The sequence below is a fragment of the Corella eumyota genome, chromosome 3 (assembly GCF_963082875.1).
Source record: "Corella eumyota chromosome 3, kaCorEumy4.1, whole genome shotgun sequence".
In the NCBI taxonomy this organism is placed as follows: domain Eukaryota; kingdom Metazoa; phylum Chordata; class Ascidiacea; order Phlebobranchia; family Corellidae; genus Corella; species Corella eumyota.
The window spans coordinates 4,948,992-5,056,564 of record NC_137492.1 but is presented as its reverse complement, the minus strand read 5'-3'; the positions used below and the strand labels follow the sequence as shown (position 1 = coordinate 5,056,564).

Sequence of the window (107,573 nt, the reverse complement as noted above, 5' to 3'; positions counted from 1 at the left end):
GACCTTCTCATATTGGCCACCAGTTATTAACATGATGAAAGTCAGGTATACCTATTTATCTAGCCCCCCGGCCATAAAACATTTTACAAGTCACATCGAATTTTCTTAATTTAAGAATATGCAAAGATAATATAATATTTAAAAATACTACATACCCATTATTACCCGAATTTTGCTAATTTAAGTGATATTTAACACATTTTAACCAAATTTAATACAATTTGATCCTTAAATACTTGTCCTTTTTCACTATTTTTACAACTGATAACTCAAAATAAAAACACGTTTAATTTGAAGGCCAACAGTTTACCCATATATGCTAATATCTATATCAGAACATTTTTCGCCTATAGCCAATTTAGCATCTTTCAAATTTGACGTAACAGGCTTAAGGCATTACGAGTTTAATTATAGCTTGCCGGGCGTATATTTCAGATTATGATGCAATTAGTTTTTCCGAAAAATGTACGCCGGAAAACGTATTTAAGCGGTGTAATTGATGTTATATTTTTTACCCTGTTATTAAATTTTAGTTTCAAAAAGTCAAAATAAGGCGGACCCGTTTTTAAATACCAGTAAAATCATTTTGACAGAGCTGTTTATAATGTATACAAACAAAAAAAGTTAAATTTAAATTAGACCAAAATATTTATTTTAAATAATAATGTTAATGGCATTTATTAAATTTTAATACATACCTAATAGATATATTTATAACTTTTTTGTTTAAAGCATGAATTGGAATTTTTAAATCCTGTAAATTGTAACATAATTGTTTTTATTTTTTCAAATGAAAAATTATTCTTTTAGCCTGAACCCAATCCTAAGTTGCCTATATCAAATTATAGATAACCCTATGACTTTAAAATTAACATGTAAATGTTAAATTAGGAAAAAAAAATTCTTAGACACCTAAAATTACACTAAATTTTAAATTTTTCCCCAAAAATAATTTCACATTAAACTACAAGTGTAAACGTGTATTGCAAACTATAAATACACATCGATATATGCGGCGAAGTTTACTACCATAGAGCAATAATATAACCCACCAAACATAAATACAAGTACATTTACGACATTTCTATCTTTTTAAATTTAAAAAAATGACTGTTTTTATGAAAAAAAGTTGACATGACAAAAACAAACAACAAAATAATTTTTGTGAACTTTTTTTAAATTTCTCGTGACGTCATTAATTGAAATTGACGTCACTTTTTATGAAATTTGGCACCAAGCTTGAGTTAATATTTCAGGTATTCCGTTTTCGAGAATAAATTTTCCGCGCATCTATTTATAACCTAAACCTATTATGACGTCACAAAAGAAAAATAAAAATTTTATATCACATGTAAATACAGGCTAAACCGAAACTACTTAAAATATGTACAAGAAAAAAAAACGATATATACTAAACTTTAAATAAGTGTGTTACACTATACGCGAGAAAAACACATATTTAAAAAAACATCTAGCTAGTTAATTGTTACACATAATTTAAATTGCACCAAAAAAAATATTATTTTTAATCTACTTGATATACAATGGCATATGTATTAATATATTTTTTGGCAAATTAATTTAAAAAAATGGAAATTTTTATTACAGCCTTAGATTACTTTTATAGTTTTCAGTAATATGTTGTTTTAAATTAATATGTTTTATTGTAATTAATTAATTTGTTATATACGTTAGTTAAAATAAAAAAATAAACAATTGCCTACTAGCTATTAGAATTGGACAGTTGCAAATATAATAAATAGTTTTACTAAGCACAAAAAACTTAAATTTTTAACCTTAAAATAAATTTAAACTTTCCGATAACAATATTTTTTTTCAAAAAAAAAAAATTTTTTTGATCGCTTTTTAAAAAATTTTTCCCAAAATTTCTTACTGTGTTGAAAGAATGTTAGCTCTAACCTCGTCTAAGACATTTGAGAGAAGAGAAAGGTTGTCACTTTTTCCATCAACATTAACCACACTTGACTGCACAAGAGAAAAACAGAAAAAAGATTAAAAACTTGATAATTACCAATCAATAGCAAATTTATAAAAAAAAAATTTCAAAACAAAACTTGTAACGAAAGTGTGACTCACCGACATATATTTGATAAGTAAACAGATGTTGTGACTTTGCATGGATGTGACAAAGAGTGAAGCGCTCTCGTCAATTCTTTCAACGACTAAAAAAAATTAGAATAGAAAAAATAAAAATTAACATATCAAAAAATATTAAGATTATTTTATTAATTAATTTCAAATAAATTATTTAAAAAAGCACACCTGAAAAGTTAAGAATGAAACAAAGTTTTTGCAAAAGTTCCTCCATTTCAAGATTTGTTGTGACCCTGATGGAAGATTTATCGGAAACACTGCCATTTGAAAGTAGTTCTGTAAACTTGTGACTAAAAAAATAAAAATTTTTTATAAATTTTTTATAAATTTTAATTTTTTTATTTAAATAAAAGTTAAAATAACAGCCTACCAGTAATTTGACACTAAAGCCTAAATATTAAACTTCTGACATGTTTTTTTATGCTAAGCAAAAGCATCAAAAGTGCCCTACTTAAAACAATTCGACATGTTAGCAGTGGGAATCAAACCTAGAACCTTACAATGTAATACCAACACAGTATTGTCCAAATGTATTTTTTATGCCTTACATAAAAAGCCTTACCTTGAGCAAGGGGTTTGAACTAAATATGTTGAACACGGGACATGTAGTCTAAAATCTAACTTCTCCACACTATTGTCACAACTGTAATTCAAACTGCCACGTAATTTTTGTGGCATGGTCACACTCTGTGATGTAGCCTCGACTAAACACTCATTCCGAGACAAGGGTGGTAACGAAAATTGAATTGAGATTGGTTGCGACCCGGTACGAACTAATCTAAAAAATTTAACAAAAAAAATTTGTGAAAAATTTCGAAAAAGTATTTGTTAAACAATTTATAAAAATTAACTTTTTTAAAATCTTAAAATTTAAACATTTTTTAAAATATCGTTATCATTACACAAAAACTTTAACACAAACAAAAAATTTTTTATATTAAGTTACAGCAAAAATATTTAATAAAATCAAATAACAAAAAAATTATTTTAAAAATACTAACTTCATCAAATTTAAATACTTTGTAGATATTGACAAATAAATGCTTTCAATTTTTTTTAAGATATAGGTATCAAAAATTACATATCTTATAACATTAAATACTTAATTTATTAAAATCAAAAACAAACCTTGTGTTTAAAGTATCCAAAATATCAAATTCAATCCCATGAATTTTTTTGTCTTCACACAAATTTGAAATTAGTAAAGAAATAGCAAATTTTTTATTATCTCCACCACAAACTTGAGTGTTAAACTCAATTTTAATATCTTTGTTCTCGCAAAGTGGTTTGTATCTTGGATATTTATTCTTAATCTAAAAAAAATAAAGTAAAATTTAGGTTTTAAATTTTAAAATATTTTTTTTGTTTTTTACTTTAAAAAAATTATAAACAAGTTTATAAATTTGAAATGCAAAAACAGTTTTTAATAACTAAAAAAGAAGAAACTATTTAAAACATAAAAAAGTTAAAGTTAAAATATCAGAAATACTTGAATATCTTCTTCCACAACTTCTGGTTCATTTTCTTGTTTATTTTCCTTTCCTTTCTTGTGTTTTTTGCCTTCTTTCTTTCGTTTATGTTTCTTCTCTTTTTTAGCTTTAACTCCAGTTTCAATCCTAAAAAAACATTTCAAAAAAAGCAAAAATTTTAAACAGCGTAAAATAAAAAAAAATTTTTTTTTTACAAACGCTATTAAATTTGTTACATTTTTATTCTTTTAAAACAAATAAGACCACACTTACGTTTTATCCTCAATATTATTTTCCAATGCTTTTTGTTTAGAGTTTGTATGATTATCAGGTTGAGTATCACCAGTGGACAACCAAAAATTAATATCATCACTCTATAAAAAATTAATAGGAACATATTTTATTAGAAATATTGGATTAAAAATGATCTAAGTTAATTAAATAGGGAAAAAGCAGTAATAGTAGAAAAGTGGTGTTATCAGCAGTAATAGTTGTAAAAATGGAAAAAGTAAAAATAGTAATAATATGAGTTTTAGATACAGTTTAATATGGTAGAAACTTCAACTGTGTTCAATAGTAAAAATTATTATAAAAAACCCTTTTTATATAAAGAAATAATCAATGCTATTACAAAAAAAAGTTATTTTCTAACTGTTGTCCTTTGCTATCAGTTTAGTCCTTTGCAACCAGTTTAAATTTTAATTTAAAATACACAAAATGACATAAAATTTATTCAACTCACTGGATCAACTTCTTTTTCAGCAACATCAACATTTTCTGTATATCCATTTACTGTTGGTTGTTCTTCAATTTCAGGTGTTTCGATTGGTTCCTCTTCGACCAATAAGCTCTCACCTTTGCTTTTGTTCTTGTGAGATTTTTTCTAAAAATAAAAATACCGAAAAATTTAAAAAAATCTTGTAACGCAATTTAAAAAAAGCAAATTTGATATTTTATAAAAATTAAAATTAAAAAAAAAAAAAAACATTCTCAAGGTGGAAGTACAAATGTTATATATTATTATAAAGATGAAGTATTTAAACCTTCTGTTTTTTGTTCTTTTTTGATTTCTTTTTTTCTTTCTTAACTTCTGCTGGTTTTTCCTCCACATTCTGTTTAAGTAAAGTTTTATTTTCCCGATGTCTTGGTTTTGGTAAAGCTTCTGAGGCAGCCAGAGGTCTAAACAGATAAACAAAGAAATTAGCTGTGGGCGGAAGTTTCAAAAGTTGTTGAATTTTTTATTAATAAATCGAATTTTAAGGATACTCACGAGTCTAGGTCAATATCGAGAGCTTTGTAGGGATCAACTTTTCCACCTTCATCTTCTGAATCAGTTTTTACTGCTCCCTATTTAAGCAAATCATTTAAAAAACATATAAATTTTTAATTTATTTTAAAAATAACAAAAAACAAAAAAATTTTTCACTTTTTTGTTCATAAATTCAAAAAAAAAAATTTCCAAAAACTTTCTATACCTCTGGCATCTCTTCACTGACAACATCCACAACATGGTGTTGCACAACCTCCTCCTCATCCTCACTGATGTCCTTGGTCTTTCTCTTCTTCTTCCTTTTCTTCACTTGCTTTTCAGCCTGCTTTCTCCTTCTGCGATCTTGCTCCTACGAGATTAAATTAAAAATTTAGTAAAATAATTTAAAAAAGTATCATTTATGCAATGGTATTGTGTTTATAAAATGTTGCAGAAATTCAATATTTTGGAAAACTAATCTTGCACAATGCCTTTTGCTATCTAGAAATGGTGTCAAGGGTGGCTCAAATCCGTCACCTTTTGGCTTATAACCCGATGCCATAACCCATACACCCAACTTCTGTTCCCACAATGAACTTTTTTTCATAAAACCAATTCACTATTTAACTAAGTTTTGTGGCCCAAATGTTGAATATAAAAAAACTTTTATTTGTGGTGTGCAGGTAAATATTAGTTTTATTATTAAAGCAATTTAAAAACAAAATTAATTAGTTAAAAATAAAGCTTACAATATATTATTATAAGTTTTAACAGGCTTACCTGTCTTAGGTATCGCTCACTACTTGACATACCAGGAACATGAAGTGGAACACTTATGTCTATCTCAGCTACTCCATTCAAATCATTATCCGCATCTGGGTCCTGGTATCCCTTCTAAAAAAATTATTCATACTTAATGGAGCATAGCAGATGATATAATGAAAAATACACGGACGTAATCTCCAATTTAAAGGCTTTTTTAAATAAAAAAATTGGTGTTTGTGGTGCTTTGAAAAATTATTACATACATATTATATAGTTGTGATTTGCAACCATATTGTAAATATCAACTTGTAAAATTAAAAAAAAAACATTTTAGGTTTATTGTGTAAATTGAATGCTATTTTTGATTGAATGCTATACTTTGGTATTATTAATTAAAGTTAATTTAAATACATTTTGTTTAGAAAAAAATAATTATAAATAATAAACAAAAAAATAATTAATTAAAAAAAAAAGAACTTTAGCAATTTCTAAACCTTTCGCTTAAAACTAATTTTAAATAAATATGCATTTACGATGAAAACTGAAAAATTAAACAAAATTATAGAGTGTTATATATAGTTAGGTATATCAAAAATTAAAAGTTTGTAAGTCTGTAAAAATTAAGAGTTAATCAAAGATGGATGCACCATGCTTTTTTACCTTTACTTTTGAAATAGTCTATAAATATATAACAAAAAAATTATTATTAAACACTGTAAATCACTGTGTAGTGATTACAACACTTGGGTTCACATCATGAGGTTGATAGTTTGATTCCCACTGCTTCAGAGCCCAAAGCCAATAAGCAGAAAAATTATCTGGCAATTTGCCTAAAAATATCTAAAACCTACTAAGCCTACTGAAAATTGAGTTGTAGTAAGAAATGTTAGCTTGTGTAAGACGTGAAGTCAACCTTCTTAAATGATTTAATATATTTTATGTTTTTAAAATAAGTTTACCTTGCTCATTAAATAGTTGGGGTTATTAGCTTGTTCCTTGGCTCTTTCTTCTCTTCTCTGTATTTACCAAAAATTTAAATTAGAAAAAAATAACGAAAAGAATTAAAAAAAAAACAATTTTTTTTCAATATAAGATAGTGTTTTACCCAATAATAAAATTTGAAAATAAATTGAAAAAATTTTACCCTGGCAATTTCCTCCGGGGATAAAGTAACTTCAGGTTTACTCGGAGAATAATCTTCATACTCGTAAGTTGTTTGACCGAGATTCTGTGGTTCCTCGTCACTAGAGGACGATGGAGGGTCGTTGATCCATGAATCAAGATCCAAACTTTAAAAAAAAATAGAAAAAAATATTAAAATAATGTAATATGTATTTATATAATCCCATTTATTTGTGGTGCCAATACTATGTAATAAAATATAATAAAAAAAATGTAACAAAAATATTTTATTTTTTGTAAACTTGTTCAATATTTTTAAAAAAAGTACAAAAACACTATTTTTAACAATTTTCATGAGAATTTAAGAGTTGATTATACTAAAAATAAAATTTATAAATTAAAATTCTCTTTTGCCATGTATAGGTGATACAGTGTTAAAAAAAATTATCGAATTCCAAGGAATACAGCATAAGCAATATAATAACCATAAAACATTGCCTTAAACAAACATTGTTGATTAATTTATAGTAAAAATACGCAATTTTTTATAAAAACTTACCCTTCAGGAATAGGAACTTTTCTTTGGGCTTTAGGGGCAACTGGGTTTAATTCTCCTTTAAATAAACAAGTAAATTCTTCAGCTTTAAATGAATCTTTGTTCTGTAGTTTCTCAATGTATTTAAGCATGGACAAAAGACAAGATGCCTAAAAAAGAATGTTAATTTAAGTTTTTTTTTTCTTGAATTTAGTTAACATAAAATATAATTGTAATGATGGAAAAAATACAAATATAGAAAAATTCTATTTGAATGCTGCTTCATACAAAAACTATATTTTAATATTGTTAAAAACATAAAAATTCTTTAAAAGCAAAATATAATCATTTTAGAGACCAAATAAAACTTAACTGCTGAATTTAAAGATAGCAACTATGTTCAGATTAATAGGCTATTCTTTTTTTTACTAAAATCAAATAAAATTATCCAATAATTTAAAATATTTGTTTATTCGATTTTATTTCGTTAAATAAAAAAACAAACCTTGAACAAATGATTAAATTAAATTTTATTAGTTTCTTCTTACCCTTTCTTGAACTTCTAAATTTGAACTCTGCACCAAAAGTGGCAACTTCTCCAGCAAACTCTTCGTCAAGTTGGCGCTTTTCTCTTTATCCTCGTTCTCGTGCGCTTGACCAAGAGCGGATGAATACAACTTCATGACGTTCTGTAAATAACACGCTTGGATGTGGCCAGGAAGACTCAACACTCGAGGTCGCAACATGGCTTGGATTAAAACATCTGGATGATCCAAATATCTAAAAAAAATAAACAAAAAACATTTAAAGAAAAATAATGAAAAAATTCAAATTTTTATTGAAAATAATATAGTTAAATTATAAGGCCACTAAAAAAGATAAATGGCACTTAGATATAAAACTAAAAATATTTTTGTTTTACTTTGAGAATTCTCCACAAATATAAGCTGCAGCGTAGAGCACTTCTTGCATTCCATTTCTTTTAAGCTGGGCTGTTATGGCATGAGCATTTTCCAACATGGCACCCTGCAAAAATTCACTTGTGTAAACGTATAGTTAAGATTATTATTTTATTATTACCACTCTATCTTTTATTTAATCTTTGTATATTTATAAATGAATGACTCACAAATAATAATTTACAATTCAAAAAACTGAGTATGCAATTTTTTTCTTTTTTAAGCATTATTTTTAACATTCAAAATCTATTCAAACACTTAAAAAACTCACCATTTGATTAGCTGCAAATTCTTGAATAGTTTTAACTCTGATAGCAACATCTAATATCTGATTCGATATTAGGGACCCATGTCGACTTTTGCCATCCATTCTTGTCAGTTCAACCAATACACTGATATACCTAAAAAATATGGATTTTTTATTTAATTGTTTTTATTTATACACAACATTTTTAAAATATTTAACAATGGTCCTTTTAATCATTTGGCTGGTTCCATTAAATTGCCTGTAGCAATATAGTTGCAACAGTTATTTGCCTGTCCACACTAGACAGAAGTTTTTTTTTTCTAAAGCTCCCAAGATATTCAAAACATTGTCTATAAAACTTTAAAGCCAGCCTATGGGCCTTATTTAAACTTATTTAACCAATATATAATAACTAAGTTTTTTTATTTATAATAAATAATCAAATTTTATAAAGTGCTTGAAAAGATCTTCTTCTGATTAAATTTTTTAAAAGTAAAAATGGCGTTGCAGAATATTTATTTTGTAAGTTTAACTTACCACTCGAAGTTGGTGATGTATTGAAAGTTATTTTGTGAGCAGATCTCAATAATTTTAAGAATTAATTCGTCTCTATATTGACTTCCATCAGCTTTTTCAACATGAATCATTAATTTTTTAACTATTTCCATCAAATTTTTCCGTGACACCTAAAAATTAAAAAAAAAAATAATAATAAATAAATAAATTACATTTTCAAATTTTTTGTCCAAAATAACTAAAAATTAAAAAAATTTGAAATAAAAAAATGTAAATTTACATTTTTAAGAATGATTAAAAATTCACAGTTTTAATTACTTTTACCAAAAATAGGACAAAAATGTTAACAAAAATATTTAAAATTTTATTTTTATAAAAGACATCAAAAAATTACCATTCCAAATAAGAGATCCAGCGCTCGAAGTCTTATAGATTCATCCTTATCATCTAGGCATTGTAATATTAAATCCTTGTGTGCTTGTACAGCTTTTGGGTGAGTTTTAAGGATACGAGACATGGCAAGAAGGCCAAGATATTTCACTAAAAATATTAAAAAATTGAATTAAAAATTTTTGTAACAAGTTTTGCAAAAAAATTTTTTTTTTAATTTTTGTGATATTGCAACTATTTTGACTGTAGTTGTTTTAAGAATGTCTTCCAAAAAAATTTAGTCCAAAATTTAACATTTATACTGATTGTACAATATTATAAAATCTTACAATTTTGATCGGAATCTTCGATTAAAACTCTTAACTTTTGTACACAAAGCTGAAAACAATTTTTTTTTTATTTAAAACAAAAAAATTCAAATTTTAAACAAAAAAAAAAAAATTACAGTTATAGAATTTTGTTGAGTATGCAGAAATAGAACGCCTTACATCAATTATTTTTAAATAACTTAATTTTTTTTCTTTATCGTTTAAATTGTATATTGTATTTTTGTTATGAAAAAATTACAAAAAAAAAAACATTTAAAAAAATGTATGTATTTAAATTAATAAATATCACCACATGCAAATTGTAAAAATAATTGTTTAGTTAAGCAAATGTCATGCTTTAAAACCTTCATAATAGTTCCATGACCCTAGTGTAACAAATACAAAAAAAACTTAAAATTTTTTAAACTTTAAATTTATATTCAAATAAGTAAAAAAAAATATGCAATCAGTTTAATAAAAATATGTTAAAAATTTAAAAGTTAATATAATATTACAAATTCATTACCACTACCACCAAATTATATAAAAAATACAACCAAATTATAAAAACAATTGTTCTTGTAATACAAAACAAGCATACAAATATATTAAATGGATAAAACGCAAACAAATTTATTCTTGTTAGTATAAAACACAAATACATATACAATAGTTTTTTTAAGAAAAAACAAGCAAAAACATATGAGTGTTAATACAAAAACACACACACATAAAATCGATAAAAAACAAGCATTTTTTTGTTAATACAAAAACACGCACACACATACAAAAGTATAAAAATGATAAAAAACACGAACAAAACTAACCTGAATGGAGCTACTATGATCTTGCATTCCTGAATCAAATGAAATTAAAACTTCATTGAAAGCATTGGAAATATTTTTAAAGTTTAGTTTAAAGAAATAAATTAGTATTGAACGTCTGATAATTTTTAAAAAGCTAGCGATCACATTTTAAAAATATGTATTAATTCTTTTAGTTGGAAAATAGGCATAATCTTTTGTTAGGTGTGCACTTACAAATACACACCATTTATTTGGTTTACAACTGTTAATCTACTTTATATTCTTGAAATTACCTTGGACCACAGTATTAATACACTCGTATAACAATGACATTGCAGAAGTACTAAAAAAAAAAAAAACATTACTTAAATAATATTATAACCATAAATTTTTCTCTTTAATGTCTGTTTAGTAATAAAAAATAATTTCAAATTTCAAAACTACTCAAGTTAGATATTGCAACATATCCCAACCCAAGCATAGAGTTGCATGTTACCCTTACTCAGTTTTAAGTCGTCTTTAGCAGTTTAAAAAAAGTTGTTTTGCATGATAAACATGGTATCTGTTTTTTTTGTTTGGCAGAAGTTTTTACTGTTTAAAGCGCAATACTTTAAAGTGCTATAACATGGAAGCAGTTGAAATTGAACCGGGGACCTCATGTAGTGGGTTAAGCTAACTTACTTGTGTATTAGATTGGTTAGAGGTTCAATTAATTTTTTTCCAAGTCTTGGTTCCAATGGTGTTAAGGCTCCAAACTATAACCAATAAAAGTTGATTATTAAAACAATATATAACCAAGCAATAACTTAAAATTATTTTTTCCCATTTAAAATTTAAAATTTTTTTTGGTGGAAATTTAAAGGTATTTTTTAAAAGAGAGTTAGGGTAAAAAGGCATAATAGAAAATGTTTTAGTTGTTTAAAAAAAGCATAAACTCACCAGTTTAATAATTTTAATGAGGACCCAGTTATTTGTTGAAGTTGTCATGAGTTTAAAAAACACTGGCGCGAGTGACAAATAATTTTTTGGATTTTTTCTCGCAAGTTCGCAGATCACGTTTACTGCTGCTGACTGAACACCTAAAAAATAATTTTAACGTTTCTTTCAAAAAATCGAAAAATATCAAGCTTTAGATTTTTTTTAAAGTTTTTTTTTAGCAAGTTATTTAACATTTTTTAAATTAAAGATCGTTTTTTTTTTAATGTACCACATTTTTAAATGCTTGTTTTTTGTATTCAAGTTTTACATAAGCTAAATTCCCCTATTTTGTGTTAAAATGAATAATTTATAAATCTTTTAAAGCAATAGCAATAAAATCCGAAAAAACAACATTAAGTAACATTTTGCAATCCTGAGTTGAAGTTTTTCAAACAATTTATCCATAAAAAATTTCAACATAGCTCACTTAACAAAGTTTTGCAATATTTTAACCATTGGAAATGTAAAAAAATAAGGATTTTGATAAAAATGTAATATATATATATATATTTTTTTGTACATATATATACAGTTAAGAAGTTAACTCTTAATTGTGTGAAAGTATTTAGCTAATAAAAACAGACTTAAAGAATTTTATTGGTTTGAACTAAAAAGATTAAAAGAAAAAAATCAATAAATCAATTTTTATCATTTAGCAATATTTAAAGAAAAGCTACAAGCTAGTTTACAGATTTTAGCCTTTATTTACATCCAAAAATGCAAGTTTAATTTTTGTTTTTAATTTTTTTTTTTTTTTGATAAACAAAAAATGTAAATTTTTTAATATAAAAAACAAATTTGGATTTTAAATACTTAAAAAAAAATTTAACTCTTTTTAAACGATTTTATTTTACAAAATTTTTAAATATTTTAATAAAAATATTATATTTTAATAAAAATATTTAAACCTGAATCTGGATCTTCCAACTTCTCTTTCAATCTCGGAAACGCTGGCCTCAGGGCTTCCGGATAACAAAGAAATATTTTGTATGAAATTAAAACAGCTCGCTTGCGTGTATAAGGCCTTATTGAAGACATCTAAAAAAAGAAAATTATAAATTTTAAATTTTTGAAAAATATAAACGTTAATTTTATTTTTTTAACTCTTATGACAAAACCTTGACTTTATCTAATCAAATAAAAGTAATACAATGTACCAATGCTAGAATATCATTAGCCAGATCTCTCGCCAAATCAGGAGTTATAAAACAAGACAACCCGTTTAAGGCAATTCCTGCATCATAACCATTCTGTGAAGTCAAATCTTTTCTTATCATGTTAGTCGTTAGCATAAGCACATCAGTCTCTGAGTGAAAACATTGTGATGCTGCTAAGTATCCAATCCTCTGTAAAAAACAATAAAAATTAAATGTTTAACCTTAATGAAAGATAACTATTATAAATATTCCGGGTCACAGTGTATATTTTTTTTCAGCTCAGTATTAAGTTAATATGTATAAAACAAATAGGATAAACTAATAAATTAAATTCTAAAACATTAAAATTAATTTGATTTTTTTGAACAAGTATATATACTTTAAAATACAAAAAGACAAAAACTTGATTTTACAGAGATAATCAGATTATACAGCAAGCTAAAACAATGAAAAGGAAATTAAAAATTAAGTTTAATTTTAATCCTTTAAAACTTTTTACCCATTTTTTACGCACAAAAATACTTACCTTAAATGTAAATTTAGGAGAACTCATGACCTCAATAATATTGAAAGCTGCCCAGCTTATATCATATCCAAGCATTTGAAGCTAAAATTAAAAAAATATGAAATTTAATTTAATACCGAAAAATTTAAAATTTAACGCCATTAGTCTATTACTGATCGAACATTATAAAACCAAAACATATTGTAACATCAATTAAACATAGAGTAACATCAGTTACTTTAACCCAGTCTCGAGTTGCTTGTGGCAGTTTGGGATATGATTTGCCCGGTAAGTATGCTGCTGATTACGTACTGAGTCAGAATTGCCCGGTAAGTATGCTGCTGATTACGTACTGACTCAGCAGAAGTTCATACCGTCTATAGCACCTTACTCAAAGGCGCTACAGCATGAGACCACTGAGGATTGAACTTACAACCTCATGTGTAGTGTAGCAAGTGTTCTTACCACTACACCACGCTGCCGGTTTAATATGTATACCATATGAAAAAATCTTAAAACTTAAAAAATTATATATAAACTATAAATATTAAAACAACAGAATCAAGTAAAATCTTACATAAATTAATTTGTTGACGGCATTAGCTTTAGCTGCAACATTTTCCTGTTTTAGTTCAACTTTTATCTCATCAATACACTGAGACACAAATTGACCCTAAAATAAAAAAATTTGATTAAAAAAAGAAAAAAAAGAAGTAAAAAATTGTAAATATAATTTATATACAATTTAAATACAAAAAAGAATTGATAATAAATTAAGAAGCAATTTTTTACAAAAAAACAATTTTGTTATTAAAAAAAATGTATTTAGAAATCTGTAAAAAACAAAAAAAAACATATTACCAATAACATTCAATACAATTTAATTAATAGTATTATATATATTTATATTACAAATAAGAGTTTAAATTTTTTTAAAAATGTTGTTTTATTTTTTATTGTCTTACTTCGTTTTCTTTATGATTTCTTATTCCACGAACCAAATCTTGTAAATTTTTGTCAAATATTCTATCTATACTTCCTTTCACTTTCTTGAGAGCCATTTTCGAGTTTTCAAAACCAAAAATGACCTAAATTATAGTCAAAACCCAAACTAATTTCTAAAAAATAAATTAAAAATAATTAACAGAGTTCATAAACAAAGTTACTATCGGCTGACAAAACTTAGCCTTTTATATAAAAAAAATTTCTGCAGTAATTATGCCAAATTTAACATCTTAATTGGTTATAAATTTCAAATATTTATTAAAAAGATTATTTTACACCAATTTTAAGTAGTTTACATTATCAAGCAAAACCAAAAAGTTAGCTTAGACAATTAATTATATTGAAACCAAGAATTGTACTTATCATAAACGAGCAGTTTAACAGTTAGTTTTTAGTCAGTTATTACCAAATACATTACCCCATACGAGAAAAACTGCTTACAAAAACTAAAATTAATGTGACGTCATCGACTTTTTAATAACGTTTAAATTTTTAAGTTTAAGATTAAACGAAATTTACTGCGGTATTCTATAACTTAATACATAAACCTGTAGAAGATATGCAAGTAGTAAATTTTGACAACTTTTTAGCTGCTTTGTTAGTTGATATATTAAAAAATGAGTTTTAATTAACTAAAACAACTTTCTACGAATGCAGAAAAATTAACTTATGACAATTGAATAGAGGTTATGACTCGTTTGGGTTGCAACTCGTGGAATCAATAACATAGAAATAAATAAATAATTTAAAAAATAAATTATTACCAAATAAAAAATGGTTTTAAAGTAACCATTAGCATTATTTTATTATTTTTTATTGCAATAAATAATTTATTTTTAGTTTATAATAAACCTTTATTGCTATGTTTTAAACAAACAGTGACGCGACGCATTGGCAGCATTTCGTAGCGTTATTATGTAAAGTGTTAAATTTAATGTTTAAAAACTAATTTTTAAATTAATCCAACTTGTAAAGACTAAACAATAGCAACGGAAGTTACTACATACTAAAAAATATAAAAATATGTAGGCTAATGTTCCTTTTTTGTATTTAACTCTTACTACGTTTATTATCTATGAAATGTGTAACCTTTTTAATCAAATTTTAATTAATTTAATTAATTATTTTTAAAAACTAAAAAGTATTTTGTTGTCGAACTATTTTTTATTGTCGAAAAAATATTTATGCTGGTCATAAAAAAATGTAAAATTTTTTTTAACAGGAAAATTGTTTTGAAAATTAATATAAAATAAAATTTTGTTACTTATTTTTACAAATCAATTTTTAAGAACTACTAACAATTGTAGTTTTTAGGCAACATGTGTTAAGTTTAGAACTCAGGAAATTGCAAATCAGATATCATATTACAAGGTTATGTTGTAAGTGTTTAGAATCGGTGTGTTTTATAAGTTCCCCCAACATTTTCCAAATTGTTTTCATACACAAGACTTTATAAATATTTTTACAACATTTATTAAAAATTTAGTGAGCTAAGTAAAATGTTGTGTTATTAGGTCATATGATTTAAATATGCCTAAAAGCACGCGGCCCCATTTTTTAACATTACGACATTTTGTTACTCACCGCCATGGCGTAAGGTCGTATGATTACCTAATGACAAAAAAAAGAGTTCTTATTCAGAACATCACAGCTCTGATTGTTTTTATTACACATGGGTGTGCTGGTATGCGCTGCACAAGCGGATATTAGGCAGGAAAATACGTAATAGATGGTAATATTGTCAGTTCTCGAGCTCTGTGCCTAATGTTGTTGTTACTACTATAAAGTAACGAGTAAACCTAAAACAGAAGCCTAATCTTCAGTCGAGTTGCTATTTTACATATATGTAGAGTTATTTATTATTGCATAGAATTACTGTTAAGCTGCGAAAAAAAATAGATAAAGATAGACTATAGGTGATTAGCAAAGTCGGCTTTCATTCATAGTAATAAAAAAATAAAATAAAATGTCTTGTTTTTTGACAGCATGCACTTAGCAACATTTATTAGAAACATATAAAAATTAACGCTTAAGCAGATACAAAGTTTAATATTGTACAACGTTAGCAATTTTATAATAGATCGACCTATTAAACGACCAAAACAAAATTGAAAGATATAAGGGCGAGTGTAAGCAAAATTTATAAAAAAAATGCATATTATAAATTTTATAAAAGTATAAGAGGTTAGGATTAATTTATACTTTTTTAAGCCTTACTTTATTCTTACCAACAATAATTTAATTTTTATGGCCTTAATTTACCTATATATTAACTTAACAACGTCGATTACCTTTGGCATTATAAAAAAAAATATTAATCGCACGTTTTATAACAAGCAAGAAGTCCGAAAGTCCAAACGTCACCTTTCTATTTCCGGTAGAAAATTTGATTTCCGGAAAAACAGTTTTACTCATTAAAAATGAGCTAATATCAAAACAAAAAGTTTGTGTATTTCCTGTTTAAGTTATTAAGTAATTAATTTGCGTAAAGTTTTTTGTTTTTAATTTTTCCCTTTTTCTTATTTTCGAAAGATTGCATAAGTATAAAAAATGAAAATAACAACTTTATTAACTTTATTAATATTTTACAACGTGAGTCCTACGTTTGAAAACGAAAATATTAATTTAAGGTAAGCTACCATCTTTTTTTACCCTCCTTCTATTAAACACAATTAAAGAAAACATTTACTAATTTTTTTAAATTTTTTATAATATTTTTAGTGGACAACGTGCCTATAGTCGCGTAGCATTATTATTACGTATAAAACGACAGAACAATGGAACCGCGACATCAAGCAATGCAACATCAACTGATGACGCACTTTTTGTTTGGACACAATGGTCGCCTATTTTAAACATTAGTTGCGCAAATGGGGGTGACGTCAGATATACGTCATGCCCCACAAACGGTTTGTTAGAACAAACGCGAAGATGCTGCAAAAAGAACAAGAAAAATGAGATCGTACCCAATTCTTACTGCTCTGATGAAAGTTCGACTAGATCTGTACCATGCAACATAAACGAGGCAAATTTTTAGCATTTTATAAGTGTTTTGACTCTTGAGCCAATATAGACTACATAAATTAAAATTCGAGACTTTGTAAGATCTTTCATAACAAGCTATCACGTTTTATTTTCAAAGCACGATTACTTAAAAATTATTATAAAAAATGTAAGTAAAGTGTATGTAAAATAAATACACATAAAAAACTTTAAAGAGGTATGCAAGGTAATAACACCTTTAAAATACGATAAATTATCAAGTTATTTATTAAATTTTAAAAATATTTATAAGACAAGGAAGATAAGAATTGTATAATTAGTAATATTAATAGTCATTTTGAGTGGTATCCTTCATTTGAGATCCTCGTTAGTATTTAAAGCCTGTTGTATAAACAACTTTATACTGTACATTTTATATTTCTTAAGTTCTAAAGATAGTACTTGTTTTGTTTTGTGTTTTTTTTTGCAAGCGATACATTGTAGATTAACAATACTCTTTAAGCTACGTCTAAATAAACCGCCCTAATTATTATAAATTCAAGATAAATGTTAACAAATCTATTTTATTGAACAGATATGTGGAGATTGGGGTTCCTGGACAAGTACGTCAAGAATTTCGAGTTTTAGAAGAAGAACAAGAAATTGCAGTACCGAGGTATGTAAAACCTTATTGTGTTTAATTTAATTTACTATTTTTAAAAAAAAACAAAATATTAATTTATATGTAAAAAGGGTAAGTAGCTCTTTAAAATGTTTTTTTTTCTTAGTCATCATTTAACATTCAATAAATAAATGACAGTTGGATTGCTAAGTAAAAAAATAAACTGCTTAAATATAAAAAAACAAATTCTTCTAGTTGGTCACCTTTTTGTTTCATGATTTCAATAAATTATTTATAAATAGTTGGATCTGCCCGCGAGTTGTTATGTTCACAAGAATATCAGCGGTCGATCAGCATTAGGTCCTATTGGAGGCGATGGCGACGAAAACACCGAAACACTTGGAAACAATGCTTTCACTTCGTCGACCAAGGTGGTTGTATTTACAGTGGCTGGTGTGGTGATGGTTGGTCTATTCGGATTTGCTGGCACTAGGTATTTATATTTGGTTGTGAAATGGTGATTAAGTTAAATTTAAGGTTAGGTATTGGCCTTGTTACAAGATCTGCTATATAATTGTATGACTTAATTTTTAAATTTGGCATGTATGTTTATTTGCTTTATTTAGTATATACCAAATAGTATTGTTTTTTGCATAGATTGGTAAAAACAATGAAACAAAAACCGCGGCCCAAACGACAAAACCAGAACTCAAACGAGGTGAGTACATTGTTAACTTAAAATATAATTAACATCATTGTGTATGAGCCTTTAATTTAATTTTACCTAAAACAGATGTGGTAAACACTCTGTTACGTTTAATAATAAAACAATTAGCTAAAAACCGCAGTTTTCTATATTTAACGCGGCATTAATTAAGGTATAGCAATCACAGGAAATAAAGATATAGTAATTTTGATACTAAGATATGTACCTTTTATTACAGCCTATGAACGAAGACTCTGACAGCCAGCACCCACACATAGTCCGCCGGAACGAAGACTCGTATGACGTGTTACAAAGTATGGGTGGTAGGCCTGTTGTCATCAGAAGAATACCATCTGGTAAACAATGGGGGCGATCCAATCAAGCTCCGGGCTCTCATCTTAGCGTTATCAGAGAAGAAGACGACTACGAAAGTAAGAAAACATTTTATTCCTTTCAGAAATGTTTATTTACTATAGTTGATGTTTCTTAATTGTTTTCTGGTTTATAAATGTTGTAGTTAATTAAAAAAAAGTTTAAGTTATAATATTGTTTCTTCTTTTAGTTTTAACAACAATCATACCGGAGGAAAATACATCCAGGATAAATTCAAGTCAAATCGATTCCGAATCAAACGATAACAGTGCGTTCAATTCAGAGCCTTCGCCAGTACCAAAGAAAAAGGGCTGCGGATACGCCGCTATAGACTACATGGATGACGTCATTACGCAAATCGAAGACGAGGACGCAGACGACGTTTTTGAATCGGTCACGCCCGGGTATCGGGACTCGTTTCGAAGCTCGGTGACCGAATCAGCAAAGTTAGCTGAAGAATTTGGGTGGGACCCGGTTAATACCAGGCTAAAAAATACGACTGAAAAGCTCAAGGATGGCAGTGACGAAACCGGTAAGGGTTTCTTATCGGTTTCAGCCTTGAGTTTAATTTCAGCCAACTTACTAGCCAATGGGCTACAGCCAACCTCAATGACGTCAGATGTACAAAGGTCAACATCGATGAAAGACTTAAGTCGAGTGCCTAAGTTTGCAACTCAAAAATGTGACTCAATGCCCGATGTAAGTCGAGTTGCTAAAAAAAGAATCCCTGATATTGACGAAGTTTTGACTGAATCTTTTGAAAGTGTAAACAGACCTTTCGCATAGTTTTTACCTTTTTTGTGCACACTGTTGTTTTTTTTCGTTTCCTATATTTATAAAATAAATCTTTGATAACCATGTCCTGTGCCATTTCTTCAACTGTAGTTAGAAAGAAATGGGTATTTAATTTGCTGGAGTATCGTTTAAAATATTTCCAAGTTACAACTGATTTATGTTTTTTAAGAAAAATATAAAGTTAAGCAGGTATATTTTGTAATATTGATGATTTTAAATCTAATTGCAGTGTAGACTAGCTGTAGAACACGTGAGGTATGACGTAACAGATCAATTCAAAAAAACTTGATTTTAGATTTAAAATACAACGTCACAATATATGAGAACAATTGAGCTTTGATGGTATCTTATAAAATAAAAAAAGTTATTTTATTAAACGTTATCTATAAAAAGTTTTGAACTGTCACTTAAATTACACAATAACTATTTTTAACTTTTCCACAATACCAACTTAAAACAAAATTTACAACCCTCCTCCTTCTCTAAAATATAAGCCCAAACTTGGAATAAATTGTTTATTTGCATCCGCAGTTTAAAATTAATTTAGCGATTGAAAATTTGCAACATAATTTCATAAATGTACTATTCGAAAACAAAAAAATTTTTGTGTTATAAAAAAATAATAATTTCATTAGCAACATTAAAAAACTGCTATTTAAAATAGTTCAAGATACATACCGTATACTTTTTGGTTTTCGGACAACCAAGAAGCAAAAAAAAAATTATATTTTAAAACATAATTATGGCTACAATTATTAATAAAAAAAAAGGAAAAAAAAATTTTTAGTTCAAATTAAAGATTTCTACTGCTTAGACTACTATAGTAAATGCATTGTGTAAACACCAAACCTCAATAATATTTAAATTAAGTGTGAATTTACTACACAGGGGTTTTAGCTTTCAAATCAGATTCATTTTCTTTAGATTTACCTAAATAGTTAAACATGGTTATTGATATTTAATATATGTTTTAAATAAGCTATTTTAAAAATTACCAGTTGTTTTAATTTCTTCGATTGTAGCTATAGCAGCGATGATGTCATCCTTAACAGAGGCAACATCCTTTTTAGCTGACTTAACATGACTCGTCAAAGTTGAAATTTGTGTTTCCACTCTACTTGAAGACTAAAAAAAAATTAATCATTCAAAATTAAAAAGAAATGCTCTTAAGTAGTCAAATTATTTTTAAGTCAATTATTTTTATATAAACCTTATCTACTGCATCTTTCAAATTTAAAATTCCATCACTATTTTGTTTAATATTGTTGTTAACTGTTGTTGTTTTTTGTTCAACAGCATCTAGCACATAAGCCTCTGTCGCAAAACTACCAACATCCAATTTTGCCAAATCATTTTCCAACTTCGCTTGTCTAGACTGTAGGGCATCACTCTCTTTCTAAAATTAAACATTTTATGTTAACAGCTGCAAAGTAATCAAAATTCCACAAAATACCACTAATAAAAAACAAGGTTATGTTTGATACTCTGACCCAGTCTTAAGTTGCCTTAACCAGTTTTGAAATAATATTTATATAGCATAACAAAAAATAATCTACCAAATCGAAGTACCAGTTCTAACATCCTACTCAAGTGTATTACAACATGTAAGTAGTAAGGATTGAACCTTCCTATGACTTCATGTTGTAAAACCAGGTTTTTTAACCACCCCACTTAACCACAGGGCTTGGCACATACATAGCCATATAACAAACACATCAAGGCTAACACATATATATTGCTAGTAAAAATAAGTGTTTAAATAAATTAGACAATTTAACAAAACAGATGAATTTTTAACAAGCAAATCTAAAAAAATAATTAAAACCTACATGTAAAGCTGTTACTGCAACCTCACGTAAAGTATCACATCTACCTAATTTTTCATTAACAGATGCTGCATCAACTTCTTGTTTGTTTCTAAAGGCGTCCAAAGATAGAGTTGCACTCTAAAAAAATTGTTCTTAGTCATAAAAAAAAAACTTTTAACAAAATATGTTAAATTTTATGTACCGTACCTCTAGTTGTTGAGATAATCCAGAGACAGCATCAACCGTTGTTTTTTCTAAGGTAGAAAACTGAAATAAAACAATTGCATACAATTTACCAAACTATAAAACGTTGTTATACAGTACAGTAAAAATTTTTGACTAAAATTTGAAATTTACAAAATATTTAAAAAAAAATGCATTTTACTACATTTGTATTACCTTATTATTTGTGCTTTCTTGAAATTGACCAATCACAGTTTCTTGCAAGAAAATATATTGGTCATCAGTTGTTTTTTTATTTTGTTCAACCTTGTCTTCATTTTTGGAAATTAAATTTGCAACAGATTTTAACTCTTCTTTTAGATTAGAAACCTTATCAATAAATATAAAAAAACATGTTGAAAAAAATTTTCAAACACAATTAAATATATTTTAACATAAAAGTAGTTGTTTTTTTAACACATACAGCAAACATCTGATAATACATGCTTAAAATGCACAGTGCTGATAAATTAACACAAAAGATTTAAATATGCTATGCATAGCAAAATGATGCAATTTATAGCACTGCCAAAGTTCAAATATTTAAAAGTATGTGATGAGGAAATAAAGGATATTAATCACTTGCAATATAAAGCACTGTGAAAGCTTATGTGTAAAAAAGTTAAAGCTTAATAAACTATAGTTGGAAACTCAAAACTGGGAAAACAAAAATAATGTTTTTTTTAAATAAAAGTGAACGTGCAAATTAAAAAATTTAAAGCCATGCTAAATAAAAGCAGTGTGAAAACAACATACTATTAGTTATACCAATAAAAATTAAGCTGCTTGATATTGGCAAAAAAAAGGTTTAAAAAACACATAATTCGCCCTTAAATTAAAATAATAATATTTTTTTTTCTTGTAATTTTCTTTAAAAAAAATTATCCTAATTAAATCTTTAAAATCAATTACCAATACAGCTATAGGCCCCGAAGCAAAATAACCCCTAAATATTAACTTAAAAAGTGAATATTGATAATACAATATAGATTAATAAAAATCGCAATATTAAAATAAAACTAGCAAACAACAAAGAGATTAAAAAGCTAAAAGTAGTAAAGCCAACATGACACAAAAAGTGCGAACTTTAAATGTCACAGCAAAAAGTAAAAAACAAACAAATTTTAAACCTCAGTTTGTTGCGATTTTGTTTGCAAGTTGACACGATTTATGTCACCCGAAAAACCTTCAATATTAGTTTCAACAACTTTTAATGAATCACGTACAAAATTTTCCAATTTTTCAACCGACGCTTTCGTCTTAAAGTTTGTTTCAATATAAAAAAATTTATTAATTGTATAAATATATACTAATAAGACCAACTTAAAATAATTTTTAACCAAGCAAATAATAACACATTACCTTATTACCCTAATTTTAAAACCTTTTAATTAAAACATATATTTTAAGAGACCATTAATTAAATTATATATTTCAATTAAAGTAATTACATTTGCTTCTGCCAATTTTAGTTCCTCTTGATTGCTATTTAGTTGTTGTTTTAATTCATAGATTATTTTAGACATTTTTTCGAGATTTAATTTGTTTTCATTTGATGTAAGTTCGGCAGATTTTAAATTAGATAATTGCTTAAAAAAATCACGACAATTAATGTAAATGAAAAAAAGCAATTTTATAGCAAACCAAGCAAATAAAACCAATGCAAAATTAATAAAAAAAATATACAAATACTAAAAGTTGAAATTAAAATAAAAAATTTTAATCTGCGAATAATGTAATTTAATTAAAACAAATTTTATCCAAAAATTTGCTTCACAACTTCTAGTAGTTAAATGCCCAATTTTATCTATAAAAAGCCAATATTTACTACCAAAATATTTACATTACATTTAAAAAATAAAAATAGGTATTTTTTATTTCACTTACTTCATCTTTTACAGCTTGAAATTCATCTTTAAATGAGTTAAGTGCATTTAATTGAGTTTCAAGGTCCTGAGCTTTATCTTTAAAGCTATTTAAGGTTTCAAGTTCAGCTTTAAGACTGATAATTTGATTAGCCAGACCACTGTTAGTGTGCTTCACCTAAAAAAAGTAATTTAAATTTTCTTTATATACATATATTCAATTTTTATTTCAATATTTAAATTTTTTATTTTATTTTGAACAATATTTTATTTAAAAACGGCTTACCTCTTCTAAAATATAAAAAGCACCCACTCCAATTCCAATAGTTATAACAAATATAAAGAACCAAATCAATGAATTGGATTGTGATCCTCCACTCTAACGAAAAAATATACAAAAAAGTTACACAACAATATTTTATTTAATTTATTCAAAATTTAAAATTTCATCAAAATTATTTTAAATATTTTTGCCACCTATTTTACAGTTTAAGGAGTATTTAAAAATGGTCAATAGTCAGATGGTATCAGTGAGATTCAAACCCAAGACTGCCAAGCCCGAGACCAATCAACGCAGCTTACAAATCAATAAAAAATGTTTAATATTTACATTTGCCCTAGGATTTCCATTAACTTTAACAATTTCATTAGTTTTTGATTCGCTTTCATTATTTTTCGCCTCCGTCTTCTTTTTAGAAGGTTGATTTGTATTTGCACCTTTTTTACCAGCCATTTTTTAACTTTTTATAACTTTATTCTACACACAAAAAAACAATAATTGCAATATGATAACAGACATCTTATTATAATAACAAACATAACTATAAAATTAATTTTACTTGGTTTTAAAAAACGAGAAAAAATAAAACGAAAAACGCGCCACGAAGTCAAGTCTGCAAAACGAGAGAACTGTGGTTTTGACCCCGGTTGAACTTTTTGGAACACGTTAACTTGTACGTGGCGGTAAGGTGTGCCACACAAAACGGCGCCACAATTTAAACAACAAAACCAACAATTTTTTTAATTAATTTCTGAGCAAAATATTTTATAATATTTTAAATAATAACACAAAACGGTTTTTATTTAACTAAGAAGCTAAAGCGATTTACAATAAAAATAAAAGCAAATACTGGCAGCGTGGTTGTATGTAAGAACACTTGCTACACCACATGAGGTCGTGGGTTCAATCCCTACTGCTTCCATGCTCTAGCGCCCAAGAGTAGGGCGCTATAAACGGTATAAACTTCTGCTGAGTCACTACGTAATCAGCAGCATACTAATCAGGCAATTACAATCTATAATATCCCAAACTGCCACAGGCAACTCGAGACTGGGTCGGGGTAATAGTTGTTACTCTATGTTTAGGTCGCGCATTCGACTTTCCACATCAAGGATAAAATATATACATAAAAAAACTAAATACATTTCTCTGTTTAAATTTGTTAACACAATGGCTGTTTATAAAAGTTTTTTGTTTAATAATTAAAAAATACCTTTTGTAGTTATAAATACAGGTTAACTTGTTTTTACATTAACCCCTTACCCCGACTTTGATATTTAAAAAGTATTTAAGGACAGGTTATTATTTATTCTTTCATAATCGTGATATGCATACATATTGTTTTTGTTTCTTTTACGATTTTTTATCTCATTTCTTTTACGGTAGAAATATTTTAAGAGAACTGTGAAGTGATTATTATGTCGCCATAGCAACAAGCAGGCAAGAGTGGCATGTTTATTTTCACGGGGTTAAAGAATAGTTAATTTCATATACCCTTAAGTAGCGCTTGGTTGAATTAAATAGACCCTATTTCTATTTCAAACATAAGTGTTTTGATATTTTGTTAAAATATAACAGTTAAAAATCAAACGGGGGATACACAGGTGAAAGTTAAATATTAAAAACACAATGACGTCCAGCAATTAACCTACATAGAATGCCGAGCACCCGCTAGTAATTCAAAGTAAGGCCACGGTTAAAGTACATTTTATCAGGCAAAGCAAACCTAATTAATTAGTTCACACAAAGTGAAATTAAGATTTGTTTGCATATCAAAACTACCCATATAAAAAAGAAATACAAAACAACTTAAGCGGTAATTGCGTGGCTAAAAAAAGGCGGAACACAACGGCAAACTTGTGTTATTATGCCTAAATTTTGCGTTATCATGCTTACTTTCTTGTAGAAAAAGCAAGTTAATTGAAGGTTATTATGTTTTTGCGTAAATACATTTTATCAAATAGTTTACTTTTTAAATGTAGAGTTTAAATGTAAATGTTTTACAAGTTAAAAAGGCGGACTAAAAACGGAAATAATAAAGCCTTAATAAGGTCAAAAGCCCAATAATAGTTATTGTAATGTGTTCTAAAAGAATAAAAGCAAAGTGTTTTATGTTGTTTATAATAAAAATGTGTAGTTTTTACAGCATTCTCGTTTTAAAACTTAGATTTTAAACAAAGAATAAGGAATAAAACGTTAGGAACATCAGCAAATATGAAATTTATACCGTCAGCATGCTTTATTGTACTTCTTATTAACACTGTAAGCGGACACTCTAGTGGAGCACCAAGCAATACGTGTGTCAACATGACGCCTGGTCACCATGTTTCTGGCGACCCTGATACACTAATTTTAAGTCAAACTGCTCAGTCGCCTTATGCAATTATAACTGACACTAAAAGCTACCATTTGGACAAAAGTGTAAAAGGTTAATTTTCTTATAAATCTAAACACTAACATAATTAACTAATTTAATCTTCTTTATTTTAAATATAATTTTGAATACCTTTTTTTCAGTTTGGATAACAGGCACATATACAGACCAAACATCTACTATTAATGGTTACAATGGTTTACTGCTACAAGCAAGGCAAGGAAATGCAGACACTGACTTACCGGTAGGATCGTGGACAAATGCGCCCTCCTACTCAAAATTTTTAACATGTACCAGTAATGGCGATTCTGTGACACACAGTAGTCCTGATACTAAGAATGCAAGTACGGTATATACATGGACCCCATCCGGTGAACATGGGAACGTGACGTTCTAGTAAGCTATTACTCTAACGTTATTGTTTTCATTTATTTAACTTCATTATCAATATAGAGTTTGGTAAATTCTCTTGGATCACTTATACTTTACGATTCTCAGAAAAACTTAGGACCGTGAAGTATAAAAGAAAATTAGGTAGAACCGCAATATAGGAGAGAGAATTTTCTAGGATCGTAAAGTACGGGTTTTTTTTCTGAAAATCGTAACGTAAAAGTGGTCCCATTTTTTATTGTTTTAACAGCGTTTAAAATAATGTTACTGGTGTATATATAATTTAGTGCAACAGTGGCAGCAAATCACGGTGTATTCTGGGTTAAATTGAATTCGGAAACTATTATTGGTCCGGATTCTGGCGCTGTAAACAACGGTCTACAAGGAAATACTTGGTTTATTATTACTCTGTCGCTTTGTGCTATATTAAAACAAATTTAATAAATTTAAGATATTTTATATTAAAGTCTTTCAAATTTTTTTTAAATATTTTAATTATGTATGTATTAATTTATTATTTAAAAAAAAATTTTTTTAATTACTTTTCTTTCATTTTTTAATTATCAACCTTTTACTGTGTTTTCTATTTCATGTTAATGTGTACATTTAATTTTGTTATAAAGAACATAAAATAAAATAGTTAAAAAATTATGTAAACGCTACAGCGAATTTAATAAACAAGCCAAAAAGAGGTATTAGGGATCGAAAATTTTCAATTAATAAATTATTAACTAATAACTTGGTAGCTCGTAAAATGTTAACAAAGCCATATGGCATTAAATCTGTTCTGCTAGTCATGCCTATAATAGCTTTAACCTGTTTTTAGGCATTGTATCCAACAAAAGGCGTGGCGTTAATGGGTTATTGCAAGGTTTTAAAACTGTGCTCTACAAAAAGCGCATAAACCTGTTTTTTTCAAGAAAACAGCGATTCGTTTGTTGAATATAAAAATTTTTAATATTAGCTTAAAGATAATTAGATTATAAACATTTATTTCGATTCGAAAATAAACAATAACCGGTTCAGATATTACGATTTAATTTATTACGACAATTTTTTTACTTAAAATTAGTTATTAGTAGCAAAAATGAATATCTTACTAATAGCATTCTGCATTACGAGTTTGGTTTTTGGTATAACCGTTAATGGGCATTCGGACGGAGCACCCTCTACGGCTTGCGATAATATGACGCCAGGCCACCTTGTAGGTGGCGATCCTAAAAAACCTATTTTGGGTCAAACTGAGAAGAGTCCCTATGTCATTATGACTGATGTGAAAAACTACACTGTAGATAACCCTGTGCGAGGTAATTAACTATAGAAATTATTATCTTATAAATTTTTTTTAAATACAAAATTTTTAAACGTGTTTAACATTTTTCTAATTTTTTATAGTCTGGGTAACTGGGGAATACTCGAGTCAAACAATAAAAACAAAGGGTTACAACGGTATTCTGCTTCAAGCCAGGCAAGGAAATGCTGACAGCAATTCACCAGTAGGCTTTTGGGAAGGTGCGCCATTATTCACAAAAATTGTAACTTGTTCAAGTAACGACGACTCTATGACGCACAGCAATATTTCAACCAAAACTGCTAGTTCCGTATATACATGGACGCCCAGCGAAAATTACGGAAACATTACGTTTTAGTAGGCTATGAAATTTTCTTTAAACATTTTTTTTGAATATTCTTTGCTAAAAATCTTGTCATATCGTATATTTGGCATTTATAATTGCATATTTATTTTTACTAAAGCAAATTTTAAGTAATCTATAAACGTAAAAGCAACAAATCTTAGTTTAGCCTGCTATTACCGAATTACTAATCAAACAATAATCTTTTTTAGTGCAACAGTAGCTGCCCATCATGATGTATTTTGGGTAAAATTAAGTTCGGTAACTCTTACTACTGGAAATGGGGTTATTGGAAGTGGATTGCAGGGAAAAGCATGGTCTATTATTACTGTGTCCATATTTTGTGCCATATTTTCACAATATAATTAATGTTGAAGAAAATTAGATATCTCCAAATTAAGTGATTTTTGTGTGAAAATTTCTAAAAATATATTAATAAATTTACTCTGCAAAACACACTGTAACATAATGTAAATTATACACCTTTGATTTTATCATACAATTGTTGTATCTTTTAAATGTTTTAAACTTTATTAAGCAATGAAGATTATGCCAAACCGAAAATAAAAGTTTGTACTAACATCGTATAACTAGAACCAACACGAATTTTAACACGTTTGAATTTTGAAAGATAAAACGGATTTTACATTTATTTTTTATAAGCGTTTCAATAATTTTTTCTCGCAACTTTAGTGTTTTATGCTTTATTGGTGCGTCAGTAAAAATAAAATAGCTTATTTCGTTTTCGGCATCCTTTGTAGACATTGGTTTTTATCATTTATGAGTAAATATTAACAAAGCCCTTTGTAAATAAATACATAGTAAATTTACAACCTTTTTTAACAAGTAATTTTATGTGGATATTGTTGTTGCTGTTGCGTATCCATTTAAATTATAATGACTTTTTAAAGGTTTGTTTGAATAAAATACAAAAGTGCTTGGCACGGATTGCTTGTTTTCTTTTCAAAAAAAAAAAACGAATTAGTTACAGTTTCGAAATGAATGTAGCTTTGTCAAACACATTAAAAAGCTTTTAATTTTAATATGTTTTATGTGCAGGATTCAAATAAAATGAATTTTTACGATTCGAATAACATACGCTACATATCATTGCTAACTTAATTATAAAAAAATTAAACAAAATACAAACGAAACTAAAGAATATTTTATAATAAACAAAAAACCATATCGATTGATGTTGTCTGATCAATCCTTAAAATTTGTGACGTAACCCAACCCAATTTCCCTTTTAATTTTTACAAACCCTTACTAATTATTAGTGAACAAAGCTTCAATTGTATGTCAAATATAAACCAGTGATATTTTGTTAAAAACTGTCGTCTTAGCTTGGATTAGTACACCTGCGAAAATAACATATTCAAAGCACTATTACCAGCAAGATTAATGAATATCAGCTGGATATCGATATTTTGAATACATCTGCATAAAACAAATGCAGAATTATGCACCTGCTTCTAGCAGTATAAAACGCGGAACGGTGGCCCTAAAATCACATGTTTTAAGGTACTCGTATTGGCGTCTATTTACCATATTGCTTTCAACCAAGCAAAAAAATAGCTGAATTTTGATAAAGTTATTACTTGTTACCTACTTTTAGCATTTTATGTGCAAAAACATGCACAAAAACGATGGTATCTGCATGTGATTTAAAAAAGACAAACAAAAGATAAACAAAGATAAAAACAAAGGTTGATGTGTTTTCAAAAATTAGGGGCGATTGTTTGTAACAGCGATGCTGGAAAGTGGGTTAGGCTAGTTACGTTTATCTTAAACTGGGTCTGATAAAACAAGCTACAAAAAGGAATCTAGGGGTTTTTATTTAAGATTAAATTTTTTTAATTGTCTCTGTAGAAGTGTATATTACCAGTATTGTGCCCGAAAGTACTTCTATAGCAATTACAATTCAAAATCAACTTTGTTATTGCTCTGGAATACGCACAGGCATAATGCACAACCAACCAACTCAAAAAAAACATATTTAACAAACTATATAAAATGTTTATTTAAGAAAAATCCAAGTCTTTGTGTGCAATTTTTATTGTGGTATGATACATTTAATGCGCATGCTTAACAATTAGAAAGTTAATTTGAGTTTACCCCTCTACTAATAATTTATATATAAGTATCATAAGTGACCAAAGCCGAATTAAACAATAATTAAGTCACTAGCAATAAATTAATATTATATGTTTATTTATAAGTAGCTCGACCACAATAATTACGTAAGGAAAGGCTAATATAATTGGCCAATCTTTAAATGACATTAATTAGTTAGAATTAAAATTCGTATATAATTAACTTGATTTTAATGAATATATAAATAAGATGTATGATTGACTTTAAAAGCCGAGCAATTAAAGTTTGCATTCAGATGTAGAAGGATTATCAAAACCTCGAATATTTTCAACTCTTTTCTTACAAGCTTTTTTCAGTTTCCGCCTAAAAAAAAAAAAAAAAAAAAAATTTCATAAAAATAAATTTAAGAAATAAAAAAAAAATGATATTTGTACTTCATGTGGCAAAGACAGCCCAAGCATATAAGCACCATTAGGACAAAAAAACTGGTCAAGGCAATGAAAACAAACATCAGAATCCCAGCAGTTTCATTGGACATTGTTAAACCTAAACAGTTTATAAACAAAGAATATTAAATTAGATTTAATTTATAACAATACACAATCATCAGAAATTTTTAAATAGGTCTCTTAGTAAATAAACTACTTCACTATAAAATTCTTTATCATGAAATAAAATTTTGCAGAAAATAAAGAAATGTATTTAAAAAATATTACCAAACAACTCAGCTACAGTAGGTTCACATTGTTCAACAGGAACTTCCTCACTAGGTGGCTCTCCATTACCTATTTTATCATTTTCATCAAGGTGGCAACTAAATCCTGAAATTGGAAAATTAATAAAATACTTATTTATTTTTAAATTCATTTATCTTAAAATGAAAACAAACCTAATAAGAAGTTAATAAAGTGATTTAAATCCATAATGTAAAACACAAATTTTAGCATAATTTATACATTTAAAAAAAATATAAACAACTACTAAACTCAATAAAAGAAACTAACCAAGAGTTAAATAGTACTCGTCCCAAAATATCAAATTTCTTGGTAACAATTCATTTCTGGTTGTTCCGATTTCATCGATATCAAAAGTAGTTTTCAGTCTGCATTTCTCATTGTTTACAGCAGAGGAGTTGTACAATTCCCAATATGTTGATACATTAACAGGATAGTTTGGATTTCTTGAAAATCAACATCAAAAAATTTAAAATTTTGGCTGCTATTGGTATTTTAAAGTTTTGCAAAATTAAATTTAAACAAAATAAACTTAATGTTTAAAAATAAAAATATTTTGTTTTTTACACTTTTTAATTAAACAAACTCCATAAAAAATGTTTCAGAATTCAGTATAGGGTAAAATAGCAATTTTTAAAATATATATTAAAATTACAAATAAGTATACAATATTAATTAATTCCATAATTAAAAAAATTTAAAGTAATTTTATTTTAAATACTTAAAAAAGTTTAATTAAAATTAAAAAAATTTAAAAAAATAAATGTTTATCATGAAGAATATAAAGTCACCCAGATTTTGCAAAATTTGACCAATAGACTGGCATTTCTTCTGTTAAATCATTTTCTTCTCCATAACCGAAAATAAACGTCATCTCATTTACTTGTTCCATCTCATATTGATAAACATTTCCGTTCGACAACTTGCTGTTAGCATAGGATATCTGCAAAATTACACATTCATTTTTAAAATTGAAAAAATTATTTAATTGTGTAAAAAAACATAAAAAAAATTTCAAATTAAAATTAGACACCTCTTCAGCCCATGTTGTGTAAACTTGATCCTTGGTTAAAGTCTCAATAAAGTCTGTTATTTCCGGTCTAGTCATTGAAAACTCGTCAGTTTCATAACTTTCATAAAATTTCAAGTAAACCTAAAAATTGTAAAATAATATATTGTACTCATATAAAAATTATATTTTTCAATTTTTTGTGTAAAAAAAAGTGTCCATTGCCAAAAGTGACTTCGTCCATTAACAAACCTAAAAAGTATTTTTTCTCTACTGAAAAAAATATTAAAATTAAAATACCTGCGACATTTTGTCAATTATTTTATCATCGAGGCTATCATACAGTTCAGGAAAAGCAGTCAGAAGAATATCTTTTGTCAAATTTTTTAACCAATTTGATTCATCAAGTAAAAGATTATCATAATAAACTGTGTTTTGTCGATTTGAACCAGACATGATATTGATACCTGAAAAAGGGAAATTATACTATAGTTTTAAATTAGTAATTAATAAAATCAAACATTACAAAAAAAACAGGTACAGGGTAGAAACAGTAAAAAATACAGAAAAAATATTGTATGCCTTGCTTTTAATTCACATTTAAAAAAATTTAAATTCTTAAAAAACAATTGTGCATATGTATATGTTTATTTTGCTTTTCTATTTTGTAATTCTCTAAAAGAAATATTTTTAAATGGCAAGATATTTAACCTTACCTTTGTTTACCATGTCTAACATAGCAGTGCTTGGATCTGTTGTAACAGTGTTATGACTCATAACTGGACTCCAATATTCCTACATAGAAACCAATTAAACAATATATTAATATAAATTTTTAGTATCAAGATATTTTAAAAAATATTTTTTTATTTTTATCTTTAAAAATGAATCGAATAAATATAATATATTTTTCATTCTAATAATGAGTTAACACAAAATATAACTTTAATTTTTATATGGAACAAAAAACTCAGTACCACATCTAGAGATGCTAGCGTCAACTCAGTTGAATTACTTCCCATAACCGAATCTGAGCCTGTTTTATTCAAACTTTCCACAAACACTAGAAAAAAATAACAATTTATAACTTAACATGTATAGTTTTTAAATCAAAAGTAATTTAATGTTAGACCTTTATAAAAATTAAACAATAATCAGATAAAACAAAAAAAATGTTCTTTTTTACAATTATAGTTGGCTATTGACTTGTTTTGTGACCATAAGGCATCATTGTAGCTTGCATTCTGAACAATGGCATTCATAAACAATGGGTCTTGGGTTAAAGTGTGAAGATGAACAGATGAACCCCCTGCACCTTCTCCAAAGATGGTAATATGTTGTGGGTCACCTCCAAAAGCCTAAAAAAAGTAAATAAACCAAGTAAATTTAATAGCCCAAATATACTTTTGGACGACAACAATTTCAAGTTACCTATGTTCGTTTAAAATAACGATTACAAAAAAGTATTACAATAAGTTTTAATACAAGTAATATTTTTAATTTACCTGTATATTTTCCGATACCCACTGAATAGCAAGTTTCTGGTCCAAGATACCAAAATTACCTTCAAAAGTGTCACCATCATATAAAAACCCAAATGCACCTAACCTATAGTTAAAGTTAACAACTATAACTTCATGATCGCCAGATAATTTTGTTCCTTTATAAATAGATCCTGCAAAAATATATTAAGGAGAATACTTAAAAACTTTCACAATTAAATTTGTTTTAGATAGTTACAGATTTTAAAATAGTTGAATTTATAAAGTGACATAATATGACTTTTTTTATAAATTACCAATAACAAAAGAAGCCAATTTAAAAAAAATAGAACAGGTTAACTTGGACAAAATTCAAGACATTTTTTACTAATACCACATATAATTATAAGTTTTCTAACCTGTGCCTGTTACAAAATCACCACCATGAATGTAAACCATTACAGGTAGAAGCACATCTGTGTTATTTGGGCTATAAATGTTAAGAAAAAGACAGTCTTCTGACATTGAATAGGACTCAAGATGTTCTACTAAAATTTTTAAAAAACATTTGAAATATTTAAGAAGTTGTCAACTCAGTGATTATCAACTTTTATTAAAACAATAACAAATATTTAAACCCCCTTTAATTGTATTTATATCATTAAAAAGAGTATAACAACTGACATAACATAAATAAATATAAGCAACAGCTTAAATAGCTAACAACAAAATTATTATTTTAGAATATGTGAAAAACTAACTTACACTTTTCTGCTAGTGAAAACTCCGATGAATCCAATAGGTCATTTATCAAATCCAGACTTTGCATGCAAACATTTCCATAATCAGTTGCATTGAAGGTGTCATTCCATTTGTTTTGAATAGGAACTGGAGGCTTGAATCGATTTGAATTAATTGGAGGTTCGGCAAAAGGTATGCCAAGATATTCACATATATCCACAGAATCATGGTCGCTTAACTAATGCATAAATTAAAAAAAGTAATATGTATGTTTTGTTTTATTCAAGAATCAACAGTTATAATGGTAACCCAAAACAATAAGCAAAGTATAAAATTTTAAAACATTAATTTTTAACTAATAATAATTGGAATCAACTACAACTTCAGGGCAAGATTTAGTAAATTTTTATTTAAAGATGTGTCATAGTAAAAGTAATATTGTTAGTGTTGTGTATAAATAACATTTTATATTAATAGAGACACTTTTTTTGTTAAGCAGATATACATACACTAAAATTTTAATACAATTACCTGACCACTAATTCTTCCCAATTTCGAATCCACCTCACATGAAAAAGTTTGGCAGAAAGTTACACAAATGATAACTAAAAATAAAATTTCTTTCATATTTCTTCTCAGTTAATTTTGTTTTCCAACTTCTCGAAGTAAAGACAACGCCCAAATGAAGCAGCTCCCCACAACAAAATCGTAGTTTATGACATTTTTTCATGTTTTTTTGTGTAAATAAGCAATGTTACAAGTTTTGAGAACGCAGAGTAGACATATAGTATATTGACCCTGATTTGGTATCAATGACATCATTGTGCAGAATGATTTGAAGATTGGTCAATGTAAATTAACCAAAATTGGTAACCTATGTTTAACATACACTAAGTACACATAAACCCTAGTTTTGATCTAATGATGAAAAATATAAAACAAAAAACCTTAAATTAGTTACAGTGTAATAGATTGACGTAATGTAAATTGTAAAAACATTATTTCTATTTGTGCTTTTAAGTTGTGATTAAACATGATAGCTACTGCATACACTATAAAAGTATTTAGAACAATGAAATAATAAACAGTGTAACACACATAAAAAAAAATTATTTACACTATGACTTTAGAAAAAATGTACAATTTCTATTGCGAAATGACAAAAAGTGCAAAAAATTACATGGAGTACTAAGATAATTACTGTTAATGGCACATTTTACTTTTTTCTAAATATTAAGAATAATAAAAAACACAAAAATGTAAGGTTTTTATCCAAAATGTAACATATTTATTAATGATTTAAAATTTGATTAATAAAAGCATTGATATTTTTTCACTTTTTTAAAAATCTCTTTTTTAAAAATAATTCCTAAAATACAGTAAAAATTGAAAGAATAGTTGTTTAAGCAATTATACATTTGTTGGGGGTGTTAAAATTTTCTGGGTTGTCATCCAAAGTGAATGGTATTCCATCAAGATATTTTAAATTAGGAAAATGAGCAAAAACTCTAAAAATATTCAATAAATATTTAAACAAAAAATAAATCGGTAACCCAAACAATCATTTGAGGCAAACATATTTTGATAAAAAAAACATTAGTTTACCTGTTTCTGTAATGTTCCTGAAATTGGATCGGGTTTAAAGTCAAATCCAAACTTTGTAAGTTTTTAAACTCTTCACTGCCATCAAGTGTTGAGATATTATTCTCACTTAAGTTTAAGTGAAGTAATTCCTTAGATTTTGGAAGATTCTAAAATTTTAAAAACAATTTTAAAAAGTAACAAATTAGAATCACAGTCTTACTTTAATGTAAATCAATAGTTATAACTTTTTTTCAAGCCACTATTCATTTATTTTACCTTAAATGTCTCAAAATGATTTTTGGACAAGTTAAGCAAGTGGCAACTTGGCAAATTTACAGATCTCAGATCTTTAAGTGAGTTGTCCACTAAGTTAAGTTGAACGCATGACTTTAATAACTTTAACACTCGAATAAAGTTTTTCATTTGGTAAGCATGACCAAGATCTTGATACGAAAAGTTTACAATCTAAATACATTTGATAATACTCGTTAGAAAAATCAAATTTAAAAGTAGCCTTGCAATGTGGTTTAGTGGTTAGGACACTTGGCTTTATTACGTGAGGTTCTAAATTTAATCCTTGATGTGTTCAAGCGGTACCACCCTTCAAGGTGCTATAAAACTAGTAAGGTGCTATAAACTGCAAGAACTTCTGCTGGGCCAATACTTAATCAGAAGTTTAATTATCAGGCAATTGTAATCCACAATATCTCAAATACCCAATGGCAACTCAGGACTGGGTTGGGATAACTGGTGTTAGTTTATGTTTAAGTCGTGAAGTCAACCTTCCCAAATCAGGGATAAATTAATATTTTAAAAAAACATAAATCAATAAATAAATATTTTATCCAAAAACATTTTTGTTGTTTAGTTAATTTATTAAGTTTTAATTACTGTAGCTTCTTTCCAGTTTTCATGTTTGCTTTTAAAATCGTGTTTGAGTTTTATTTTTCTTCCCGCTTCAATGTCATTATCACTACTGGATGAACTACTAGAAGAACTGCTAGATGATTGCTCTGGGCCTGCACAAAAGTTGTATTTGTAAATCAAAAACTATAATTTTTCAATTGTTTTTGGTATGGTCCAAAAATTAAGTACTACATTAAATTTTTGTAGTTCTTGATATTTTAGGTTCAATACCAACTGCTGGCAGGTGATTAAATAATTACATTTTAGTTATAATACCTTTTCTGATTCTTGGGCACTTTAGTTCATCGCCTTTTAATTTATTTTTAGGCAGTTGATGCCATAGTGCATGTTTCATATCACTACCTGGCAGCTAAAAAACAAAATAAAAATAATCAAAAACATATTTCAAATAATAGAAAAACACAAAAATTAAAAAACCTTATACCTAAGTATAGGTAATAAATTATTGCTACTGCTACCATAAAAAGTTGTAACATGCAATCATAAGTAATATTGTTAAAAAAATAATATTAATTTTAATTTTACTTGATGTGGAAAAATATAATCTTGGGTTTTTTCCTTTGGTGATGTCAGCACTAACATTGGTACTTGCATATTTGCTGCAGTCATATTAAATCGTTTTACCAAAGTTAAATATATTAAAACTTAAAAATGCCTATCTTCTGCAAATAAACCTTTATTTAAATAAATTTTCACTTTTTTAACTCAATTTGTCACAATCTGCCAATGGAAGAAATAATCGCATTTGGTAAACCATAACTTTAATTCTCACCCATTAGAAATACACTCACACATGCAATCCATTTAATTTACATTTGATTCTTTCAAGCCTGTATATTTTTTAAATATGAATCTTTTTACCATGCCATAACAAACCTGAACCATACTGCAGACTGCAGTTATGTTATCTTGTAGACTTTACAACAAGAATAACATCACCAATCTTTATACAATAAACTAAATTTTGGCTAGTAAAACTAACTTAATGTATTTGCAACATATTTTTTAATTAAAAATAACTTTTTGAGGATAAAAAACGGTTTAGCCCAAAACTAACCTAATTTGCCTTGGACTAGAATTATAGTTTTTAACAAAACACAAGAAGTTTAGTTCTCAAATAAAACAACTAAATTTAAACCGCAGCCCTTAACCCATTGTAACGCTATTTGTTTAAGGCAAATTTACGTCAAAAGTTTATTTGTGTTTTGATCACAAAACTAAAACAAGCGTCTTTGTAACTACGTCAAAATTCAGAGTTGCCAGTTTAAAAATATATTATTTAAAAATGAAAACAAATTTGATAAACATGTCCCCACAAAGGATAAAACCAGCCTAAAACAATTAGGATTGTGCCTTGATTTATTAAAGAAATATCAGCAATTTTTTAGTAAAATAAAATAAAGTGCAAATACTTCGCAATGTAAGTAAAGCTAGCCATATAAACTCTAAATATTGCAAATAAATATTTTTCACCCAAAATTTGTATTTTACAGCATCATTTTATTGTGTTAAGATATAAACTTTTTACAAGTTCAATAAATAGAATAATGCAAAAATTTCCTAAGTAGGCATTTGAACAAAAAATACAAACAACAACGAAAAGAAACATAAAAATACTGCCTAAAATTTACAAGTGAATTCAAAAAATATTGCTAGCTAAATTTCAAATTTCCTAAATTTTGTTTTTTAAAAGTGTTTAACTAAAGAATTTTATATTTCCAAAAATGAAGAAATTTTACAAAATCTAGAAAAAAATCAACAATCGCAAATAATTTTTTAACATAATCAAAAATTCACGATTTAAAGTTATATGTAAAGTTTTCAGAATGAAATTTAAAGTTCAGTGTGTTTTGGTTTAAGTTCATTTATTCTGTTAATAAAATCTTGTTTTTCTATACAGCCCTTGCACTCATCATCCCAGTCTGACAAAATTTTCTTGAGATGTTTGACTCTCATTTTGTTTAAGTTGACAGTTTTCCAATCAATTTCCTTGTCTGTCAAAAAAAAATTAAAACTAAATTAACGTCGAATAAGTGGATCCATATATTTGTTAAAGTAATTAAATCAAAAATTTTAGTAAGGCATTTTTTTAGATGGACACACAAAATTGTTACAAGATCTATTTAATATCGAAACATTGTTTATGATATCCCATGAATACAATTTTAAATGTGTTTGTATTATATATTTAAACACAATTGTTAAAAATAAGTCTGACCAACAGATTATCTACTTAAACAAAACATTGTTTAACTAACTACAACTGCCATTGTTTATAGAATTTATAACCCCTGGCCCAGAATTTGTTTAACCCTAGTGCATATTAGGATTTTTTTTATCTTTATACAACAACCGGCAGCGTGGTATAGTGATAAGAACTCTTGCTACACTACCATGAGGTCGTGGGTTCAATCCCCACTGATCTCAAGCTGTAGCGCCCTTGAGTAAGGCGCTATAAACGGTATGAACTCCTGCTGAGCCAGCACTTTATCAGCAGCATAATTACCAGGCAATTATAGTCTCTATAATATTCCAAACTGCCACAGGCAACTCGAGACTGGGTCGGAGTAACTGATGTTACTCTATGTTTAAGTCCGCATTCGACTTTCCCACATCGAGGATAAAGATATATACAAAAAAAAACAAAAAAAAAAACAACACTAAATATAGTGCCTACCATATTTTAATTCGCAAATTTGGGAATCTTTCTTTTTCAATTCACTGCATATTTTTTCAGGTTCTTTCATGTAACCACATTGTCTTACCACTGCATCTGTGTCTCTGGTTGCAGCATCAGCAGTTGCTCCAATGTAGTAACACTAAACATAATTTTATTATATATATATTATTTAACTTATTTTATAAAAAGTTTCTCTTTACAACAATGTCTATTTCTCTAAAAAATCTTAAATCTGAAGGTAAACATTTTAACTCTAATTTACCAGTGTTATTGTCAATTAGAATAAAGATAGTGAACTCTTAGTTAATAAAATGTATTTGATATTTTATTTAAATAATTAAACAATATAACATTTATTATACTAAACAATATACTTACAAATCTGTTATCCTTTCCCTTTGCTTTACCACACACTTCTAATAATTTATCTTTAACGTTTTTTGGTCCTCGAATATCATTGTCAGACAATATCTTTTGGAACTTGGTTATAAATTTCACACAAACTAAAAAAGGTTTTATAGAAATTTAATTTTTTTTATTTTTAAATTAAAATTTAACGTTAATATATATTTAATATAACTAACATTTTATAGTATTAAGATAAAAATATAAGTTTATTACCTTCACATTCTTCTTCTGCGTTAACACATAAACCAAACAATAAAATACTAAAAACACTTAAATATATGTTCATCGTCAATTTATTTTGATTACCTAAATTGCACGTAATTTAAAATCTAAAGCATAAAAAAACAAAATTAATAAAACTTTAAAGCTCTTTTGCCTTTAATGACTTACATAACCCCTTATAAACAATTATAAGTTGCGTTTTTAACTGTAAAAATCTGAGTTTATTTGTAATTATACAGTCTGTAGGCTTTTTAAAGAAGAATGCCGGTCTATTACTTATTGATACGTAGCATTACTTAACATACGTCACCTTTCAATTTTAGTGCGATGTGTAAATGTTACAGCTGGATAGGCATGTTTAATTATATGATTTCTATTTTTATGTAGCTTATAAAAACAAAACATACATAACTAAATGCTATTCTAACGTTTAATTTTAACAAAAAATGTTATAAATGTTTATTTGAAAACAAAAAAATCCCACATATAATTTCAAGAATAAATTATGTTTCTTCAGAAGTGTAATAAAATAGGTTTTAGTAGTTTTTTTATTATGGCACTTATTACACAACAGCCTTAATGTAAAACATATAAATGTAATAAAATTTAAATTTTCTTAAAGTTAGGACTTGATGTAAGATTTTTATAAATTAGTTAATCGTAAAAACTTTTGTATTTTAAACCATACCGCTAGATGGGAGTAGTGTATCATTATTAAACAAACTCCATAGGCCTTCCTTTGGTATTTACTTTGGCATGACCTATCATTAAACGTTAGTAACTAACGAAGTTTTGATTACAACATATTTAACGTTATGTACTTATATTAAATGCTTCTTTTTGTTGTAGGCATGGCATACCACGAAATATACTACATTGCGTTGCGCAATCTATAAGTGTGGTGATTCAGAGGTTACGCGACTTAGCGGAAATGCTTACAAATCAGATTACGATAAGACACGAAAGTGGTTAACAATTAACATTTTATGCGGAGTGGAAGTTGTAGCTTAAAAATGACATGTGTACCTTAACCTTATAAAAGGGTTAAGCATATTTACTGAACGCTGGTAATGATTTACCTGCTATAGCCTTGTAAATTTTACAACAGCTACCTTTACTTAAACGTGCATAATAACAGCAACCTTATTTTAGTAGTTGAAGTATTTTAAAATATTATTGGTATTGCGCAACGCTTAGTTTAAGATAGTTCACGTATTAATTCAATTCCCCATATACATTAAAAGTGTAGTAAACTCTCAAAACAAATCCACTATGGTTGTTTACTGACTGCTAAACCAACTTACTATAACCATACCATCCCATATTGCGTAAGCACATTTACGATGCACCGAACAATGAAATTATGACGTCATATTAGGATACTCAGGCCGCACTAGCCGGGGCCTGGAATTGAATCTTATGTTACTAAGAACGTCAGCCATTGGAAATTTAAAACGCTATGAGATCTTTTCTTTTGTACTTTAAACTAAGTGCGTGTAATCTTATTATAGTGCATATTAAATTGCAAACCCTTCCCTGAAATATTGACGTTTAATTGGATTTCATTTCTATGAACTGTTAAGGATGCATGTAAAAAATGCTGTTGTCAACATAAAAAATATTCTATACAAAGTTGCAACACCTCATAATTATGAATGGAATCCCAAGTCAGTGCATAATAAACAACACAATGGTTCAAAACAATGGAATGTTTAATAACAATATAGATCTCTAAGTTATTGGCCTTTATTGTGATATTGGTAACTTTATTGTGAGCCTAGCGCGTGTGCTATGACAGGTGCTAGGAAAGAAAATTCCTTGGGGAGTCCAATATTATGGTAATTTGGTAAAGTTTTAACTTATCATATAGAGAACAAAGCATGGCGCCCATGTGTGTATTGTAATGAGAGTATATCACGCTTTAAAGCCTAGCTAGAATTCTGACTTGATGACCGCTGGTTTTTCAATGCTTAATTCACAAAGCTTGGGCCAACGCGAAGAGCTATTTCCACAACGCGGGTAAAAATAGCCTGTTCGTGACAGAATCTAATATCAAGAAGTCAGAAGGAAATGACTGGTTTAATTTCTTTACAACCCTTACATGCTATGTTGTCAAGGGTGTCATTAGCATAAGAACTTGTTCTATTAATAAACATTCATGGTTGTATACAAGCGTCGAACTGACGTAAAGCATAAGCAGTTGCAATTGTGTGAACATTTTTGAAGTCCCCTTTGAATGCAATTTTAAATAAATAGGGGATATAAATCCCAAAAATTCCTAACCGATATTTTTGACATGTTTTACCTTCCGTGTCTGTCAGTATTCAAAATTACTGGTTCTTAGCCTTGCGTGAGTACGTATAATTGCTGGCTCTTTACTACAGTTGTCATTTCCAAGTGTTATTCAACAAATTGCCACGTGGAACGACACAGTTAGCACCATAGCGTGACACTAGTTAGGTAACGCGGAAACTGGTCGAATTTACTGATTGTTATTTCCAGAAAATGGCTCGAAAGTTGGAGATAATTACATGTTAATTGTCCTAATACGTTTAATGTGGTCATTCTAGGGTTTTAACACGTACCGGGTGTTTCCTATTTTAGAACGGTTCAAACAATTAGTCGACGACAATATTATCACACCTGGCGTGTTACCAAATGTTTTACCGAATCATGATTAATACCATCTAATCAAACAGATTTGCTCATAATCGTTAAACATTTGGGCTACCATAATACTCGGAATATTGCTTTAAAGTAGTTTGTTTATTTAGATTGAGTTGACGACAAAAGGCCGGGCAATAAGAGGCCCAAATATAGATCATGACTAATCTTAAATATGAGATATTGTCATGAACTACTTAGTTCTGACCCGACTAGTTAACACAGGGCTCTTAAGAACACTTAAGTAAGAGTTTTGCTGGCGACAAGATACGACAAAGAATGTGCGTGGTTTATCAGTAAAAGTACAATTCTAAAAATCTCTCTTTTTTACTTTTTCCAAGTTAATTTATTACTTAAAAATTTCTACACATACGCAATGTCAGTTAATATATATTTTTTTTTTTAGATTGTCACATGTTTTATGATTTTAACTCCTTAAAATTAAGATGACAACACGCCTACTGGAATGTTAAACCAGTTTGTTATCTCAATATTGCGCCATAAGATAATAAAATAAGGTGTAGAAGTAGATAGAGCACATAACTGCAAAACGTCAGTACTTGTTTAATCGGTTTTTGGATTAGTGTGTTACAAATACGTTTTATTATTGAATTCCTATAGGACCTAGAGGTTAAAATAAGTAAACCGGGGCACCTGTCCTTTTAATAGTCGTTTGTATAAACGTTTAGCGAAAGCAGCTGCATTAAAACATCTACGTTTAGATTCTACGATAACATATCGACCTGATTTCAACTGATTAGAATGTAAATCGTGACATTAAATTCAATTTTCTACAATCGTGTACGTCATATTGCTATAGTGACGTCACAAGAACATTACAAGAGCACTTAAACGAGCAGGAAAACATAGTGCTCAGGCGATACAAAAATCACTTGAAAGGCACTCATTTTGCTTGTAAATACAAACCAATTACGTTTGTGGCAAGCTAAATACATTTTGATATATCATTATAAATTGGTCAAGGTACGTAAGATGTTCAAGCGTCTTTCTTTTTTTTTTCTGAGAATATAAAATTTAAAAAATCAACTAATAATAAAGTTAATTAAAAAACAGTGTTCCGAAAACTGGGGTTTTCTTTTTAATTTTTATCGAACTAAAATAGCCAAATTAATTGCGAAATATATTATGACCATCCCAAAATAAGTCATAAGCCAAAAAGAAATGAACCGAAATGGCTTTATAGACTTATGAATCAGTTCCAATCTAGGATTATATCTCTTTTCTTCTATTCTATGCCCCCGCTTAGGCTTATTTATTTATGGTTTTGAGTCTTGGCAACGCATTTTATTTTACTTTCGTCGATGTCTACACCTTGGTTTAGTGATTCATTCTGTTAGTTTTGAATTACCTGTTTTATTTGTGTAAATTTGAAAAACGGTTGGCTTAATTAATGGTGCGTTAACTGTAATCTTCTCATTGTATAGTCTTACACGCAAAACTCATGAAATCACCAAATTCTAAAGCCGCAAACGGTCTGAAAAATGAGTTTTTTCAACTTTAGAAAGGTTCATTTGAAAATAAATTAAATCGATCGAAACTTGTTTTTAAAAACAGTTAGTTCAGTCAAAATATTGTTTTGGAAAATGTCACGAAATATTCATTTAATTGACAATCAAAAAAAACTTCCATATTACATCGTCATGTTTTTTTTTTTAATTAAAAAAGAACCTAATTTACCCACAAGTCGTTTTTGTACGTTATGGGCTGGAAAAGGTTTCAAGAAAAAAAGAAAAAGGCGACAATAGTCTCTATAAAGAATGAGTAACAATAACGGAAAAACAAAAAAATGACCACTGACACGACCGTTACATGTTAAATCAGATGTCATATTAATGTCACCACGAATTTTCGATCGAGAAATTTCCACTCTGAATCACGTGAGCACGCAAGATATGCTAATATTATGTCGCGAACTAGCAGTTACGCATAATTGTTACGTCTAGAAAAAAGTACGGCGCCTGGCTTCGAAATCCAAGGCTAGATTTTACATATTGAGCAAGCAGGCTGCTGACCGTTGTAATTAGCCTTGGATTAATTTTTAAAGTAAGGGTTATGCGTAGCAAACAACATGCTGCTGGATTCTAAGCCTCACGTCAAAACGTTATATGTTTCAATTGAAACCGGACTGCTGGTATTTCATTAAATTATTTGTCATGCGCACGCTGATTTATAATTAGATATTTGCGGGTATGTTAAATAGCACGTCCAGACAAAAAATTGTGCAATTTTGGCAACGAATTCGACACGCCTAAATTTAACCGCATAACTTCGTTGCAAACTAATCAATTAATTGTATGTTAATTTTTGGCCAAAGTAAAAGCAAAACGCCCACGACACAAAAAAATAACGTGACAAAAATGTTTTTTTTTAAGTTTTACGATTTCTCCAAATTTTCTTTATGAAAACAATTTTTAAAAATAATTTATTTATAATCTAGAACAAAAATTCCTTTTCCTTACATATAAGAGCTCAGGTATTTTTCAGCAAAAATTTACGTCTAGTATTTTTCCAATATAAAAAAACAAGATACAACATCACAAAGTAAAAGGTCACGCGGAAAACTTTTCGTATGTCGTGCGAGTACAAAACAACCGAGAAAAAAAGAAAACCACCCTACGGGCCCAATAAAATCTCTATCTAATCTTGCTTTGGCACGGCATAGTGAACGAGAATACAGGATCGCATGACAAATTGCAAATCAAATGTAAACACTGCGTGATAATAAATGGACGATGTTTTGATTCCAACACACGCGATATTTTCCGTTAGAATCGCAGAGACTTTCTCATTTTTGGAACTTTGATAAATTGTTTTTTAAATCAAGATATGATTAAGAGCTTGTTGATTTTTGTTTGATTGTGTATTAATCAAAAGGTTTTGAAAACACTTTTTGCTATAATTTGTTTTTAGGCATTTTTTAAATAACACAAAAAACAACTAAAAAATAAACTATAGGCAATTAAAATTTAAACATTATTTCTCAAATAAAAAAAACCTTAACATTTTAGAAATACAAAGGCCATATTTAATACAATTTCAATAATTTTTTTACCCGATTTTTCTAAAAATATTTTAATCGCCTTAAATATAAATATAAATTCTTGTCCCCAAAAAAATTGTGCAGTGTCATTTTCTGATACTTCTTTCGTGCCAAGGTGGTCTTTTATCCACGTTTAAAAAAATAAACTCTCCTGACAATTAATTTAATCCCAATAAGGTTTTGGGTAGCGTGGCACGCAAGATTTTTCGTTGTTGTTTTTTTGACATCACTACAAAAATTCACCGGTGTAAATAGAGGTGTGTCGAATTTTTGTAGTGTTGTTGTATTGTATTAACTTAATGAGAAATCATTATCACACGATTTGAGACTTATAATGTCGCTAGAAAAATGTTTTTTTTTAATAACAGACAAATGGTAATTTTTTTCTTTTTTGTGGTAAACTCTTATAAATTAAAATTTAAGAAGTAGCTATTTACAAAATCACGAACCTACATAGTAACATTTTTTTTAATTATACATGTTTTTTAGAAAAAATTTTTTTTTAAATTTATACACACATGTTTTGATTTTCAAACACTTCCTTAATGTTTGAAGCCCCTTAATGTTTTTGTGTTCGCCCCTTAAAATTCCCATGCACGCCCCTTGAATCGTAATAGTCACTTTCTAATTTAAGCCAAGTCAAACAGGTTGTTTTGCTTGAAACGGGCCAATAACTGCCGTTGTTAAATCATGCAGTCCCGCGCAGCCCTACATCGCGTGCGCCTAAATTTGCTTATCTTCGGCTTAGATACCACACGTCAGAAGAAAACAGCTACCCTTCGTGATTCACCTGATAATTTAACGCAGCCACGAAATGTTTACCTTAATTTGCCAGCGTTCACTCGGCACTCTCACGCGAGACCTCGCCAAATCTAAACAAGCCTGGAGTTGTACAAGCTAAACGCTTGTAGCGCGGCCGCGTTGTTTACGCCCCAGCAGGTATGAGGTAACTGCGATGTTGCGATAATCTCCAAGTTTAATTGCGAGATCGAGTCCGCAGACAAAACCCAATTTTAAAAGCCAGACATGGTTTGTCAATTTGGTTAGAAATCAGGCTGTACGATATTGTTGTCGATTTATTTTTATATATTTTTTCATTGTTGCCCTTTTTTTGATAAAGATTAAGTGATCCGTCTACAATAGCAGTTGTCATTTAAAAATAAATATTTTTGTAATTGTTTATCTTTAATGTAAAAAGGGCAGGCTATAAATTTGTTTAAAACTCTACGCAGATTTTGGATTTTATTTTTAATTAAATAAAAATAGCTGAACATTTGTTATTCCAATTATTACCAATTTTTCTAAAAAAAGTAATGTCTATACTTTGGTTTGAGTTGTGTAATAAAAATACGTCTATATTTTATTAGCCTAAAGTAAGACAATTTTTCTGATGCAATCTAAGAAAATCAAGATTTAAAAAATTATCTTACATAAGACCTCATTGTTTTGCCCACATAGAAAAAACATTTGTTTTTCTGATTTCATGTTTGATTTACCTTAATCAGTAATTAATACATGATCAATATTTATTTATTAGTAGATTACCTGTTTACCAAACTTTATCAAAACATATTCAATACTAAGTTACGTAACAAACAAAAATACAAGTTTAAATTAAATATTTTTTTTTATATATTTTAATATTAATTTATAAAAAGAGTTATATAACATAAATTTTAAAATAAAAAAAGGAGTTTATATCATTCTGTTATGAATAATGCATTGTAAATAACGACTAGATTAAATTGACGACATAAAAAAATCACGTGGTTTTTAAAGTTTATTATGACGTGGTCACCTAGCATAAAAAATTACAATCAAAAAGAGAGAAAAAAAAGAATTTTCAAACTAACAAAAACATGTTTTTAACAGTTTCAGCTTTAACCGGAAATTACAACTGTTACAAAGCAATTGCGGTAGGTCACGTTTTAATTTAGACCCTTATGACGTCACAAGCATCTTTGTTTTTGCCACTTTTCACCATTGCTATTGTATTGAGTCAGAACCCGGGTTTAGCAGAAGAAAAAAATCGAGAAAAAAAAACGTCAATAGAGATTTCTATCTATCGAAAATGAGTGATTAATTTAACGTTATTGTTTTTAAATCTCGGTATTTTATATCACGCGTTTCTGAAAATAGCAATTTGAAAACGCTTCGCGAAAACCCTAATTAAAATTAAACGGCATTTAATTTTTTATAAAATTTTACCTATATTATTATGCTGTACGTCAAACTATGTAAAACGCGCGCAATTATCATATGAAAATAACCACGTGACATTTTAGGTTTACGTATCATTTTTATTTAAAAGAAATTTACTTGTTTTAATTGTTATACTAGTATTTAAAATACTTTTTAAACTATCTTTTTATTTTTTTGTGTGATGGCCAAAAGATTATGTAATTATATTAGGTAAGCAAAAAACTGTGCCAAAAATTAGAATTGTCTCATGAAATACATGCGAAAAATCTGTTTTCATATCAAGTAACAGAAATTTAACGGAACCAGTAACTTAATATTTGTAACTAACCAAAAATGCAAAACCGAAATTCTTGAAAAACAGAAACTTAATCCTAATCGGTCACGCCCCATTAATTCCAGCCTAACACATTTTGTTTCGCCAGTCAAGCAAGTCTAAATGGATTATTTTACTTCTGATGACGTATTCGATTGTTGTGTGACTGACATTGTACAACAACTTAGCCTAAAATGTAACTCAGTGGCAAAAACGTTAATATTCGACAAAAAGCACAACAACAACTGCCTTGCCTAAAACATCAAGCCTATATTTGGTATTATAGTTTTCTAATAACAGTTTTTAAAATATTTCTAGCTTGTCTAACAGGCTAAAAAAACAGTAATTGTGATAAAATTAAAATTAAACTATTATTTTGTTATGTTATTATGAAGATTGATCAAATTAAGACATAAATTAAGTATTTGAAATTTAGGCATTAACATTTTGTTGACAAAGAGTTAATACATTAATTACGAAAAAAATCAAATAAAATCTGCTAAAAATAAACCAATTAAAAAAAAATTAAAACAAAATACTACAAATTAGAGTTAAATATTTAAAATTTTTCGTTACCAGGACTTTATAAAACACTAATTTTACAAAAACATTAACTATCGGCCATTGTCCTTTATTCCAAAATGAGTCGACAAAAAAATCATTTCTCCTAATATTTGTCCAGCTAACATCTGCGTTTATTATCCGATCATAATAAGGATATCGCATACCAGTACTGACATTAACTTCCTTGAGTTTAATACATACGGAATGCATAACTACGTCATAGTTAAGACCTCTGTGACATAGGATTATGTAAAATGCGAGGTCGTTGCGTAAACAACTATACATGGATATGATATGGTTAAGTAATAACATAAAATAAAACAAAAATAAAAAAAAAGGAAAAGAAAATAAAAAAAAAGAAAATTAAAAACAGATAGGCAAGACCTATTTAAAATTTATTACAATACTATTTAAATTTAAACTTATTTAATATTTTTTTTAATATATTTTCAACAAAAAAAGTTTGTAAGTCGGGTAAAAATACACTTTTCTTATCTGGATATAAAATCATAGTTTAACGACCCTTTATCGTATTTATAACAACATTCTTACATCAAGATATCCCTAAGTAAAATGTAATCCAGCAAGTCGATTTGCTTTGAAGTTTAGGCTCTGTTTATGTAATCTAAATGTCTTGAAAACACAGGATTAAGATATAACTTTAGCGAACCTTAATTATTCATTACGTAATTTGACATTTATGTTTTATTCGAAAATTACACAAAGAATTTTGAAAGTCATATTTAATTTGCTTTAATTTGGTTAATTAACATTTTCAGTCATATCATAAGGCACTTAAACGACGGTAAATTGTGTGTCGTGTGTTTAGGTATAAACAACGGAAAATTTCTAAATCGGTTTAGGCTAAAAACACACGAATCACGATTACTGATAAATCTCGACTTAAAACCCGACCACAACAACACATGACACATACTTAAGACTTTTGCTAAGCGTATTTGTTAAATGTAAATAACAATATTAATCACATAGATCTTTTTTACCACGTTTTTAAATACCCGAGTTTTTTTTTTGCACATTTCGAAACATTTTAAAATTTAAAAATAGTTTTCTTTAATAAACTAATCTACTTACTAAAAAAAATAAAAATTCTAACAAAGATTTAAATTTCAAGAAAAGGTAATTCCTTTTTTTTATAAAACACAATCACTCTAAAATACAGATCAGTTATACAAGTGCATGGATTAGTTTACTAGCGCCTGAAAAGCAAGATTATTCTTGGTATTTAAGTATACGCAATATGTTATCGCCACATGTTAAAAAATCATATAAATTACCAATATTACATACGCAGTTTAACACTTAATTATATGTCATATGTTTAACAACAAAGATAAAAAAATCCATGATCAATTATTGGAATAATAGTGTTTTGGGTAATATAAAAACTATGTAATATTCTTACAGTGTCGAATATGGTCCATATATCAAATGGTTTACTGATATTTTATTAAAGAAGCATTTAATCGAAAAACATAGGCATGAAAACGTCATTTTACCGAAAAAGAATCATTTTCCATTAAGCCCTTTTCCCAAGGCTGCCCATGGAAAATGTCCTTTAATTGCCAAAAAAAGACTGACGCAGATTTTGGTAAAAAATCCTTTTTTAAATTTCGGTAAAACGGTTTTATCTATTGTTATTGAGTACTATAGCACATGGCTTTTTAAATCAAATATTCACTAATTAGGTTTTGTGGTTATAGCAATCAACAACGTTTCACTGTTCTAACAATATTGATTTAATAAAGATTAAACAATCAACACAACAATAATGTGTTAACGTTTTTTAAATCATCAATCAAATTGTTTGACAACCATATACAATCTTGTTGTATTTTCTCATCACCCTAGCAAGGGTAAATATTATTGTCTAATGCTCTATTGTATGTGGTATTGATTTTGATAGATGAGGTAGGTAAATATTTTGATTTTTTGCAAAACATATAATCATGAAAACCGAAATCACGTGACCTCGCCTGCGTAAATGATCACGTGACCTAAATAATCAAAATGTGGTTTCTGAATTCAACTAAATAAAAACCCCAAAAAACGGTTTTATAATTATAATTTTTTCTGTAAATTTTTAAAAATTTTCCACTACCTTTTTTTAAAAAGAAAGCAATCGACTTTTTTATTTTTGATAAGAAATAATTTATTGAACAATTGCAGCAAATAATAATATGTGGAATAAAGCGAAAACAATTCGAAAAAAATAGCAATTATAAGAAGCGAATAATTTCGTCAACGGAGTTTTAATAAATCACAAAAAAGGCACCAATAGAAATGTGGCAAAAAAATGCCACGTCAACTTTAATAATTATTGAATAACTCTATTGCTTTAAACAGCAATGGTAGCTCGTTTTTTTCTCGTTTTGTAACGAAATATATTTGAAAAAATATAAAATCGTCAGGACAAAATCAAGAGGGGATTATATTGGCGTTTTAGAATGATAATATTAATAATTAAGTTGTTATTTCTACGAAATGCTACAGAAATCTACACTTTGCGTTGCGCTAAGCAAATTAATAAATGACGTCATCGCGTAATGACGTCACAGTGCAAGTCGATTTGATCAGCATTGCCTGCATGTTGAAGAAACGACGACACATTTGGCAAAAGTGTTTTTTTTTCTCTATGGCTACGTCATCTAAGCATGTACTACGTCACCTTCCTAGCGAAGCGATCGTGTTTTCGTGACGTCATTAGGGTTTCTATGACGTCATTATCACTTGGTTAGTATTCTAAGCACTTGGGGTGGGAAGAACGAACGCGGTTCTCAAATCCAGTGCAGAAACGGGTTTCGCCAATACAGGGAGGGTAAGCGTTGGCGTTGGGGGAGGGGTAGTGGTAAAAAATAAAGTGGGGGGAGTCGAAGGAGCCGCGTTGGGGTTACTCGAGTCGTCTTCGGGGGAGGAGTACTCGCCGAGACCCAGGGTCTTCTCAAAATCGAGAAGTTGTCCCATAAAGTTAAAGTTGGGGGACACGTTCGTTTTTCGTTGTTTCACAAAGTCGTAGGAATCGTTCAACGACCAACGAAGTTTCTGCATGAGGTAGGCAACGGTAACCGTCACGGATCGACTGATCCCAGCCAAGCAGTGAACCAGAACGCCGCAATTTTTGGATCGTGCTTCGTCTGTTAACAAAAAAAAAGAAAATTAAAAATTTGACACAAAAATTTGAGCTTAAAATTTAATAAAAATTAAGACAAATCCCTATGACCACCAGTTATTTTCATATGGCTTTACTTAAGTCGAAAAAGTAAATAACAAACTCTTCCCCGCGGAATTAAAAACGTTATTTGTATGATATATTGGTGCAAGAATTTAAATTAAATGTCAATTACGAACGTTTACTTGCGTACGGTTGGCACAGCGGTGTTTTAAAATGCATTAGTAATCAATCGCTTAAATATATCCAAGCGAAATGTCAACAGGTTCCTATAAGCCCAGTAAACACGACCAATTGGGAGAAATAATGCCCGTGATACTTTTAATGCAGAGTCGACTAGGCGGCCCAGTCGCGCAGAAAATATACAAAACTCTCCGATTTTCTGTTTTTACTTGGCAAGAACCGGAGATCGTTCGACTCAGAATATTCGTGGGAACTGCGTCACGTGATACAGCGCGTTGGTAAGGTAACCCGAGCTGTCAGATTGTGACAATAGGAAAATGCGGACGCGGCAGCAGACAACTGAAAACGCCGCCAAATTAAACTGTTTTTACCGATAACAGTTTGATGTGCAAACACCCCGCCAAAAATAGACGCGCTAAATTATTCATTACAATTTGACTTTAAATATTTCGATGTTACATGTTATGTAAACGCCGTAAACTAAAGCAGTTTACCCTTGGCTGCATTAGGTATTTCCATAGCATGCGACGATCTATTTTCGGTTTTTCGAGTCTATATAAGGACATTTTACATCGCTAGTGAACCCTAGCATGCCACTTTCGCACTTAAAACTTGGCGTATATAGCGGATATATTAAAATAGAGTTATACCGAATTGTATATCTCTAAAAGGCAGTGCGGGTATATTAAGCGCTTGGATTTCTATAACGGAAAAATCCCAACTGATTTCGCATTGCGCAAATAAATGGTCTTACGGGAATTTAATCTGTTTAAACTCGCACAACACTTTAAAGATTGTCGTGTTAGATATTATGACGTCATGGTCTGTATTGACAGCCTCCAAACTGGCGTTGAATTGAAATGATCGAATTATAACGAAGCCTAACCCGACTTAGAGTAGATTTCAATTTCGGAGGCCTGATAAGACTTGACTAAGTCGTAAATTCTGAAGAGTAACATCGAACAATCGATGCATTGTATTCGCTTCTACCGCGATAAGACGAACGCTATACGATAAACAAGTCGTAAATACTGGCTACACGCGATTCTAGCATAGAATAATAAACCACCTAATCCTATACACAAAACAGGGCATCAAATCTCACGAATTTTACATTGAAAAACCAAAAAAAAATCAGTGAATGGACTTTAATTGTTTACCAGGCTTAAGGTTAATGCCAGCAGTCTTCAAAATTACCCAAAAATCACGAAACCGCGAGACGTTCTTTTCAAAGATTTTAATCCGTGTTTTTGCCTAAGTAAAATGCGCTATTTTTAGCAATAATCATTAGGCCATAATCAGTTAAACGGTCGCAGTCTAAAGGCGACATCGCCAACCAAAACGCCGTGTCCGCCAAGTGGTAATTAAATTACTAAACCCAACAATTACAGCGTTTAAATTTGCCAAAGAAAGAAATTATGGCGTCTGACAATAAAGTGGTAAAATCCGTTAAGGTCAAATACGAATCAAATTTTTTTGTACTTAGTGCAATATTACTCGATTGTTTCAGTTTAAAGGAATCTTGTTATTGTATAGGTGTAAAATCCATGACGTTGTTTAGCGTAAAACGCTTGTTATTCACTGGAAACCGTTTTTGATTTTCTTTTCAAGAAAAAGGGAAACTCTAAACCTGTCCGGCAGGAAAATAAAAGAGAAAATCGAAAATGTTTTGTTTTTACGAGGCTGTAAACGCCGGAAAAGGATTTTATTCGAGCTCTAACACAATAAGCGATTGCTTTTCTTTATTTTTAAACCTTTGTGTGTTTTCTCCTTTTCGTAATATGAAAAAGCGCGATTTTATTGTCTGGCGCACGTTCTTTGTTACGTCATAATCGAATCGTGTTTTTGTTCAATTTTTTTACGATTTGTCGCTTGTTTTTGTTGCCGCCGTCCAATCGCGACTCGTGTAGTGATTTTGAATCGTAATGACGTCACGAGGTGGGTTGAATAACAATTTACCCTGAACTGGTGGTCATGCCCAATTGCCTATCAGCCTAAAAACGTTTCACGAAAATTTGAACTTACCGATAAATGCAATCGCTTCTGGGAAAAACTGGGACAAATTTTGGCTCCAGTGATCGGTGATGGGAATTTGTTTGTAGGTGTATTTTGGGTCCTTCTCGAACACGTTGGGGAGATTGGGGGTGACGTTCAACACATAGGTGATGTTGCACTGTGCGAGGGTTTCGGCGTTTGACGCGTCCTTGGCACATCCCAAAAACAGACCGGGCAAGATTTCGGCGGGCATCGATGCGTTGCCGTACGAAGGATGGCTGTGAACTGCCGGAGACGGACAAGCAGAGTTTTTGTTCGAATGACAAGTACAGTTGTGTTGTATCGTCAGTGGTGCTGGCTTCATTGGGTTACCTCCCTCGTTTGAGGATAAACTGTTAGCGCTGTTTGGGTCGTCGGATTCGCCTTCGCTGTTGAACCGATCGCAGTGACGTAGGCACCGGTTGGGTCGGTTAGCGACTGGTAATCTATAGCTAAGATCGTTGCTCTCGTCGTTTTCGATTGGCTCGCACGAGATTCGTAGGCTTCCTAGCCCCAAAATAGATGGGGCTAAACCCAGTGGGGACACGGGGGAGCAGCGTCCACCTCTGGGTGATGTGGAGGCGGATTCGTCGCTTCCAAAATCCTCATCATCGGCATCGTTGGAGTCAGCTTTGAAACAAAATTCGGGATGGTCGCTCTCAAATTTCGTGTATCCATCTAAGAAAAAAAATATATTTAAAATAAAGTCATAAAAATTAATTTATTGGTAAAAACGTTTCTACAAGCATTTCCTAAAGTGTTATCACTAATTTTAGACACGCTTTGGCTCTAGTGCGAGTTTACACATTAGATTAATTATTAATTTTCATTGAGGGTCAAGCGATTTTTTGCCTTTCGAAAATTCATTTTTAGTCATTACGTAATTAATTGGCCAAAAAAAATCTTGAATATTTTAAAGGGATTTTGATAAATTTAGTGCCAATTTTTGGTGATTTTACTGAAAAGTGATTTTCTTCTTATCCGCAAAAACCTTGACATTCTCGCTTTTTCGTGGCTCGCGTGACAAGCTTAGATTTTGTTTACCGACTGTGTTGGTCTTATCGACCGTGAATCACTCCTGGCTCTAAAGTAAATACGCCTGGAGGGCAAATAACGAGCCGCTTGAGCCGATTATCTTAATATGAAACGCGTTTCCGGTATGATAGAATGTTGTTAAAAAACAATTTAAATTTTTTTAATCTAAAACTAGAAACTTCACGATAAAACTACACAATTTTAAAACTTCGTTTAAAAAAAATTATTTTATTAAAATTCCGCCAAAAAATCATTTTCTATTTTTAAATTTATAAGCCGTTTTGGTTAAGTAAATTAGACGACACCCTATAGCCAGGGAAAACCGCTTCATTGGGAGGCGACGGCGGAAAGCCAGCCGGCCGTAACAGTTCGCGTGAGACGAACTGGATTTTGGTGAATGGTTACGCGTATTGAGCAATGAAAAGCACTCTTTATTGGCGGTGACTCATAGCGTACGGGCTAGGCTTACCCGCCTTATCGGTCTAACCTTACGGGTTAACTCAACCAAGTTAGCGATTACCAGAGTTTAGTGTTTACGGCACGCTATCCAATCTGCTATCGCTGTTTAAACAGAGTGATGAATGGCAATAAAAACAAGTCATTTTTATGGTTTACAATGGCCATGTAATTTTATTATCTCTAATTATTAAGGCGTGGGTGGGTTCTAAGTTAATGTTTTATGCGTTTATTAAATCGTTTATTCTGTCATCACATTTCAGATCCAGTCATCACATTTAAACAGCCTGTATTTAAATACGCATTTACAGTGTGATACACCATCTTAACGGCGCGATATTAAAGCACATCCGGGAAACGCCAATTGTACTACGTCAATGCGTGTTCTCATAAATTTTAAATAGGCCTTACTTACTTTTAAGAACAAACACGTTGCAGCCTTCAGCCTGGAGTCGGTTGTACAACAGGCAAAGCATTGTCGTATCGTTGTCTGTTAGCTCAAATGTATGTTGATCGTACAGTACAATTTCGTGGGTCATGCATTTCTTTAAAAACAATTCTTTTTCTTGTCGAAAATTTGGCGGTACAAGGCTCTTCAAGGATAGCTTGTTCGCCTTAAGTCGTCGCATCATTAACTGTGGAAGGACGATGTTATGAGAATCAGTAATATGCCCATGTCTGTATTCTTCATTTGTTCTGCAGTCGAGTAATAAAATTTCCTCCTCACGGTATAGTTTGTTACGAAGACAGTCGGCCGAGAAATAAGTTTTCGATTCCATTTTGATCTGCATTACTTAGTCAAGAAAACACTCAAATAAACTTTGATTTAATATAACTTTTAAAATATACTTGAATAATTCAATCGCAATCTAAAAACATGAACAAAAATGGTTAATATAATTCTCATTTACATTGGTAAATTTATTCTAGCTCATCTACTCGGCACTAAAAACTTTGAGTGGCCTCAAAATCGCTTCGCAAGTCTTTTTGTTTGCTCTGGTAAGAAAACAAGCAATAAAACTAGCTCAAAGATAAGAAAAAATGCTCCTCCCTTTCTTTCTTTAACTTAACTCTTTTACTCTCTTATCAAAAGAAAGAGAGGAATAAACAACAGGACGTTACAGCTGTAAGAAAAAGGAAATGCCAAGGCGAGAGAACTCTCGAAATTCATCGCTCTGGGGGGCCGGAAATGAATTTTCGAAACACTCTGTGCTGATTGACTTATGAATAGCTCGTTGAAAATGACAAGTTGTTCAAGCACTCCTAATATGACAACGTGCAAACCAATATATTTTGCTTACTTAAGCTTATTCGCAACAAACTCTTTATTACTCATACATTGTTACAATTAATAAGCAATTAATGCAATAAAGCATTACACATAGTAACAATAAGTTGTGTAAATCGTAAAAAAGGTACCTAATGGCCCAAAAAAGGTTAAATTAAGTTAAAACGATACAAGAAAGTGTCATTGTCTTGTTATGTACCATAAAATTTGTTATTGATAAACAGTAATGTAATTTTCGCGGAGTGAATAATGACTGTATCACAATAATTTCATTTTTTTAGGGAGAATCGAAATAACATTTCCTATAAATTGCGGTTTCTCATAACAGTCACATTTCCTGTATAAGCAAAAATCATTTTTATCGCAAATTGTTAAAACAACACAGCCATTTTTTTAAAGAAGCCTTGCTTTAAATTTTTACTGATTTTGAATTTGCCTGTTTTCGGCTCTCTAACGTGCTCTAGTGGTAACAACTTATTGTAACAACGACTATACCACAAGCCGTAAACAACATGCTTTTTTATATTTGCATTACGAATTAATAAATACTCCTATTGATAAAACTTCTAAAAAAGTTGATAAAATAAAAGTAATGATCTTTCTTATTTACATTCCAGCACACATAAACAAACCCATTCACAACACTGTATTTTGAAAACAAAAAAGAAATTTATAATTTTGTTTGTGTAAATAAAAAAATAAAGCGCTACTTGAAAATGTGATGTTTATTAAAATTTATTTAAAGAACTTTAACTTCCATAAAACTGATAAGCCGCGAAACCTATGTAAATATAGCACAAAATATAAAATGTTTATGATTAAAATATTTGATAAGAAATCAACTATATAGAAATAACCATTTTTATAAAACATCTTAATTAAAATAAAGATTTACCGAATCTGTAACTAAAAACTAAAACACACGAACTAAAACTGATTATAAATTTAACACTGTAAAGCTACATGTAATCTACTAAACAATCAACTTTTTCGTGCTCTAATCCATGTCCAACTACATAGGCGTGAATGTTATCACATAGGCTTGCCCACAAACGTAATACACATCACAGCTTTATGTCTTATGATACATTTGTAACGAATTAACGCGGTTAAAGTAGAAGAACACGTTTTGGTAATATCTATTTCAAGCTCATTAATTTTAAGGTAAACCAACATAAAATAAAAAAAACGAGTTTTTTAAGGCCTACACTCCTAATTATTCCAATTTTAATTAAGGCATTTAAATAACTACATTTCAGCGCCAAATTTTAAAACTCCAGCCTATAAATATAATTATAAATTTTAATGCACCTGTATTTATAGCTAATTCATTGAAATACCTTTGAAAACAGAACGATCGACTTACTGTAAAAGGTGAAACCCAAGTCTGATATACATCACGTTTATTATTAATAGCACTCTCTAAAATGCCTTATACACAAACCTTAATTACATGAATATTAATACCCGCATGTTATATTTATACAAAGCGAACACGTGATATAGTTAGGTGATACGCTTGGATCATGATTTAATTTAATGCACGTAAATTCAGAAGCTAATTTCCTTGTTTTAATGATTCACAAGTACAGTTATATTAATCACGACTGTAAAAACGGAATATCAGCTAATTAAAACAGCAAAGTATTTAAAATTTCTGTATATTAAATTTTACCAATTTTTATGTCAAAATTTTATCTTTATTTTATCAATTATAGGTTCACGAAGCAAAAAAAAACGTTCTTATAATCATATTTTCGAGCACTTATAGTTAAAGGTTAGTTAAAAAACAAAGGACCGTAAAAGTAATGAGATGCGAAAACTGTCAAAGTAATAAGAAAAATATGTTTTAATTATCGAATTTATAAAATAATAATAATAATAATTATAGAGTTGGGGTATATTTAAAATATAATTGGGTTATAAAAATATATATTTTAAATAACTGTTAAATTAATAAAAAATAGAAAGGACCTAACGTTAAAAATTTCGTTCGAGGACCGTAAACTAAAAGTGGTTTGTACTATTTTTGGACAATTTTTTCATCCTTTTTTTATTACTTGCCACAAGTTTAAAAACAATTTCGCTAAAAACATAATATTTTTGTTACAGTTTTACAAACTTTTCGTGCGGTACGACCATTGCTATTCTCTTTGCAATACAAAGTCGTATTTGTACAAGATATCACATTTTACATTGAAATTGTAACATCGTGTCTTACATTGCACATGAACCTAGTTCACGTTATTAACTTATCAACACGTCATGTTAAATTAAGCTGGGCGTGGCTCACGTATATTTATGGATTTTCTAAGTGGCTGGGCGCGGTGAAAATGAAGTCGATACTTTTTGTTTTGGTCATAACCGTGAATAGGTATAGAACTTGTTTTAAAAATAGCGGTTACGTACAAAATCGACTCATAACAAGTTGAGTTTGTCAAGTGTAAGTAAAATGTACCCAATATAAACCCCTAATAATGCTCAATGTCATAAGAAACCACTCAATTTTATATAACATTAAAAATTTTAATTCGGTATACTAAGTTAAATATTGTCTAAACGTTAAACAATTTTGATATTTAAAACATAATCAAAGATACATCATATATAAAAATATAGCTACTAACTAAATATAAATAGTAGCTTATAAGGCATGTTCGATATAAACTTGCTTACACAAAAGATCCTTTTATTAAAAATAGTTGGGAGTAAACTAGATATGTCAAATATGATCACGCTTATGTTGTATATTACTAAATTAGCTTGTTTAAGAATTAAGTAAACACACGTTTATAGAGTTGAACTTTATGGAGAAGCGGCCCTGTAATTGGAAACATGTTATAGCTTGACCCTTTAGCCTTGTAATTTCCGGTACATTCTGTACCGTAAATACCCTAAGTCGTGTACTTCTAAATAAGAACGATTAAAAAAATGTTTTGAGAATTGTTTTTAGCTAAGATTTTGAATAAGTTCGTTTACATATAATTGCAAAAATAACATACTTTAAAAAAACTAAACTATTTTTAAAATTGACGCTTGTAACAAAATTAGAAAAATGGAGGAGTTAAAATTAAATTAATTGTTTTGATTACATTCTTTAAACGTTACGATTTTAACAAACATTGCTTTGACCTATTTCATATTCATAGCTGGCCTGTATGGTATAACTTTATTGGACAAACAACTTTTGTTTTCCCAAAACATGACACGATATTTTTGGCAAGTGATTTGATGTCATGTAACTAAAATTAGGTGATGATTGCGACACAAAAGAAAAACATTAATCGCTAAAAAGTAAAAGCACAAATAAGACATCACCCATTTAAATATAATTGGTACTTTAAAAATATGTTTTTTAATTTTTGGCCAGAAAGGAGGGGCGAAAAATGCTGACGTTGTATCCCATTTTTTGCAACAAAAACAACAGAAAAACTTAATATAATTTTTTTATCAATACACTAAAAATGACATGCAAATATTCAAATTAATATTTTCGCTTTTTTTTCCAACTTGTTATTTCTATCCAATACCAAAAAGTACAAAACCAAAACTTCACAAATCCTTTTACGTTAAACTTTTAATCGCGTGCTATAGTAAAAAATTTGCAGTGTGTAGGTAAATAACTTTAACAGTAAAGTATTCTAAAAATTTGGATATGAAATATATATATCAGAATATTTATTTTCTGTTTCCCCTAACCTAAGTTTTATAAAACATAAAATGCAGAAAGCATTAAGTTTGAGTTTATTGGGTTATGTTATAAAACGTGAACTGTGTAAAAACGTTTTAGGTATTACTACCACCTGAGCACTAGTCCAATGTTCTATTTTCGCCGGCAGTGGGCGCCGTGGAGTTGTTTTTATCAGTCGGCAATGGCCAATACCATTATTACATATGTTATGATATGTATTCATTACCTATACGTAGGAACCGATATGTTGTGAGTTGTAGGATCTAAAGGCGTTTTGCTGTTATAGATTTGTTGATAATCCTTTGTGTAAATGTTTTTAGTCGATTGTTTAAGGATTATTGGCAGATCGTACTCGCAAAAAAACCTAATCAATAATTTAAATCTTAAATCAGTAAGTAGAATAATAAACGATTTATTAGACTTTTTAGAAAGTTGTATAAATTTAAAATCCAATATTCACCCTTTAACTATTTGTTTTGATTAGGTCATTAAATGGGTAAATAGAATATATTTAAAATTAATTGACACTATCTGTTGTTTCAATGTAACCAACAAACTAATAAATGGTGGATTAGAAGAAAGCGAGAAACCGAAAAAATGGCCACAACATCAAGAGAAGTTGAAAATGACATTTCATTTTGTTCGTCGACAAAAGAAAGTGATGTTAGCCAAAATAATAATACTTCTAATGACATCACGTTCGAAGGACAATGGGAAGAAGATGATCTTGTAGCTTTATCAGGTAATTAACATTGAACTATTAGTTTCTTATTTTTAAAGAATATTAATTTTACAAGTATATCTATTTTGTAACTGTTAATTTTAGGTCATCCTGGACATAGTTTCCAAAAAATATCTGCAGCAGATCCAAGATTGACCCCTGACACATGTCGGAAAAAACTTGTCCTGGATCTTCCTCGTGATATCGACACCAGTGGAATCACGGAAGCAGAACTTGATGCCATGGCAACTCCTGATGAGCTTCAAACTCCGGAGGAGCTTGATTCCCCGTCTCCTCGACACAATTCAAGTATTGACCTTGAGTGGGATAACGACACTCCCGTTGTGCAGCCTGTAAAAGAAGTCAAAATTGACGAGGTTAAGTTAAATAATACATCAACATTGTGGAGAACAGTTTTAATAAACGATAAGAATTATAAGTTGGACCTTGCTGCCGTTATGCCATACAGGCAAGTCCTATCCCATGGTGGTTATTATGGTGAAGGATTGAACGCGGTGGTTGTATTTTCCGCTTGTTATTTGCCCGATATACGCCAGACTGACTACCGCTACATCATGGACAATTTGTTCTTGTATGTAGTTAGTACTCTGGATTTACTAGTAGCAGAAGACTACATGATTGTCTTTTTAAATGGTGGCTGTCGTCGCAAAAATTTACCCAGCCTTAACTGGTTAAAGAAATGCTATCAAATGATACATCGTCGTTTAAGAAAAAATCTCAAACAAGTAGCCATTGTACATCCATCATGGTATATTCGATTCTTAATCGGATTTTTCAGACCGTTTATTAGCTCGAAATTCACTAAAAAAATCAAGTTAGTATCCAGTCTACACAAATTGGCCGATATCGTGACCCTGGATAGCGTGACAATACCAGATGCCGTACAGGAGCATGACCTTAAACTAATGAATTTAAGTGCAGGGTCAAAGCTACACACTGTTAATGAAAGCTCGAGTTCCTCTGAGCAAAGTTCTACAAATGGTGAAGTCAATGTAACAGAAGCAAAGTAAAAACTAACTTTTTTATATTGATAGAAAAACACAAAATGCACATTATAACTAAGTGGGACAAAAGGTGTCTAGAAAGTATTTAGTTTTTTAAATGATTAAATAACAAAAAACATGACAGGTTTTTGGTATCTAGGCTAAGTTTAAAATCGTAATACACATTTTACTATTTTTATTTATTAAAAATTTGCTATTGAGACTTATATATGAAATATTTGTTAAATTGTAAAACTAGCAGCCTTAATATCAGTGGCATTTTAAAGCCCGCTGCATTTTTAAATTGAATTGTTTGCTTTTTGTGAGTTTGTTTACTTTTAAGGCAACATTATTTGGTTTAAAAGTTATAGCTATTTACATTCAGTTTCAAAAATCCAATATATTTATGACGTCAATTTTATCTCAAGTAAAAAATAACTACCTTTTTATGTTAGAAATTCATTAAAATGAAAAAACAAGATTGCTATATTTATTACTTAAAGCATATTCCATAGTATAACAATGTATCAACCCTATATAATAGCTTGTATTGTAAACCAGAATATATATTGTGATTATGCCCACTGCAATAACACACTTTAAAGTTTCTCATGTTTGTACAACAAATTACACAATGGCTCATATCAAATTACCTCGAAATGTTATAGTGTTAGGTATTTAAAGTATACCGAATTCTAATTTCCAATAAATGTATTTTTAAATGAAATTGGAAAGTTTTCACTGTATCACTTATGTTTCTTTATTACACTGTCCTTAACCTATTGTATAAACATTTCTTCTTTTTCAGTAGTGTTATATCAATTAGCTCAATAAATACTCAAGAAGCGAAATGAGTCTTTCATTTCCTGTTGAACATAGAATTAAACAGGCATTTAATGACTGGTTCAATGACCAAGTTTTAAAATTGAATGCCCATTCTAATAGTGATTAAGGGTAAGTAATATAAACAAAAGACAATTAATACCATTTAAATTAAATCACTGTAACGTTAATCATAGCCAAATTTGCATTGAAGTTATCACACAAATTTATTAATTGTTTTTTAACACAAACATAGCAATAATAGCACACACTTTATTATTATTAACAAAAATTCACACATTTTAAAACATGAACAAAAATAGGCAGTCACCGCAAGCTAAATTACTAAGAGTTTTTGTATCTACAACAAACTAATGAGCCATTAGTGCAATTTTGGCCATTGCAAACAAAGCAATTTACTAACAAACTGATTACTAAATAAAACAAATGATTTTAGTGTACAGAAAATTAAACCAACAACTTTTTTTGCTAATGTTTAAATTAATTCATTGAAATAAGGAAATACAATATAACTAAAAATGGTATTAAAAATAATAGGTTTTGCCAATATTTTGCAATTCACAACTTTTAATTATCTACAGATATGTAACTAGATTACAATACTAGTAGGATACAAATATACTTCAATACTATACACTGTTTAATTTCTATAGTAAAAATAAATTTGGTTGTAATTAAATTCATTAAACGTTATCAAGTCAAATTTTGACAACTCAAATCTTAATCACTACTTTCATTTTCTGTTAGAACAGCTTTATATGGCAACTGTTGGTGGGAGGGCATTTCAAATTGAAGTCCCTCTTTAGAAATTATACCATTGTGTTGAAGATCAACCGTCCACTCTACAATGCTCTTACGGCCAACTTTGTTTTTCTCATAAGAAATCGCATTTATTTTAACCACCCCATCGAGCTATAAATTAATGTCAAGCAATTTAAATTTCCTTATTAGTTTTTTTGCCAAAGCAATAAAAGACATTTAAGGCAAAAAATTAAAAACATAAGCACATACAATTACTAGTACCTAATAAAAATTTTTAATATATTTTTTTACCTGCATTAATTCTCTTTCCAATTCACGCTCATTGATCCACTGTGTTTTATTATTACTTGGCTCTATATCAGATTCATGTAATTGAAAAACATAATTTTTCACAACATTTTCAGGATTTTCGCCATTTTCTAAATCATCCTCTGCTAAAAGATTTTAAAAATTTTATTTTCTAAAAAAAAGGATAAATAAATTTTATTCCAATTCGCATCTAAAACTAAGCATATTAATTATTATAAGTAAAGTTATGGTTTCGATACAACTTTAACCAAAACTAGTCGGAATTAACAACTATTCAAAATAGGACCAACCAAATGTTTTAATCTGAGATTAAAAAAATTTGTTTGTTGAGTTAATATTTAAATAGCATTTTGGTTATTTTTTTGGTTTTTTTCTTATGTTAATGTTTTTTATGCAGTATGAAATTTTAAATGTGAACGTTTGTATTTAAAAATTGTTCTTCTTATTCCATTCCAGTTTTCCATGTGGTAAATTTTCTAATCTAATAATTTGTCCTTTATGTTTTTATTGCTGTAGTTTTTGCCTTTTGTTTAAAAGTTTGTTTATTCTTTAGCTACACTGAGCCTTAACTTTTAAATTTTTTTTAAAGTGGTTTTGCATTGACTAAAGAACTCATGAAAAACTGACAACTAAATCAGAATTTATTCACAAATATATTAAAAATAGTCTTTTTCTTGCTGTTTTTTTTTATTTCAACTATAGCAAATTCGTCTTTTTCATTACACCATTATGACAAGGCAATAACAAACAAGGACTTCTGCAAAATTTATTTGTGTTAACTCTGACTACATCCCAATCCAATATCTGCCAAATACAACACACATAAAAACATAGTCAAAAATTTATGAAATCCTGTTTGCTTCTTTATATTTAAATTGCTGGCAAAATTTTTTAAATTTACTTGAATACTACAAAATGTACACTTTGTATATGGCTGTCAATTTCAATTTTTTAAATTTAAACTTTCTGAAATAGTTGTCTGTCAATATAAGAACTCTAGCGCTAGCAAAACCACTTCAAAAAAAAATCCTGAAATTTAAAAACTTTTTCTGAAGTCTAAATAAATTTTTTCCTTTCCTGAAATTTTAAAAATCTTGCACCCACCAATCTCTAGCTTTTCTTCCTCTTCATTACCTTCCTCTTCTTCTGCTTGGGCTGCCTCTGCAGCAGCCTCCTCCAAGAGAACCTGGGAGACAAATGTTTTTAAGATAAAAAAAATTGGAATTCGTGTTTCAAAAAAAATAAAAATATTGCCCAATCGTAATTTTTTATATCTTACATTTACACACAACGCTTAAAGTTGGCTTTGCACATCAAGATTTTATCTGGTTAACAAATTTGTTTTTAATTGATATTGTATAGTTTAGGACAGATGTGGTTAGGGTTAATATGAAAGAAAATTCCTCATCTAATTTACCACAATTCCTATGAAACCACTTCAATAGGTAATTAAATCGAACAACAAATGTAACAAAAAGTTAATCAAAGCAAATTCAATTAATTAATTATACTGTTACACAATGAAAAGGCAAAGTTAGGCACCTATTAGCAATCAAACGAAGTAACAATAAATTTTGAACACAATTTAAAAATTTTACTGTTAATACATTTTAAACATGTTACTTGAAAACTCTGAAAGCCAGGCAAAAGATGGTAATATATTTTTACAATAATATATGATAACAATTTTTATGTTTTACTTTTTGAAATGACAAAATAGTTTGGCATTTGTTTAAAATGTGCCAATTAAAAATATATATACATTTTTGTAAAACTCTTATAGTAATTTGGTTTAATTTCTATATTTTTACAAACATTGTCTTTACATAAATTTCATTACACGCCTACTATAGTTTGTATAATGTTTTAAATGCATTTTTTGCAACCGCTTTTTAAAAAAATTAAATTTTAGACTCATTACCTTTTCTAAGCGTTTAATAAGCAAGGTTTTTAATCCAGTTGATTTTAATCCTCTCTTATCAAGATTTGCTTTTAATTGGGTGACTTTCATTTTGCGCAAGTTATACAAAGTAGCCTCAACAAAACCTTAAAAAAAATAATAAATTTAGGTATTGATATTGGTCTAAACCACTTTTATTCTTCTATACAATTATTTTAATAAAAATGTAATTTATAAATCCCAGTTTGTTAAATATTTAATTGAAATTTTTTAAAAATAAATTAGAATTTAATTTTACCGCTGTTATCTTTTTTGGTGTCGTTAGTAATTAAAGCATCACTGTCTGAATTACACTCGCTACTCTGACTTATACTTTCATCCTGTTCCATGCTTTGCTTTGTTATCGACTCCTCCTAAATTCAAACAATAATTAAATAAAAAAAAAAAAAAAACAGTCAAAATTTTTAAAAATTTTAACTAATGAAAAAAAAAATTTTTTTTTTGGTCTTTGTTGCAAAGTTTTGACATGGCAGCAGTAGAAATCAAACCTAGAGCTTTAAATCATTTTGTATACACAAATTTTGTGTGTTACCTTGAACTGTTTTTTTTTTTAAGCATTCACAGTTTACCTCTTTCTGTTGTTCTTCAGGTTCTTTTTCTTTAACACTTATCTCACCATTAACATTTGAATCATTAATGATATCAGTTTCCATAGCAACAACCTCTTCCTTGACTTGTTTAGAAATTGGTGGTGGTAATGGGTCTGCTGTAGGCTCTGTTGGGTCATATTTGGCTAAAAATTTAGGATAATTTGTATATACATTAAAACAAGCTTGGATATATAACTGTATAACACACACTATTTAAAAAATTATGAAATATAAAAAAGTTAAAATTGTAACGAAAATTTTTAAAATGCTGTAATTTTTTGTCAAAAAAGCCTAATTGTTAATAAAAAATATAAAAGCATAAATCCTGTTTACCAGCAGAATCGGCAACTGTTTCTTGTACAATGTTATTATTTTCCTCTAACTTTATTTTCTTTGGTGGTTGATCATTATTACTTTCTGTTGACTGTTCTAATGAAGCTGCATCCCGTTTTTGAACCAATGAGGCAGCTTTTTTGTCTTCCAACCATTTCTGTAGATAATTTAAAAACTTAATTTATGTAGACGAATAGTTTATAAATTTCTAGCAAACAAACTATTACAAAGTATATCTAATGGAGCTTAGTGAATAATATGTTTGCACATGTCAAAAAAACAACTTTTATTGTAAGCAGGTACATAAGCACAGAGCCTGGACTTATATTAGACAAATATTTTACCATATTACAACAATTAAAATTCAACCCATAGGGTGGGCAATTGACTAGTACAATAAAAAAAGTCTCCAAAAAATAAGATTTTTTTTATACATACCGAAAATTTGTCATAATGAGTTTTGGATTTGCAATGTGTTATTTTTGCTGATTGTTCAGAATTGTAAAACTTGTGGCAGATTTTACAAAAAAATCCTGACACAGCTATCACATATTTTTGTCCTAAAAAATACATGTGCAATTTAACAAAAATAGTTCAAGTGTGAAAAAAAATTACATTGTTGGAATACCTAATAGTTATAATATGTTAAAACTGAATATTAAATTATCTAATTTTTAACATTTTATAATATTTCATCAAATTCACAATTAAATAACACATTAGCAGTTTTTTTTTGTTCACCAAATTATACACATGGAATAAAAAGTTTTTTAAAAAAAAAACTGTTAAAATTTCTTTCAAATGATTTGCCTAGCGGTATATCTGCATCGTAGTCCGGGAGATCAAAATTTTCAATTTCTTCCTCCTTTTCTTCTCCTGGAGGAACTAGTCCATCATCGCTCTTCAAAATAAAAATTAAAAAATAATTTTAAATTTCACACAAAAAAAATAAACTAAAAATAATGTAACTAGTAACTACAAATTGCATGTAAAAAGATCTTTGAAGATTATAATAGCAATCATAAGTTTTAAAAAACTATTTTGTTTTTAATTTTTTTTACTCACCCTTGGCAAAGAATTAGTTTGTTTATTAGTTTCAGGTGCTGGGCAAGGCAAGGGATCTACATTTGAATAAAATACGTATCACATAAACTATAAATAATAAAGTTCAATTTTTCGGATTCAACCATATTAACTAGATAGATAGAACTTTATTTAAACTAATTTTGCAACCAACATCTCAAATTTTAACCTTTTGTTTGTGGAGGTGCATCAGCCATAGCAGGTCTAGGTGGTCCTGTAAATTATGCAAAGAGAAAAACTGTAAAAAATGCTGAATAAGCGAGGCAAAAAATATCACACATCACCTAAATAAACCATTTTTTTAAATTAGTTGATTGCTTTTTGAATTGTCATGTTGGTAAAGCTTGAAACTAATGTTTGCCCATGTTAATTTACCAACACACTACAAAAAGTTATTTTTTTTATATTTTGAAAGCCCTCACTTAAACAGAAATGTATACATATATAACAAACACTGATCTTCATTATAGAATGGTTTTACTATAATTAAATATGGCCATATCTATGTTACACATTTAAGCAATTTAGTCTTTGTATACCTAAGTTTATATGTTTTCACAAATTGTAGGGTCACAAATATATATTTATAAGACCATTTAATTTTTTAAATAAACTTTATTTTAACTAACCTGGAGGGGGAGCTTCTTGCCTTCGTTCAGGTTTCTCCCAGTGATATCTTCTATCTCCTCCTCCCTGATGTGGGGGAGCCCATCTGTAGTCAGGATGCGGAGGATACCTGTCCCACGAAGATGGTGGAGGCCAGTGTCCTCTTGGAGGACTTCTGCCACGATGTGGAGGTGGACCATAGCGAGTTGGACTTCTGCGAACCTGAATGCAAACCAGAAAAAAAAATCATACTCAACAAAATAGTTAAATTTTATAAGCAAGCTTATCTTACCCATTGTGGAGGTGGGCTTCTACTTCTTCTTCTCCATTCTGGATGGGGAGGATACCCATGTGGAGGTGGACTTCTCCTCCAGTGCCGGGGAGGACTTCGAGGCCTTTCTCTTCTTGGACTTAGTGGTCTTTCTCGTCTTGGGCTTAGGGGGCGCCGTTCAGATCTTGGACTTATAGGCCGCCTTTCTGGAAGTCTCGGACTTATGGGTCTTCTGTCAATTGGACGAGGGCTATGTGGTCGTCTTTCTGATGCTCTTGGGCTTAGAGGACGCCTGTCAGCCTGAGGACTTATTGGCCTTTCTCTTCTTGGACTGGGGGGCCGTCTGTCCGACCAAGGGCTTGGAGGGCGTCGCTCTAATCTTGGACTAGAAGGTCGCCTCTCTGTTAGTGTCCGTGGGCTTTGTGGGCGCCTTTCGTACATTGGACTTAGTGGCCTTCTGTCAGAATGTCTTTCCATTCTTGGACTAAGCTGTCTTCCATGTTCTGCCCTAGGGCTAATAGCGCGCTCGGCGTGTGGGCTGGGAAGACGATTTTTTGATGAGGATCTCTCGTTATGAGGACTTTCCGGGGGTGTACGATCATGAGCTGGTGAGCTTTGTCTTCGATATTGATCGATCCAACGATACCATTCTGGTGGTGGCGGGGCTTGGCCTATAAAGATTTTAAACAAAAAGTTTTGTTGGGTTTTTACTTTTCGTTTGTAAGTCTATGTTTTTATTTTTATTTTTGTTTAGCCTTAATAGTTATATAAAGCCTTAACTACAAAATATACCAGAAGGGGGTGATCTTCTCTCAGAAGAATTATTAGGCATCGGCGGAGGACCAGCTGCAGAACCTTTAAAAAATACATTATTAGAAACTAAGCTTTAAACGACAAAAAAAAACTAAGATTTTTTTTCTTTAACATCCTGCAAGGCACAATTATATTTATTTTTGCACTAAATCTTGCAATTAGTCATATGATATTTTGCAGTATAATTTTCCCTTAAAAGCCAATGAAATCAAATATTCAACATAGAAATAATACACAAGATAACGTATCTACCTTGTTGGGGAGGTTGATACCATGACCTCAAATTCGGGGGAGGGGATCGACTCATATCTTCCACGTAAACACTTTGTTCTTTGTACAATAATATTTTAGTAGCCCCTAAATTTTAAATAGAACATAAAATTACATTTTTAGATAAAAGTTATTAAAGTAAAGAAGAATATTATATGTTTTGTGAACATTAGGTATAAAGATATGTATACACACTATATTAATAGTAGATTTGAATAAATAACTTTTACAGACCTTACTGGATATTCTATTCTACTATCAAATCACATAATAGTATTATAACTAAATTGTATTATAACTAAATCTGTAAATAGCTATTAATAGTATATTCACAAACTAAATAGTTTACATAACCTTTACTTATATACAAGGCAGCTAAACAACCTTCTAACGCTATTTAATACAAAAAATTTAACTACTGTATTTACCTTTTCCCTGCTTATCTTTCACGTAATTTAAATTGTCTATAGTTTGGCAAACTGTTCTTATTGCATGTCTTGATTTATTGTTATGAGATCTCTGTATGTTATTGGCACTACTAGATTTTCTTTTAAGAGACATTTGTCAGTTTCTGCAAAAAGTCAAATAGTCAATAATCAACTTTTTAATTGAACTATAAAATGTGACCACATCTTCTTACTGTTTATATAACTTGCACTTTAAAACACAAAAAAATTGGACAGTTGGATTTATAAAATTACGCTTTATAACTAAAATATAATTAGAAATGAATTCAATATTAACAAAAGTGGATCTTGTGTTAGATTAGTGTGTAGGATGTTTGATAAAAACAAAGAGCATGCCTTTGAATATTTTACTGCAATGCATAAACGCCAAGCAACGCCAGACTGTTTATTTACGCGCGAGACTAAAATGTCCATGCTTTCAGTGTTTCCGTACTACAAAATTAACCAGACTTCTAGAAAAGAAAACACCTCTTAAAAAAAACTTATTAGATCATTAAACTAAATTTTAAAAAAAACGCAAGTGTGAATTTTTAGAGTACAATCGCTTTATGTATAATTTGTTGAAGTTTTAAATAGGAGTTTTACTGGGTCCTACTAAAAACCGCCCGGTGGCGACCGGTAGCGACCGGTGGCGACCGGTAGCGACCGGTATGTTTAAATTCATTTTTATTTAAATTAATTGGCGACCGGTCTGTTTTAACTCATTTTTAGTTAAATTAATTGGCGACCGGTGTGTTTAAATTCATTTTTAGTTAAATTAATTGGCGACCGGTGTGTTTAAATTCATTTTTAGTTAAATTAATTGGCGACCGGTGTGTTTTAACTCATTTTTAGTTAAATTAATTGGCGACCGGTGTGTTTAAATTCATTTTTAGTTAAATTAATTGGCGACCGGTGTGTTTTAACTTATTTTTAGTTATATTAATTGGCGACAGGTGTGATTAAATTCATTTTTAGTTAAATTAATTGGCGACCGGTAAGTTTTAACTTATTTTTAGTTAAATTAATTGGCGACCGATAAGTATTAACTCATTTTTGGTTAAATTAATTGGCGACCGGTAAGTTTTAACTCAATTTTAGTTAAATTAATTGGCGACCGGTAAGTTTCAACTCAATTTTAGTTAAATTATTTGGCGACCGGTAAGTTTTAACTCAATTTTAGTTAAATTAATTGGCGACCGGTAAGTTTTAACTCATTTTTAGTTAAATTAATTGGCGACCGGTAAGTTTTAACTCATTTTTAGTTAATTTAATTGGCGACCGGTGTGTTTTAACTCATTTTTAGTTAATTTAATTGGCGACCGGTAAGTTTTAACTCATTTTTAGTTAATTTAATTGGCGACCGGTAAGTTTTAACTCATTTTTAGTTAAATTAATTGGCGACCGGTAAGTTTTAACTCATTTTTAGTTAATTTAATTGGCGACCGGTGTGTTTTAACTCATTTTTAGTTAAATTAATTGGCAACCGGTGTGTTTTAACTCATTTTTAGTTAAATTAATTGGCGACCGGTAAGTTTAAACTCATTTTTGGTTAAATCAATTGAAATACTTTTGTTAGTGACTACATAATCCCAGATCTATAAAAAGACTTGTTTTTTTATTTTTTTACACGATGTTAATATAGTAATATTTAATTTTAGTTCATTAACGTAGTACAAGGTTTTGTTTAATTTTTCTTTATCGCGAGTAACATAATTACAATGACGAAAACAAAAAAGAAATGCAAATTGTGGCTTTGTCCAAAATGCAAAGTAGAGTCCAAAACTGAAAGCATTTTGTGTGAAATATGCCTTAATTGGTATCATGCTAAATGCGAAAATTTAAAACCAAGTGAATTCGCGAAGTTGTCTACAAAAAAGGGTTCTAAGCCATATATATGTAGAATGTGTTGCATGAATACAGATGGAAACTTTGATTTTAGCATGAGTTTAATGAGGCTTAACCAGGTAATATTAATATCTGTAACTATTAAATAAGAGACTAGATTATGTGATTAATGACACATTTGATAAGTTTTTGGCACCTGATTAATAAATTTATCAGCGGACTGTAAGTCTTGTTACACATATGCGTATATATTTGTATGTAACTTATCATTTTAGGCAAGGATGGTTGGTTGGGAAGAGCTTGCTAATTGCCTTGAACGAGAAAAAATTCTTTTAAATTTTGAATTTGTTCGCCCCGACATAACTTTTTGCACAGAGGACTTACAAACTGATCTCTATGGCCAACACCTACTCGAACTCAATGAATACAATGTCGGTAAAAAAGCGGTGCACACCACGCCCGACGGAAGTTGTTTATTTAATGCTGTATCCATTTGTTTGTGTGGCAATGAATCTTTAAGTGTTGAGCTAAGAGTACGTACATGTTTAAAAATGTATAAAATGGAAAAAGAATTTACAAAACACGAAAAATCTACGAAATTATTTTGGGTTTGTCCAAATTATCGCGAATCCCTAATAAATTGTGCGTCGATTGGGGGTTATTCATCATTTTATACTATAAATGCGATCTCTCAAGTTATAAATCTACCTATTGAATCAATATACCCTGCTTGTAATGGATCTGATGATTTAGCTTATGAAGAATTGTGCAAGACGATCTATCCAAATTTATGTAAAAATGCTAACCGAAATTTAATGGCAATATCAATAATGTGGACAGTATATGCTGGAAAAATACCCATTGCATCAGACAAAATATGGACACCAAACCACTTTGTTCCTATTTTAAATGTAGAAATTAGCGACAAAAAGGGCGATGAATTAAACTCTACGGTACCTGAAATGGACAACACTGTTAAAAAAACTTTGGATAAAACTATGCCAGCTTCCTTAGACCAAGATGGTATTCCCACTTTAGATCAAGCCGATATCCCTTATTTAGACCAAGCTGATATTTCCTCTTCAGACCAGGCCGATATTCCCTCTTTAGACCAGGCCGATATCCCCTCTCTAGACCAGGCTGATATCCCCTCTCTAGACCAGGCTGATATCCCCTCTTTAGACCAGGCTGATATCCCCTCTTTAGACCAGGTCGATATCCCCTCTTTAGACCAGGTCAATATCCCCTCTTTAGATCAGGCCAATATCCATTCTTTAGACCAGGCTGAAATCCCCTCTTTAGACCAGGCCAATATCCCTTTGTACCAATCTGATGTTTTTACTCCTTTAGACCAAACTGAAACCCATTCTATTGATACAGCTCGGAAATGTGCAAATTTGAATAATAAACTTTTATTTGAAAAATTTCTTGAAACCGACCAGTTACTGCGTTATTTAACGGAGAAAAAACCTTTAATTCCAGGTTAAACGTTATTCCAAAGGGAATAAAAGAAAATGTTTTTTATTTTCTTTGCAATCAAGAAAATAAAAATCGAATACGCCTCGGTAAAATTTGTCGATTTTATGATGACTGTGGGGCATATAAAAAATCTTCTAATAAAAAACACTATTTCTTGTCCAAAGGTAACCAATTCCAGTACATGGAAAAAAAGGGAAATTACTATTATACTGTTAAAATACGAGAACGTATACTACTTGATCCCCAGCCTCCAGAAAATCAAATTTTGTGTTTGCGCAGAATTTACTCTTGTTTAAAGAATTGTGCAAATTACAAACGAAGAATATCGTATATTGAGCGATTTCCGAATGGATTAGAGGCAAACGAAGTTTCGATAGTGAAATATATTGGTTTATTCCCTGGCCATACTCCACATGGTAATCAAAAATCGACTAAAAAAAAGTTTATTCGAACTTCCAAAGATGTAATGGATCTTATAAAAAAAAAGACGGAATCAAATGAGATACCTAGAAATATTTACGAAGACATGGTATTGCATAACAAAGAACATGCCCCAAGAAATTTGAAACAAGTTCAGAACATAAAACATAAAATTAACCTACAAGCGAGACCGGATGGCCAAAAATCAAATAATGTTGCGGACGATATGCAACACATTTTATCAATTTTTCATGAAAGCAACTATATGCAGGAAATTATTCAAACTAAAAATCAACCTCCTTCCATAATATTATACAAAAATGAACAATTAGTGGACATTCAAAACCTAATAAAGTTTCCTTCAATATCAGGAAAACCTTTAATTATTGGCGTGGATAGAACGTTCAATCTCGAGCCTGTTTTCGTAACCGTTATGGTTTATCAACATCCAAATCTTATAAGAACAGCAACAAATGCGCCACCCATTCTTATTGGTCCGTTGTTCTTACATTGGGATGGGTCATACGAAACTTATCATAAATTTTTCAGGTAAATCGAATATATATTAATTACTTTAAACCTTTCGCACTAAACACAGGTGTTTTAATAATTTGTTTACAGCCATGTGCAGTGCAAGCTAGGTAACGTTAGAAATTATTTTCAAAACGTTGTTTTTGGAAGCGACGACGAAAAAGGGCTAAGAAAAGCGTTAGCCGCTTGTTTGAGTGAGGTGCAACAAGTTTTATGTACTAAACATTTAAAAGATAATTTAAATAGATATTTACAAAGCAAGATTGGAGTAAATATGAACGTAGTAAAACAAGTGAACAACGACTTTTTTGGTAGTAATGGGTTGCTCTGTGTATTGACTGAAAGAGAATTTTTGTTAAGAAAAGCTAGTTTACAACAGAAGTATTTGGAAATATTTGAACACCATGCAGAAAGGGATTTGTTTTTTTTCTTATTTTACGATAACTGTTAAGAATTTAAAAGATTTTGTATGGCAACCTCACGTTAAATACAAAACACCAATAGATTGGAAAAACAATTCTGCTGAATCGATGAACCACATTTTAAAACTGGTCACCAATTGGGAAATTTTAAAACTTCCTGCTTTAGTTGAAAAGCTTCAAAGAATAGCCGAGCTTCAAATAACCGAAATGGAAAGAGCAATTATTGGGGAAGGCGATTTTTCCATTGCTGAACATGTAAAGGGCGTGGTTTTAAACAAGTATATGTGGCAAGAGTACTCTCCTGAAGAAAAGTCAAAGAGACTTTTCAAACTCCTCAAATATTGCACAAACAAAAAAAAAGTCGTCTCGAGTGACGCAAAATTAAAAATTCCAAGAAAATCCAAAACAGCAAAAAAGCCCTATCAAAGACAAAGACCTAGAGCTAATAGAGCTCACACCAAATGAACACAAAAAACACCATTTTATTTACGATAATTTCTTTATTTCTACATGCAAAATTCTTTTGTTAAAAATATGACCAAAAAAGGATTGTGGTTTTGTCTTTCAGATAAACATAGAGTAAAATATCCGGTTGCTAACGTTTTAAACTTAACAAAATAATGTTTAAATATAACGTTCATCAATAATTTAAACTAAATATAGAACGATTCCGACATTCCGACCCAAATTAATTTATATAAGAATAGGTTAAAACATACCGGTCGCCAATTAATTTACCTAAAAATGAGTTAAAACTTACCAGTCGCCAATTAATTTAACTAAAAATGAGTTAAAACTTTCCCGATGCCAATTATATTAACTAAAAATGAGTTAAAACTTACCGGTCGCCAATTAATTTACCTAAAAATGAGTTAAAACTTACCGGTCGCCAATTAATTTAACTAAAAATGAGTTAAAACACACCGGTCGCCAATTAAATAACCTAAAAATGAGTTGAAACTTACCGGTCGCCAATTAATTTAACTAAAAATGAGTTAAAACTTACCGGTCGCCAATTAATTTAACTAAAAATGAGTTAAAACTTACCGGTCGCCAATTAATTTAACTAAAAATGAGTTAAAACTTACCGGTCGCCAATTAATTTAACTAAAAATGAGTTAAAACTTACCGGTCGCTAATTAATTTAACTAAAAATGAGTTAAAACTTACCGGTCGCCACCGGGCGGTTTTTAGTAGGACCGGTTTTACTAGCTGTCAAATTTCGTTAAGATTTCCTTTTTAAATAAGATATGATAATGTACTCATTTTAGATTGTTTTCTTTTTGTTATATTTTGCTGGTAGAAACGAACTACTTTCGAAATGGATTTTGTTTGTAAGCCTAATATTTCTCAGGTGCCTTACTGCTAACCTTAGTACCAGACATGTAATTGTAAGTTGTAACTAAAAAAATGACATTAAAATTTACATTTAATTTGGAGATTTGGCTTTGGTGTGAAAAGCAACCCTTTTTGTGGTGATGACCTTGGATAAAAAAATCTATTTTTTAAGAAAATTTGATTTATTATGATTATAGCATAAAATTTAGTAGTAACGGTCCACAAAAATTAAAATTAATATAAAGGCACATTTATCTTTGTGGCTAATCAATTTCGATTGCAATTTGTCAGAAACTTTTAAAACCAACATAACCACAGATATATTGCTCTACACACCAAAAACCAAAAAAAAACATTTTTATAAACATTTAATTCCGCTGTAAAAGTACACAACAAAATATTAATTTTTATCACCACATCTCTTAAACAATAAGCAAAAGAGAATAATAAATATACTATAAAAACATAATTTGGTCATATTTTTAAAATAAAAATTAATGTTCGAGATGATTTTTGAGAACATTTTTGCTTTTTTTAGTGTATTACAGTGAGCAAATACTACTAGGCTGATATTTTGTAATAGATTATTGTATCAATTTTACACTCGCGCAAAAAACACACCACTTTTGAACAACGAAAAATGAATAGAAAATGTCTTTTAAATTTTTATTAAGTTTTTTCAACAATCGTAAATCTTCTGAGAAAAAAAGAACATTCAACATAAAAACTACAAAAGCAAAGATTATCATTAGGCAGCATAAGGGCATAACATCTCTTCACAAAATTAGAAAAGTTTTTTTTTGCCCCTGTACCAAAATGACTGCAAAAGTAGCTACAGAATCTTCTTTTTTAGAACAACAGAGTGCTCATACCTCCTACTTCTGCTTGTTCTTTAACAAATATTTCAAAGTATTGGTAAATAATAGTGACAGCCAACAAGATACCGGTACCCGAACCGATGGCACCGATAAAATCGGCCATAACTGACAAGGCTCCAATACATAAACCACCAAATGCAGCAGCAGTTGGAATATACCTAAAAAACAAAAGTGATTAGAAATATGATATAATTTTCATGCACATATGATAAAGTGGGGTCAATTACTGTTCTAAGTCCACTAATACAAACATTTTACTATATACCAAGAAAAAGTTTACCTGTTAAGCTCGTGAATCATAGATTTTTCACGATGTCCCCGCATGACCATCTGTTGGTCTTTCAACTGCTTGGCAACATCCTTCGCTGCTGAGCCAGAAACTTCAATCCAAGTCTAAAACAAATTATTTGATTAAGAATGTTACATTTAGACTACAAAAAAAATAAAAAAAAACATTATTACAAGAACAGTAAAAGTATATCGATTGTGCTTTTAGGAAGAACCGCTTTTAAAAAGTAAACTACTCTCTAAAATTTAACAACTTTTTGCCATTTAATTACAAACCTTAGAGAAAAATGCACAGGATCCAAGCATAAACACAACATACACAACTGCATGAATAGGATCTGACATCATTGACATAAAAGACTCAGGGGGAGACAAATAATAACAAAGTCCTCCAATAGGGTAAGAACGAGCTGGACCACCTCCTTCTACATCCTGAGAATAAAATGCAATGTTAAAAAAATATATTTAATAAATCTGTTAAAAAAATTAAGGTGAAAACATCTTAGCAAATACTTGGGCCCATTAACAACTTTAAAGACTAAAATGTTATAACAGCGATTATAGACCACTATGCTCTTATGATGAGCCTTTAAAAAAATAATTAAATTAGTTTCTTACCCCCCAAACTCCAAGCAAACTGATCAAGAAACTGCCACGAAATCTGACAGCAAGCATCTGAGAAATAACATACAGGTTGGAAACCAGAGCAGATTGTAAGATAATAGGAATATTAGAAGTGTAGAAGAGTTTAATTGGGTAGCTGCTTTGTTGACCTCGGTAACGGGCAGATTTGATTGGAAGATCGACACGGAAACCCTGAAATAAACATTTCCAAATATTAATCAAAAATTACAAAATTTTTAGACCTATATTTTAGTATTTCGTATAGTTAAAAACATGCCAGTTTAATATTTCAATTTACTAATTAAATTTGTAAGAAATTATTACAAAAATTATTTTTATTTACTTGGAAGTATATGACCACAGCGAACACGAAAATAGTGGCCATTAAGTTCATTAAATTAGGGAGGTTTTGTCGGTAGAAAGCCTCACGAAGACCTCTTACTTTATCAGATCGAGTTGCCAGTAAATGGAATAATGCAATGACTGCACCTTCGAATTCGGTACCTACAAAACAACACAATTTTATAGATAAATACCCAAAATATTTATTAAAAAAATAATAACTGCCAAAATCTGCTAACCAAATAATACTTGCTAGAAATTAACTTGTATATATAACAATAATTTGTCTATGTACAATTTTGCAAAAACAATTTTTTTTTGAGTGTTACTTTATTTACCTTTTCCTGTATTGACTGTTGCTGGACTAAATGCTTTCCATACAATAGTTTCACAAATATTCGTGGCAATGAAGAGGGAAATACCAGATCCTAAACCATAACCTTTTTGTAGAAGCTCGTCCAAAAGTAAGACAATTAAACTGGCAACGAACAACTGCAAAATACAAAAAGTTACACAGTCAATTTAGACAGTGAAATTCATGATGTCTTTTTCTAAAAACATTTCACCAGTTTATAAATAAGTCTTATTTAACTTTGGAAAAAGATTTGATGAAAAAACATCTCAATGAATATTATTGTTAACAACATTTTATGCTATTTGTATAGTGGCACAATGTTTTACCTGAATGACAATGAGCAGACAGATTCCAGTCCCCATTTCACTAGGTTCCCCATACATTCCTGTCATTACATAAACAACAGCTTGTCCAACTGTGATTACCATACCAAACAACTTTTGAGCTCCATTGAAGAGTGCTCTGAAAACGACAACAAAAATGGTCAATTTTAACTCTAGTTAGGAATAGAAAAGAAATAAGTTGGTTTGGAAAGTTATGTAGTGATAATTACACAAAACAATAAAACCATAGGCTAACAATAATATTTTGACAGATATGTTCATAAAAAGTCTTTACCTGTCTTTTGGTGTATCTCCGACTTCGATCAATTTGGCACCAGCCAAAAGTTGCATGATAAGTCCTGAGGTGACGGTTGGGGAAATACCCAACTCCATCAAAGTTCCTCTGTTCGAGGCCATAATAACACGGGTCCAATAAAATGGATCAGCAGAATCCGAAGACATAATTCCGAATAATGGAATCTGTAGATTACAAAATAAAATTACAAACAAATCATCAAATTGCGATAGAAAGTTATAGTGTTAAGTCTAAAGAAAACTTACTTGACAACAGACTAAAAATATAAATAAGGTAATCGCCGTCCATAACACTTTCTCTCGAAATTGAATCTAAAAGAAAACAGAAAAATATAATTAAATTTATAAAATTATTTACAATACATAAATGAACTGTTAAAATTAATAAAACAACCAACACATAATTATATATATACAGGTTTTAAAATAAGAATTTAAAAAAAAATAAATAAAAAGAACAATAAAATAAATCTAAATTTATGATTGTTTTTAAATGTTAATTTATAAAGTTTTACCTTTCGTTGAGGTTTTTCTATTTCAGGTAATACCGCACAAAAGGGCTTTATAATTTCCAAAAACTTCACTGTAAAATACAAAATAACTTTAGTGAAAAAGAAACTAGAAAATTTCAAAATAATTATAAATTTATTTATATTACTAAGCACTGCTTTAATGTTAAAGTTGCCCTCAAATAAAGTAACAAAAAGTATAATCAAAAACATAAAAAAACTATAATCACGACAAGATTTATATCTCATTAGAACTTTAGGTTTAGGCCCTAAATAAATTGACTTACCTCCCATTTTTCTTTAATAGTTATATTCCCTCGCTTCTTAAATTCACAGAATTTAATATAAAGTCGTGTTAAATGTACTAAATAGTTGTTACTTTATAACTGACGTCAACCCACTACGACAACGTTGAAAAGAATTGGACCTGAATAGCAAAATCAAGAAGCGAATCCGTCTGTCACGTGACAAAATGATACACGTCGACCGGTACGTCACCGGTGCGCTTGAGTAACTTCGTGACGTCTCAAATTTTTTCTCTTTTTGTTTTACACTATTATTAAAAATCACAAGTATACAATAAAAATTTAATTTAGAAAGTCTTTTACGACGTCTTATAGACAATATAAAAAAATTATTCACAAAATAAATATAATTTTAATATAACCTTTAACTATTTGTAATGAATAAGAAAAATATTTCACATTTTATAAAATTGATTAAACTCAAATTGATTAAACTTTGAAATCATTTATAAAATTTTAAACAAATTCACGAAATGCTTTTAAAACAGAAAATCGTAAATCAAACTTGTAAATTTTACTACTTATTTAAACTTTTTCAAAGTTTTAATTGCGTAGGTTTAAATAACAAAAACCTTTTCGAAAAAAAAAAAAATTGTGTTATTATATACTTATTTACAGTAATATAAAAACTTAATATAATAATTTAAATATAAAAATAAATTTAATTAGTTTGTGAAATACGTACGTTGGTGGTATATATGTAAGAACGTAATGAATTTGGCAAGTCAGGATGGCCGAGTGGTCTAAGGCGCCAGACTCAAGAGTTAATTCTTCGCCGTCATGCGGTGTTGGGTGTTCTGGTCTCCGAATGGAGGCGTGGGTTCGAATCCCACTTCTGACAAATGTTTTATTTTTTTTGTTAAAAAAAAATTAAATAACTTTTAGCAGTAATTTCAGATATGTTAACTAAATTGTATATCGTTTTAACATTAAAACTAATTTGAAATTAGTTTAAACATTTTTTTCCGATTAAATTTGCAGATGACGAAATATTTAAAACAAAAATGCATTGCTATAAAAAATGTTACTTTTTTAAAATTTAAAACAATGCATTACTAAATTTAATTTTATTTTGGTTGTTATAACAAAAGCACTAAAACAAAGATTAAAACAATTATAAAGTGATTTATTTAAACAAAGGAGTGATTTTTCTATTGTTAAGAACAACTTCTAATCGAACAAAAAATAATTAAACACGTTTGTTGAGTAATTAATGTAGTAATTTTGTATCAAAAGTTATTTATTTAAATGTTTTTAGAAATGAAATCAACTTTTTGTATAATTATCAGTTGTGTTGTGGGTCAAGTAACCATGTCATGTTTTGCTATAAATCAAATCATGTAGGAAAATAATATACTGTGACATGCTTTAGGAAATGGTATTAGTTTTCCATTTTTTTGACGATAAAAAAAATTCCAGAAAAAATCATATTTTCTGTAGATTGTTATTTTTTTACTCCTATTCTATAAATGAATATAAATAGACAATTCTTTTATACTATGTAAATTTGAACACGACAATTTCCAGTTTTTTTTTGAATATACTGTAGCTAATATTGCGTGGTTATACATTAAAATTAAACTTTTAGTAAAGTTAAATCTATTGACTTGAATTTAATATAACTGTGAAGCAAATGTGTCAGGATGGCCGAGTGGTCTAAGGCGCTAGACTCAAGAGTAAATCTTTCCTTTTATACGTTATTGGGTGTTCTGGTTTCCAAATGGAGGCGTGGGTTCAAATCCCACTTCTTACAATTTCTATTTTAATAAAATAAAGGTTTATTTTGATAAAAGTAAAATTAAATACGATAGCAACACAATATCTTTTCGTTAGATCCATTCAATTACCTGGTTACAATATAACAACCGTTTGCTAAATTTTTACTTGTCAATGTTGTAATATAAGACGAACATGTGTCAGGATGGCCGAGTGGTCTAAGGCGCCAGACTCAAGAGTTAATTCTTCGCCGTTATACGGTGTTGGGTGTTCTGGTCTCCGAATGGAGGCGTGGGTTCGAATCCCACTTCTGACAAATCTTTTTACCTTTATTTAAATTCTTTTCAAAAGTTTATAAATACTTTTAATTAACTGAATATTACATTATTTAACTTATTTGGCATTTTTTAATAAACAAAATTGTTACACAATTAGCTGTTGGTTGGCGCTAGAGATAACAACTTGTAAAAAAGATAAAAACAAACAGGCTGCTAAAACTTTTTTAAAGTTTTTAGTTTAACTTTTCTGTTTTTAATGTCTGGTGTTTGGACCTGTGATTTGTTTTAAAAACTTAAGTGTAGCGCTTGTTATGACATTCAGCATTTTTATAATTTTAGTTATTACTTAAACTGTTAAACAGAACAACGAGATTTCAACCAAAACAATAACACCCGACTCTAATGTCAGCACATGTACAGCAATCGCTGTGCTGACATTGGGTATTTTATGTTTTGGCTTGGATTCAAATCTCATTGCTTTCATTTTTTCTGATTGACGTCTTTGAGTAAGACATTTTAAAACAAAATTTTATAGCGACCCAATATATATATATATCTTTTTTGTATATAATTTATCCTTGATGTGGGAAAGTCGAATGCGCGACTTAAACATGGAGTAACATCAGTTACTCCAACCCAGCCTCAAGTTGTCTTTAGCAGTTTGGGATATTATAGATTATAATTCCCCAGTAATTATGCTGCTGATTAAGTGCTGGCTCAGCAGGAGTTCATACCGTTTATAGCGCCTTAGTCAAGGACCCTACAGCATAAGATCAGTGGGGATTAAACCCACGACCTCATGGTGGTGTAGCAAGTGTTCTTACCACTACACCATGCCGCCAGTATTTATAGTCTATTGCTGTTGAAAAATAATTATTAATGTGTTTTTTTTAACTTTTTTGACAGACTAAAACTGAACAAATAAATAGTTTAACAAAAAAATTATATTAACCTTTTTGTGTTTAAATAAAAAGGAATTGATAAAAGTTGCTTTCATTTTAAATAAGAAAAGAAATGTTTAATCGACTAAAGAACTTGGTAAGTTCAAAAATTTTTTGTGAGAAATAAAAATGGAATTGGTTTTCACGTTATTATAATTGATGTTTTTTCTTATTTTAGGGAAACAAAAATACTCGCCCGCAAAGAAATTCAGATGAAAACAGTGTAGAGCAATCTGTAAGTCAAATTTCATTTGTTTGTTATGAAAACAATAACGTTTGTTACTTTAACCTAATATAAAGGTGATTACATCAGTTTTGAATACATTGATTAAAGTGATTGATTATTATTGACAATTAGTTTAATGCAATAGGACTTGCATAAAATTTCTAAAACTGAAATTTAGTTAAAAATTTACGTATAATATTTTTATAAATTAAGTATTTACAATTTTAGGGGTTTATTTGTCCAATATGCATGAAAGGATTACCTTCACCTGAATTATTACAACAACATTTTGATACTGATCATTCAGTTGCCGACCCCCCTGACAATGTTGCACAACAACAAAAACATTCTCCAGTTCACCACCAACAAAAGCAACAGCCACCACACTCGCTACAGCAACAGCAACAATTTGTTCAACAACAACATTTACAACAACAACATTCACAACAGCAAAGTCTTCAACAGTTTAATAATACTTCAAACTATGGTGGTGCCCAAGGTTAACACATCTTTTTTTATGTTATTTAAAAGTGACTTACGCCTAAACTTTTTTGCTCAATATATAACTTATGCTTCAAATTTATTTATGATAAACTGCTTATCTTATTTTTGATTGGTTTACATCTGTTATATTATGGTACCTAAAAAAAAACAGGATCGCATGTACTAAGTGTATTCTAAATGGGTAAGAGTTGGGATAGGGTTTAATCCATGTGTTTCTATCTTTTTATTTTCTTTATGCAATTCAATATAATATACATTTAATCCAATATATTTTATAGATACCATGTTATAACAGGTATAAACCAATTGAAAATTAGATAGCCCAAACTTACCTTTTTACTAAATCTCTTTTTACTTGTTGACTCAAAAGTTTCGGAAAATGGCATATAAATTTAAAATGGTCTTAAGTTAATAGAAAATTATAATTTGTTTGTAGATGGTAAGATAAGTAATGACCATCTCACTTCAAATAATCACACTGAGGCACCAGTTCAACAAATTCAAGAAACTGATGGAAAAACTGTAGAAATAAATGGAGTACAAGAACCTACAAAACCTAATTTAATGTAAAGAAATGTTTTAGTGTTTTTACTAAGGATAACTAGAGTTTTATTTTGGTTTTAAGATGATGATAAATTGAAATTTTATATTCAATAAATTTTTTAGGTTAAATTGGTTAAAATCAAAGTATTTGTTTTTAAAAGTCAATACAGTAGTTTATAAAAAAAATTTAATATTAAATATAATGAAATTTAAAAAAATACTGTTTGCAGAAATGATGTTTCATTAGAGGAGGAGGTAAAGGACCTTAAAGCCTCATTAAGTGAAGAGAAATGGTATTCTGCTGAACTTAAAAAAGAATTAGAATCACTACAAGAACAAAATACTAAACTATCAGAAGGTTGTTAACGTTAAAAATATTAATTTTTAAGTTTTTTGACTTGTTTTAATTCTGTAGGGTATGGTTTAATTAATTGTTTTTGTCATTTTAGCTTTAACTTTTTACTTTTAGGGCTATTTTGTTCTAAATTACACATTTAAAAAATTACACATTTGTTTACTTAGCTTACTCATATTTAAAATAATCGGCCAACTAAAGGTAGTAAATTCATAAGATTTTCGTTAAAATTGTTTTTTTGTTTTTATAGAAATTTTTATTCATTTACAGAAGCTGATGTTGTTAAGCAACAAATGAAAATTGCTTCAGACACGAATGAAGAGTTAGCCAAACAAAAACAAACTTTAGAACAAAAAGCTTTGAATATGGCACAAACCATAGCAGGTAAAATCTTATAAGTGTTCTTTTTAATTGGAACTTGAGGTTTTTTATGTAATGAATTTTTATTTTTGTTGCAGCACTAGTGTAATGTGTACTGCTTACTCTTATTATTTGTATACGTAGAATGGAATGTTTACTTTAACCATAATATTAAACCCGGCTTGCATGGTATAAAGTTTTATATTTGCGTAACAGCAATTAATCTATGTTACATTTTGTCGTTGCTTTCAATAAGTTAAATACAAATATATAAAAACAGATTCTTTTGTTGCACATTTAATTTTTCTAATGCAAAAAAAAAACAATATTTTAAAGCAATTGAAAGTAAATTTGATTTAAAAAGTTTTAAATTTGTTTACTTATTTTTATGATTTTATATTTTTAACTAATGGTTTATTTTTTTATATAGATGTTAAGGCAAGCAAAGATGAAATAAATGATTTAAGAATTTCAACATTGGAGAAATGCAACAATCAAGCGATTGAGCTCGAAAAAGCTGCAGAGTGGGTTCGGGACCTAGAATCTCAACTGGTAAATTTTTAATTTAATCTTTAAAATTTTGATTTAGTTTGGATGAAAAAGTTTGCATTTTTTAACTACATCATGATAAATTTTTATGACCTAAGAGTTTTCTTTGAAGTCTATTATGTTAACTTTAAGACTTTAAAGACTTAATATATTTTTGATTTAAAGTTTTTTCCAAACCATAGCTAGGTTGCCTAAGATGAAATTGATATAAATTGTACGAAAAAATATATTTTGCAATTTTTATAGTCTACTTTAGGTATCCAAAATCACTAAAATAATATTTTAAGATTTAAAACACATTTAATAATTTTTATTTTTTAGCCTGTTGGCACTACATTAGAAAGTTTAGTAAAGGTATTTTAACAAAAAACCCTAAATAAAGCATGTTATTATTTTCATATTTTTAATTTTTCTAGAGATTTTATGAGGTATGTGTAATGTGGTATAAAAATGTGTGTGTTTAAAAATCAGAATAATTTTTTTTATTGTAAACAATTCTGTTGATTGAAGTTGGAATTAAAATAGTTTTAAACTTTAATTTTTTCATAAAACAAATTTAAATTTTTCATTTGTATTATAAAAAAACTTTTGATTTTACCATTATACAAAAAAAAATTGTTTAAACTTTCAGACCTTTATACATAACACAACATTGATAACAAATCAATCAATTTTATTTAAAGATACAATTAAAAAAAATTTGTTGCAATTTTAAAAAATTAAACTTTTAAATCTTTTTTTTTTTTTTAAATTATGTTAAAAATAAAATAATTATTTCAGCTTCAAAGACCTGGTGCTGATGACGTTATGGTGCTTAAAAAAGAATTAGTCTCAGTGCAGACTTTGATGGATCAACTTACACTGGATATGGAGAAAAAGAGCAAAGAGCAGGAGGAGAAAAGTGAGAGAGAGAAAGAGGAGGTAGAAAAGGAAAGAAAGAGATTGCATGAACTCTTGGAAGAAGCAAAGAAAAAAGAGAAGGTAGTGCAGGAGGAATTTGATGCTTATAAGGTAACACAATTTTAGAAGTTAATTAAAAGCTAGGGCTTTACTCTTTTTTTGGTGTAATTAACAAAAAAACTGTTTTGTATATATTTTTATTCTCAATCTGGAAGGTCGAATGTGTGGCCTGAACATAGAGTTACAAAAAACTGTTTTGTGTATATATTTTTATTCTCGATGTGGGAAGGTAGAATGTGTGGTCTGAACATAGAGTAACAAAACTGTTTTGTATAGGCTATATATTTTTATCCTTGATGTGGAAACGTCAAATGTGTGGCCAGAACATAGAGTAACACCATTTACTTCTACCCAGTCTTGGGTTGCCTGTTAATATTTCAGTTTGAAAATAAGGATTACTTGAGCTAACATTTGCTATGCCTTTAAAGGATTTTCAGATATATGTAATCAATAAACATTTGTTATTTATAGGGCATAAGACTATTTAACAAAAAACTGGTGTTGTTTTTTGTTTAAACTTTTGTATTTTAACAAAACACTTGTTTCGCATTTTAGTTGGAGAATAGCAGACTTAAGGAGCAGAACAAGGAAAGTGAATTAGCCAACGACCAGTCAACGATTCAACATCAACTTCAACAAAGTCAACTTCTTCAACAACATGACGATCAACAAAACAAAATAAAGGTAATTTTTTTAGTTCAAGAAAAAGTTGAAAAATTTGGATACCTGTAAATCCTTTTATTAAAAAAATACCTAACATTTTTTTAAATTTACAACAGGAAGAGTTATGCAACGTTCAAGAATCTCTTTCAAAAGAACAAGATTTTTCCAAATCTTTACAACTAGAAGCCAACAAGTTGGAAGAAGAAAAAGTAACGCTTCAAGATGAAATTAAAAAGTAGGAGTTTACTTGTTGAGGCTTAAATGGGATTTATTGAAGCACAATTGTTTTGCATTTTTATATTAACAACAATAAATTTTTTATTAGTTTTAGAATAATTTTTTTTTAAAGTTAAACCGTAATTATTTAAAAAAATGTAAAAATACCACGAAAATATGGTAAAAATATATATATGGAGAAAAAATATATATCTTAAAATTTATTTTTATTTGTATATTCTTCTAATTATATATTAATATTATTTCAAGATTAACCCAAAGTGCTTCAGAATTAAACGAAAATCTAAGTCAAGAAAAAAACAAAATACAACAACTCGAAAACAATGCAACTGAATATAATCTTACTATTGATAATGTTAAACAAAGCATGGTGGATTTAAATAAAGAAATGGGGAAGTAAGTAGAAAAAAATGAGTAAGTTAATTTATTCAAATAGTTTTTGATATAAGTTGGCCTAATTTTCTGGTTTAAATTAAAACATTGTACTTATATAAAAATGTTTAATTTGTTATTGGAATACTTTTTTATCTTAAATGCAATTATAATTTTTTTTTTAAATTAATCTATTTTTCAGTGTTTCAACTAATCATAAACAAGAATTATCTGACAAAGAAAAGGAGATTGAAAACATGAAAACTCAATATGAAAAGTTAAAACTAAACAATGAAGAGAATTTAGATATTATTGAACAAGTTAACAAGAAAAACAATGAAATTAGTTTAAAATATGAAGATCTAAGGCAAGTCTTCAACAATTCTGTAATTATAGCTACATAAAAAATATAAAAAACATTTTTCTTTCTTTTTTAGAGTCAGATAATTATATTCGCTTTTTTTAAAGTTAAATAAATAAAGTTGTTTTTTACAATTAAAAATATTCTTACTTATTGTTAAATTTTTTATTATTATTTTATTAGAAAAAGCAACAAAGATTTGGATTTAGAAAGTGGAACTATCAGACAACAACTTGAGATGGAAATTACGCAGATTAATATTCAGATTGAAACACTGAAAAGTGAAAAAGAAAAAGTAAAATGTGTTAATGAAAAAAATAAAATATTGTTTTTAAATATTCAAAAACTTATTTTACCAGAAAATTAAACAATATTGGAATAAAAATTATATAGTTAAAAATTCTTGATTTTAAGATAACTTTTATAATGACATAATAATTTTTTTTCAAAAAAGGAACTAATTTTTTTTCAATGTTGGTTTAGATGGAAGAAGAAAAGTGCACCATGTTAAAAGAGTGGGAGGTAAACAGAAGCAAGAGTGAGGAGCAAATTGCTCTTGGAAAGAGCACTCAACTTGAGCAAGAGCGAGAAATTATGGAACTCAAACTTAAGGTTTATAAAAAGAACTTTAACTTTTTAATTAGAATGATAATTTAAAAACAAAAAATTTTTAAATTACCTTTTAAATGAAATAAATTTGTTTTTTTATAATTTTTGTAGAACACAAATTATGAAGAAAATCTAAAAAATGAGACAAAGAAACTGGAAAAGATTGAACTTGAACAAAAATCAAATCAAAATGAACTAAGAATTATGCAAGAAAAGTTTGCTGAACAATCAACCGAGGTTGCTCTTAAAAGTCAAGAACTACAAACATTAAAAGTAACTTTTTATTTTTTTGTTAAATTTAAATTTTTTTTTGTAATTGATATTTTCATTAGTGCCTTTTAGGTATAATATGTTAAAGAGTTTATTTTTTTGTAAATTACAGCATTTTTAGCATTTTTTTATATTTTAATGTAAAACTAGTTTATAAAGCATTTATTAGTTGCTTATTTATTTTTGATTTAACATTTGTTTTCTTTAATTTTTTGATGTAAGTAGTTTTAAATACTTTTAAGACATAATTAATTTTTTTTTTTCAGGAAACTGTAAATGTTACATCTACCAAATTAGAAGAAGAAATTAGTAGAAGAGAATTGGCAAATGATGAAGCTAAAAAGTAACTTTTTTAAGACAATTATCTTTTTTGTTTTACTTAAGTAAATACATTAATAAAATGTTTTTTAAAAACAAACTAAATATTAACCATGTTATCTTTTAGTTAAAAATTGTAGTAAAATTTTGTCATGTCAAAACTATATGTTTGGATTTTTGTGTCTGTTTAAATGACAATCTATTTACAATTATTTTTTAAAGTATTTAGACTTAAAAAGATTTATCCAGTGTAAGCAGTAGGAAATAAACCTAGGACCTTCTGCCTTATTTAAACATTTAAACACTATAATTAGAAAAATAATTTTTCGATTAAAAACAATTTTCTTTTTGTAGACTTCGAGAGGAAAGGATTACATTGATGGCAAAGATGGAGGCAGGAGAAGGAGATGAAGCAGCGAGGGAGCAAATCCAAGAAGAGAACAAGGAGTTAAGAATGCAAAAGGAAGAACTAGAAGACAAATTCAGAAGTGAAATGAGGTTAAAATTTAATATTTTTATTATTTTTTTACTAAATAACTTAAACTATTTTAATAATATTAAATTTTAGCGATTCATTTTTTTAATATCTTTTTTTTAACAATCTGATTTTTTTAGCACTCATGAAGAGTCCAATCGTTTACTCACAAGTCAACTCAATGAATTTAAAACCAATCTTAAAACCATTCAAGACAAACTTGAGTTAAGTGAACAGAGTTTGGAAAAACACAAAGAATTAGTTAACACTGAAAAAGAAAAGTTCGTCCAGCTGGAGGCTGACTTAAAAGTAAATTTATTTCAATTTTAAAATTAAAAAATCCAAGATTTTAGAATTAATTTTGTTTTAATTTTACTTAAAAAAAATGTATTTTTCTAAAACTTTTAAAGATTGATTTTTATTGTTAATTTTTGCCTCCTTATTTTTTTCTTGAAGAAAAATGTTTTAAAATTAGTAAATTTGTACTCGATTTGTGTTACAGTTTTTAATTGCATTTAGTTGAAGGGTGAACTTCTCATGACATCACAAACAGCAATTATGACTCAACGATCTGATATGGAAAGTCATTTAAACTCTGTCCAAAAATCATTGTCTGAAAAAATTGCCGAGTTTGAAAAATTAAATAAAGAAAATGTAACAAACAAAAGCTTATTGGAAAACATGAAAGTAGATATTTTTGCTAAATTTTCAATAATATTAATATTAAAAGCTTCGTTTTTTTAAATAAACATTATTTTTGTTACAAAATATAAACATATTTTGTTTAGGAAATTTTACAAAGTTTTTAAGTTTTTAAAAATTTTAACAAAGGATTTACTAAAGAATTTTTAAATTATGCTATTTTTTGCTCATTTACTTTTTTTTAATGAAGGCTGAAATGAACACTTCTAAACAAGATCATGTTATTGAGCTAACAAAGTTAAAAAACAATCTCGAAAACTCACAATCTATAATCAAATACTCAGAAGAGGAAGCAGAAAGGTGGAAAAAAGAGTATGAGGAGGAAAAAGAGAAAGGCGAAAGAGAGAATGGGAGAAAAAGGGAAGAACTGGAAAGTTTAGAAACAAAAATGAAAGAAAAGTAAGATTTATTTATAAATTTGGATTATAACCCACCTGTGTGGATGTGGTCTTACAAAATTCATATTTTTCTGAAGGGTTTCTTCAATGCAACTTGTCATCACAAATTTGAAGGACAATTTAAAGGTCAAGGGTGATGAGGTTACCAAAGTTCAAGATTTACATGGAAAACTCACACTAGATTTTAAAGAGGTTCAGATTACAACATCTTATAATTTCTAATATTTTTATAATGCAATTAAATAATGAATTTGCTTAAATTGTTGAAATAATTCGTTTATTATTTTTAATGTAAAATATTTATTCTTGATGTGGTAAGGCTAAAATCACAGCCTAAACATAGAATAACATTTGTTACTCTGACTTAATCTTTACTTGAATTTGGTACTTTGGCATATTGTTGATGATTCAATAATTAATCTGCTGATTGTTTTTTGGCTTGATTTAGTTTATTAGAACACTATTCAAGAAGACTACTGCATGGAAAACTGTGGGAGTTGAACTCAAGACCATATGTAGTAAAGACAAGTGATCCAATTACTTTATACAATATCATAATATTTTTTTTTGTTTTAAGCTGAATGAAAAACATGGAAAACTTGTAGAGAATCATCAATTACTTAAATCTGACATTAAATTAAAAGAGGACAAACTATCAGAAATGGAGGTCAATGTTACCCAAAAAGAGGCAGAGCTTGAGAAGTTGTCAGCCAACCAGGTGAAAGAAATGACCTCATGGAAAGAAAAAGAGAATGTCTTAAAAAAGGAAATGGAAATTGAGAGGAATGATATGTCGAAAAAGAACAACATTTTAACCCAAGAAATTAAGGTAAAGTTTTAGTTTATTAGCAAAAGATACAAAAAGTTAGGCATGTTTAAAAAACTTAAAAAAATAAAAAATTTTGAACTATTTTTAAAAGTTCTTTTAAATATATTTATTTTGTTTATAATAGGAAATACAAAACAAACTGGAAAGTGAAAACTTATCAAATCTGGAAGCAATTGAAAAACTAAAATTGGAAAATAATGAATTGCTAATTCAACAAACAAAGTTAAACGAACTAGTCTTGGAATTAAACAAGTCTAAAACCGACTCAGAAAATGAACTTTCCAGGTATTTGTGGGAGTTTATTATTTAATATTCTACTTTGTAAAACATAAAATTATCAGACTTCGAAAAATTACAAAATAATAAAATTTTTAGTTTTTGAATTAAGAAAACTTTACATTAAGTTTTTTAATTTTAAGTTTTTTTAAATTAGGTTTTTTTATTGTGTTTATTAATTCTAAATTTGTGTAAACTTTTATTTTATTTTTTTTTTAGATATTCTTTAGAATCTTCTCAAAATGTTAAAATGATTACCGAGTTGGAGGAAAAATTGAAGTTTGCAAAAGTTGACATTAAACTGAAGGATAATCAAATAAATAATCAAAACGAGGCCTTAGACATATCAAAATCTGATTTAAAAGTAAGATTTTACATATCAATTTCTTTGGTGTTTATTGGTACTAATTTTATTTTTTCAAATGGTGTTTGTTGGTAAATTGTTTTTTTTAGTCTTTTTTTGATTTAATAAATAGTGTTTTGGTTTATATTTTATTTTACCATATGGTAATTATGGATACCTTTTTTGGTTTACTAAATGGTGTTTGTTAGTGCCTATATTGGTTACCAACTGGTGTTTATTGGTACTTTTTGTTTTACAAAATGGTATCTGTTGTTTCCTTTTTTTGTTTTACGAAATGGTGTTTGTTGGGGTCATTTTGCTTTACCAACTGGTGTTTATTGGTACCTTCATATGTTTACTGTATGGTATTTGTTGGTTCATAATTTATTCTACCAAATAATGGTTTGTTTGTACCTAATTGCAATTTTTTTTTTGATGGAGAAAATTTAAATCTGTTTTTATATGAAATAGTAAATAAATTAAAAAAAAAACTTAACTAATTTTTTTGCAGAGAGTCAACTCTGAGTTAACTAAAATCACTCAATTATTAAACGAAAAAGAGCAACTTTTCCACAAAACTTCACTCGAATTAAATGACTTAAAACTTAAGTCTGAGCAACTACAAACAAGCGATAATGACTTGAGAGAAAAACTCGATTTGAGTTTAAGTAACATGAGTCAAAAAGAAAAAGGTTTCGAGATTAAGATTTTGAAAAATAATGAAATGATATCACAACTGGAGGTTCGTTAACATTAACTATGTAAATTATTGAAAATGTTTATTTTATTTATTTTTTAAAACTTTCATGTTTTACGAAGACTTATATTTTAGTTTAAATTAAAGAGCTTTGTACTCATATAGCTTATTTTTACATTAGCTTTAACATAAAACAATATTTATTTTTTTATTTCTAAAATACGAATATGTGCTGTTTTTTTTGTAAAAATTGTTATATATATTTATTTAGTTAAAATTTTAAAATAAACTTTTATCTTAAATAAATTACAGGAAAATTTAAAACACAAGAATATAGACTGCAATGAACTAAACGAAAAACTTGCAGAAATAAAGGAAAAACTAAATTCAAGTGAAAATGAAAGTTTAAAACAAAAGCATGATTTAGAAGAAAACATGAATTCATTAAATATCCAGGTAAATAATTTTATTGCTATCTCAATTTTTTTTTATTATATTAATCCATACTTAATATCATTAGGATATGGTAAACATTTTTATTTTAATAAAAGTTTAAGTTATGTGTGAGTAATTGTCTGACTAAAAAAACAATCAATTACCTACCCTACAGACTACATTATCATAATATGGTTACACCTAACATATGCTTGAATAGTTTACATTTATCGTTCACTAATTTCTATTATATATAAATAAGGGATACTATTTCAATTGCATTGATTCTATGAAATCTTCTAAAAAAAGATGTAAAGTTTTTTTACTGTGCTCAGTAAACTATACTAATTTGTATTAGAAGATAATTTGTTACTTTAATTTTTTATGTATCATAGATTAAAGCTGCCAATGAAGAAAAATCCGACTTTGCAGAAGAGTTATCAAAAAAAGAAATCGCTTTAACCAAACTTGAAAATCTTCTTAAAGAAAGCAAGTCTGAACTTGACAGCAGTCAACGAGAAATGGAAGAGAAAAACCTGTCTCTAAAGAGCATTCAGGAGGAAATTAATGAGAAAAATAATACTATTGAAATCAAAAATGAGGAATTAGAAATTGAAAGACAGAAAACTCAAGAAATTGTGGAAGAACATGAAAGAAAATGGAAAGAAGAAAGGTAATTTTTAATGTTATAATCTTAGATTAAAAATTGATCTAGTTATTACGAAAAATTTAGAAAAAATTTAGATTAAAAATTTGACTGTTTAGTATGACTCTTTAAATACTTATTTAAGTAATATACTAAAAACAAATTTAAAAATACTTATTTTGACTATTTTTAAAGTAAAAAAAATTTTAAAAATTTTTTAAGAAAAATTCTCTTGGAACAAATCGAATCTCTCGAATCTGCTCAAAAACTGCTTATCAGCCACAAGGTGGAGTTGCAGAGCATAACAGATAACCTGCAGGAAAATGTGGAACGCGAGAAAGTTGAAACCAGGAAGTTGGAGGAAAAGTGGAAAATGGATCTTCAACTGAAAACTGATGCAATTTCTCTGATCAGAAAAGATTTGGTAAAATAAAAATAAAATTGTTGTAAAAAATTGAATATAAATAACATTTTTATATTTCTGGTTGAATAGTATTTTATAATTCATATATAGAAAGAGCTTGGTGGTTGTTAAGTATGTCCAGTTTATTGGCTTACAAAGTAAATGAAAATGCTGTTTGTGGTGTGCAGGTAACTTATCAGTGGCAAATATTAGTTAAGAGTTGCCAGCATATCACGACAATAAAAATCTCTTAAAATACTTTTTGTGGTGTGCTGGCAAGTTAGAAAGGCAAATATTGGGTTCAATCGCATAAAATGCAGCTGTTAGTGCGAGCTTTTAACTAAAATAATTAAAAACAAAATAGTTTAAAAAACTAAATTTTAATATTTTTTTTTATCTATAATTTTAGGATGAAAGAGGAAGAGAACTTGAGAGATCTGAAGCAGAAAGAGTCGTGAGTGAATCCCGGCTCCAACTCGAGATTTCTTCATTATCTGAGAACTTAAACAGTGTGAGATCAGAGTGGATTACGACATCACAGAGCCTTGATAAACTGAAAGAAGAAAATGTCGACTTAAATGGACAGATTGTGGTATTACAGGTAAAAATTTAAAATTTGTCAATTTTGATGATCTTTATTTGTTTTAAATTTTATTGTGTTTCACTTTTTAAAATTTTTATTTTTTGTGTTTTACTTTATTCTTATTTATTTTCAGGCTGCCCAGCAAAGTGATGCAGACGAGCGTCGAGCTCTACTACAACGTTGTTTAAACTCGGAACAACAAATTGATCAACAAATATCGAAAATTCACGAACTACAGAAAAAACTCGACAATACTCAATCAGCCATGCATGAGTTAGGCAGAGAAAATCAAGCACTACAGGTTAGGGTTATTATTATTTTATTTTTAAAAATCAAAAAAAAGTGTTTATTTTTTTATGTTTTTTTTTGATTTGGCGTTATTATGTTAGCAATAACATTATATGGTTAATATAAATAGGTAACCAATTAATATAAACCTTTGTAAAAGTTATTTCTCTTTTTCTGAAAAAAACAAAATATGGGTCTTAGTTTTTTTCTATTTATTTATTTATCTCTAATGTAGAAAGTTTGACTTTGCAGCCTTGACATGGAGTACCATTAGCTACCACAACCTAGTCTTAAATTTTACTAGCAGTTTGGGATTTTATAGATATCAATTGCCCGATAATAAAAATGCTGATTGATTTTGGGCTTAGTAGGAGTTTATATCGCCTTTGCCTTATTTAAGTTTAATGCAATAAAAATTAAAAAATTTGAACAAAAATAATTATATCTCAAGGTCAAGCACACGACCACCATTTCAAGACAATGGGCAGATGACAAAGTTGCAAACAATTGCAAAGCCTGTGGTCGTAACTTCACGCTGACAGTCCGAAGGCATCACTGCAGACATTGTGGTGAGATTTATTGTTCTGAGTGTTCATCCCGTTCTGCCCAGGTGGCTGCCTCTAAAAATCCTGTTCGTGTTTGCGAAAAATGTTACGACGATCTGTTGGTAGCTAGTTAAAAATTATTTTTGCAAATTTTTTTGATTTATTAAAAATGTTAAACAGCTTATCATAAAGTGGTTACTATCATTATTTAAAGATGAAGATTTTATTTCAACAAATTCTCTTTAATTAATAAATTTTTATTTAACAGTAAATTGTAATAAATTTTGGATACAATTTCATGTTTTCTAGCAATGTTTTATTTTGATTTTATATTTTTTCATAGTTTAGTTTAACAAGGAAAAAATATTGTTTTTAATTTATTTTATCAAGATATAATATATTTATTCAACATGTTGCTGTTGTTTATCCCTATATCGTCAAAGCATGTTATGTATTACACCACATTTTGAATATCAAATTTAGAGGATCTTATATACTAGTATATTGTTGCCATTCATATACATATATATATTATGATGCTAGAGTTTATTGCAAATATATTTCATTAAAAATTTCTTCATTAGTTTTGTTTGTTTATTGTTGAATTTTAATTTTTTTCACTGTAAGTTGTAAAAAATGGTTGTTTCACTTTTAAAATTTACTTCTAGCCATTGTTATCTCGCATTTTTGTTTAAATGTCTCTCATTTTTTAAACTGTAACCAACCTATTATATCTTTAAACAATTTCACTGATTATTTAAAAAATTATTTAAATTTTTTTTTGAACAAAACCTTTTTGTTGACCCTATTAATAAATCGGTCAATTTAAAAAGTAACTTACTGTTCCTTAAATGCATTTTTGCCAATTATTAGAGTTTATAGTAATTTGTGTTGTGCAATAATTCCTGAAGTATTTGATTTTAAGGGCATGCAGTGATAAGAAATCGCTTTAAATACATTTTAATCATCGTATTTTCATTTTGGTTTATATAAAGATTATGTGTTAGGTTTACCTAACTTTTGATTAAATATAAAAGCTGATCTAGCTTTGGAAAATCTGATTTTTATAATTATTTCATATATATGATAGTATCACCCAAAATTGTTTTATATGGTAATTTCTTAAAAATTATTTAATACGGAAACAGAAACTTGATGGGCAAAATTTTTCAAAAATAATGGCATTGGGATATTGGCCTTAAATTTTATAGTTTGAGGTGGACGTATTTTACCTTATTAAATTTACAAGAAGCCCAAACATTAACCAAATCTACATATTTTTCCCTTAAGAATATAATAACTTAAATGTGGATAAACTCTTATGGAAAAAATACGCCACCAAGTGAACAAAAGCGGGAAATACAAATTTACAAAAATGCATTTAAAAAAATCATTTTTACAGCCTAAACTTTTAACAAGTTTTAAACGTTTTGTAATTTGAAACATTTTAATAGTAGGTAACTTGTATTGATACATTTAAAACATTTTATTTGCATATAACACTTAATACTAACATCAAGGCTAAAAGGTAAACATAGTTAAAGGAATGTAAGTTTTTGTTACCACTTTTCTTTTGTTTATTTTAATGCGAGCGTCCGCCGTTTAGTCTTGCGTTGATCTGAAATCACAAAAAAGTGCGTAGAAGCAGATTAGCGATAATGGCTTATCTCCAATTTTATTATCTAAGTATATGCAAAATAAACATGCGATAATTGCGGAGAAGATAGGTATTTAACAAATTAGGCGATATGAGATATTTTAAGCATTTAAATAAACATTTAAAAGAGAATTTGTACACACAAATTGCAAGCATTTGGTTATTGACTAATGACTTAAGCATTAAGAACTGTCAGTTTAAGTTTATACTGCTACAATATAATGTATGTGTACAGACAATTACTAATTAATTGTGTATGTTCATACAGTCATATTAGGAAAGCAGCACTAGATAGTAAATAAAGTGCAAGAGAGTAAATAGTCAAATGGTTTGAATGACTGTATAAATCTTTTAGTATATTAGGTCTGTTTGTATGGTCAGATGGGTTTAATGGTGAATAATTGATAACATGTATTCTTTTTATTAAAAGGTTTAACTTATTTATTAATTGATAGGTTATTATATTGTCAGATTGTGATGATTTCATCTGGAAATATTCCACATGGACCTTATAGGGCAACTAAATTGGTAAGATTCATTTAAAAATAAGAAATTTATTCTATGGTAAGGTTTTTTGTCAAAATTTTTTGTATATTTATACTAAAAGTTAAAATCAATTTTATTGTATATAACATTTTAGTGGAACGAAGTGGTCAGGTTATTTCAAGTAGGAATGCCAACCAAGAAACATCGCTACCTTCTTAAAACTTACAACGATTGTTTCACTGGATCTGAGGCAGTAAACTGGTTACATAGTTTACTAAAAGCTAATGGAAATTTTGGGAGCCATGTAAGTTTTAATAGAAAAATAAGTTAAACAATGCTTTTATGTTAAGTAAGGCATTAAAATGGTACAAATGTCTGCCTAGCTTAAAACCAACTGATAGGGTAATTATCTGGAAATATGCTTAACAATATTCAAAACAATCAAAGTTAACTTAAGATTCAACCAAAGTACCAAAAGTTAGACTGTGTTTTGGCTGTAAAGTCAACCTTTTCATTACAAAGATAAAAAAAGAGTCTTTATAGTGTTGTTTTTAAAAACATTTTTGTAAACATGTTTTTTGCATTTTTGCTAAGGTTTTATACTTTAAACCGCCACATAGTTGTTGAAAATAAAATTATTTACATATATGTTTGGCTTACACAACTTGCATACTGATTTTTTTAAAATATTATTTTTCAAATAGGTAACGCGGTCCCAAACCCTTCAACTGATGAAGAAATTTCTGAAAAATAAAATTGTTGAAGATATCCAGGGAAATTCTGGAAATGAAGATTTTTTAGATAATGGACAACTATACAAGTAAGTATATAAGTACAAATATTCATGTTTAAAATTTTGTAATACTGTTGAATAAACATGCATAAACATTTAATAATTTTGTTTTAATTTATAAAATTTTTTTTTTTTTTTTTTTTTTTTCACCGCAGCAATGTATTGTTAGTTGGACGATTCTTTCTTGTCTTTTTACTGATGCATAAAAAATTTACAAAAAGAAAAACTACGTTGTTGAATTTATTATATATAAATTGTTTTTTCAGATTTCCAGAGAAGTTTTCACCAGCCAAACTTCCACTTGCTTTAAGAGAAAATAACAAAATGGATACAAAACCAATGGTTGATAAAAATGTAAGTGCCAGATTTTAAAATAATTATTTAATTTATGTACAAGTTAGTAATAATCGCAACTAAAAAGGAAGTTTTTCAGGTTTCATATTTCAAATACACTATAAATTTCAAACTTGTTTGTTTTAGGAACTTAATAACATTTATACAAATGTTATGCTATATATGCTTTAACCTTTTAAAAAAATAATGTTTGTACTTAGTATATAAATTCAAATTTTAATCTCCCAAAAATTGACCTAGATAAAATTAATCATGTAACATAATCTGCATAAGAGGTTTAAATCCTAAGTAATTGTTGGTAATTCTCCACAAAGTTGTTATTTTAATTAGGTGTTATTAATTTCTTTGTTTTTTTGTTTAGTCTGTAGCCAAGGTCCAATACAATAAAAAGGAAGGTGTTAAATTACCACATAAAATAACAGATATCCAACTAAAAATGAAGGATTCTAATTGCATGCTGTGGAAAAACTCTTTTATGATATGGTAAAAATTCAAAAATAAACAAAAATGTCTCGAGTTCATCCTGCTGAAAACATATGTTGTTTAGATTTTTTTCTACTAAATTTGTAATCTTGTCTAACAATGTATAAATGAACTAGATTTGTGAACTAAATCTTCAAAACACACTAGATTTATATTGTTGTACCTGTTAAAAGTATTTTGGGAATAGAAAATTGTGTTAGATTTATATACACCATTAGTTTTTGTATTCTCTTAATTTTAAATTTGTTTTATTAATTTGTGGAATTGTTAACCTTGATTTATATACTATCTAAGAATTTAATTTTAAATTTTTAACTTGTACAAATATAAAAGTTAAATTTTTCGTAGTTTTAAAATTTAAAAATTGTCGCTATTAATTCAACATGCATTTTTTCAGTTTGAAACGGGTTTTACATCTTCACGCCAATGACGACGATGTTATTCCAACTCTGTCAATCAACCAAGACTACCTAAAACTTAACACCAAACCTCTTACCTGTAATAATGAAGATGATATACCATGTTGGATATTGAGTGCTATGAAGTGTCTGGCTAGTTGGCCTAATTCTACTGACTCTGGGTTGCCATGTTATGATGGTAAGCTATTTATTTTGCTGAGTTTTCTATTTTGGGGATGTATTGATGATAAAATAAAAAAAGGGGGGCCTCAATAAATAAAGAAAACGGGAACCCTCTAGTATTTGCTGCATCACCCTTTTGGGGGATCTTTTTGGTGATAAAAAATGGTATAGAGGATCTTATTTTTAATTTGCTGCATTACCCTTCAGGGGGTATATGTCAGGGGTTTTATTAGTAATAAAATTAGTAGAATGGGGCCCCAAATACTTAGAATGGGGCCCCAAATATTTTTTTTAAGTTTTGCTATTTTTAAACATTTTAAATTCTTTTTTAATACAAATTGGACATTTTAATAATTATTACCACAATTTAATTCAGTTATATTTTAATATTTTCTTTAGGTTTTGAACGTGATGTTTTTAAAGCAGTATTGGAATACTACCAAAGTTTAAGTGGCCCTCTAATAAGTTGTGAATACTTTGATTTGTTTACAACCATTCTTGTGAGATGTGAATTCCTCGATGAAATGTGCAGGGGAGATACCCACTCTGTTTCTATTGAAGGTAAGATAAGAATGTTTTTGGTCCTTTTTAGGTCAAAAATGTAAAAATGTTTTTAAACAGAAAATTTTTCGTAAAATAAAAAAATTTAATTTTGAGAAAAAAAAATATTTTGCAAGAAATAAATTAATTTTTTTTCCATATTTTCAGAACCTAAACCAGCTGCTAATGAGTTAGACCGAATCAGAAAACAATTAATTCAAGCTCAAATGAGACATGAAAACATAGCTGTAAGAAGACAACGTAGTGTTAGAAGATCAACAAGGTCACTCTTTAAAGAAGGTATTATACTTTAAAAAAATTTTTAAAATTCCAGTTGCCATAAAAAATTAAAATAATTTTTTTTAAAGATAAAGAACAACATCCCTTATGTTCAAGACATACTTCAGAAGCAAATAATAATCCAACATCTAAAAGGTATTGTAGTAGATTTAATCTATAATTAGTTAAGTATTATAGCCGTAATTTATATGCTTTTAAAATAAAAAAAAAACACCGTTTGTAACAACTGATTTAAAATTAACCGCTGAAGTAGGTTTCAATGAATTTCACCATTCAAGCATTTAATAAGGGAATTAAATTTAATGAACCTAATTGTTAATAATTTAGACTATATCTTTTCTGTTAATACACAAATAGATTGCCTTGTCATGTAAAATTTAAAAAAAAATCAAAGTACTCAAACAAAAAAAAATTAAAAACTGAGATACTTTTCAAAGAGCCTATTTTGAATTCTTACAATTTATTTTCGAAGATTTCATTCAAGAAAGGATTCAACAAAACATGGTTGTCATAGTAACCAAGGGTTAGAATCTCTTATAGAAGAAGAAAGTTTTCAATCTTCTAATATTAGGTAAAACAAATTTTTTATTAGGTTATTAGTTAATCCTGGTAGCTATTTAATAGCAAATAATTTTTTAGTCCTATTTACAACAAATAAACAATATAATAGGAATACAATGATATTTGCATGACAAATTATCTATTTTTCAATTTTTATTTAATTTTAAAGGAGATCTTTTCGACGAAGAAATTATGATTCTGAACCTAAACCTGGATCTGAAGAAAATGTTTTGGCGAATAATTACATCAACTTATCATTCCAACAAAATGCTTTTAATAGAGGTAAACAACATGGTTTATCATTTTTATTTTAGCAAATTTATTTTTGCCCTTAAAATATATTTTTGGGCAGTCATTGTATTTAAAATACATTTTTTCCTACAAAGTAAGTAAAGGATATTAAAACTTAAATTTAAGTTTGTTTTTTTTTAGATTTTTTTACTATAATTACCTATTTTTTAGTATTTTATATATTTTTAATCACATATTTTTAACTTTTTTAGCTGAGGGTGACGAATATAATTCAATGTGCTCATCAGTAGAAGATTTATTACTAGACATGTCAATAAACACAAGAAACGAACTTGAGATGCAACTAATGGAAGAAAATCAAACAGATCCTATGCCTTATATGGTTATGCAGCCCCAACCACAACATAATGACGCTTTTGGTCAATACAAATACATGAAAAGCAATAATGAAAGTGATAGTACGAAGTATAATAGTTTACCCAGGCCAAGTAGAACGAAATTAAGAAATTCTGGTTCAAAAATCTCAAGTCAAACTAGATGTAAGTGTAGTAGAACTTTTTTTGTATTCTGTTATTAAAAATGTGTTTGATCAAAAAATTAAATTGAATTATGCAATAAGTTTCTAAAAAACATTTTGTACTTTAATTTAAACTAGATGTTTGTTTAAATTTATAATTAATCTAGATTTTGGTTTGACAAAAACGCTGTTCAAAATTTCAAAACTTTGGTATAGTTTTTAAAATGGCATCGATATTTTTTTATTAAAAACTAATGCAGCCAATCCTGCAGTGGAGATTTTTTTGTGGTAATATGGCCCAAACTATTAAATAATTTCCCGCATTACAAACTTTTCGTTTATTTTTTGGACCTAGAATTTGGACATACATGTATATAGTTCATTGAACTCCATTATATATTCATTAATAAATTTCTGAATGCTTTTTTTTAAGTGTCAAAACGTCAGTCTTGGTGTGGTGGTCCCCAAACTAGATCTGACATTGTGGAACGTAGAGAAGTGCCCCCAAATAACCTCAAGGTTAACGAACCGAGGGTCAACAGGTTACCATATGTATCTGAAGGTCAAAGTAGAATAAAAGGTCAACCTAGGACAGGGAGTAGGGCAATGAGCAAGTAAGAAAATTTTTTTTTCTGTTTTTTTTGTGATAAATTCCATTTTAGATTTGAAAATAAAATATTTTTAAGAAGTTTTTGTCCAAGTCATGTATTTTACCAAAATTATCACATTTGGGATAGCAATACAGTATTGTCGCATAATTTATTTTTATGTTTTTTCTTAGATCCTACAGCAATTTAGCTAGTAGTCGTTCAAAACGTCAACTAATTAATAATCATCAAACAATAGCCCACCATACCAGCATGATGACATTAAACAACAAGAGTATTACAGCTTTAAATAGTGGTGGAATTGATCAACCTGATTCTCCATTGAGTAATGCATTAACACAAGCAAGAAGAAGGGTTACTGTTATAGGTATAACAAAAATATTTTAAAATAATTTAGAAATCTAACATAGGAAATTTTGAAATCTAACATAAATAATTTAGTAAAATGGTTTGGAATTTTTTTAAAAATTTTATATAGTGTTATTAGCATAATGTCTCTATTTTAGGTTTTTGTATATTTATTTTTTGTTAGATGAAACAAAAGAACACCGCGATCACTCAACCGAAGCGTTCCAACTTTGCCTTCTTCTTATTCCACCTGCAAATAGAAGGTTAAAAAATTTCATTTTAAAACAAATATTTTTTGCATGATAAAATATTTTTTGCATGATAAAAGTATATTTGTGATTTTATAATTGACAAAAAAGGGTTTCATTAAATTAATTTTAAATTTCTGTTGTTAATAAAAAAACCAAAATCATGTTTCTAGCTTAACTTTTGTTTACATTACAGGAGGTTGCACCTTTTACTTAGACTGTTAAGTAAAGTAATTGTAAATCCACATCTTATTGCAATTGATCCACAACTATCCACTAAAACATTGGTGAGTGAAATTTAACTTAAAATTTAATTTTAAAATATCAAAAAAAAATAAAAACAATTGTTATTTTTAAAAGAAGTGGCAAAAGTCTTAATAATAATGGAGCTTACTGAACAATTTATATATATTTAATTTAAATCCCTTTACAATTAAAAAAATAACTATCGTTTTTGGTGCATGGGTAAACTACATCAGACAAATATTAGTTGCGTGTCACTTCTATATTACAACAATTTAAATGTAGCACATAGGGCTAGGAATTGATCACAATCTAATTTATTTGTTTTTATTAAACTATTAAAATTATATTTTTCAGGTAATTAAAAGGTTTTCAAAAGTTGTGATTCGTTCCCAACAAGAAAATGACGAGGTTAGCGATAATTTATCAGAGAAAATATTCAGTTTTATGTTGGATCATGCTTCCGTTGTCATGACAACACCGCAAAAATTTATGGACAGAATAGAAGATAACCAATCTAAGGTGGTTTAATTAATTTTTAAATTTTTCTAAAAAAATCAAAACATTATAATTAGTTTTCGTACATATAAATTCACTTAAATTATTAAAACATAGGTTAGTTAAAAAAAAAATTAAGTTTTAAGTTACAGATTTTTTTGTTTTTTTTTTTAAATTAAATATTTATTTATTTTTATACATTTTTAATTTTCGAGTAAATATAGTTTTTAATTATTTTTCAGGAAATGATATCAACTACTGAAGAGCCGTCATCTAAAAAAGGACTCAAAAGACAATACACATTTTGTAAACAGGTAAAAAAAAAAAATAAAACAAAAAAATTTCAGGTATTTTTAAAAATAGGTTAAACATTTTACAAAAAATTTGATAATATTTGTTTAATATACTCACATTATATGCAAAAACTATGCCCTTTTCTCTGTAGAATTTTAAAAGCATCATTGAGCTAAAATTTATAATTTAATAACATTTAACGTTTTTATTTTTTGTATAAAAATATATTTTTAAAATTTAAACTTTCTATTTTTTATTTTAAAAGGTAAGCAAAGCTGAATATGAGCAACATAGTAAATCTCCATTACATGGAGCATTAGCAGAATTATTACAGGGAATTATGGGAAATAATCATATCTCTATTAAAGATAAAAAGAAAAAACTTAAACAGGTAAATTAAAAGAAAGAAATTAGTAAAAACTAAAAAGTATAAATTTTTTTTTTTTAATTCAAAAATTATAAATTACTTTTTTTTTTTTATTAAATAATTTTAATTTTTTTTATTTATAGTTTCAAAAATCGTATCCTGATATTTTTCAACAAAAATTTCCACATGGAATGCCAAAGTTTGACGAACCGCAACCCAAAAAGCAACAACTTTTTACCAACGCATTCCAAAAACTTAAAAATTTAAGGTAATTTTTTTAAATAGATTTTTTAATAGAACTTAAATTGGTAATTATTTATTTATTTTTTTTTAATATTTTTTATTTGTTATAAAATTAAACTTTTTATGTATTTTAAATTTATTTTGCATGTATTTTATTTCAATATTATTATTTTTTTTTTTAGATTATAATTTGTAGAACAGTTCTGCCATCATTTTTTCTTTTAAACTTCACTTAAAATTATTTTATTATTTTGGAAAATTTAGTTAAATGTATATACCTCATCATATAGTAATGCTTGGGCTGTATTATTTTAATATTTCCACATTTGTAGTGTTATTTTTTGTTCTATTATTTTGTAAATTGAATTTTGTTTTTATTTTTTAATTACTCATTTTTTTCGTTATGATATTTTTATCAAGAGCAAGTCAATAAAGTTAAATTTTTCCACTATTTTTGTCACAACAACTTTTTGTATCTTCTCACTGTATGAAAGCACTATTTATCACTTTGGTTTTAGAATTTTCAAAATATGCCTTTAAATATCACTGCCAAAATTTTTATAACTGTAAAATGGTCATTACTGTTATAACATACTAATAATCATGTAGTTATATTAAGGTTGTAATACTGTATTTTAGTATACTATATACTGCAATGACAACTTATACTGTATAATACACTGTAGCATTTTTCTTTTTAGTTTTTTTCGCAGCATATAATGTAGTATCGTGTATTTTTGAACAAAAGTAAACAATTGTTATAATAAATTGTTAACATTTTAATAAAATCGAAAATTTTAATATATGATATACTCCATAAAATTTTAAATACCTAGATTATGTTAATATTTTACTTTTAACGTTTTTCTCGAAAATCAAGGTAAGTTTTTATGATATTTACTCTACCGGACTTTTAAACTAGCTAGTTTGCAATATACAGAAACGTATGTTTACTTTCTTCAGGTGTGGCTAACTATACTGTGTCAAAATTAGGAATGGCATATTGTAAGAACAAAGTTAATAAATTTTTAAGTTATTTAAAAAGTTAATAAAAATCATATTTTAAATTAAAATTTTAAACAGTAAAATAATTACCTTTTTTCACTGGTCGAATACTTTTTTTTGGTTAGATTTTAATTTGTATTTATCAATTTTTACTTTAATAAAAGACTTGAGTAATATTTAGTACTTGAAATGTTTCATATTTGCGTAAAAACGCTACGTTCTTTTTTTCGTCGTTACGTCACAATATTTGTTTGTGACGTCTTACGTCTATTTGCCCGCAATTAAAATGAGATTTATACGGGCGTCAAGCGTATAGCAACGGTTGGCGATTGTTTAAAATTATGGCAACCGAGTTGGTAAAATCAGTAAAGGAAATTTTGGCAGTTCAAGTGGTTGTGATACTAAAGTGTGGATGTCATTATTACAAAATAATTGTTATTTTTGCATAATACACTTGAAAAACTAGGCATACAAGTCAGGTTGTTAATTCACTGATAGGCTAAATATACAAATTAGCTGAAAGAAAGGGGGAGCTTTTATAAGGATCGATATGAAACTGTTTCAAACAGATATATAATATTAAAC

At 28.5% G+C, this 107,573-nt stretch overlaps 14 protein-coding genes and 2 non-coding genes across 25 annotated transcripts; 8 read left to right on the top strand and 8 right to left on the bottom strand.

Moving 5' to 3' along the window:
• Positions 1-971: 971 nt before the first annotated feature.
• LOC145745823 (AP-3 complex subunit delta-1-like) lies at positions 972-14,234 on the bottom strand. Of its 3 annotated transcripts, XM_082563988.1 has the most exons (32): positions 14,087-14,234; positions 13,699-13,794; positions 13,143-13,223; positions 12,617-12,805; positions 12,368-12,497; positions 11,421-11,560; positions 11,163-11,236; positions 10,775-10,824; positions 10,503-10,531; positions 10,041-10,061; positions 9,697-9,745; positions 9,372-9,517; positions 8,999-9,147; positions 8,486-8,615; positions 8,178-8,281; positions 7,804-8,035; positions 7,280-7,425; positions 6,743-6,887; positions 6,558-6,614; positions 6,259-6,276; positions 5,614-5,727; positions 5,060-5,203; positions 4,855-4,931; positions 4,628-4,763; positions 4,327-4,467; positions 3,858-3,958; positions 3,605-3,731; positions 3,244-3,428; positions 2,678-2,893; positions 2,284-2,405; positions 2,098-2,183; positions 972-1,986 (listed from the first exon to the last, which is right to left on the bottom strand). In XM_082563988.1, the coding sequence occupies exons 1-32, from the start codon at positions 14,180-14,182 to the stop codon at positions 1,891-1,893; spliced, it is 3,627 nt and encodes a 1,208-aa protein (XP_082420114.1). In that variant the 5' UTR covers positions 14,183-14,234; the 3' UTR covers positions 972-1,890. The 3 variants fall into 3 exon arrangements, with proteins under 3 accessions (XP_082420114.1, XP_082420115.1, XP_082420116.1); XM_082563989.1 differs by lacking the exon at positions 6,259-6,276; XM_082563990.1 differs by lacking the exon at positions 10,041-10,061.
• Positions 14,235-16,656: 2,422 nt separating this feature from the next.
• On the top strand, positions 16,657-19,668 carry LOC145745600 (uncharacterized). The gene is made up of 7 exons (XM_082563719.1): positions 16,657-16,756; positions 16,848-17,151; positions 17,704-17,784; positions 18,033-18,223; positions 18,388-18,448; positions 18,675-18,867; positions 18,999-19,668. The coding sequence occupies exons 1-7, from the start codon at positions 16,677-16,679 to the stop codon at positions 19,592-19,594; spliced, it is 1,506 nt and encodes a 501-aa protein (XP_082419845.1). The 5' UTR covers positions 16,657-16,676; the 3' UTR covers positions 19,595-19,668.
• Positions 19,669-20,103: 435 nt separating this feature from the next.
• On the bottom strand, positions 20,104-24,287 carry LOC145744994 (uncharacterized). 2 transcript variants are annotated; one of them, XM_082562978.1, is made up of 11 exons: positions 24,109-24,286; positions 23,785-23,877; positions 23,521-23,676; positions 23,085-23,222; positions 22,764-22,892; positions 21,811-21,963; positions 21,619-21,678; positions 21,433-21,549; positions 20,814-20,999; positions 20,599-20,728; positions 20,104-20,533 (listed from the first exon to the last, which is right to left on the bottom strand). In XM_082562978.1, the coding sequence occupies exons 1-11, from the start codon at positions 24,229-24,231 to the stop codon at positions 20,484-20,486; spliced, it is 1,335 nt and encodes a 444-aa protein (XP_082419104.1). In that variant the 5' UTR covers positions 24,232-24,286; the 3' UTR covers positions 20,104-20,483. The 2 variants fall into 2 exon arrangements, with proteins under 2 accessions (XP_082419104.1, XP_082419105.1); XM_082562979.1 differs by lacking the exons at positions 22,764-22,892; positions 23,085-23,222 and having other exon boundaries at positions 24,109-24,287.
• A 1,621-nt stretch (positions 24,288-25,908) lies between these two features.
• On the top strand, positions 25,909-27,043 carry LOC145745858 (putative defense protein Hdd11). Of its 2 annotated transcripts, XM_082564032.1 has the most exons (3): positions 25,909-26,206; positions 26,296-26,548; positions 26,830-27,043. In XM_082564032.1, the coding sequence occupies exons 1-3, from the start codon at positions 25,993-25,995 to the stop codon at positions 26,981-26,983; spliced, it is 621 nt and encodes a 206-aa protein (XP_082420158.1). In that variant the 5' UTR covers positions 25,909-25,992; the 3' UTR covers positions 26,984-27,043. The 2 variants fall into 2 exon arrangements, with proteins under 2 accessions (XP_082420158.1, XP_082420159.1); XM_082564033.1 differs by lacking the exon at positions 26,830-27,043 and having other exon boundaries at positions 26,296-26,549.
• A 685-nt stretch (positions 27,044-27,728) lies between these two features.
• LOC145745191 (putative defense protein 3) lies at positions 27,729-28,545 on the top strand. The gene is made up of 3 exons (XM_082563198.1): positions 27,729-27,849; positions 27,938-28,184; positions 28,389-28,545. The coding sequence occupies exons 1-3, from the start codon at positions 27,729-27,731 to the stop codon at positions 28,543-28,545; spliced, it is 525 nt and encodes a 174-aa protein (XP_082419324.1).
• A 1,701-nt stretch (positions 28,546-30,246) lies between these two features.
• On the bottom strand, positions 30,247-35,226 carry LOC145745258 (para-nitrobenzyl esterase-like). Of its 2 annotated transcripts, XM_082563272.1 has the most exons (14): positions 34,770-35,226; positions 34,263-34,476; positions 33,917-34,045; positions 33,522-33,691; positions 33,203-33,374; positions 32,994-33,079; positions 32,733-32,811; positions 32,317-32,483; positions 32,041-32,160; positions 31,799-31,950; positions 31,278-31,453; positions 30,990-31,094; positions 30,708-30,819; positions 30,247-30,636 (listed from the first exon to the last, which is right to left on the bottom strand). In XM_082563272.1, exons 1-14 carry the CDS (start codon positions 34,863-34,865, stop codon positions 30,552-30,554), a joined length of 1,863 nt encoding a protein of 620 aa, XP_082419398.1. In that variant the 5' UTR covers positions 34,866-35,226; the 3' UTR covers positions 30,247-30,551. The 2 variants fall into 2 exon arrangements, with proteins under 2 accessions (XP_082419398.1, XP_082419400.1); XM_082563274.1 differs by lacking the exon at positions 34,770-35,226 and having other exon boundaries at positions 33,917-34,042; positions 34,263-34,338.
• A 179-nt stretch (positions 35,227-35,405) lies between these two features.
• On the bottom strand, positions 35,406-37,413 carry LOC145745259 (uncharacterized). The gene is made up of 6 exons (XM_082563275.1): positions 37,275-37,413; positions 37,005-37,098; positions 36,714-36,841; positions 36,099-36,287; positions 35,844-35,989; positions 35,406-35,746 (listed from the first exon to the last, which is right to left on the bottom strand). The coding sequence occupies exons 1-6, from the start codon at positions 37,356-37,358 to the stop codon at positions 35,641-35,643; spliced, it is 747 nt and encodes a 248-aa protein (XP_082419401.1). The 5' UTR covers positions 37,359-37,413; the 3' UTR covers positions 35,406-35,640.
• A 755-nt stretch (positions 37,414-38,168) lies between these two features.
• LOC145745189 (mesencephalic astrocyte-derived neurotrophic factor-like) lies at positions 38,169-40,168 on the bottom strand. The gene is made up of 4 exons (XM_082563196.1): positions 40,051-40,168; positions 39,808-39,932; positions 39,427-39,568; positions 38,169-38,743 (listed from the first exon to the last, which is right to left on the bottom strand). The coding sequence occupies exons 1-4, from the start codon at positions 40,121-40,123 to the stop codon at positions 38,583-38,585; spliced, it is 501 nt and encodes a 166-aa protein (XP_082419322.1). The 5' UTR covers positions 40,124-40,168; the 3' UTR covers positions 38,169-38,582.
• An 11,271-nt stretch (positions 40,169-51,439) lies between these two features.
• On the bottom strand, positions 51,440-56,626 carry LOC145746278 (dual specificity protein phosphatase 6-like). The gene is made up of 3 exons (XM_082564526.1): positions 56,177-56,626; positions 54,262-54,948; positions 51,440-52,018 (listed from the first exon to the last, which is right to left on the bottom strand). Exons 1-3 carry the CDS (start codon positions 56,550-56,552, stop codon positions 51,627-51,629), a joined length of 1,455 nt encoding a protein of 484 aa, XP_082420652.1. The 5' UTR covers positions 56,553-56,626; the 3' UTR covers positions 51,440-51,626.
• A 4,599-nt stretch (positions 56,627-61,225) lies between these two features.
• Positions 61,226-63,309, top strand: LOC145746279 (BCL2/adenovirus E1B 19 kDa protein-interacting protein 2-like). The gene is made up of 2 exons (XM_082564527.1): positions 61,226-61,482; positions 61,567-63,309. The coding sequence occupies exons 1-2, from the start codon at positions 61,338-61,340 to the stop codon at positions 62,490-62,492; spliced, it is 1,071 nt and encodes a 356-aa protein (XP_082420653.1). The 5' UTR covers positions 61,226-61,337; the 3' UTR covers positions 62,493-63,309.
• A 193-nt stretch (positions 63,310-63,502) lies between these two features.
• Positions 63,503-71,111, bottom strand: LOC145746127 (uncharacterized). 4 transcript variants are annotated; one of them, XM_082564318.1, is made up of 16 exons: positions 70,734-71,111; positions 70,288-70,392; positions 70,015-70,077; positions 69,244-69,893; positions 68,975-69,173; positions 68,515-68,559; positions 68,328-68,383; positions 68,073-68,163; positions 67,701-67,822; positions 67,263-67,419; positions 66,909-67,072; positions 66,578-66,692; positions 66,301-66,425; positions 65,484-65,565; positions 64,362-64,504; positions 63,503-64,220 (listed from the first exon to the last, which is right to left on the bottom strand). In XM_082564318.1, exons 1-16 carry the CDS (start codon positions 70,864-70,866, stop codon positions 64,029-64,031), a joined length of 2,442 nt encoding a protein of 813 aa, XP_082420444.1. In that variant the 5' UTR covers positions 70,867-71,111; the 3' UTR covers positions 63,503-64,028. The 4 variants fall into 4 exon arrangements, 3 of the variants coding, with proteins under 3 accessions (XP_082420444.1, XP_082420445.1, XP_082420446.1); XM_082564319.1 differs by having other exon boundaries at positions 64,362-64,501; XM_082564320.1 differs by having other exon boundaries at positions 70,288-70,847.
• A 6,029-nt stretch (positions 71,112-77,140) lies between these two features.
• Positions 77,141-80,860, bottom strand: LOC145746128 (protein transport protein Sec61 subunit alpha). Its single transcript, XM_082564321.1, has 11 exons — positions 80,711-80,860; positions 80,430-80,497; positions 80,161-80,226; positions 79,895-80,079; positions 79,603-79,738; positions 79,260-79,413; positions 78,923-79,083; positions 78,574-78,771; positions 78,232-78,387; positions 77,948-78,060; positions 77,141-77,825 (listed from the first exon to the last, which is right to left on the bottom strand). The coding sequence occupies exons 1-11, from the start codon at positions 80,715-80,717 to the stop codon at positions 77,639-77,641; spliced, it is 1,431 nt and encodes a 476-aa protein (XP_082420447.1). The 5' UTR covers positions 80,718-80,860; the 3' UTR covers positions 77,141-77,638.
• Positions 80,861-81,452: 592 nt separating this feature from the next.
• Trnal-caa (transfer RNA leucine (anticodon CAA)) lies at positions 81,453-81,569 on the top strand. The gene is made up of 2 exons: positions 81,453-81,490; positions 81,524-81,569. It is a non-coding gene; the product is annotated as a tRNA-Leu (tRNA).
• A 1,074-nt stretch (positions 81,570-82,643) lies between these two features.
• On the top strand, positions 82,644-82,760 carry Trnal-caa (transfer RNA leucine (anticodon CAA)). The gene is made up of 2 exons: positions 82,644-82,681; positions 82,715-82,760. It is a non-coding gene; the product is annotated as a tRNA-Leu (tRNA).
• Positions 82,761-83,626: 866 nt separating this feature from the next.
• On the top strand, positions 83,627-97,569 carry LOC145744727 (uncharacterized). Of its 2 annotated transcripts, XM_082562659.1 has the most exons (32): positions 83,627-83,760; positions 83,842-83,898; positions 84,118-84,388; positions 84,830-84,959; positions 85,167-85,294; positions 85,562-85,675; positions 86,082-86,203; positions 86,522-86,554; positions 86,981-87,211; positions 87,716-87,844; positions 87,940-88,058; positions 88,310-88,456; positions 88,635-88,799; positions 88,977-89,088; positions 89,277-89,405; positions 89,514-89,675; positions 89,939-90,015; positions 90,345-90,488; positions 90,606-90,774; positions 90,985-91,152; positions 91,358-91,566; positions 91,643-91,757; positions 92,143-92,394; positions 92,519-92,679; positions 92,890-93,034; positions 93,525-93,755; positions 94,023-94,166; positions 94,541-94,818; positions 95,014-95,215; positions 95,604-95,795; positions 95,911-96,078; positions 96,517-97,569. In XM_082562659.1, the coding sequence occupies exons 1-32, from the start codon at positions 83,737-83,739 to the stop codon at positions 96,742-96,744; spliced, it is 4,956 nt and encodes a 1,651-aa protein (XP_082418785.1). In that variant the 5' UTR covers positions 83,627-83,736; the 3' UTR covers positions 96,745-97,569. The 2 variants fall into 2 exon arrangements, with proteins under 2 accessions (XP_082418785.1, XP_082418786.1); XM_082562660.1 differs by lacking the exon at positions 86,522-86,554.
• Positions 97,570-98,744: 1,175 nt separating this feature from the next.
• LOC145744993 (DEP domain-containing protein 1A-like) lies at positions 98,745-106,297 on the top strand. The gene is made up of 21 exons (XM_082562977.1): positions 98,745-98,795; positions 98,908-99,057; positions 99,458-99,573; positions 99,813-99,900; positions 100,262-100,383; positions 100,781-100,980; positions 101,364-101,525; positions 101,673-101,804; positions 101,873-101,939; positions 102,277-102,375; positions 102,535-102,647; positions 102,869-103,156; positions 103,568-103,748; positions 103,916-104,109; positions 104,275-104,353; positions 104,535-104,625; positions 104,939-105,103; positions 105,322-105,393; positions 105,639-105,764; positions 105,884-106,008; positions 106,166-106,297. Exons 1-21 carry the CDS (start codon positions 98,745-98,747, stop codon positions 106,170-106,172), a joined length of 2,628 nt encoding a protein of 875 aa, XP_082419103.1. The 3' UTR covers positions 106,173-106,297.
• The last annotated feature ends 1,276 nt before the right edge of the window (positions 106,298-107,573 follow it).

Excerpts from the sequence above, each read along its gene's own strand:
- LOC145745823 (XM_082563988.1), bottom strand. The coding sequence starts at position 14,182 with ATGGCTCTCAAGAAAGTGAAAGGAAGTATAGATAGAATATTTGACAAA. Across the intron at positions 12,806-13,142 it reads CTCCTAAATTTACATTTAAG|AGGATTGGATACTTAGCAGC; the intron begins GTAAGTATTTTT and ends TGTTTTTTACAG. Across the intron at positions 7,426-7,803 it reads ATTTAGAAGTTCAAGAAAGG|GCATCTTGTCTTTTGTCCAT; the intron begins GTAAGAAGAAAC and ends ATTCTTTTTTAG.
- LOC145745600 (XM_082563719.1), top strand. The coding sequence starts at position 16,677 with ATGAAAATAACAACTTTATTAACTTTATTAATATTTTACAACGTGAGT. Across the intron at positions 18,224-18,387 it reads TTCGGATTTGCTGGCACTAG|ATTGGTAAAAACAATGAAAC; the intron begins GTATTTATATTT and ends TTTTTTGCATAG. Across the intron at positions 18,449-18,674 it reads AAAACCAGAACTCAAACGAG|CCTATGAACGAAGACTCTGA; the intron begins GTGAGTACATTG and ends CTTTTATTACAG.
- LOC145744994 (XM_082562978.1), bottom strand. The coding sequence starts at position 24,231 with ATGGCTGGTAAAAAAGGTGCAAATACAAATCAACCTTCTAAAAAGAAG. Across the intron at positions 22,893-23,084 it reads TAAAATTGGCAGAAGCAAAT|ACGAAAGCGTCGGTTGAAAA; the intron begins GTAATTACTTTA and ends ACAAACTTTAAG. Across the intron at positions 20,534-20,598 it reads CGAAGAAATTAAAACAACTG|GTAAATCTAAAGAAAATGAA; the intron begins GTAATTTTTAAA and ends TTAACTATTTAG.
- LOC145745858 (XM_082564032.1), top strand. The coding sequence starts at position 25,993 with ATGAAATTTATACCGTCAGCATGCTTTATTGTACTTCTTATTAACACT. Across the intron at positions 26,207-26,295 it reads TTTGGACAAAAGTGTAAAAG|TTTGGATAACAGGCACATAT; the intron begins GTTAATTTTCTT and ends CCTTTTTTTCAG. Across the intron at positions 26,549-26,829 it reads CATGGGAACGTGACGTTCTA|TGCAACAGTGGCAGCAAATC; the intron begins GTAAGCTATTAC and ends TATATAATTTAG.
- LOC145745191 (XM_082563198.1), top strand. The coding sequence starts at position 27,729 with ATGACGCCAGGCCACCTTGTAGGTGGCGATCCTAAAAAACCTATTTTG. Across the intron at positions 27,850-27,937 it reads TGTAGATAACCCTGTGCGAG|TCTGGGTAACTGGGGAATAC; the intron begins GTAATTAACTAT and ends AATTTTTTATAG. Across the intron at positions 28,185-28,388 it reads GAAAATTACGGAAACATTAC|TGCAACAGTAGCTGCCCATC; the intron begins GTTTTAGTAGGC and ends AATCTTTTTTAG.
- LOC145745258 (XM_082563272.1), bottom strand. The coding sequence starts at position 34,865 with ATGAAAGAAATTTTATTTTTAGTTATCATTTGTGTAACTTTCTGCCAA. Across the intron at positions 32,812-32,993 it reads CGCTAGCATCTCTAGATGTG|GAATATTGGAGTCCAGTTAT; the intron begins GTACTGAGTTTT and ends GTTTCTATGTAG. Across the intron at positions 30,637-30,707 it reads GGCTGTCTTTGCCACATGAA|GCGGAAACTGAAAAAAGCTT; the intron begins GTACAAATATCA and ends TTTTTTTTTTAG.
- LOC145745259 (XM_082563275.1), bottom strand. The coding sequence starts at position 37,358 with ATGACTGCAGCAAATATGCAAGTACCAATGTTAGTGCTGACATCACCA. Across the intron at positions 37,099-37,274 it reads ATTATATTTTTCCACATCAA|CTGCCAGGTAGTGATATGAA; the intron begins GTAAAATTAAAA and ends TTTGTTTTTTAG. Across the intron at positions 35,990-36,098 it reads ATCATTTTGAGACATTTAAG|AATCTTCCAAAATCTAAGGA; the intron begins GTAAAATAAATG and ends TTAAAATTTTAG.
- LOC145745189 (XM_082563196.1), bottom strand. The coding sequence starts at position 40,123 with ATGAACATATATTTAAGTGTTTTTAGTATTTTATTGTTTGGTTTATGT. Across the intron at positions 39,569-39,807 it reads AGGGAAAGGATAACAGATTT|TGTTACTACATTGGAGCAAC; the intron begins GTAAGTATATTG and ends AATTATGTTTAG. Across the intron at positions 38,744-39,426 it reads AATTTGCGAATTAAAATATG|ACAAGGAAATTGATTGGAAA; the intron begins GTAGGCACTATA and ends TTTTTTTGACAG.
- LOC145746278 (XM_082564526.1), bottom strand. The coding sequence starts at position 56,552 with ATGCAGATCAAAATGGAATCGAAAACTTATTTCTCGGCCGACTGTCTT. Across the intron at positions 54,949-56,176 it reads CAACGTGTTTGTTCTTAAAA|ATGGATACACGAAATTTGAG; the intron begins GTAAGTAAGGCC and ends TTTTTTTCTTAG. Across the intron at positions 52,019-54,261 it reads AGAAGCGATTGCATTTATCG|ACGAAGCACGATCCAAAAAT; the intron begins GTAAGTTCAAAT and ends TTTTGTTAACAG.
- LOC145746279 (XM_082564527.1), top strand. The coding sequence starts at position 61,338 with ATGGCCACAACATCAAGAGAAGTTGAAAATGACATTTCATTTTGTTCG. Across the intron at positions 61,483-61,566 it reads TGATCTTGTAGCTTTATCAG|GTCATCCTGGACATAGTTTC; the intron begins GTAATTAACATT and ends TGTTAATTTTAG.
- LOC145746127 (XM_082564318.1), bottom strand. The coding sequence starts at position 70,866 with ATGTCTCTTAAAAGAAAATCTAGTAGTGCCAATAACATACAGAGATCT. Across the intron at positions 69,894-70,014 it reads GAGAAGATCACCCCCTTCTG|GCCAAGCCCCGCCACCACCA; the intron begins GTATATTTTGTA and ends AAATCTTTATAG. Across the intron at positions 68,164-68,327 it reads AAACTAATTCTTTGCCAAGG|AGCGATGATGGACTAGTTCC; the intron begins GTGAGTAAAAAA and ends TTTATTTTGAAG.
- LOC145746128 (XM_082564321.1), bottom strand. Across the intron at positions 79,739-79,894 it reads GGAGATACACCAAAAGACAG|AGCACTCTTCAATGGAGCTC; the intron begins GTAAAGACTTTT and ends TGTCGTTTTCAG. Across the intron at positions 78,061-78,231 it reads CCTGTGCATTTTTCTCTAAG|ACTTGGATTGAAGTTTCTGG; the intron begins GTTTGTAATTAA and ends AATTTGTTTTAG.
- LOC145744727 (XM_082562659.1), top strand. The coding sequence starts at position 83,737 with ATGTTTAATCGACTAAAGAACTTG. Across the intron at positions 85,676-86,081 it reads TATGGCACAAACCATAGCAG|ATGTTAAGGCAAGCAAAGAT; the intron begins GTAAAATCTTAT and ends TTTTTTATATAG. Across the intron at positions 87,212-87,715 it reads AGGAATTTGATGCTTATAAG|TTGGAGAATAGCAGACTTAA; the intron begins GTAACACAATTT and ends TTCGCATTTTAG.
- LOC145744993 (XM_082562977.1), top strand. The coding sequence starts at position 98,745 with ATGATTTCATCTGGAAATATTCCACATGGACCTTATAGGGCAACTAAA. Across the intron at positions 104,354-104,534 it reads ATTCCACCTGCAAATAGAAG|GAGGTTGCACCTTTTACTTA; the intron begins GTTAAAAAATTT and ends TTTACATTACAG. Across the intron at positions 105,394-105,638 it reads AATACACATTTTGTAAACAG|GTAAGCAAAGCTGAATATGA; the intron begins GTAAAAAAAAAA and ends TTATTTTAAAAG.